Consider the following 124,309-nt stretch of genomic DNA (forward strand, 5'->3'; position numbering starts at 1 on the left):
GATTAACAAACTAATACTGACACGTGGACTAGCTGACACACTTTTTTTTTTTTTGCTATGCATCTCTTGTCTCTCATGGCTGCAGAATAGATATTGATGGACAATACTATTTTTTTTCAATTTTATTTAGAAACCACATAGGAGATGACAGTCACCATTTGAGAAATTAGCGTATTTGTGAATGTACTTACCACACACAAATACACAACACCAAAAAACAAATCACTTATAAAAATTAACACTAAAAAAAAAAAAAAATGGTCACTCAAAAACCAAAACAGTAGTTGTATAACAGTATACAAAAACAACTAAAATGCAAAAATGGATATACATCAAATTGGTGACCGTGTAACAGTCACCGTTTTTAAAGCTAACTTACTAACTAACTGTGATTAATTAACAAACTAATACTATTTAAGTAAGAAACTAATCGGACTATATAGTCATCACATAATACAATGTCTTCCCAACCCAATTGAACCAGGTACGAAATCGCTTCACGACTAGAAACTGGAAATTCCTAGCAAGTTCCAACCCTTTGCAAATTCATAAAAAATAGAGGAACCTGCAGCCTGCAGCAAAAAAGCCAAGATTTCTTCAAAATAACAATAAAAACTTCAACAAGATTATATTTAATGTCAACCATCAGGCTCTTCAAAATGATCTTATTGAATACTTGTGGGCACGTACCGACCTTACGGGAAGGATGGACACAACAATCCATTCGATCACTTATAATTTGCAATATCTATGCTTTCAATAACTAGCCAATTTCCTAGGAAAACCTTTGTCTTTGTATTGTTAATTAGTCCAAGAATGTATGTGTGAGTTTGTACTTTATGTTGTGTGGTTTTTATTGAAGTATTTTGCAATGTTTTATTAGTATAAGTGTTTATGTTCATTTGTATTTGGTGCTGCTGCTTAAAACATCCATGAAGGTACAATGCATACACGAGCATGAATTTTATTTTATAACACAAACTAAACCACAAACATAAATAGTAATGAAGGTGGTAGCCAATTAGCAGCATAAAGAGTTAAAAGAGTAATAAAATGGCGGAGGTGGACTTTTTGGTTCATTTTAGTGGAGCTTGCAATTCAAATTCAACTAGGTACCTAGGCACTAGCTAGGCAGCTAGCTAGTAGATCCAAGTGATGTGGGTCTCAACTCTCAAGTGCTGCGACAAATATAAGAGGTCAAAACGTGGAAAGCATGTAAAGAAAGCCGGCTAATTAGCTGCTACAGAGAAAAAATAGTTCCAACTCTAGATTTGCAATTGCATGCATGGTGCTAGCTAGCTGTTTGGTTCCACGTACAGGCCACTTGACAATTTTTTATTGCTACCAACTCCCTTCTTTTCTTTTTCTTTTGATTAATGTTAACATTTTAATCTAGACTTTTTTTACTTAAATACCAACTGAACTATAGAGGGTATGCTCCCGTATCATCTAAACCTTTTTTCTTGCCAATTTATCACCTGAAATATCAATATATGCCAATGTAACATCTATGTACAGTCAATTTTTCATTAAATCATAACTTTTTTCTCAAACTTCCTAATTTGTCCTTAAGTATAATTAAAAAGAGAGGAAAAAAGAGGAAGGGAGGCCGGCGACGTCGGGGATGGGTTGGCTGGTTTTTTTTTTTTTTTTTTTAAAGTGTATTTAGATTTTAGTTTTGTTTTTTAGATATTTTATAATATGAATTGACAATAATACCTTTCAAGTTAATAGAAAAATTAACAGAAATGAATGGCAGATGCCACATTGGCATATTGATACTTCAAATGTTAAATTTGTAAGAAAAAAAGTTTATGTAGTATGAGAGCATACCCCTATAGTCCAGGTGGTACTTGGATAAAAAAAACCTTTAATCTATAACAAAATCAACATTTACGTGGTCCTTTTCAACCATTTTGTATTTTTCTTTCGTTTTATTTTATAATTGATTCCAATTTTGCATTGGCGTGCTTTTCGTCAACGGGTATTACCTTTTCTTTTTTGGATGAGTTTATTCGTTGTCCACTCGTCCATCAATGATTCCTTTATTCACCGCTATGAGATAAGGTGGGTCATCAGGAAATGATTAGGAATGATAAAATAGATAGAGAAAAATTTATCTATAACAGGAATATATATATATATATAGGCTAAATTGGCACTCCAAGAGATAGTTTATGTCTTGAAATTGGAGAAATTGTTAGTATAAAGGTATATGTGTCATTGTGTTATTGAATTGAAATATCAAATCAACCATATCCCTGTTATAGAGAGTTTTTCTCATATATATAATATAGGATCTGAATCCTCTTCTAGCCTTGATCCCCTGGCCTCATAACTTTTCTAACCTTTTGATTATATGATGCCACTTGTCCCTATCTAAATCCAGGGGTTCAAAATAGCTTTTAAGCTTTATTTTATTTTATTTCAGTTTTTGAACAGAAAATTAATATGCTCTAGAGCTAATTAGTTGGTGAGATAATATGTTGCTAATTAACTACTTTTTTGGGCTCATTACACAATGTAATCTCATGATCTAAACCGTTCATATTTTAGCTCTCTATTCAAACATCAACCTTGCAAAAAATCAATAAAATCAGAAATCATTTATTCGTTTGAACATCATTACAATCATTTCATATTTTAAAAAACTTGTGTTCGTCCATTTACATGAGCACAATTAGTTTACTAATAGTTGACTAAACGATTTCGATCTTGTTGATCTTTTGAAAGGAAGATATTTGAATGAGAATCTAAAAAATAAACGGTCTGAATCATGAGATTATATTGTGTAGTGAGCTAACAATGATGATTAGCGTAATATTATCTTACTAACTGATTAACTTTAAAGCGTTCCTCGTTGAACTGAGCTTTTGAATTTATTCTAACATGTTTTCGATCTAATTTTTTGTATCTAGCTCTTCCTCACAACTCTCTCTATCACTCTCTACTCCCGCCATTACATCCATTCCACCAGCAACCAATTAATGAGGGACATCACCATCGATATCAAAGAATTGTTTGTTACTGCTACACAGTAATTTGTGAAGTCAATCTCTTGGGTATTCCTCTATTTGCAAAGATGGAGTTTTTATTCCTCCATCTGGTTTGTTTTTCCAAAAATTCATCCATGTTTTACAACTCAAAGAAAAAGGTGAACCAAATCAGAAAAAGGAAAATTATATAGTTCTACATATGTTTTATAGAAATTTTTTTTTTTTGCCAGTATACAAATGTTTTATAGATTAAAAGAAGAAAACCCCAACAAATTTGCAGGAAAAACATTAAGAAGAAGAAGAATACTAGATTTAGGTGCAAACCGAAATTAAAAGAAAGGGGCACTATTTAATCACTTTGCTTGACTCATATATAAAATGCAATAGATCTTTAGTCTCATAAATTTTGAACTTCAAATTCATGGAGAACCCCCAAATACAAAGATTCTTATTTTCTCCCAAACCTCTTATTGTTCTCACGTCTCTCGCTCTATTTAAAGTATCAATATTTCTCAATCGGTTGAATTCAATTCAAGAGATTGAAAAGAAAATTGGGATTTAATTGAGACAGTAGAAAAACAATTGTTGGAGTTGTTCTAAGCGGTCATGAGAGTGATTTCTGACAATTGCATATGTCTATGGAGCTGCATAGGAAACTCAGTGCCTTATGTACGCATTAGAGGAGGTTAGTAATTTTCAGTTTCATATGAAGACTTTGCGTACCAGAGAGAAGGGGAGAGATTTTAGGAGAAGAGAGAGTCCAATAAAACCTTTAGTTACACACGTTGCTTATATTTAATGTTTTTTATTTAAAATTTGAGTTTTTTTAATAGTTCTAAATGAGTGTGAACTCTATAGGATGTTATAAGAGACACATGTCACTCTATAATTAAAATGTTAGCTAGGTATGTTATGAGATTAAAAAGCTTAGAAGATGATGATCTGATTCCAATGCTAAGAATCTTGATGTCGCAATTCACTAGGGGATGTGCGTTTTTATAAGTTTTTATAAGATAGCGGGAAGCATCATGAGCTTTCAAGACCAGAAATTTAATAGATAAATCTACTTAATAACATTTACATTTAATTCAAAACATATTTTATTTCATAATTAATTAATAGTGGACAATCATCATATTTTTCTTTGAATTTTAATTAATAATTAAACATTCAAATAGTAATTATTATTAAAGACTAAAAAGTTATTTTACCAAAACGTGAGTCAAGCTCACATTCTACCTTCGGCCGACCACCTCAAGTCTTAAAACCAAAAAACAAAGGAATAACAGTGCTGTACGTATCTTTTAGAGGGTCATGAAGATGTTTCAGAAGGAAGCCAACAGCACATCATGAGCCGCTCATGCTTTTCAATGTTCCCTTTGTTTCCATTGATGACTTGATGTTATATATATATATGGTTTTTTCCGTCCTCCGATCCCTTTTCTTATTTACCTTTTTTTAATTTTCATTTTCTATTAATTTTCTTATCTCATACTGTTGATGCTCAAAAATGGTAAAGCAGTCAACGTCGAGTCGAACCACGTAGGCCCGTTGACCCGCCACTGAGAGGACGACACGTCGAAGTGGGGCAGGAACGGGTAGCTGGGTCCGACTGGTGAGTAATGAGAGAGAATGATATCCAAAGCACCCTGCGCAAGTACACAAAAGTGAGCGGGAAGGGCACCGGTGTGGTGCCGGCCAAAGCTCCTCCGACGCTCAAGTCAGTGTTCAGAGAGATCTGAGAGCAGAGTGAGTGAATAGTATAATAATGATTTCAGTTGTCCTTTTGTGACAAGAAGGTACCTCTTTTATAGTACCTTTGGAAGAGTGTCAACCAATCCGGTGACGACACGTGTCCTTCGTGGTGACTTGCACTGTAGGAGCGCCACGTGGCACCGGTCTCGAGGATCCGTGTGAATTGACACGGGCCGGGGGCCCGGGAGGCTTGAGCTTGGGATGCCGGAGCCTAAGAGGCCGGGGCCCAGGGGGCCGGAGCCCATGAGGCCGGAGCCTAGGAGGTCATGGGCTAGGAGCCCAGGAAGGGCTTAGTCTTTTGGGTCTAGGCCCAAACAGCATGGTGTTAGGCCTTGTGTGACTTGTCGTTATGCCGAGATGATTAGTCGTACGAACAGAAGTCCCCCAAGTTTCCGAGCAAAAGATACTTCTTGGTTGGGAACTTTGCACACAAAGAAGTCCGAGCAGAACGACAAGTGTCCACATAGTTGTTCTTGCTTAAGATACTGTCTAGAAGTCCCCCAAGTTCCTTAGCAAGAAAAGCTGTACTGCAGGAAAGCTTGGGGGTTACATATGAAAGATTTCCCTTTTTTTTTTTTTTTTTTTTGAATTTCTGATCACCCTGTATTCCGAGCAGTAGACACTTCGCAAGAAACCCAGTGAACCCCGTTCAATGTACTGGTGGGATGTTGCCGTCTGTAAAGAAGATTGCAGAATTACAGTGTAGAGCTCAGATATAAAAGACCCACCCTAAGTCTCACCCTTGAGTACTGTAGACATATTTTGGAGAGAGAGAGAGTTGATATTAAAAACAACTCTAAGGAGCAGCTGGGTTTTTTGAAATAGAACAAGAAAACTGCTCGGGTGGGAGTTGGGAGGGGCTCGGGCCGGAAGAAGGTGGGTGGCCGGATCTTGCTCGGGGCGGAGGCTTGGAGCGGAGGAGCTCGGGCCGGAGGGAAGGGGTCGGGTCGGCGAAGGAGCAAGGCTGTTTTTCGCGCTGGGCTCGGGTCGGATTTCAAGGGCTCGGGCCGGAGTGCTTGTGCGCGGGTCGGAGCTGTGGTGTGCGCTGCTCGTCGAGCTCGGGTCGGGGAGAGAGGGTCGGGTCGGCGAAGGAGCAAGACCTGTGTTTCGCGCTGGGCTCGGGTCGGATTTCAAGGGCTCGGATCGGGGTGGTTCTCGGCCTGTGGGGCAGTGCTGTGGTGGGCGCGGGTTGCTTGCAGCAGTGGGCTGCTCGGGGCGGTTGGGTGCAGCCGCGTTGTGCAGTGGCGCTGCTTGGGCCGGTCTTGGCGGCGGCTTGAGGTGCGCGGGCAGGCGGAAGAGGAGCAGGGGTGTGCTCGGGTGTTCGGACTTGGGGCAGGCGAAGTGCGCTGCTCGCCTTGCCGTGCGTGGGAGGGGCCGGAGGGGGCTGGTCGGGTCGGATTCGTGGGCAGCTCGGCTCGGAGCAGCTGGTGGGCGCGGCTTGTGGCTGCTGTCTTCGCTCGAAAATAGCGAGCTCAGGCCGGATTTGAGCGTGGGCTCGGGTGCTTTTAGGTGAGCAATCTCAAAAAATTTTCTACTCAATTGATATACTGATTTTGCCTTGGAAAATTGAGATTTGTGAGAAATATTGCTTGTCCAGCCCGAGGCGGACCTTGGAATTCTGTTTGTCAATTTTGTGGAAAATGTGAGTAGTGGCAGGTAGGGGTGCAAGTGGGTCGGAGCCTTGCCGAGCACTGGGTAGGCGACATGCCTTCATTTTTTGACTATGTAATTTATTGGGTGGTGTTGTTGTCCAGGTACCGAGGAGGCAAGAGAAGTGGGTCGGAACCCGTCTGAGCCGTTGTAGCCGCGGAACATAGGTAAAGGCTTGATTTTTTATTGCTTGTCTGCTTGAATTGATATTGTGAATACTGGCATTGATAAATGATTGGTGGCTGAGCATGTGAAAGGGTGAATGTTGTCAAATTGGGTGTATCCGAGCACATACGGGGGGTAGGAAACCAGTATTGATCTGATATGTCCATGGTGTTGTCTTGGATGAGCAGGTGTGCTGAGGTCGGACATTCCATGGCTTCCTCAGATGATAACAGTTTTATGGAGTCTGATCGGGTGTCCACAAGTGATGGGACGCCGATGAGGCCAAATATGCCTCGACCCCGGATGGGGTGTGGAAATATGGGGGTGGGCAAAGTGCTCAAGACCGTCCAGGAGAGCTTGTCCATGGTGATGGGAAGTGAGGGAAGAGGCACTGGTAGTGAGGACAGCGATGATGGAGAGACACCCACTAGTTGTGATGATGTGGGTGGGCGCATTGTGCCTTATTGGTCCGTGGATGGGTTGTGTGAGAATAGGATGACGGAGGAAGACCTTGAAAAATTGAGGGTAGAGTTCCACATTCCCGATTATATCCACCTGAGCCTCCCGGGAGAGGATGATGTCTTGAGTGACCCGCCGGAGGGGCATATTTTGTGTTTTGCCAAGAGTTTCCACCATGGGTTTAGGCTTCCTCTCCACCCCTATTTCCAGTATATGTTGAGGAAGTTAGGGATTGCACCAGCTCAGCTGACGCCCAATAGTTGGAGGTCATTAATTGGGTTGTATGTGATGTTCCGGGATGAGGGGTATGGTGCCCCGAGTATGGCTCAATTTTCACACTTGTTTGAAATTAAGTCGAGTCCCAAATTGCGGGGTTGGGTGTACTGCTCGCAGTTGGCGAACGGGCAGTTCACCGATGGGGCGACTCGCCAGATACAGGTAGGCCACCCAGACGCTCACAAGGAGTGGAAGAAAAAATGGTTCTTTGCGAGCGGAGCCTGGGAGTTTGGCCGGAGTGAGAGGAGGACCATGAATAGGGTGCCGACAAATTTCCACATAATAGGTTACCTGGCTGAGCCGATGCATTGGTCTATGTACACTTGGATTATTAGCTGATGTTATGCTTATACTTATAGTCGGCTTTTGTTGTTTGATTTTGCAGGGGGTGAGTGGGAGAGACTTCCATTGTCGGAGGGTAGCGCGGAAGAGGTGCGAAGAGTGCTTAGCCGACCTGCTCGAAAGTTGAGCGCTGCCTACCTCTTGTCTCCTGAAAAGTTGGCCAAGTACGGCTTCGGAGTCCCAGGTGAGCTTCTGTACTTCCCCTCTTGGAGTATTAGTTGATGAGATAATAATTTGTGCTCATTGAATTTTTTGTTGTCTTTCAGTGAAAATGGCCAACACGAAGAAAACAAGTAGACCGGTTGGTCATGCCCCGCCCGCTCAGAGGAGGATGATGATGGGGGCGCTGTTGGCCGGAGGTGGCTCGTCCCAGGGGAATGCAAGTAGAGGCGCAACGGTGCCCGGGGGTATGAGGCATGGTGGGTCTACCAACACCCAGGTTCTGAAGGCGGCTTCTCCCGGGAGGAAAAGGAAGACGGGGTTAGATGCGGCCGAGCCCGGGAGAGAGGGCAAGAGGACAGCCACAGCCACTGCGTCTGATCCAGTCCCAGAGGAGGATCGTCTGGCACAGCAGGCAGTGACAGACTTTGGAGGATCCCTGAAGAAGGGGAGGGATGACCGGGTGATTGGCGATGAGGTTGAGCCACTATCCGTCTTGCAGCGGGCCTTCTCCGAGCAGTCCCAGGTAAGGGAAAGTGGTATATGTTGATGAGATGTCCAAAGTTTAAACTTTATAGCTTGTGATAACACTTTCGTGGCATCCGACCTGGCAGGCACTGTTCTTCACTTATCAGGCACATGTTAGTGTTCATGGTAGTTAGGGGCTCAGGTGGTTGGTGCGGAAAAGTTGCAAATTTTTGGCACTTTATGCATTTCTGGGTGAGCTTCCTTGCATCAGCGCAGAGGGTCGGCCAATAATAGCCTTGGCGGATGGCCTTGTGGGCTAAAGAGTGGGCCCCGGCATGATTGCCACAGACCCCTTCATGGATCTCCCGGAGGATGTAGTCGCCTTGTTCGGGGGTAAGGCAGCGCAAGTATGGCAGGGAGAAGCCCCGCTTGTATAACTTGTCGTTAATAATGGTGTACCAGGAAGCTCTATGGCGAAGGCGCCGAGCCTCAGCCTTGTCCGCGAGTGGGTTCCCATGTTTAAGAAATGCAAGGAGAGGGTCCATCCAACTAGCTTGTTGCGCAGATTGGCAGACTTCCATAACATCAATGCTGCGCTGAGGTAAGAACTCAACTGGGACAGACCTCCCAGCTTCATGGTCGACTGCCGAGGCAAGGCGAGCTAGGGCATCCGCCTTCTCATTGTCCGCCCTAGGGATTTGGATGAGCTGGTATTCTGAGAATTGATTGAGTAGGCTTTGAACTTTGGTGAAGTAAGCGGCCATGCGCTCACCCTTGGTCTGGTATTCCTGCGTGACCTAGTTCACCACAAGTTGAGAATTGCTGTAGATTCGGAGTTGCTCAACGTCCATATGTAGTGCCAAAGATAAGCCGGCGATGAGGGCCTCATATTCAGCCTCATTGTTGGATGCCTGGAAGCCGAATCGAAGAGCATACTCAATGGTGGTCTGGTCAGGGGCGATCAAAACAAGTCCGGCTCCACTGCCCTGTTGATTAGAAGATCCATCAACATATAAGGACCAGATTGGGCGATCCAACCTGATTGCTGGAGTAGAAGAAGTGGGTGGGTCGGTGGTCGACACAATGGTGGAGGAGGGCTCAGCCTCGGGTAGGAATGTAGACTCTGAAATGAAGTCTGCAATGGCTTGTCCCTTGATTGCGGGCCTTGGGCGGTAGGAAATGTCAAATTCGCTCAACTCAATGGACCATTTGATAAGTCGGCCAGAGACCTCAGGCCGCTGCAATACTTGCCTAAGTGGTTGATTGGTGAGAACCACGATAGGATGAGCCTGGAAGTATGGGCGGAGGCGCCGGGCTGATGTGACCAAGGCAAGGGCTAATTTTTCTATCTCTGGATATCTGGTCTCAGCATCTTGCAGGGCCTTGCTGGTATAGTACACCGGGTGCTCAACCCTATCCTCAAGTCGAATGAGGACTGAGCTGGTGGCTGTCAGGGAAACGGACAAGTAGAGGAGTAGCTCCTCCCCTGGCCCGGGTTTAGAGAGTAGAGGTGATTTGCCCATGTACTCTTTTAGATCTTGGAAGGCTTTCTCACACTCCGGAGTCCAGTCAATGTATTTTGTCCGAGCCTTAAGGGTTTTGAAGAATGGGGCGCAACGGTCGGTGGCCTTGGATATGAATCGTGTCAAGGCGGCGACCCTGCCCGTTAGACTCTGCACTTCCTTCTGAGTTCTGGGAGATTGCATATCGATCAAGGCTTTGATTTTCTCAGGGTTGGCCTCGATCCCCCTTTGGCTCACCATGAAGCCAAGGAATTTTCCCGAAAATACGCCGAACGTGCACTTGGCAGGGTTCAGGCGCATTTGGTACTTCTTGAGCACGGAAAACATCTCAGAAAGTTTGTGGACGTGGTCCTCTGCCCGGACACTCTTGACAAGCATGTCGTCCACATAGACCTCCATGGACTTACCAATGTATTCTGAAAAAATGGAGTTGACCAAACGCTGGTAGGTGGCCCCGGCATTTTTGAGCCCGAAAGGCATGACTTTGTAACAATATAGGCCCCTGTCAGTGATGAAGGCCGTATTGTCCTGGTCGGAGCTGTGCATAAGGATTTGGTTATAGCCGGAGTAGGCGTCCATGAAACTAAGGAGTGCATGGCCTGATGTGGCATCAACCAGTTGGTCAATTCGAGGAAGAGGAAAACTATCCTTGGGGCAGGCCTTGTTGAGGTCAGTGAAGTCGACACACATCCGCCACTTGCCATTTGATTTTTTGACCATCACAACATTGGCCAGCCAATCCGGGTAGGAAACCTCGCGGATGAAACCTATTTTCTGTAACTTGTCGACTTCTTCCTTCATAGCAGCATAGATTTCGGGCTTGTACTGCCTGCGTTTTTGGCGGACGGAGCGGTGCCGTGGATTAAGACTTAGGCGATGAGAGATCACCTCCGGAGAGATCCCAGGCATGTCCTCATAAGACCAGGCAAAAACTTCAGCATTGGCACGAAGGAAGTTGATGAGGTCGTCTCGGAGGGCAATACTGAGCTGGGTTCCGACCCGTACCTTGCGGTCCGGGTAGGCAGGTGAGATGAGCACTTCTTCCACATGACTGTCATCTGGTTGGGCGATGGCTCTGAAAGATGAATCACGAGGATCTTCGGGAGGATCCGGGGTAGGGCAGGTGGGGGAGACAGAAACAGCCATAGAGGGCATGGCCTCTTTCTTCTTCTTGACGGAAGTCGTATAGCAGGACATGGCTGACACTTGGTTGCCTTTGACTACCCCCGTGCCACATGGGGTCGGGAACTTGATCAGAAGCAAGTGAGTGGAAATCATAACCTTCAGTTGGTTAAGGGCTGGTCGTCCCAGGATGACGTTGTACGCTGTGGGGCAGTCGACCACCAAAAACTGAGTGGTTGTGGTAGCGGACGATGGATACCTCCCAAGGGTGAGTGGAAGGTAGATCCCGCCAAGAGGGGTGACCACATCGCCCGAAAAGCTAAGTAAAGGAGCGACCGACCGGTCAAGTCTCTCTTGGTCAATCCCAAGAGCTGTGAAGGCGGAGGCGAAGAGGATGTTGACGGAGCTACCACAATCAACAAGGATCCGAGCCACATCAAAATTAGCTATGGTGGCTTCAATGACCAAGGGGTCATCGTGTGGGAAGATCAAATCACGTTCCTCTTCCTTAGCAAAGGAAATGGGCGACCACCCGAGCTTAGGAGTCTTCTTTCCACGGTGGAAGTCTACAGCCATAACGCCGGAGCATTGCTGAGCACTTCGGGCGTATTCCTTCCTAGCCCTGTTGGAGTTGCCAGCGAGGGTCGGGCCCCCACAGATGGTATTGACCCGCCCCCGTCGTTGTCCTTCGGTCTTGGCCTTCTCGGTGGCCTCCTTGTCTATAAAGCCATCCAATTTCCCTTCCTGTACCAAAGTTTCTATTGCCTCCTTAAAGGCTCTGCATGCCTCGGTGTCATGGCCATGGTCATTATGATAAAGGCAAAAGAAGTTCTTGTTGGTCCGGTACCGTGTTTGTGGTGGGCGGGGTGGGAGCTTGGGAAGTATGTCCTTGATCTGATGATACAATTCTGTATAAGTAACAGTGAGAATTGTATAGACTTTGAACCTGGAGGCGTAGGATGTCTGATAAGTTTCTTCCCTTCGTTGTCCTCCACCTCTACCATCACCAAATTGCTTCTTGGTGAATTTATTAAACTTTTTCCCGGACCCCCCATGCTGGTTACTCGAGTAGGGCTTGGGCTGGGGTGGCACTATGATGGCCTGGTCGGTACTTGGGCGATCCATGGTGGGCGGCTTCTTCCCATATGTTTTGAATTCCGCAGTAGCATAGGCAATGGCCTCTTGCATAAGTTCTTTGTAGGTGCGCGGATTGCGGCGGTTGAGTTCAAACAAGAAGTCCCCCTCTAGGAGACCACCCTTGAAGGCGGCAAAGGCTACCTTCTCATCACAGTCGCGACACCGAGATCGCTCTAGCTGAAATCGAGTAATGTATTCCCGGAGGGATTCCCTGCTGCCCTGTCGGACTCGAGTCAGGTCATCCGTGGTGTAGATTCTATCGGTCTGGATGATATACTGGCCTAGGAAGAGTTCTCGGAGCTCGTTGAAGCAATCAACCGAGCCCGGAGGAAGTTGGTAGAACCAGTCCCTTGCACTGCCAGAGAGGGTGGAAGGGAAGATTCGACACTTTGTAATGTCATCAGCACCTTTAGATTCCAGAGCGGATCTGAAACTCATGAGGTGGTCGTATGGGTCTTCCTTCCCCGTGTATGGAGTGATTTTGGGAGGTCGGACGTCGCCAACCGGAGGAGTAGATAGGATGCGAGCTGTGAAAGGTCCAGGCAGTTCCCTTGTTTCTAAAGATGGGTGCCCACCACGACTTCCTCCCTCCACTCTTCTCAGGCGCTCACTGATGTCCATGAGAAGTTGTTGGAGCTGGTCTGGTGGAAGAGAGCCGCTGTTACCGGAGTCAGCGACTTGTTCACTTATGAAAGTGTTACTTTCTGCGCGGCGCCCAACCGAGAGGACCTGCTCTTCTCCCCGTCGTCGCTTGGGACGGGGAGCCTGTTCCTCCTCCAAGTCTCGGGGGCGCGGGTTGGATCGCCCCTGCTCCTCCTCCAAGTCTCGGGGACGCGGGTTGGATTCGTCCCGGTTCGTCCGCTGCTCTTCTCGCCGAGAGCGGTTGTCGTCGAGTAGATGACGACAGTCCCGATAAATGTGGAACTCTTCAGAGCGGGTGGGATGCTCGCCAGATCGAGCCCGGGTGACCGGGTGGATAAGTCTCTTTTGGAAACCTGGGGGTGGATGGCTACCTTGCCCTACATCCAATTGGCGGGGAACATTTTGGTCCCTTCGGGGGGGATCCCTCATCTCACCACTCCGGAGAGTGGTGTGTTCGTCCCTGTCATGGGGGTTCCTCCTCTCACCACTCCGGGGAGTGGTATGTCCTTCCCTGTCACGGAGGAGTCGCTCATAAAGCTGTGTTGCACCTTTTTGGAGGTCGAGCTGTTCCTGGGTTCGTTGGAGCTGAGCCTCCAATCGCTGGATGTACTCCTCCTGATCAGATTCGGCAGTCTTCTTGCCTCGCTTGTCAACCAGCGGGGTGTTGTCGACTTGGTCGAGGATAGGACCTCCGTCAGACATTGTGAGGGTCGGTAGCTCGGAAGCTAGGAAGCTCGGAAGCTAGGGAGCTCGGAAGCTCGGGAGCTCGGAAGCTCGGAAGGTTTTTGCACCTCAACTGAGGGTAGAGAATTCAATGGGGAAAAGTTGTAAGTTTCCCACAGACGGCGCCAAACTGTTGATGCTCAAAAATGGTAAAGCAGTCAACGTCGAGTCGAACCACGTAGGCCCGTTGACCCGCCACTGAGAGGACGACACGTCGAAGTGGGGCAGGAACGGGTAGCTGGGTCCGACTGGTGAGTAATGAGAGAGAATGATATCCAAAGCACCCTGCGCAAGTACACAAAAGTGAGCGGGAAGGGCACCGGTGTGGTGCCGGCCAAAGCTCCTCCGACGCTCAAGTCAGTGTTCAGAGAGATCTGAGAGCAGAGTGAGTGAATAGTATAATAATGATTTCAGTTGTCCTTTTGTGACAAGAAGGTACCTCTTTTATAGTACATTTGGAAGAGTGTCAACCAATCCGGTGACGACACGTGTCCTTCATGGTGACTTGCACTGTAGGAGCGCCACGTGGCACCGGTCTCGAGGATCCGAGTGAATTGACACGGGCCGGGGGCCCGGAAGGCTTGAGCTTGGGAGGCCGGAGCCTAAGAGGCCGGGGCCCAGGGGGCCGGAGCCCATGAGGCCGGAGCCTAGGAGGTCATGGGCTAGGAGCCCAGGAAGGGCTTAGTCTTTTGGGTCTAGGCCCAAACAGCATGGTGTTAGGCCTTGTGTGACTTGTCGTTATGCCGAGATGATTAGTCGTACGAACACATACCATCGAGGTTTTATTAAATTAAAATACTACTTCATTTCTCATAATGAAAATATGTATGGCTTTCTAACATACAAAGTAAAGATGTACACTTTATTTACTTTCACTAATAAATGAGTACATGGTAATTTGAATTTTCGTTAAAATAAATAAACCAAAAAAACAAAGAAAAAAATCGAATGGGGCTTAATTGTGCCATTAAGTTGATATGAGACGTGCTTTCCTTGTAGGAGTACTTTCGATCTCTTCAGTTAATTGCAGAACAAATTCGGCGAATTTTACCATTTGTGGTAGACTTTACACCAATTGTACTCATCTTCACCATGGACCTTCCAAACTCAACATTGAAATTCAACGCTTGTAAGCCTCTTACACCCAAAAAGCGTTGGACAAAGTTTTTTGTGGAGGCATCAGTCCATAACCATTCTTCAAATTTGTAAAGAAAGTGTTGCATCAAACCGATTTGCGCTGCCTGTGTCTAAATCAACACGCCTGGTTGCATCACCATTTGTGGGCAAAGTGATCGCGCGTAGTTGTTTTAAAGTTCGACAGCCTGTAACTAAAGAATTGGCAAGCTGAAGTGCCAATGGTGTGCCCACCTAGTGATCATGACAAATTAAAATGCAAGTGAGCGAGTGAATTAGTTGAAAAGAATAATAGTTAATAATTAATATATTAAATTATTACTCGATCTATCTGTTAATGCATGCTTAATTACCAACAAGCGTGACAAGATCTTGAGTGTTGAGAGTTGAGACTGAATGCTTTGAACTTGAAAGAAAATCAACCCAATAATCTCCCCACACACAACCCAATATTCATTCTCTCTCTTGAAAGAAAATCAACAGCCACTGTGAAAAAGGAAGCCGCAACTATTGTAAGTCTTCTTTCTACTGTGATTTTCAGATCTGTGCTTTAATGAAGGCAAATAAGTAAACAAGACAGTGTGTTGTAAAGGAAAGCTATAGGAAGACAAAAAAATACACTTTATGTGAACGATTTTGCATTAATGGTCCCCATAGTCACCATTTTGTATTTCTTTGAAACTTCAACTGACTTTTCTGTAAATTAGATTGTGCAAGAAAATTAGAGTGTTGTTAAGGAGAGGATTGAGCAGGAAAATCATAGTGTGGTTAAAAATTGGTGACTATGAATTTTGCCAAAAATAATTTGTGTCATTTGAATTTCAATTTTCAAATAATTAAAAAAAAGTCGGATCCACTGCTATCCGATAGAGCACCAAACACAGTATAATTTAGTCAGACTGTTTATCCGGAACAGTACCAAACGTCTAATAATATTTTAGATAAACAATAAGTATTTTCCGAAACAGATTAATACCATCTGACAGAAATTAGTCAATACAGTCCGACGTACTAAATGAGCCCACAATGTATTAAAATTGCGGCCAATGACTAGTACATGGCATCTAGTTTCTAACTTTCTATATATTTGTCCGAATAGGTCTTGAGTTTATAACTCATAGAAGGTGAGTTAATTAGTAGAAAAAAAAAGTAATTAAAATTGTCTTTAAAATAAGAAAAGAAGAAGGGGCTTTATTGTGCTAAAAAGTAACTAAATAATTTATGTTGATATCCGACTTACTTTCCTTTCAAAAGTACCCTCCTTTAATTTAGTTGATTGCAGAACGCACGGATCCAAAAAATTTCACCATTATTTTCTTCAATTTTATACCGATTTTACGCCCAAAAATGTCCTTCAAAGAAATGGTTTGAAATATATGGCAATATTATTCTTAGTCTCATAATGGGAATATATGGCTTTAATTTTCAACATAAAAACAATGGCACTTTATTAACTTCCAGTATTGAATGCGTACAAGGTTACAATTTTGCTAATAAGCAAAATATCCGCTCGATCTATTAGTCTTTTGGGCGGATAGATTTTGTTTATTAGTGATGCATGCAATACGAACGTTTATTATTTCAACCCCTTCCACTGTCTCTATGCTATTTAGAGGCGCTTATCCGCCTCTATTATTAATTTTAGGGGCGAATCTTTTATGCCTTTAGCTAATTCATATTATTTTTGTAGTGAAAAGAGAATAAAGTAAAGGTTGTGGCCGGCTCAATTGTCGACTTGCTTTCTTTTCTGGAGCAATCTCATTTCAGTTAATTGCAGAACAGATACGGCGAACTTCACCATTTGTCCTAGATTTTATCCCGATTGTACTCATCTTCACCATGGACCTTCCAAACTCTACATTGAAATTCAAAGCTTGTAAGCCTCTCACACCCAAAAAACGTTGCACAAAGCTTTTTGTGGAGGCATCAGTCCATAACTTTTGGTCAGACTCAAGTATTCCGCGACCATTCTTTAAATTTGTAAAGAAAGTTGCATCGAACTGATTTCCACTGCCTGTGTCCAAATCAACACGCTTGGATGCATCACCATTTTGTGGGCAAAGTGATTGTAGTTGAGAAAGAAATGAAGCATCGATAGAAGGGTCAGCACCGGTTCCGGTGAAGTTAGAGAGTCTGTAACTGAAGAATTGACAAGCTGAAGTGCCAATGGTGTGTCCACCTAATGAAATCACAAATTAAAATGCAAGCCGGCCAGTTAATAATTTGTACAAACGAAAATAATTAATATAGTGAATTTAATAGTTAATTAATGCATGTATGCTTACCAACAAGCGTGACAAGATCTTGAGTGTTGAGACCGAATGCTTTGAACTTGGCCTTTTGTACATCCATGGAGTCTCTAAAGCCAGGCAAATTGGAAGTCTCAGATGCCAATGAAACCCGTCCGTCTTTTCTTCCAGTAGGGACCTGCCAACTGAAGCCTTTGGTCTGCAAGATATTAATGAATTATTTATCAGCCTCATGATCGAGTATATATAATGCATGTGTAAATATATGTTCAAATGAATTAATAAATATTGTTAATTACCAGAACAACAGAATCACGGGCCGCTAGAGCGAGAATATCAGCACAGGAGACAACTCCAGGGCATGCAGCTTCAAGCTTTGTCTTTGCATCGTCAATGACTTCCCAACCTCTTAATCCGAGGTTTGGGCCGGCGGTTTTCTCAGTGTTTTGGCCGTTGAGAAGGACAGAAGCATCACAACCTTGGACAAAGCAGTCATGAAAATGCATCCTCAATAAGCCTGGAGCAACTGAAGGATTGGATTGAAAATGAGTTTGGACTGTTTGTTTGACAATAGACTCTGCTCTAGGACATGTACGCGAATAGAATCCAACACAGGTTGCTGCTTGGCCTTGCACCAAGGTGAAGGTAGCCAAGCCAAGCAAGAGAAACATCATGAAAATGGAGTTAGCTCCCCACATTTTGATGCTTATAGAATTAGAGCTAGCTAGATATATAGCTAGGCTATATATTGGAGATATATAGTGTAGCTAGATAGACGATGACACTTTAAGCTAAGTAGGCAGGCAGCTATATATATATATATATATGTGTGTGTGTGTGTTCTAAATTTCTAATATTCAAGTTTCTGGTGATGTGATGGAAATGAAGTGCTTGCTTTGGCTTATGAAGTTGTGGATTCTAATGAGTGAAGCCTCGAGTATTTATAGGGCATAATGTAAACACGGAGTGAGATTCACAAGGTAAACAAAGACGGCTACAAATTAAAATGGGGCCAACCATGCCAGAAGAGGCCAAAGATCAATTCAATATATTCATGCATGGTGCTGTTCCACTTGACCATTATTTCGTTTTCATTTATATTTTCGTTGTGACCAACTTTCTTATTATTGCTACCTTCCGGCCAGTTATCCATTTTTGTTGTCAACTATATATTAATGTTACAGTTATAATAATTGTAAATAAACCTGCACCGTTTGCTTTTTGGCTCTATTTCTTCACCGTCTGGATAAAGTGTGTCATCTTAATTGTTATTTGAAAAACAAAAAGATAAACAAAAGATAAAGTGGGTCATCCCCCATCCGAATTCGGATTGATTAGGAAAGTTTGAGAGGACTGAGACAATTTTCTCAAAGGTAATTAAGAATATAAGAACAAAATTGGGTGGGAACATAAATAAAAACAAAATAATTAATGGTCAAGCTAGTGGAACAGAACTTCATCATCAATTAGTATATATAGCTGATGAATACATGGTATACGTACATCTCATGGAATACCCTAAACCCTACGGTTAGAGAATGTGTCCATATGGCATTATCAAAATATTCAATCCAAAGTCTTAAACACAAGACAACCAAGATATATGTCTCGGATCTAAAGATCGCCTAGTTACATTAATTATTACAGATTGGAAATATATTGTTTAGTCAACTATTAGTAAACTAATTGTGCTCATCTTTGAATGCAAATCTAAAAAATAAATAGTTTGAATCATGAGATTATATTGTGTAGTGAGCTAACAATGATGGTTAACGTTATATTATCTTACTGATTAATTAAATATTAGCACTAGTGCGCTCTTCGTTGAACATAGCGTGCTTTTGAATTTATTCTCACGTATTTTCTCTATTCCTCTGTCTCTCTTCCTCATAACTCTCATTCTCTACTCTCGCCATTACATCCACTCCACCAGCAACCAATGAGGACATCACTATCGATATCAAAGATAGACTTTTGGGATTGTGTTACTACTACACATTAATTTGTGGAGTCATTCTCTTGGGTATTCCTCTATTTGCAAAGATGGAGTTTTTATTCCTGTTTGTTTTTTCATAAATTCATCCATGTTTTACAACTCAAAGAAAAAGGAGAACCAAATCAGAAAAAATAAAATTATATAGTACGTTCTACAAATGTTTTATAGATTAAAAGAAGAAAAATTCAACAAATTTGCAGGAAAAACATTAAGAAGAAGAAGAACAATAGATTTAGATGAAAATGGAAATTAAGAGAAAGGAGCACTATTTAATCACCTTGCTTGACTCATCTATAAAATGCAATAGATCTTTAGTCTCACAAATTTTGAACTTCAAAATCATGGAGAACGTACCCCCAAATACAAAGATTCTTATTCTCTCCCAAACCTCTTCTTGTTCTCATATATGTCTCTCCCTCTATTTAAAGTATCAATATTTCTCAATCGGTTGAATTCAATTCAAGAGATTGAAAAGAAAATTGGGATTTGGGATAGTAGAAAAACAACTATTGGAGTTGTTCTAAGCAGTCAAGAGAGTGATTTCTAACAATTGTATCTATTTATGGAGCCGCATAAGAAATTTAGTGCCTTATGCGCGTGTTGTAGGAAGTAAGTAATTTTAAGTTTCATATGCAGACTCTGCTTACCAGAGAGAATTGAAGGGGATAGATTTTATACGCCTCCATCATTTTTAAATTGCCACATCAGTTGGAGGAAAAGACATTTTTACCCATTTAAAATTAGACATAAATCCTAATTAAAGCCCTTCTCCATTTTTAATTTTTTTTTTCAATTTTCTGCACAAAGAGTAAAGCTTTGTCCCCAGTCCGAGGAAGCTTTCTTCTCTCCAATATTCTCATTTCCTCACCAAGTTGAAGCAATATTAATCTCATTTTGTTTTGTAAGACTATACAAAATGATGTTGGTGCTTTTGGATTCCCCTCTATATATGTTGATGCTTGTATTGTTAATCTAGTGAACTGGGTATCTGGTCCAAAGCAATCAGGCATATATACATGTTGCAGAGGCAACACTATGGCTTGGAGTATTTTTGTTTATCATGGTCGTAGCAGAGGCGCCTTTTCTGAATGGTATATCTGGGTTCTGGTCCTTGGATTTAAGTGAGAGAGTTATTAGGAAGTGGGTTGGTTGTAATCTCCATGATTTTGCAGTTGATAGCATCATCACCACATACTCCCTCACAGAAAAAGCCTATATATGTTGAATATGGTGTTAGTGCACTAGAGATCATATATTATACAATGACATAGAAAATCAATCATCTACCTAAACCCCTAGCTAAATGAACAATCAAACATACTCTGTAATTATATCAACAATCTGATCCCATAGTATCATAATTCCTATATCTTAATATCAATATTGTGAAGAAAACTTATGTGTTTCACTTAAAAGCCCATTGACCCCCCCTACGACCACCCCGTTCTTCTTTAGGAGACGTACGTGGTTATTATTGATGTTGAAAGTCTTATAAATCTCGATCTTTAGTTTTTATTGTTCATGTATATCACAACTTGCAGGGCCTTGATCAATTTGTTTGTTGCCAAGATCGACGAGGTCGATCAAATTAAGAATTATAATTTAAGAGCTAAATATTTATAATGAAGGTTAAAACGGTATTAATTTGTAAAAACTGATGTGGCAAGAAATAATGAATTTAATTAAACAACATTAATTATTTTAATTGACATGTCAGGCACGTGCCCTATTAAGGCACTTTAGCATTGCCCAAAGTAATTTTACCAAAAGGTGAGTCAAGCTCACATTCTACCTCCGGCCGACCACCTCAAGTCATAAAACGAAAAAACAAAGGAATAGCACAGTACGTATCTTTTAGAGGGTCAAAGATGTTTCAGAAGGAAGCCAACAGCATATCATGAGCCGCTCATGCATTTCAATGTTCCCTTTGTTTCCATTGATGACTTGATGTTATATGGTTTTTTCCGTCTTTCTCTTCTTTTTTTTTTCAATTTTCTTTTTCTATTAATTTTCTTATCTCATAGCATCGAGGTTTTATTAAAAATACTACTGCATTTCTCATAATGAAAATATGTATGGCTTTCTGACATACAAAGTAAAGATGTACACTTTATTAACTTTCACTAATGAATGAGTATATGGTAATTTGAATTTTCGTTAAAATAAATAAACTAAAAGAACAAAGAAAAAAATCGAATCAGGCTTAATTATGCCATTAGTTGATATGAGACGTGCTTTCCTTGTAGGAGTACTTTCGATCTCTTCAGTTAATTGCAGAACAAATTCGGCGAATTTCACCATTTGTGGTAGACTTTACACCAATTGTACTCATCTTCACCATGGACCTTCCAAACTCTACATTGAAATTCAATGCTTGTAAGCCTCTTACACCCAAAAAGCGTTGGACAAAGTTTCTTGTGGAGGCATCAGTCCATAACTTTTGATCCGACTCTAGTATCCCACGACCATTCTTCAAATTTTTAAAGAAAGTTGCATCAAACCGATTTGCACTGCCTGTGTCCAAATCAACACGCTTGGATGCATCACCATTTTGTGGGCAAAGTGATTGTAGTTGAGAAAGAAATGAAGCATCGATAGAAGGGTCAGCACCAGTTCCGTTGAAGTTAGAGAGTCTGTAACTGAAGAATCGGCAAGCTGAAGTGCCAATGGTGTGTCCACCTAATGAAATCACAAATTAAAATGCAAGCCAGTTAATAATTTGTAGAAACGAAAATAATTAATATAGTGAGTAGTGATTTAATGCATGTATATATGCTTACCAACAAGCGTGACAAGATCTTGAGTGTTGAGACCGAATGCTTTGAACTTGGCCTTTTGTACATCCATGGAGTCTCTAAAGCCAGGCAAATTGGAAGTCTCAGATGCCAATGAAACCCGTCCGTCTTTTCTTCCAGTAGGGACCTGCCAACTGAAGCCTTTGGTCTGCAAGATATTAATGAATTATTTATCAGCCTCATGATCGAGTATATATAATGCATGTGTAAATATATGTTCAAATGAATTAATAAATATTGTTAATTACCAGAACAACAGAATCACGGGCAGCTAGAGCAAGAATATCAGCACAGGAGACGACTCCAGGGCATGCAGCTTCAAGCTTTGTCTTTGCATCGTCAATGACTTCCCAACCTCTTAATCCGAGGTTTGGGCCGGCGGTTTTCTCAGTGTTTTGGCCGTTGAGAAGGACAGAAGCATCACAACCTTGGACAAAGCAGTCATGAAAGTGCATCCTCAATAAGCCTGGAGCAATGGCAGGACTGGATTGGAAATGAGTTTGGACTGTTTGTTTGACAATGGACTCTGCTTTGGGACATGTACGCGAATAGAACCCAACACGGGTCACTGCTCTGCCTTGCACCGAGGTTAAGGTGGTAGCCAAGCCAAGCAGCATACACAGTAATAGAATGGCGGAGGTGGAGGACTTTTGGTTCATTTTTGTGTTTGCTATTCAATTACAAGAAGAGCTAGACAAAATGCTGTGTTCTCAATTTTGTAAATACTAGCTCGAGTTGTTTGTGATGGAAGTGGTTTGGGTTGTGAAGTGTCGAGTATGTATTTATAGGACTTTATATAAGAGGTCAAAAACGCGGAGAGGAGGTAAAGAAAGCCGGCTAGCCAGCTGCTACAGAGAAAAGATCAATTCAATTCTGATGGGTGGCAATTGCATGGTCCTACCTAGCTAGCTGTTGGGGTCCACAGTCCACTTGATCATTGATATTAATAATATAAAATGATAAAACGATCACGTAGTGTCGTAGTCCTTGTCAACCATTTGTTTCATGTATTATTTTATAGTAATTTCAATATTTTCGAAAACGGTATATATGCCGGCCTTTGTTTTTTTTGGGAGAATCTTAGTCGTTGTCAACAAATTATTTATTTATTCACCGCTTTTATTTGAGATAAAGTGGGTCATCATGGAGATGATAAGATAATAAACAGCAAATAGAGATTTGTACATAGCTAGCTAGGCTGCGGTCATGCATGGTGAGCTATATATATAATAAACATATATATTATATGCATGGCTAGTTGGCGCCTACTGATCACCTAAATTGACGTCTGCACGAGTAGACAAGTTCCAGGTCCTCTCTTATAAATAAGACTTTTGATCCAAAATTGAAAGTCCATGTACGGACTTGATCTAACTATATATATGATCAATGCATAATTATACGGTTAATTAACTCTTGGGTGTGAGGTTGTCTTGGAAATAATTAATGAGTTTCCAAGCCCCAGTAATAGTCCTAATGATTGTCGCATTCCATCAAGGGATGTACGTATTGACATTAATTTGGGTTTGTCAACTTGTAAAGTGGCCAAGAGGAACATAACCAAGTCTCGAATCAAGGTGTTCAAGATCTGCTTAAGTAAATATTTATTAAACTCAAATTTGGCTTAAGTTCGAGTGATTCACTCGAAAAGCTATGTTCAAGCTCGGCTGGTTAGTTTTGTTCTAAGCTCAAGCCCAACTCGACTCGACTCGTTTGTAGAACGAGCTCAAGCTTATACTTCGTTTGGCTTGACATATTTTTTAATTGAACTCGATTTAAGACTAACTTAGCTTAACGACAAATAAAGAAAAAATAAATTTAGAGTTCAGTCCATTTTATGAGTTTTTCTTAGATTAAGACCGGTAGTAATTTAGAGTTTTTAATCAAGTCATTTTATTTTTCTTCTTTGACTCCTTTATTTTAGGTTTTAACTCCAAAATTTTGGGCGGAGAGGAAATATCCTTCAAATCGAGAGATGACTTTATTATGAATTAAAAAGATTTTCTTATAAATTTTAAAATACTTCCGGTCTCCATCTAAAAATTATTTTTCTAAATGACCCAAGCCTAATTATTTATAATAAAAAATTAGGAGCTCAAACGGTACAAATGTAATTATATAATTTATTTTAATATATTAATTATAAGATTTAAAAATCTAACTATTATGAGACAAGTTTTGGCGAACGAACTAAACTCAAACAAAGCTTAAGTTGAGTTGTCTCACAAAAATATAAGAGCAGCTTGTGAGCTTGATGAACTGAGTCTACGAAATCTCAAGCTCGGGTCATTTTTCTAACAAGTCTAATATTTTGTTTGAGAAGAAATTACAAATTTGGTTCACTTATTTTATAGCTAGTTCAATTTTAATTCATGATCTTTTATAAGTTCAATCATGTTCTACTTATTTTATAGCTAGTTCAATTTTGGTCCATGATTTTTTTTAAGTTATGATTTTAAATCATTTTGGTTGTATTTTCTTCAATTATAATTGAAGTATAAGTTATATTTCATCATTTCTTAGTCATAAGAACCAATTTGGAGTATTAGAATCAAAGAGAATTGAAGTTTTGTGAAATTTGAAAAATCTGAAAATTTTCTAGGAAAAATTGGTAATTTCGGATACCCTACTTTGAGGCCAATTATCTTGAATTTTAGAACTCCGATTTGAATGATCTTTATATGATTGTAAAGTGGAGATGCATATCTTTAAAACAAGTATATGTTTACTGAATTTGGCTGAGATTTGATAGGGTAAAAAGTGGGACAAATTTGAGAAAATAAATCTTGACTTTTATTAAATAAGTGAAACAATTAGAAACTAAAACAAAACTTTAAAAAGATCATAAATCAAAATTGAACTAACTATAAAATAAGTGAATCAAATCTGTAATTTTCTCTTTTGTTTGAATTAATTCATCTCATTTCTTTTACAAACCGAGTTGCCGAGCTTGAAGGAACCCAAACTCAAACTGTATCGAGTGGATTTACAACATTACTTATTCGTGACTCGTTGATGTGCTGCACATGCATTATCTTAATTAGTAGTCCAAATCATTCCCTGATGACCCATGCACTTTATCATAGATATATAGATTAGCGGTGAATAAAGAAATAATTGGTGGACAACGACTATTCACTCTAGGCAAAAAAACAAAGAAGAAAGTAATGGTACGTTGACAAAATACACCAATGTATCCGTGCATTGTAATTAAATAATTTAAAAAATAAAAATAAAAGAAGTCATTGACAAGGACCACGTCGTTTTATTAGAAACTCATGAAATATAAAACAAAAGAATTAGAAGGTAATATCTAGCAACAAAAATTGTCAAGTGGGACAACACCATGCAATCCACAGGACATGGTTGGCTCATTTTTGTAGCCGTCTTTGTTTACTTTATGAATCTCTCCGAGTTTGAATCTTTGACCATCTCATACGTACCCAACCTATAAATACAATTGAGAATTCACTCTCAAAATCACAACCCAAAGTCGATCACCAACAAGTACTTGAATATTAGAAATTTACAACACAAATTCGATCATCCTGTACTAGCTAGCTGTCTGCCTAGTCTCTTCGTCTATCTAAACTATCATCAAGCTCAGCTCTAATTCTATAACCATCAAAATGTGGGGAGCTAACTCCATTTTCATGATGTTTCTCTTGCTTGGCTTGGCCACCACCTCCACCTTGGTGCAAGTCCAAGCAGCCACCCGTGTTGGGTTCTATTCACGTACATGTCCCAAAGCAGAGTCCATTGTGAAACAAACAGTCCAAACTCATTTCCAATCCAGTCCTGCCATTGCTCCTGGATTATTGAGGATGCACTTTCATGACTGCTTTGTCCAAGGTTGTGATGCTTCTGTCCTTCTCAACGGCCAAAACACTGAGAAAACTGCCGGCCCAAACCTCGGATTAAGAGGTTGGGAAGTCATTGACGATGCAAAGACAAAGCTTGAAGCTGCATGCCCTGGAGTCGTCTCCTGTGCTGATATTCTCGCTCTAGCTGCCCGTGATTCTGTTGTTCTTGTAATTAACATTTATTAATTAATTTGAACATATATTTATACATGCATTATATATACTCATGAGGCTGATAAATAATTCATTAATTTCTTGCAGACCAAAGGCTTCAGTTGGCAGGTCCCTACTGGAAGAAAAGACGGACGGGTTTCATTGGCATCTGAGACTTCCAATTTGCCTGGCTTTAGAGACTCCATGGATGTACAAAAGGCCAAGTTCAAAGCATTCGGTCTCAACACTCAAGATCTTGTCACACTTGTTGGTAAGCATACATGCATTAATTAACTATTAAATTCACTATATTAATTATTTTCGTTTCTACAAATTATTAACTGGCCGGCTTGCATTTTAATTTGTGATTTCATTAGGTGGACACACCATTGGCACTTCAGCTTGCCGATTCTTCAGTTACAGACTCTCTAACTTCAACGGAACTGGTGCTGACCCTTCTATCGATGCTTCATTTCTTTCTCAACTACAATCACTTTGCCCACAAAATGGTGATGCATCTAAGCGTGTTGATTTGGACACAGGCAGCGGCAATCGGTTTGATGCAACTTTCTTTACAAATTTAAAGAATGGTCGCGGAATACTTGAGTCTGACCAAAAGTTATGGACTGATGCCTCCACAAAAAGCTTTGTTCAACGTTTTTTGGGTGTGAGAGGCTTACAAGCTTTGAATTTCAATGTAGAGTTTGGAAGGTCCATGGTGAAGATGAGTACAATCGGTATAAAATCTACTACAAATGGTGAAGTTCGCCGTATCTGTTCTGCAATTAACTGAAATGAGATTGCTCCATAAAGGAAAGCAAGTCGAATATCAACTTAAATTTCAATTATGTTGTTGGCACAATTGAGCCGGCCCCTACCTTTATTTTCATCTGTTCCTTCTTTTTTGCTTATTAACAACATACTTTGTATTCATTCGTTACCAGAAGCTTATAAAGTGCCATTTTTATTTTATATTAGAAATTAAAGCCATATATGTCAATTAAATGTTTCCATATATTTCTAACGTTTTCTTTGAATGTCATTTTGGGCCTAAAAATCATTTTGAGAACCTTAATTTGGATGTGGTTATCTGACTTATAAGCGCCTCATAATTGTATTTGGCCTGTTGATCGATTTGGGCTTTGTGTCTCATGAGATATTTAGGATCCAGCCAGAATTTGACTATTATTTAGACTCAAACTTTATACCTTTTTTTTTTTTTTTTTACTTGGCCAAAAAAAAAAAATTTATACCTTTTTAAATTTAGAATAAATTCTTTTTTAGCTCCAAAATTACTCAACAAATAATGTTTTTTTTTTTTTTAAAGCATAATTATGTAATACCAAAATTATCTCTTTTTTTTTTTTTTTTTTTTGGAATATCGACTCCTATATATTGTATCTCCTAAATTTAAGCTAAACAATTATTTAAAAATATAGCAAATTACAAATAAATCAGCAAATAATTTGAAAATTACATATTAGTCAATACATAATTTGGTATCCCTTAATAGTCAATATTATCAGAAATTACATAACACTCAATGGCCCACATTTATCTTATTTTTGCACAGGGAATTTAACACCTCACTCATTTTAGCTCTCTCTCTCTCTCTCTCTCTCTCTCTCTCTCTCTCTCTCTCTCTCTCTCTCTCTCTCTCTCTCTCTCTCTCTCTCTCTCTCTCTCTCTCTCTCTCTCTCTCTCTCTCTCTCTCTCTCTCCCTCCCTCCCTCCCTCCCTCCCTCCCTCCTTCACCTCTCCCTCCCTCCTTCACCTCATTGCCTTGGTTGCCGGAGGGCTTTAGGTATAAAGTTTTTGCTAGTCGTACCTTTTAGTAAAAAATTTTAATTAATTTGTTTGCTAGCATGTACATATATATATATATAGAATTTCATTACTTATCTTCAGTTCAATTATTGATCTACTTACTCAAAAATTTTCAGTGGATTGAAAGGGTACATAATTACCTAAAGTCACTTTAGAAGTTAACAAACGGCTTATGTGTTATTGCTTTTTTTGCCTAAAATCATTTATTTTGAAAATTTTGTACTCAACGCCCGTTGGGTAAAGGAATAAATATCAACTTTTTTTAGAGCTATAAAGGTCATTGGTAGAGATTTTAATAAGCAGCTAAAAGACAACTTTTAGATTTCACTTTAAACAGAAGCGCACAACATTAGTCATGAGGTTTAATGAAGATTGTTGCTATATATATACACACCCACTATACGCACACATATTACCTTCTCACTACACACCCTCTACTCTTAAACATCCTATATAACTTTTTAATTAATTTCAATCCTCTCTTTCTCTCTTTATCTTTCTTTCTCTTTTTCTTTCTCTCTTTTCGCACCTCCTTTGCTGGACGAGAATGGTAGGGGTGGGCACGGTACGGTATGGTACGGTATGAGCCCCATACCGATACCATACCGAAATTTTTATTCGGTACGGTATCGGTACGGTATGGACATTTTTAAAACTGGTACCATACCATACCAGTGTTCTATGAATTCGGTATGGTTCGGTATGGTTTCGGTATATACCAACATTTTAAACTTTTTTTTTTTGTCAAAAAACAATATTTAACAACCAAAAAGAAATACTTTTTCCCAACCAAAAGATAAAACAAAACCCAACTTGTACATTCCTTTCATTTCTGTTGTGAACTATGACCGATGGTATTGATCCTTAATTAACCATCAAACGACTAATTAAGCACATATATAATTCTAACCCAATTCATCATCAACCAGTGTAAACACAGAATTAGAAAAGAAAGCAACTGATCATAAATCACACACCATTCTATATATACATATATATATATATCAATGCCAAAGAAACTACAACAATGACAAAAGGAAGAGTAAAACTGTAAAACACAAGAGCAACTCAGACCCAAGTATAGAAAGCATAATAATGAAATATATATTAAATAATTAAATTAAAAATATATCGGTACGGTACGGTATTTCACGGTATTGAAAGTTTCATACCTATACCATACCGATTTAGACTCGGTACGGTACGGTATATAATCGGTATTATTTTTCGGTATAACATTGACACGGTACGGTATGGTACGGGTTTGGTTTCGGTATTTCGGTAGTAAATGCCCACCCCTAGAGAATGGAGGTAGGCAAGGTCGGTAAGGGGGGTGCAAAAGAGAGAAAGAAAGAGAGATGAAGAGAAAGAGAAGGAGAAACCACCATTGTCACCGGGCTCCTTCCATTGCCATCATCCTTGTCGCCAGCGATCAGATTCCTCGCTGGCGGCGCCTCTGCTCCTTCTCCTTCTCTCTTTTTTTCTCTTCCTCTTTCTCTCTTTCTCTCTCTCTCTCTCGTTTTTTCTCTTCTTTCTCTCTTTTGCAGGACCCTTAATTATCGGGGCTCGCTGGCCTCAAGATTGAAAGTTTTTAACCTCTAATTTGGACAAGCTCGCCGGCCTCCCTTTCCATCCGGCATGGATCCTACGAAAAAGAGAGGGAAGAGAGAGAGAGAGAGAGAGAGAGAGAGAGAAACAGAGAGAGGGAGGAAGAATGAGTCGACGATGAATTCGAGCACCTCCGGCGAGTGCAGTGGGTTGGTTTTAGGGTGATGTTAGGTTGTTTTTTTTTTTTTTTTGTAGGTGAGGTTTTTGTAATATTGGTGGTGTAGAGAAATTTAAAAAATTAAAAAGTAAAATAGAGTGGGTAGAAGTAAAGCGTGTGAAATGAGAAGAAAAAAGATATGCATATGGCACCCATCTTTTTTTTTTTTTTGGCCAGGTATATAGCACTCATCTTTATAAATTGATAGAAAAGGTGTGTAGTGAGAGGAAAGAGGCTGTGCATATTGCAGCCTCTTAGTTTATTTTGTGAAATAACAAGTTTAACTTTAACAGTTTAACCCCATATCAAATTTTACAACTTTCTATTTTTACCCTAAACTATAAAATTTTAAAAACAAAGAAAATAAAACAGACAAAAAGAAAAAAATCTTCAGCTAAACCCAAGCCCCGACCACCCCATGCGCAGTTAAACCCTAAGCCCCGACGCGTCTCCTCTCTCTCTCTCCTTCCTCTTTCTCTTTCTCTCTCTCTTTCCTTCCCCTCTCTTTCTCTTCGCAACCCTCCTCCTTTCTTCTCTCTTTTCTTCTTCCTCCCTCTTCTGCTTCTTCTTCTTCTTTTCGGTGAAGTTCTTCCACCCTCTAGGAGCAGCAGAACCAGGTATTTCTTATATTTTTCAATATTAATTTGTCCTCTTTCTCTTTAATTTTAGGGTTTAATATATTGTTTTATTTTCTCTTCAAAATCACTTGCTGTCTCTGTTGTATTCTCTCTCACAACCCCACTGCACTAGTCTTTCTTGATTTATGAACTTGGAACTCCAATTGTCAACTTTTAATTTTTGTTTTTGGATTTAATATTTGCGTTTTTGAATGATCTTTTCTGTGGATTGATGCGTCTGTACGTTGGTTTCCTGCACTTGTCCAGTAGATTATACTGATATAGCTTCTTAACTGTTTGGTTAATCTCTGTTTTGTTTGTATCTCTGTATCTTTGGACTGTTGCTCTGTTTTTGGTTAATACAATACTTGCATCCACAATGTATCTTTAAACTGTTGCTCTGTTGCTCTATGTTTCTCCTTTGTTTTTATGGGTTTAATGAAGTTTTCTTATGACAAAAAAAAAATAAAATTATGGTTTTGATCTTAAAAGGGTTGGTGCAAATAGTATGAATTTATGGGGTTTTGGAGCTTTCTTGGGTTTAGCAGTCAGTTTCTTTGTTATTGGCATTACGTTGAGGTTGCTTGTGTATAAATATGACATTAATTTTTAATTCATAATTAGAGAAGATTGGGTACCTACAATTAGCTACAGTCGTCAATGCTATTGCTACTTTGCTAGCTAGAAAATTCCATAGGAGCATTGTAAGTTGATGACATGCTTGACTGTATATGTGGGGCCTTGCTTTCTTATGTTTCATTTAGAGCTTGATTCTTGTATTTCTGCAATACCACTCATCAATGGTCACTTTTTTCATTTTTTTTTTCTTTAGGGTTCACCTGGTTAATTAGTTGGCTTGGCAGCACATGCTAGGCCTGTACTTGGAAGAATTTTTCATTAAAAGCTAATGTTGACAGTTTCCTGAGCCTTAAAGAATGAACCCTTGCTCCAAAATTCATATGATCAAATGTGTTTCCATGTAATATATATGACTCAAAAAGTAAAGATACATATATGATACCATTTCACTTATTACTGTTATGGAGTTGCATTTATAAACGGCAACCATTTGAAGAAAACAAAATGACTAAAATATTCCACCATTTTAGCCAGCTACCTTGATGACACCCACTTCATCAATTGTTGAGCTCTTGTGCTTGCTTATTATTATTATTTTTTTGTCTGTGAACATCATTAAGATCTTCATCTCCATCATGTTTCTTTGAAAAAAATAATAGAAAATTATTTTTGGGATGGGCCATATTGGATGATTTCACTCTTCCTGTTTTTGTTTTTGTTTTTGTTTTTGTTTGGTTGTTGGAATTAGTTTTTAATGCATATCTTGATGTGTATTAAGTGTAATATATATGATGGGAAGTATATATTGTTTGACCATAAAGATCCTATTATTTTCTTTGTGGAGACAAATCATGTTATGCCACTTGTTACTGTGTTAACAGTCTCATATATTGTATGCACTCTTCAAGAGTGTTGTCCCAAATACCTTCTGGTATAGTCATATAACCCACACTTGTGTATATATATATCATTTTGAGTTTTGCCAACACAGCCATGGTGTACATTCAACACCTTTGTCATCTGTATAAGACTATAACATAACGTAGTAGACCAAATTTCTGGATTCCCAATCTGATGTCTCCTTTTATGTACAAGTTTATCAAACAAATAATCCTACTTTAGGAGCCTCTTATTCCCCTCTAGTGCCAAAGAGGGAAAGTGGCTCTTTTTCATTTTATCGTATTCATGGATAAATAATAAGTTTTTTTTCAGTCTATGCAGATTTTCATGGTTCAGATAAAAATGCATATTTTTCATGGTGTTTCAATAGAAAATAGAATTAAATGCTGCAGATTCAGTACATTTGTTTATAGAGGAAAAACTTGTTACTACTAAATGCATAAATCTGAATTAGGAAAAGAAAAGAAAAAGTTCTTTTACTTGACAAACTAAGGACTATGTGACTGACCATGTTCATGGTTTTGGCTCCTTGGTAGGTCATTATTAGAGTCATGTCTACCTGCAATTCAGGAAAAGAATTGTGAGCAAGCGGTAACCCTTATACAGTAAGACTCTCTCTCTCTCTCTCTCTCTCTCTCTCACACACACACACACACACACACACACACACACACATGCACTCTTGTATGTGTCAATGATTGGATTTGAAAAGGCACACTATAGCAAGGTTCAAAATATCGGCTGTGGGGATATTATCGAGACTCCAAAATAAGGAATTATCGACGGAAATATCGATATTGGCTGCCGTCCACAAAAACAATAGATATTGGCTTCAAAACACATAATTTTTAAATGAAACTTGAGGAAATGTTAAATCAATCATCAATGCATGTATTAAACATATAGGTGTCATAAATTAGGGTTTATATGATAAGTATATTATATATAAGTGTCATAACAGTTTAAGTATATTGCTTATATAATAAACCTATTAACAATAGTTTATTGTATGTAGTTGTAAAACTCTAATAAAAAGAAAACATGTCCAATTTACAAATATCAGTAAACAATAAAGCTCTTAAAATAATAAATAACAAACATATAATCAAATATAAACATAGCTATTATAAAAATCAGTATATAAATACAAGTATTATTAAATAATAAAAAATCATTTTCATATACATTTTTTTAATTATTATTAGGATGTTATCCTTTTAAATTATAATGTAAAATTGAGATATTTAACCAATAAAAAAATCCTAAAAAAAACTAGTAAATTTAGAGTCCAAACTTCTAATATTATTTTAAACCCAAAATTAGTGGTAAAACCTATTATAAGCCCAACACTCATTAATCAATTAAAGTTTCATAAAACTAAGCCCAAACCTGAGCCTGTATACATATACAGGTATAAGTGTATAACTTGTATGTTTTGCTTGAGCAAACAGAGAACAAAACCAGTCTGTGCTTGACCAGACGCACAATTGAAAGAGAAAAAGAGAGAAAGAGAGAAAGAGAGTGAGACAGAGAGAGCGAGACAGAGAAAGAGGAGAAGAGACAGACAGCATGACAAAGAGAGCACAAAGCTCACAACTGCTGATTGAAGGTTCCTGCTCAAATTTTCGGTGCTGAAACTCTCATAAATTGGTGCAATTTATTGAGAGTTTTAGTTTGGGTTTTAATATTCTAATGTTAATTCATTGATTAGGTTTCTTAATTAGTAGATGGGTATGAAAAATTAGGGCTAAAGAGGTTAAAAGTTCTAACCAAAATTTGGGAAAATGTAAAAAACCAGAGGGTTTTTGGCCGAAATTTCGGCAGAACTTTTGTACTTGGAACAATTATATTTTGTTCAGAGGTTTAGCCCACCCCGCATTACAATCTTGGCTCTTCCCCTGGTATTATTTTTCTAAATTTGTATGTTTGAGTCTGTCTTATGGTTATATGGGTTGGTCTAATGCCATTTGTTTGGGTTATGTTTTACATATTTTGTTGATTTCATTGTTTAGTTTATGCTGGGGAATGTTTTTATTAATCAAATTGTGCTGTTTTTCTTTTTGTAGACTGATCTGCATTTCTTGAGCCATATGGTGCTGGTTGTTGAGGCGTGCCTTGTGGGTCTGTTTTAGGGCACCAACCTTTGTTCCATCCATGCCAGGCATGTTACTATCATGCCCAATGATATCCAGTTTGCTTGGAGGATCAGGGGTGAGCGTGCTTAACTGAATTGACCTATGTACAAATAGTCCAACACATTTGAAATTGGCCTCATGTAGCCGACCTGTAACGGCCATATGATGTGGTAAAGAAGGCTATAATTATTAGCCCACTGAATTGGGACCTAGGACACAGACACACAGTCAAGCAGTCTCACCATAAAAATCATCTCCAGCATCGATGTCGGACCCACATTTGTGGAGGTGCAACAATTGCGGTAACATGGGGATGGAGGACGGCTTTGATGGCTTCTTCTATTGCACCCAATGCAACTCACAAGCCGATGACATCATGGACACCGGTGTGGCTGACGAGGACTTTGTTGACAGGGCTGGAGACCCACGTGGAGGCCTCTACTCTGCCCGTCACACCCGCCGCATTAACAGCTCTGTCATCAAACCTGAGCCACTCTCTCAACCCTTAGATGACATCTCACCTTATTATCACCCCTTTAGTCAAAGCCAAATCAAAACGGAAGATCAGAATGCTGATGCCTACGAACCCACAGGACCCGAGGATTTTGGATTCGATTCGAAGAGTGATTTGAGCGATGAGGACTATTACACAGTGACTAGGCTTAGGTATGTGATGGGAGTGCAGCGCATGATTGAGATCCAATGTGAGGCTTTGGTTAGGGAGTTTAAGGTAAAACCCTTGATTTGTGGGTTGGCTGGGACCGTTTGGCTCCGCTTCCTGGCTGGGACTCGAGTTTTTGATGATGATTGGGCTGACCAGACATTTGTGGACGCTGAGATGCGCCAACAAGGTTTGTAACCACCCAATTTCATCTCTTTAAGAATTGACCAATATTTATTACTTGAATTAAGTTTTCTTGTTGTGGAGCTTGGTTCTTGAAGCAATTGTAATACTCAATACTAAACCCCCCAAAAAAAGAAGTATTTCTTTGTTGCTTGGTTCTCATGCCTAATGTAATTTCTTGAATCATTTAATGCTAATGTTAATTTTTAAGTGGAATCTCTGGTAGAGTTCTAATTTGCATTAATTTTGTTTTGTTTAAATTTGCATCTGAATCATGTTTGAATTAGTGAGATTCCTTTGTATTCATGTTTATTGTTATTAATTGTTTAATTAGTGCATTTCCTTGTTTCAGAAGAACTACCCGAAGATTTTAAGCCGCGTGTCAAATACAGAGCAGAACCTCATACAAAGTATGGTCAGAGAGCAGTAATGGTATGGTTTAGGTCCTTGAGAAAGACTATACCGTTATCATATGCTTTAGCTGTATCTTTTCTGGCTTGTCATCTTGCCAGGGAAGCAATCCTGCCAACAGACATAGTAAAATGGTCATTAGAAGGAAAACTCCCATATTTTTCTGCTTTTCTTGAAATTGAAAAAGACTTGGGGAGGCCTTCACGTGCCTGCCCAATAAGTTCAAGCTTGATGTTTAGGCCTTCTGAATCTGTTCCAGTGCAGAAACTGGAATCACTGGCAGCATCCATTGCTGAGTCCATAGGCTTGGACTTGCCTCCAGTGAATTTTTATGCTATAGCTTCCTGCTATCTAAATAAGTTATCTCTCCCAGTCGCAAAGATTCTCCCTCATGCGTGCCGCATATATGAGTGGTCAATGCCTCCAGATTTATGGCTATCAACAAATGAGTTGAGGCTTCCTACTCGTGTTTGTGTAATGTCAATACTGATTGTAGCAGTAAGAATTCTTTATAATATTCATGGTTTTGGGGAATGGGAAAAAAGTTTGTCCAGTTGTCATGCTTCATCTTCCACATCTAACCAGATGGGAGATCTGGATCCCACATCCATTTCCGAAACGAGGGATGGTGCTGAAAAGGATATGGGTTCTCCGCCCCTCAATTTGGATGATTCAGGTACAAACCCTGTTAGAAACTCGTCACATGCACAGAACTCTGAGTTGGATGCTGCAGAACTTCTGTCCAACCTTGAAGCAAGATATAATCAAATTTCTGATACCTATGGTAAATATATTAGAGTAGTTTATGTCGAAAATGATGATGCAATTTGGAATTTTTTTTTTTCCTGAACTTCTGTCTAGATACTTTCTGTCCCCCTTCCTCAAATTTTCAATTATTAGGTCTTAAATTTCACATTGTGTTGACAGAATATTGCAAGGACTTGCCAACGTATCTTCAGTTCTGCAAGGATATAGTCTTTTCGGGATCAACAGCATCATTTAAGGATCACAAGGAAGAGGAGTTAATTGAATCGTTATGGGACTTCTATCAGAGTGGAAAGGTAATGTATAGCTTGAACGAAGTTGTGATATTTTTATTTATTTATTTTTGAATTTTGTGATATCTTCTTCTCAAACATATGTTTCTGACACATATTAGAAAAATTGTTTGTTTAGTCAGATAAATAGTACTTTTTGCTAGGCCTTAGTTGAATTTATTTACATTCCACTAAAAATTCAAGTGGTGAGGGAGGGTGGGAAAATGAGTTAGGAGTAGGATAGGTTTAGGGTCCGATCCCTATCAATGTAACAGAAAAAATTATATTGGGACGAGGCCTTAGTTATAGGGAACAGGAAGTCTATAGTTTCCATGTAATGAAAATAGTAAAAGGGAACAGGAAGTCTATAGTCTGTATGATTGATATGCCTGAATTTTAGAAGACGCTGAATGTTATGGAATTTGCTTTGACAGTATCACGTTTCTGAAGTATAAAAGTTCCCTGTACCCAAATAAATTGAAAAGGTGGGTCCAATTTTGTTGGTAATTTAGAACAGAAACAAACATGGTGAGGATAGACATGTTTTTATCTTTAATGTTTTTTTTTTTTTTTTGGGTTCTGATATCTTTGATGTTTACAGTATATAATATGTCTTAAATAGTAGCAGCGCAAGCCTACTGTGGGTATCAATGTACCACTGTACCAGGCTTGTTGTAGATTTGGATTATGTTTGTTGCTTGTCACAATAAGTATGTGAGGTTAATAGTTATAATATTCACTACCTTGGACATACCAGTACTCCTGTTGTGAATTTTCACATTTTACTCAAAAGCGCATCTACTGTGGGTATTAGAAATGAATTAATTAACCAGGGCTTGTTGTAGATTTGGATGATCTTTGTTGTTTATCATAAGCATGGGAAATTAAAATTATAATATTCACTATCTTGGACAAACCAATACTCCTGTTATGAATGTTCAAATTTTCGTCAAATTAGCACCGGTGATGCATAGTCCTCTGTCTGTTACTAGTATCATACGTTAACCATGTCCTTAAATTAATAAGATGGAATGACCTTGTGAACCGGTGCAAGAAAGAAATAAAAAATAAAAGGGAAAATAGGAGAGGAAAAAAAAGAGCACAGTATCATCAGTTAAATTCTGTCAGCAGCAGATAAAACCACAAATAAATAATTTCTGACAGAAGACTGTTTAGTTGAGTTAAGATGTGACTGTACTTCATGTATTTTTGTTACTCTCATTTGAGGTATCAAGATTGTCTTTTGAGATCTCCATTAGTAGATATTCTGCATATAGATTGTCCGATTTATGTTTAACAGAATATCATCTCATTCTTCTGTTCAGTTTTAATTGAAGGCACATTGGTTCTGTGGTTTTTGTCTTGATGCATATAATCTATGGGAAGGACATGCTTATGAAGCTTTTAGTATGACCTATGAATAATACCATTTCATAACACATTTTGTTGGTTTCAGGATTCTGAAACAGCAATTGAACAAGGATTGCACTGTGGTAAAACTGATAACCAGAAAAGATTGAGGGAGAATGAAGAGCGCACCAGTAGTCTATCTAAAGAAAAGAAGTTTGGGAATAAAGGCCGTGTTTGTGGAGCATCCTCTGATGATGAAACTTCCCTCACAGATGACCAACAAAGGAGCCAAAACGATGATCGTTCTTGTGATAGTTCACAGAAAAGTCAGTACTCAGAAGCTAATGACCAAGCTTTAGCAGAAACTCATAAATATGAAGCCATCAGTCGATTGAAATTAGACATGGAGGAGAAAAGGTTCTGTTATATTCCACCGAGGGTCAATCTCAAAAGATTTGATTACCTACACTACGTGAGGAAGAAGGATGAAGGTGCCTACACGTATGTTGCACATGCTGATTACTACATATTGCTTCGTGCTTGTGCTAGAGTTGCTCAAGTTGAAATTCGGTGTATGCACATTGGGGTGTTGAGCTTGGAGAGGAGGCTTGCTTGGTTAGAAAAGAGAATCGACCACTGTTTGCACTTAACCCCTCCCATTGTATCCTGCCAGTATTGCACTGACATGGTCCCAGAAACTACTACCGATGCAGAAAATATTGAGGAATCAATTGGACTGTCAGAGTTAAATTTATGAGTTTATTTCTTTTCAAGTTTATTTATTTTATCATTATTCCCCTTTTTACAATGCTCTAAAAACATGAGAATTCACAATTGGATTGTCATCATGTTTGTCCATTTTTCGGATTCTGCTAGGAAAAACAGGTAACGGGGTCGCAAATCAGTCTGTCCAGTAAACAAAAGAAAAAAGAAAAGACACATAGGAAGTCACAAACTCAGCCCCCGATTGCCTTAGAACTCTGTCTCTTCGCCCAAAAAACATGTAAACGCTCAAAGCCTCAAACATTAAAAAAAACAGACACTTACATGGCTGTTTAGAGGAGAATCGCGGAGATCGACGGATAAAAAAGGGGCGGCGGCAGGGGGGAGAAAGATGGGGCCGGCGATGGCAGAGGGGCGGCATGGGGGAGATGAGGGTGGGTTGAGGGCGCGGCAGGGGGCAGCAGAGCGAAGATCGACGAAGAAAAAGGGGGCGGCGGTGGCAGAGGGGCGACATGGTGGGTTGAGGCCGGCGGTGGCAGAGGGGCGATAAAGAAAAAAAAAACTGGAGATGGAGAGTTGGAGACTCAGTGACTCACGGCCAAAACAACTTGGATATATAAATCGATGGATAATAAAAGAAACAGAAAGCTGAGGAACCCAAAGGCCAAAGCGTGTATTTTTATCTCCTCAATTACACATCCCTAGACAAGACTGATAAGAAAGGTCAAGCAAGGTATTAAATTTCGATTTTTTGGGACGTCGAAATCGAAACGAACATTTGTTAAGTTTTCGTGATAATTTCGCCGAAATTATCGAAAGTATCGAAATTTCGCCGAAATTCTCGAAATTTCGGCGAAATTTTCGACGGTGAGGTCAAGCAAAGCTTTTTCAAGTATTAAATCTTTCTTTCTTCCTAGATTCTTTTGTCATCTAGCTAGACTAGCTCTCACTTTCTTTTATTTTTCTTTTGCCTTCAAATCTCTCTCAGTCTTACGGTCACGGGGGAAAGGAAAAGGAAGGAAAAAAAGAAGGAAAAAAAAAAGGAAAAGAAAAAGAAGGAAAAAAAGGAAAAGAAAAAAGGAAAAAAAAAGAAGGAAAAAAAAGAAAAGAAAAAAGGAAAAAAAGGGAAAGAAATAATAAAAAAGATAAAAAAATTAAAAGGTTTAGGATTGATTGGGGTTTGAGGCATTTGGGCAATTGTAAAGAAAAAAAAATGGTTTTGAATTTTTTTTGACCGTTTTGGAGTTTCGTTTAATTATTTTTAAACCCTAAATCAATAAACTTTAATATATTTTTATATAAAAAATAATTAAAAATACCATAAAGGGTCTAAATCCTAATATCATATACCATATCTTAAACAATATAGAGTATAGATTATAAAATATATAGGGTTTAATGTATAGCTTATAGAATATAAATAATATACTAATTTCATTTATTCATTATACTAATTTTATTTAACAGTATTTGTCTCCAGCGCACATTATATTCATCTTATATCACATGAAGCCTACTATATATATAATTAGTTTCTTCAATGTTTTTTATCAATTTAGTAGATAATATGTTAAATAAACATATGGTAAAGTTTTATTCAAAATTTCCGTATTTTGATAGTAATTTCCATCGTTTCCATCTAATTTTTGTCGAAATTTAAAAATCTTCGAAATTTCCGTCGAAATTTCCTCGAAACCCGAAATTTTATTCCTTGATAGGAACTAGTATTTTTAACTGGGAATGAAATTATAGACTAATAGATTACTAACTGGAAACTTGAGATTGTTAGCTGGTTTTTTTTTCTTCTCTTTGCTCCTGCCTGATTTTCAGCTCCTTTGTTGGCTACCTGGTTTTTTCTGGTTTCTGCTGCTGCTTGTAGTCTGGTTTGTTCTGTGCGAGAGCTTGTGTAGTTTTTGCTCCAGCGGTTGTCTGGGGTTTAGTTGTGTGTTTATTTATTTTTTTTTTTTTATTTTTTTTTTTAATGTTAGGTTCAGGTTCTAGTCTTTTGGCTATTTGGTGATGGTTGCTCAGTTGTGTTTCCCACAACCTATTTTCATGGAAATTGTGTTAGTTTTGGGTTCACTAATTTGAGAGAGGGGAGGGGGGTGTTACCATTATAGGTCTTTTGAAAGGGTGGGGGACCAATATAGTCTTTTGTCGAGATTTTTATTTTATTGGTTGAAGGCTTTGATAAAAGTACTATGACTGCCCATTTAGACTTCTTTTATCTTTTCAGTTTAGGTAATGAATTAGCTGTTGTATTTATTTTTCTATGCTTCAATGTTAACTCTGTTTTATAAATTTAAGAGTTCATATTTAATCTCACACACTCAGGACTACTATAAATTCATCATTATTTTATTCACACATTTGAATAAGTAAAAAGTTTATACTAATTTTCGTAGCCATCCAATCAATTACTTATGCAATTTCAACTCTGAAAAAGTAACAGAAGATCCTATATGATACTGCTGTCTACCACAATACCAATAAATATGCTGTCGATAGCAAAGCCAGAGTCAGATAATAAAGCAACAAGAAGAACAGGACAATACTCTTGCGAAATTTCTCTCTTATTGTGCGGAATAGTGCGGAGGACAAATAACAACCGCTGGATTGAATAAAAGGTTCAGACGAATGCGGGCTTTTAAGTGGAATTCGGATTGTAATTTACCCATTAGAAAACAAATATCCGTTTGACGAGAAAGAAACAAAAAAACCCTCAAGGAGTCACGACAAGAGAGAACGTTCTCTTAGTAAAGTTTTATGAGAAAAACTTAATAGGGTTTTTTTTTTTCAAATTTGGTATCTTAACTTTAACTTATGTCTTAATGTAGTATTTAAATTTTAATTTGTCTCAATTTGATACTTTAATTATTATTTTGTCTCTAATAAGTAGTAAGTTTTATTCTGTCAATAAACTTAACAGAAGTATGGGTAATTTAGTCTTTTTATGAATAAAAAATAATAAAATTAATGAACAAAAGGAAATGAACATCAAAATTAAAAAAAAAGAAGAAAAGAAGGGGGTGGGTGTGGTGTGGGAGAGATCCAACGCGTGGTGGGTGTGGTGTGATGCTTTGTTTTGTTTATTTATTTATTATTTTACATTTGAAGATCTAGAGACCAAAAAAAAGAATGAGGGAAAAAGAAGAAGAGGGTGGGGGGATCTGTAGACACGAGAAGGGGGTGAAATGGAGTTCTTAGCTTTTTTTGTTATTTTGTGTTTATAAATGTGCAGCAGGAAAGAAAATAGAAGAAGAAGAAGGAGGGGCTGCTATGAATCTAAAGAATTCTGGGTTTTTTTTTTTTTTTTCAGACATGGAGGTGGAAGGTGAGAAGAGAGAGAGAGAGAGAGAGAGAGATAGAAGATTAGAGGCAGCGCCGTGGGTGAGCTGGGACTGCTGGTGTGGTGGGGCGGTGGCTAAAGGCGGAGGTGGAGGCAAATGTGAGCAGCCCACTGGGAGGTCAGATGGGGTTTGGGTGAGAGGAGAGAGAGTTTGTGTTATGAAGGATAGAGAAAAAAAAAGGGTTTGGGAAGGAGATGAAGATAGGCAAACAAATTGGACAAAAAGGCCCCTACTTTTGTTAATTTATTTAACAGAAGTTTGGTTTGATATCAATTAGAGACAAAATATAATAGTTAAGGTACCAAATTGGGACAAATTAAAGTTTAAGAACCATATTAAGATATAGGTCAAAATTCAGATATCAAATACAAAAAAAATCCGAACTTATATATAACGGATGTATACACTTACTCTTTTACAACATATCCTCACAATCATGTAGCCTTTAATTATGAGAGAATAAGTGTACATACCTATTTCTCCAAAAAAAAAAAAAAAAAAGTGTACATACCTATTACATATAATTTTTTTTTTTTTTCAAATTTCATTGGAAGAAAGTGATCCTTCCACCTTCAATAAGCAGCCCACATGCTTCACATGCCCTTTTATAAGGTACAGAAAACACTTTTGAAGCACCCAATCACTACAAAAACCCACCGACTAAGATGCCCTAAATAAATCCACAAAAGAAACATAAATTTGAAAAATAAAGGAAAACATAGTACAAATCTCCACTAACATCACCATCTTATTTTCTCTTTTATTTTGATGAGGGGGGCCATTATAGATATTCTCTCGATGTATACATCTAATGTATCTTTTTCTCTCATCACATGGCGTAGACACAACATATACGTCCCTTACATAGAAATTTTACTCCTACTCAATATAGCTAGTTGTGATCATCACCATTTCACCATCTAGTTAGTGAAATGAGCAAACCATTTTACCATCTAGTTAGTGAAATGAGCAAACCATTTCACCATCTATTGTGATCATCACCATTTCACCATCTAGTTAGTGAAATGAGCAAACCATTTCACCATCTAGTTAGTGAAATGAGCAATTGTGGCTTGAGGCTCACAGGCCTTGGCAGCTGGGCTGGGCTCCACAGTTGGGCTGGGCTCCACTGGCTTTCCAAGAAGCTCATTGGGCAGGTCCTCCTTAATGCCCTTGAGATAAAACGTGTAGAAAAGCTTGAAGGGAAACACAAGCTGCTGCAGCTTCACCTCACCATAAGCACCCTCAAAGATTCCAGACCCACCAGTCACAGCCAAGTACGTGTCCTCGTAAGTTAAATACGATCCCTGCACTGCTATGTGACCGTAGTCTCCGAAGTAGAAGCTGTAGATGGCTTCGTATCGGTCACCTTTCTTTTCCGGTTTGTTTTCGATCAAAATGCATATTCCCGCAGTTATTCCAAGGCGTTTTTGCAGGTCCCCACTATATAACTATAATTTAAGAAACATGAAACAAAAGGTTATTACTTAAAAATACAAAAAGTAGAACAAATAATTGGGGTGGAGAACGTGAAATAAAATATGTTCCCAAGAAAATGGACCCCAAAAAAATTATTTAACCAAGAAAACATTTTTTTCAGAAAAAAAAAAAAAGAGGACAAGTAAATGACCTCTAGTTTCCACCTAAATTCATGTAGTTTCAATTATGTCAATTTTTTAACCTTGCAGTGTAAAAACACATGGTTATCAATCAATTCAACTGAATGATTCGCAAAAATGGAAATATTTTAGAAGTTTTAGATAGTTAAATTTAGATTCATTTTCACTATCTAAAATACCCAAGTTGTGCGCATCACAAGTTAGTTACTTCCGTTTAACAAATTTATGGACCAAAAATTGGCACATTTAAAAGTGTAGGACCTTTTAGTAAACTCTGATCTAACTAGAAGGGCTATAAACTTAATTTTATCTTAAAATTTTCTATATTAGGAAAAATTAAATTTTTCTATATTTTCTATAAAAATGAAAAGCAAAAGCAAAGTAGAAGAAGAAGAAGAACTTGCTTTGTTACTCAAGGGGACGAGATCGCCAAGGGAATTGACAGATTTTTGACTCAATCTTAGGTAGGCAGGGCTTCCACGATCTCGCTCATTGATCTCATACACATGAAGTTCTTGAACTTTGGCTACAAAATCAGACAGAAAATCCAAAAGGGTCATCAAAAATTCAAAGGAAAACTCAGATTAATATCACAATTGTAAAGGCTTTGAAGATAGTGTGAAATAGTTACTGCATCTTTCAGAGTTTGTTGATGGGTTGGCCTGGCTTTTGCAAGTGAATGATCTTTTGGGCACTGAGAAATTGGTGTGGAGATTGAGAGATGATGATGATGGGTTTCGGAGCTTGAAGGGTAGGAGTGGGTTGGTGGGTGAGTGAGTGAGTGATCTTAGGTTGGCTAGTTTCACAGAGGGGGAGATGCTTCTCAGAGCAAAGCTTGAGCAAGCCATTGGGACAAGTATGGTGGGTATGAAAGAATGTTTGGTCAGAGAGAAAATGGTGGAATTAATGGGTGGGAAAGTGAAGTGGATATGCTGGACAGCTTGTTTTTATATAGATAGTACTATAGTAGAGTGTGCGATTTTTGCATCATTGACTATTTGACTCAATTGAAAAATGGTCTGTTCAACTGGCCAAAAAAAAAAAATGGTCAGTTCAAAACTTCAAAATCCTTTTGCCCAATAAAACAAAAGGTGTATTCAATTAAATTTCTAAAGAGTCTTTAACAATTTAGGTGTGATTAATTCAGATTTCTAATGATCGAGTCTATAATAATCTGGGAATATGAAATTCAGACTAGTAGATAGAATTTATAACAATCTAAGTGTATCCATTTACAACTATTAGGGGTGTCACCAATTTGAATTTTATCATATTTCAAAAGTCCAATGAAATTTAGGTGTTTTTAATTCAGATTTTAATGGATTTTAAAGAAATCAAGGTATTCTTAACTCAAATTTTAATAGATTTCAATAAAATTCAAGTATTCTAAAAAAGTTATGGATTTCATTAACTGAAGGATTTGGATGTATTTTGATGAATTTTTTATATATAACAAATTTCATGAGAATTTCAACTAATTCTCTTAGATTTTGATAAATTCTATAGATTTTAAAATCCATTAAAATCTACAAAAATTTAGGTGTAATAAAAAAGTCATTAAAGATTAAGTCTATAACAATTTGGGTATATTAAATTCAGACTTGTATAGAGTTTATAGCAATAAGTCTATGCAATCATGACTTTTAAAAATTGTACAAAAGTTTAGGTGTAATAAAAAAGTCATTGATTTTGAAGGATTTTATGAAATGGTGGATATTAGTATAAATACCAAAGGCCATAACAATTTCAGCCTTGCCCCCTTGAATTTTCAAACATTCTCTCTCTCTCTCTCTCTCTCTCTCTCTCTCTCTCTCTCTCTCTCTCTCTCTCTCTCTCTCTCTCTCTCATTTGTTAGCTAAGAAGTTTGAAAAACTAACCCAAATTTAAGTCAATTAAAGACTGTAACTTTTTTTATTTTAAGAAATTAGACCCTCGAGAAGTGTTTGAGGGGGTTCGATCACTTCTTAAGGGGAGCTCATGGACTACTCGAGGGTCAAAGTTCTAAAAATGGTTAAAAGTCTATAATGAAAACCAAAATAGGTTAATTATCCAAATTTATCTTGTTAACTCCAGTTGCAATTAGAATGGTAGGTGAGTTTGTGAAGGCTGGTGAAGACAATATATAGCAAACCAAGTGGCATATCATTTGGCTAGTTTTGCTATAGATTTTGAGGAGGCCGGATGCATGTTTATCAACCCTCTCTGCATCACATGCAACTAAAATAAAAAGAATACCCGACCACCTCACAAATATTACATCACAAATATTAAATGAGAATGTAGAATTGAGATATTTAACTAACAAAAAAACTCCTAAAAACAATAGTAAAAAACCCCCAATTTAATGTGTTCATGTATATATTGTTTTAACTGACAAAAAAAGAAAAAGAAAGAATATATGTTGTTTTAGACATCTCATTCTTTTAAACCCAATCTTTGTAGTAGAAGCCCAAAACCACAAATCATAAAACTATAATAAGGCCCAACACCCATTAATAAATGAATCAAAACCTTAAAGAGGGGCAAACTCAATAGTCAATACCCATATTCTTTTCTGCAAGTATTTTTGCTGATTCAAACAAATAGATAAGTTCCTATGCTAAGATACTAGACGCGCGAGTGGGAGAGAGACAGAAAGAAGACTCACATTCACAAAGCTCACAACTGTGGATGGAAAGTTTCTACTCAAGGTTTGGGTGCCAAAACTCTTATAAATTGGTGTAATTTATAGGGAGTTTTAATTAGTTTGGGGTTGAATGGTAGATGGGTATGGAAAATTAGGGTTTCTTTGGCTTAATTATAATTCTTTAATTTTTTTTAAAATTTTTCCTTTGAATATGGGTGATTATCAGTACAATGTAAGAGATTTCCAATATTTGCAGAACATATCATCGATTTCGGCAAAATATCAGGGATATGGGTGAAGATTTTGCTTCACCCCGTATTGGTATCGACTAGTCTAAAATCTGACATTTCGGAATGTCGGCCGATATTTTGAACACTGGTGACATCCCAAGTCATGTTTTGATGCTTCATAAGTCATACCCAAGAATTTCTCAAATCGTGCCTTTAAGCATCTCAAGTCGTTACTTGAGAATTTCAGTTTGTAGCTTAAGGCATTTTAATTGTGTACACCCTTAATGCATTTCAAATTGTATCTAGTAACATGTGAAGTCATGTTTTGATGCTTTATAAGTCATACCTAAGAGATTCTGAAGTCGTGCCTTCGGATATCTCAAGTCGTTCTTTGAGAATTTCAGTTTGTAACTCGAGGCATTTTAATTGTTTATACCCTTGATGCATTTTAAATTGTACATAGTGACATCCCAAGTTATGTTATGACGCTTTCAAAGTCATACCCTAGAGTTTCTCAAGTTGTCCTTTACGGCATCTCAAGTCGTTGCTTAAAGCATCCTAAGTCGATCATTGAGAATTTCAGTTCGTAGCTCAAGCCATTTTCAATATTTATACCCTTAATGTATTTCAAATTGTAACTAGTGATATCCTAAGTCATGTCTTGACGCTTTCAAAGTAAATACCCTAAAGTTTCCCAAGTTGTGCCTTAGAGCATCTCAAGTCGTTCCTTAGGGCATCCTAAGTCGTTTCTTGAAAATTTCAGTTCGTAGCTAGAGACATTTTAAATGTTTATACCATTGATGCATTTCAAATTGTACCTAGTGACATCCAAAGTCATGTTATGACGCTTCCAAAGTCATACCCTAAAGTTTCTCAAGTCGTGCCTTACAAAATCTCAAGTCATTCCTTAGGGCATACCAAGTAGTTTCTAGAGAATTTCAATTCGTAGCTCGAGACATTTTAAATATTTATATCTTGAATGAATTTCATTTTGTACCTAGTGACATCCCAAGTCATTTTTTGACGCTTCATAAGTCATACCCAAGAGTTTCTCAAGTCGTGCATGCGGGCATCTCAAGTCATTCACTGAGAATTTCAGTTTGTAACTCGAGACATTTTAATTGTTTATACCCTTGATGCATTTCAAATTGTAACTAGTAACATCTCAAGTCTTGTCATGACGCTTCCAAAGTCATACCCTACAGTTTCTCAAGTTGTCTCTTATGGCATCTCAAGTCATTACTTAGCGCATCCCAAGTCGTTCATTGAGAATTTCAATTCGTAGCTTGAAGAATTTTAAATAATTATACACTTGATACACTTCATATTTTACCTAGTCGATCACATCCCAAGTTATGTTTTGAAGCTTCCCAAGTCATCCTCTAGAGTTTCCCAAGTCGTGCCTTAGGGCATCTCAAGTCGTTCCTTAGGGCATCCTAAGTCGTTCTTTGAAAATTGCAGTTTGTACCTCGAGGCATTTTAATTGTTTATACCCTTGATGCATTTCAAATTATACCTAGTGACATCCCAAGTCATGTCAAGACGTTTCCAAAGCCATATCTTAGAGTTTCTCAAGTTGTCCCTTACGGCATCTCAACTCGTTCCTTAGAGTATTCCAAGTCGTTCTTTGAGAATTTCAGTTCATAGCTCAAGACATTTTAAATGTTTATTCTCTTTATGCATTTCAAATTGTAAATAATGACATCACATGTTATGTCTTAACACTTCCAAAGTTATACCCTAGAGTTTCCCAAGTTGTGCCTTAGAGCATCTTAAGTCGTTCATTAGGGCATCTTAAGTCGTTTCTTGAGAATTTCAGTTCGTAGTTCAAGACATTTTAAATGTTTATACCCTTGGTGCATTTCAAATTGTAACTAGTGACATCTCAAGTCATGTCTTGACGCTTCCAAAGTTATTCCCTATAAGTTTTCCAAGTCGTACCTTAGAGCATCTCAAGTCGTTCCTTAAGGCATCTCAAGTCGTTCTTTAGAGCATCATAAATCTTTTCTTGAGAATTTCAGTTAGTAGATCGAATCATTTTAAATGTTTATACCATTGATGCATTTCATATTGTACTTAATGACATTCCAAGTTATGTTTTGACGTTTCCCAAATCATCCTCTAGAGTTTCTCAAGTCATGCCTTAGGGCATCTCAAGTCGTTCCTTAGAGCATCCAAAGTCGTTCCTTGAATTTCAGTTTGTAGTTCGAGGCATGTTAAATGTTTATACCTTCAATGCATTTCAAATTATAACTAGTGACATCTCAGGTCATGTTTTGACGCTTTCAAAGTCATTTCCTAGAGTTTCACAAGTCGTTCCTTAGGGCATCCCAAGTCGTTCTTTGAAAATTTCAGCTCGTATCTCTAGACATTTGGAACCACTTTCCTTTCACACTCTCTCTCCCTGCGCACGACCCTGCCCGGCCATGACTTACCTTCATCGGCCACCTCCTAGCAATCTAAGGCCACAGGTCGACTTTCCAAGCCGACGCTAACACAACCCAGCCGCCACTGAGCCTGGCCGGCCACCCCACGAGGCAAAATTGAAGCTTCAAGCCAATCCCCTATCGCCGGATTTCTTCATATTCCGGCCAATTTCGACCTCCGATCATCAAATTTATTGGTGGGTTTTTTTCCTCTCATCTTAAGCTTTAATCCCCTTATTAGTTTACATGTTTTAGTTGAGTAATTTGGAAGTTGAAATTTTGGTGTTTGGTGTTTTCTTCCTCTCATCTCAGACCATTGCTCAACCCACTGGTCAAGGCCCATTCCAAGCCGAGCTGACCGAAAAAGCCAGTCCAATCGAGTGCCAATTTACCGACATGCCAGTACCGGACTTGGTATCCAAAATGGCCAACCAAGGGGGTCCGGTCAGTACACCGGATTGGGGTTCCCGGTTTGGTAACCATACCGAACCCACCCCTAGTTATACCCTAGAGTTTCCCAAGTCGTGCCTTAAAGCATCTCAAGTCGTTCATTAGAAAATCCTAAGTCATTTTTTGAAAATTTCAATTCGTAGCTCGAGGCATTTTAAATGTTTATACCATCGATGCATTTCATATTGTACTTAGTGACATCTCAAGTTATGTTTTGACGCTTCCCAAGTCATCCCATAGAGTTTCTCAAGTCCTGTCTTAGGGCATCTAAAGTCGTTCCTTGAGAATTTCAGTTTGTAGGTCGAGGCATTTTAAATGTCTATACCCTAGCTTAATGCTTTTCAAATTATAACTAGTGACATCACAGGTCATGTTTTGACGCCTCTAAAGTCATTCCCTAGAATTTACAAGTCGTTCCTTGAGAATTTTAGCTCGTAGCTCCGGACATTTTAAATGTATACACCTTTGATCCAATTTAAATTATATATAGTGACATCCCAAGTCATGTGTTGACGCTTCCAAAGTCATATCCTAAAGTTTTTGAAGTCGCCTTAGGGCATCTCAACTCGTTTTTTGAAAATTTCAATTTGTAACTCGAGACATTTTAAATGTTTATACCATTGATGCATTTCAAATTGTACCTTGTGATATCCCAAGTCATGTTTTGACGCTTCCAAAGTCATATCTTAGAGTTTCTCAAGTTGTGCCTTATAAAATCTCAAGTCGTTTCTCATGGCATACCAAGTAGTTTCTGGAGAATCTTAATTCGTAACTTAAGGCATTTTAAATATTTATACCTTTGATGCATTTCATATTATACCTTTGACATGCCAAGTTATGTTTTGACGCGTCCCAAGTCATCCCCTATAGTTTCTCAAGTTGTGCCTTAGGGCATCTCAAGTCGTTACTTAGGGCATCCTAAGTCGTTCTTTGAGAATTTCAGTTTCTAGCTCGAGGTATTTTAAATGTTTATACCTTTGATGCATTTCATATTGTACCTAGTGACATCTTAAGTCATGTTTTGACACTTCATAAGTCATACTCAAGAGTTTTTCAAGTCGTGCTTTCGGGCATCTTAAGTCGTTCTTTAATAATTTCAGTTCGTACCTCTAGGCATTTTAATTGTTTATGCCCTTGCTACATTTCAAATTGTACCTAGTGATATCCTAAGTCATGTCATAACGCTTTCAAAGTCATACCCTAAAGTTTTTCAAGTTGTCCCTTACAGCATCTTGAATATATAGAACCTAGGATTGCACATATCCATGGGGATGCTTGCATTCCATGTCCATCTTCAAGGTTTGGCTCCATCAAGAAGATGAACTCACTTTGTTTCGCATGGAACTCTCATCTAAGCTAGTAGCTTAAGACCCTACGTGTGATCGATCTCTCTAAAGATAGTCCACACCAAGTGTGGGAGAATGAAAGAAGAAGAAGAAATAATGATCTTGACTACTAGATCAACATATTTTCTAGATATGGCATCAAAGGAATGGTGATGGAGATGGGTTCATCATGACCCATCTTTTTCTCTCAAAGTTTCATGGAGATAGAAAGAGAATTGAGAAAAGAATAAGATGATGTGTAAGGGGGTGCGACATAGAGAGGCTTAGTCCTTTTCTTATGCTTTCTCATCTAGTTGATCAATGGACTTGATTCATCCATCTTAAATGGATGGTTCTCATTCACCCATTTTTAATTTCACCAATCACCATCTTTTTTCTATTTGCACTCTCTTTAATTCATGACTTGTCCCTAAAGTCAAATGTCCTTTGACCAATATGTTATCCCAATACTTAATCATGTGATTAATGCTTTAATCAATAAGCCTAGTGTTTGAGTTAGGACTAATGATTAACCAATTAATCCAATATCTTAATTAATTATTCTCCTAATATTTAACGATTTAGCCTTAGGTCAACAAGCTCAAGCTTGGACTTTTCAATTTTACTCTCTAAGTAGATTAATTAGTGAATTAATCATACTTAATAAAAGATTATGTCAAGTGACCAGCGCAAATTAATCACTTGACTTATGGGCTTACTAATTGTCTTCATCAATTAGTAATTAAGCCATTAGAGCTTTATGGTCCCTATTAGTATTTCACAGTTAAGTAAGCTCACACTAGAGCAATACTAGGATGAGTGACCCACTAGAAAGTGTCAACTCCCAGTCTTAGGCAATAACAACTATCACGATAGTTGCGATCAATAATCGAACATATTGATCATCGATGTATCATCATTTCCTTTTAGTCTCCCAAATACTTATATATAGGTGATCCTTTAAGTTCTTATTCGATTTGGCAGTAGGATCACAATTAATCTAAAACTCTTTCTAATTAATTACTCTTTAGACTCTTTAGACCATGTTGACACCTAGACACAGTTTATTGCCCCCCAAACCAAATAGAATTTAGACTCAGAACCTATTTAGTTATGATTACAATACAATATGATTAATCTCTCATCTGTGTTCCGATTACATCCTAGGTCTTGTGTCAAAATCCATTACAGATATAATCATATATGTAACTATGATGCTCTGGTCATAGACTTTGTGACTCTTTCTATCCAGGGACATCTCATTCTTTACAGAATGTGAAAGATTCCATGTTGCACACTCACATGCATCTATATGTGTGTCAATGCACCCAACGTACACATGTAACCCATATTTGATTGCGTTGGTCCATTTTGTGGGGGCAAAGTACACTGAACGTACACACATGACATTGGTGGTGTCTTAGGTTTAAGGACTAATCAGTATCTATCATAACCACAAAGTTTCTATTTGACCTGCCGAAAAGCTCCATGTAAGATTCTCTGTTCGGTCAGTTCAGTGGACGTGTCTCCAAGCACGCACCCACACCCGCTCCAATGTCTCTACACTGTATGAACTTTTAGGAAGCTAAGTATCCAATAACATAAGCCTCAATGGCCTCCAATTTCATCAGGTTTCTTCTTAAAGATTTTCATGGACGCATTCATTCACTTACACGATGATCCTAGAGTTCCTGTGTAGTGAATAATATTTATGCCCATTACATACATTAATTGAAATATCACTCAAGTCATTTAAACCAAACACATTGGTTAACCAATTGTCATTAGTTTTAGAGCATATTTCCAACACTTAGGGTACATGCAACTGTTACGTACCTCATTTATGGGCATGATACTAGCAAATAGGGTTTAGTGTTTTTTTTTTAGTTTTTCTCGAAAAGTAAAAATTGAGCAAATAAGGATATATTACGCAAATAGGTACATATAGAATTTTCCCCTTTTTGTTGGAACTAGGGGGGTTGAAACCTAACAAATTTTATTTTTTTGTACGAGGGGGGCTGAAGCCGAACAATTTCCTTTTTTCTTTGGGACTAGGGGGGATGAAGCCAAACAATTTTCCTTTTTTTCTTTGGTACTAAGGGGGCTGAAGCCAAACAATTTTCCTTTTTCTTCTAAAACAAAAAAACTTGATTTGGGCAACACCGTCATTTTTTCCGTTAAATATTTTATTGGTTAATTAAAAGAATAACCAATGAAAATGAAATATTAATCATTGATTAAGTAATTAATTAATGAAATTGGTTAATTTCTTAAGTTAACTAATGAAATATTTTGACGGAAAAAATGACAACGTTGTCTGAATTAAAATTTCCTTCCAAGTCTAAATTATTCTTAAAAGAAAATTGTCTTTTTAAGTCCGAGTCCTAGTTTTTTTTTTTTTCAAACCCAATCGAAATCTGTTGAAGTGCCTCTCACTCACCATCATGCCTCTCTTTCTCACTTTCACCCTCATACTTATCAGCTCAGTTTTGTTGATGTCTTTTTTCTGGTATGAAGTCCTACTTAGTTCAATTCTTTTTCTTGAATTTGATTTTGTAATATCTGTTTTAGTAGAATTGAATGGATGCTTGGTTAAGTGGGCTTTGTTATTCTTTTTTTTTTTTTTTAAATTGTGAGTTTACCTGTAAGGTTCTTGATTAAATGTGTAAATATATATATATGTAACTTTTTTTTTTCTTTTATAAATGTTAGTTGACTGATGGTATGGTTATTGAACCCTCTAAGATTTATCCTTAGAGAAATGCTATTTACCTTCTTGTTTCTACCTTCATTTTATTATTTTGATTCCGCAGGGTAGGTTCATGATCGGAATCGTTTATTTTTCAAATCGTTTTTTAAAGATCATCGGTTTCTGCAACAAAACAACTTAATCAGAAATTGTTTGGTTATATAACTGTAATCAAATAAACAGATGGTTTTTGTACCAGTTTGATTCATCTTTTTTAATTTGATAACAGTTACATGACCAAACAATTTGTTATTTGGTTGATTTTTTTTGTATAGATGATTTTTAAAAGGTGATTTAAAAAATGAATGATTCCGATCATGAGATTACAAATAATAAAAGAGAAGATAGATAACATTCCCCTCTTTTGGTACCATATGGTTTGCTTGATTTTTTCCCTTTGTGAAGCAATATAATCTAGATAGGACTTGTTGCATCTTAATCTATTCGATTTTGGTCTTCACTTTGGCCATGCATCGGTTATTTCAGAATTCAGTGACCTCTCATTCTTGGTTGTTTTTGCTTGAATGGAAGGCTGCAGCGTAAAATCTACCTAGGATATATTTAAGGCTTTTTTTAATTAATATATGGTTTGGATTGCTAGCTTGTAACACTCTGCTATTCTTGTAAGCTTAATTTCTTGATGTCTCTTCTTGTCCACTGCTATGTACCCTCTCCTTTGCATAGCAATATATAAAACCTTTGTTGGGCTTGTGTTGCCATTAATTTCTTCTTCTGTTTTGTTTTGTGCTTTAATTAATTTGTTTGATATTATAATGTATATGTTGCAGGCATATAGAAACGAGTAATATGATGGAGAAGTGGAACTGCATTCAGTCACAGTTCGGGTGGTCAGCGGATGACTTGTTGATGAAATATCAGTACATTTCAGATTACGCTACTGCGCTTGCTTTGTCTTCCGTCTCTGCGGAACTCTTCTACTTTGTCCACAAATCCACTGTGCTTCAATACAAATGGGTTGGAGTTCAGTTTGGTGCTGTCATTGTATTGTGTGGAGCAACACATTATATTAACTTATGGACTTTTACCAAGCATTCAAGAACTGTGGTCATAGTATTGACAACTGCCAAGCTCTTAACTTCTTTGGTGTCATCAGCCACTTGCATCACTCTGATGGATGTTATTCCTTATTTATTGAATGGTGAAACTAAAGAATCAATCTTGAAGAACAAGACCACAGAGCTCGATACAGAAATGGGTCTGATTCGTACACAGGAGGAAACAAGTCGACATGCCAAGATGCTGACCCATGAGATCACAAGCACTCTTGGTAGGCGTATTATACTGAAAACCACCATCGAATTACATGATTAGATTCCAAAGCCAGATAAATAACATGGCAAATGTCTTCTATTCAATAAAGTGTTAGCTTTTGCTGGTTCAATAAAAGTCGGACGAATTGATTTAGTTTCATCTCTGTGTGTTTGTGGTCTTGTTTAGTACAAAAACCTTTTGGGCTGAGTTTGGGCCACTTGTTGTGTGTTTGTGGAATATGCACCGATTTGTGGAATATGCACAGAGGGGAAAACGAAACTCAAGCTGGAGTAAGGGTTTCATTTTTCGCCCAATAAAGGCATCAGATTTTTTTGGACCAAGAATTGATTTTTCTTTCCTATACTTACCAAATGTGGGAATAAAATTGATTTTTCATTCCCAAGTCTCCAAAACTTAAACCAAACGGACCCTTAAGTGTTTGGACCACTAAAATGAGGGGTCACATCTAATAGATCTGGATAATATTAGGTTTCAGTCTTTAAACCATTGGTGGGTCAGTCCTAGAGAGTTACATCATAAGAGTATTCTCAATGGACCTCAAGATATAATATCAAAAAATCTGAGGACTACGCTTCTGCACGGTCGTTCTCTCTACTTAGCCCTAGTGTAGGGATTGACAGATTAAACTCTTGTGAAGAAAAACTTCCATTGGACAGTCCGATTTGTCTAATTTTTTTCAGGGACCATCCTTGAATATAGACTTAGAAAATAGACAGTTTCGATCATCAAAATACAATGTAGAGTAGGTCCCACAAGTCATACATGATTATGGCTGAGGTATACCTCATTTGAAAGGCCCTCATATATAAGATTCCCTTCTAAAGAGAGGTCCATTTTTACCTAAACTAAAAGGGTAATATGAACCGATTAATTTTTAGATGTACATTTAAAAATTATCGCTATAAAAAAAATAGAAAAATTAGAACTCGTTTGACCATTTGATTATCATTATAATTATTTCAACGTTTATCGGATGAACCATTTTCGTCTATTTTTTCGGTCATAGTTGGAAGACCAAATGATTTCCAATTTTTGTGATTTTTTATAAAGATGAGTTTTGTGTGGGTACCTAACAAATAGACGATTTGAATTATTGAATTACATTGAGAGATGGGCCTACATGCAAACAGACAATTTGCATGTAAGTCCATTTCTCAATATATAGAGGCTTGATTAGGTGCGGTGCGAACGTCTTCATCTGAATAAAATTATATATATATATATTTAAGTGCGAACGTCCCTAGTTATCTGAATAAAATTATATATATATTTAAATATTTACTATTATAATTTCAAATTTAGTTAAAGGGTGGGCCGTGTTGTACTTTCAGTGAGGTTTTTTTTTTTGTCAAAGAGTACTTTTAGTGAGTTTATGTAATGCTCAAGCCTACTTTTTTAAGTGTGTGAGGGTGTGTACTAGAACTTGGCACAACAAGTGCTTGGTGTTGCCTCTAAATTGGTAATTGTAGTATATTTGGTGATGCATTAAAAATAGACCTTGAATTGTTTGAAATAAAATTATAATAAGGACAATGCCACGCAACTCAATATTTTTACAAATTCCTCGGAAAAATAAATTTACAAATAAGATTTTTCTGATGAGCATAATGGTGTAATGGTACAATAAGGACAATGAATCATTATAAATATATATATATATAATGACAATGAGTCAATAGTATACAAGTATACACATAATGGTTATTATGAGGAACTAAATTATGAAAGACTGTTTTATAAGAGTATTAAGATTAATGCACACTTATTTTTTATTAACTTAAAACCTCACTCATATCCATTTTATTATCTAATAACTCATGTAAAAGAAAACATCACTCAAACCAATTTTATTCCTCGTCATATTTGATTTGTTTGGAAGTACTTTTAAAAAGGTTAAAAGTGTTTTCAAATAATTGAAAGAATTTTTGTTTGCATTTGACAAAAAAATAAAATTAAAAGCACTTGAAAGTACTTTTAGGAAAAACACACGGTAGATGCCAAGTACAATTACAAGAAACAACTTAAAATAAATTACTAATCCAATTGGGAGAAGCCAATCACTTATTAAAATACCATAAGATTTCTAACAAAATTTGCAAGAATTTTCAAATATGAAGAGAAGTTGTGTCGACTGATTTGTGTGAATGAAGGAAAAGAAGTTACTGATCGACTTACTGCAGAAAGCAACCAAGCAGTTGGGCTCTCCATTATATCTTACATACACACCGTGCTACAGATATACAGAGACTTCTCAAATATCTCCGCCGCCGTCTCCTTCTTCCTACTCTTTACTCTATCTCCGGGTCTTCTGATGATGGTTGGATTGCATTCTGAGAAGTTCAAAGATATCTCTTTACTATTCTTTTTTTTTTTTTGGGCTAATAAAGAGGACACGGAAAAAAAAAACTAACAAATAAGATTTGCAATTGAGTTCAACTTGTGTTTAAAAAGTTTAAACTACTAGCAATTCCTACATCCAATTGATTTGATCCATCCAAATTGGACCAACCAGATTCAAAGCCATAGATTGCATTAACATAACTGTAGGACTTGCCGTATATCCAATTAGCATTAGAGTTAATTAGAAAAAGGATTAGCAAATGATTAAATTTAACTTTACATATCATGGTATCGTAAGTATGTGGGTCAATGAGGATTCTACTATGCATGATCTCCCTCTAGAAGAAGTTATGAAAATTCATGTTAGATTGACAACAGACCACATTTTTCTTCAATTTTATCCTCTACTGAGAAGCACACCCATCCAAGCATCATTTAACCCTTTATATTTTATAATCACTAACAAAAAAAAAAACACACCAGACCTACCCTTCCATGAAGAAGCCAGCCTCTGAATTCTAGTTAACTAATCTTGAATGACTGCTCAATCACAAAGTTTGATTTTCTTGATTAGAGAACAACTTAAGCATTACCCTTCGTAACTTCACAAACTCTAATTGATTTTAGTTGATAGTCGATCTAACAATGCACACGATGCCCATAGGAACCAAGCAGTTCGGTGATGTTTAAACCGGACTCATCAGATTTTCCTCGAGGCCAAACGTATTCAAAAGTACGAAAACCCAGGATTTTGGCGGAGAAATTAAGATATTGAACCAATTAAGAACAAAAAGAAATAGGTAAATGATGGTAGTTCGATACAAATAGTATAAGCACAACAAAACCCATTTTCCAATTCACTCACAATTACAATAACGAAAATAATTTATTTATTACAGTTGTATATATTTATTCTGTTTATTTCTTTCGTCATGTAATCTGACACGTACAAAAAAAGATCAATACAATAATATATACACTCGTTGCATAAAAAAATTTCTTTACAATAACCGAAGGCTTCGCAATAAGCTTTATTTGTGTCACCATTTGATCACAGGATCTACCTGTGATGAAAGATTTGGGATATGATCGATTTCATAAATGATTGTGGTTGGACCATGTGGATTGTGAAACCGACTCACAATGTCACATTTCTATTCCATACCCGAGTGTCGGCACTGTCCCATGTAGTGAAAGCTGGCTGACTTGAATTAATAAGTTTATTTTTTTAACTCTTTTTCCTCAACAGCCGAAATGTAGATTTGATTAAGAAAACCTTTTAGTTATAATATATGAATTTTGAATGTTGTTCCATTTTATAATATGAAGTTTACTTTGTATTATTCTACTACCTTAATTTTCATTTTGTATCAAACTGATATTTTCCGTTAGTTTTATTAAATTTTAGGTCTATTGATTTTAACTACTAAATTTTAATAACTTTTTAGTTTAGGTACTAAAATTAAATAACATTTTAGATTAAGTACTAGTTGAAAAATCAAACAAATTAATAAAGTAAAAGGTATTAGAATTTACAAATATTACATCACATGCCACTATGATAAAAAAATAAAAATAATATTACATCACAAATATTACATTAATTTATATTATATTGTATTAAAAAGAAAAAAAATCAATCAAGTCACAACTTAACTGTGACTGTCTTAGTAAATTGAAAGAAACAACTCACACCACTATACTATATATTATTTTTAGTAAAAGTATTGTTTTGACCTCTATTTATACTATATTGTAGTATAATTTCTCTAAAAAAAATTCAATTAAGTCACAACTTAACTGTGACTGTCTCATAATTTAGATGTGACTGTCGTTCAGTCACAACTAAATTTGAAGTTGTGAGTGTCGTAAAGTCACAACTAAATGTGAAGTTGAGACTACATTAGTAAATTTTCAAAACAATATAAAAGTCTCAAGGTCACTTTTGTCAAAACCTTATAAATTTTAACTAACACTCATCATATGTGGGCCAAAGGATAAAAATGTCAAATAGAAAAGGCTCAAATCAAATGGCCCAACATATTGTGACCTAATCTAAAAAACTACATTTAAATTTGGTAGTTCAATTGAAATATTATATGTTCTTCATGCTATACCAAAAAATTATTGGAATTTGGTATTTAATTCTACTTTTCTATTAAATTTTTCGTTAAAAAATGATTACGTGTCACAATCCCAAATACAATTTTTAGATAAAAAAATACTAATTTGACATGAAATGAAATTAGAGATATCATAATTATACTAAATAAAATTCATATCATAAACTGAGACAACAGTCAAAATTTAGGTATTATATTAAAAACTTTCCCTTTTATTAATAATTTCATAGAGTACATGAATACATTGTTCAACAATTGTAATAAAATTAATAAGACTTGGAAAGTTTTCAAACCAAAATAGAAGTAGCATTATAGTTATGTTCTAGATTGGCTAAACAATTTGCTACAGAACTTACTTCACGATATTTATGCTTGATAATATATCATCAACTTAATCAAAGGAAAGAAAAAGTTTGCCAATTAATTTCACAAAGAATGAAGATAATTAAGTTGAATGAAGTTAAAATTATTTGTATCATATATCAAATGACCATTAATTCATAACCTCCTCACTACTTTGGAGTTCTCTAACTACTCCCAACATTTTTGTTTTTCACTTTTCTAGTCCCCTGCCTTTTTCTCACCCCTTATCCTCCTTAAAATTTAATAGTTAAATCCTAAACCATAAGCATTGAATTAAATTATAAAAATTATATATAATTGTGGCATCGAGCAAATATTTTGATCATGGTAGGTTTCTTAACTTTTATTTTAATTTTTATGGGAGTTTTTAGCTCAAGTGATGGTAGATCACTTTACCCTAACCCCCAATTACAAAACTTTATATTCCCCCTCCCTCTTCTAAATAAAAAACACTCTCATTTTATCTTTGAAAATTACACTAAATGACATCTTTTGATGTTCCTCTTACTTGTTTAGCCTAGGTGGGAGAATTCTTACTTTTCTAACCCTTTTTTCACTTGAAAAGACTAAAACACTCTTGATATAAATGATCATGTTAAAGCCCAAACTTTGTCATTATGTTCTCTCCAAGCCCACCATATATATCTCGCTCTTTCCTTTTTTCGGTGCTACCTTTTTCTTTTGTCTCTTTCATTAATTTGGTAGTTCTGGGTAAGGAGATAGAGTGAAAGATTTGCCAGGTGTGAAAATCCTCTCTCTCTCTCTCTCTCTCTCTCTTTCTCTCTCTCTCTCTCTCTCTTTCTCTCTCAATCCCACGACTACTGGTAATGCAACATATCCGGAACACCATCCCACCTCCAGCCACCTTTCTTCTTCGCCCTCCTCTTTCTTCTTCTTCTTCTTCTTCTTCTTCTTCTCTCTCTCTCTCTCAATCCCACGACTACTGGTAATGCAACATATTCGGACACCATCCCACCTCCAGCCACCTCCTTCCCCCACCCTCCTTTTTCTTCTTCTTCTCTCTCTCCACCATAGGCGGCCCCGCCGACACTAGATCGAGGTCGTGGATCCGAGAGTTATGGTGGGTCTTTGTTGTGTTTGATGAGCTCCTTGATCGATGAGCTCTCTTTGACAGTGTCGATCTTGAAGCAGAGATGGTGATGTGTCTTTTTTTGTGTTCATAGATCAGTGTTGGGTCTCTTGTTGCTGCATCCATGTTCTTGTAGATTCACCATGTTTTTCTTTGTTTTATTTTTTTAGGGTTTTGTTTGTATTGAACTGATTTAGATTTGAGTTTATGTAATTTACACCGATCGAAGTAATAAAAGTTAGATTTGTTAGTAAAACTTGATTATTAGTATTAGTTTTCTTGATTTTTACTTGAAAGTTAGATCAATTTAATTGAAAATGATTGGTTGTAGGTCTGGTTTTTTTTTTTTTTGTTAGAGCAAATATGGGTTTCTGAGTTGTTCATCAAAAGATGAATAAGATGAACTGGCTGCAGCCACTTTAGATGGTGCTGCAGCCATTTTTTGTGGACTTTGTCGACTCTGAGGGATATTTTTGTCTGAAAATAGCCAAAGAGTTATGAAATGTAAAAGTTTTCCCGTCAAGGCTATTAAAGTAAAGTCCCTTAGTGTTTGTGGATAAATCCAGGTATCCACCTGGATTTTCCTAGCCATTTACATGTGGCCTGACAAGAAGCTGTGTGGCACATTGACTTTTCAACGGTTGACTTGGTCAGAACCATCGTCCACCTCACCATTCCAACTCAGCGACACATGGTTCTGACTCCACCAATGATGTTCGACATGTATCATATTGTTTGAGCCGATCACATCTCAACCATTGAGCATTCAACAGAAATCCGGAGGATCTCTCAAAGGTCTTCAACTCGGCTCGGTGTGTGTATCACCTTCCTGATTCGACCAGTCAAAGTAGTCACTTCATACTTGAGAGATTTATGGATTTATACATTTGGCTTAGTTTGGATATTCTAGTCCACCGCTATTCTGGAAGGTTCACATATTATCCTCACTCATACTCAAGTGTCCCATATAGTTTTATATGGGACACTTGGGGTTGCCGACTATCACAAAGTCATACTTGCATTCAATGCTACTTTGTTGGGTAGTTGTGCATGACATTGTTTCAAACTGATGATGTGGCTTTGTCTCCACCGCCCAACCATATGCAGGTAAATATCTAATTTACCTTTTCTTTGCCTATATATACAGCCTCATAGACACAAAGAAGGGATCACAACCCTAAATACTTACACACACCCCCTTGAGAGAATAACCCAGAACTTCTTACCTTGTTCTCCCTGATAAAGAAGAGGGAGCAACAGGCGTAGTGGAGGTGGAAGCTGACATGGTGAAGCCGAGAAGAAGGCTAGGGTTGCGGCAAGAAGATTGGGAGAGGAAGGGCTGAAAAACATCTAAGGCTCTGATACCATGTAAGTTTTATGTAATTGCATACTCTTCTCATTCATTAACAAAGATATTTTTACAGGATACAAATAAAGTCCTAAGGCTTAATGCTTAAGATAACCTAGTTACTAAGGGAAACAAGCCCAATACAAATATTATCTAACACTTACCTTGTTCTTGCTTCTCTACCTTTGTTTGTTTATTTCTGACTTAATCATCGAAGCATAGTTGATTGGTACCACATCGGCGCTACTTCTATTGATTCTTGTTCACGCAGGTAAAATTCATCAAGACATATCAGAAAGCCAGTTCATCCAAAACACTCCAGATCATCCACAAAGAAGACCAAATAGAAAGCTAGGCCTACTGTTTGAAGTTGTATCTACTCACCGATTTTTGCATCAACACTCATTAAAAATGATTATTTTATAAGAGTGATGCTCTTTGCATACTTTTTTTTTTCTTTTTGTACACCTTTTTTTTTTCTCCTACACACCCTTTACCCTCTTCTAAAATTTAAAATTTCTCTTAACACACCCTTTCAATTACCCTAATACCCCTATTTTATCAATTTCACAAAATTTATCACCACAACAGCACATCCCATCAACTTAGACAAAAAAAAAAAACACACACACACATACACACCCAACCCCCTCTCTCTCCCTCACCCCGACCACCTCCTTCCCCCTTTCACCCGACCCACCCAGCCCATCCTTTCTTTCTCTTTCTCTCTCTCTCCCAGAAAATCCACCTTTAAAAAAAAGTTGCAGTTGATTCGGTGGACTAGTGCCGAAACTTGTTGTTTCGTTCGGCAAGTACCCGCCGAATAGAACATGATTGTTCGACGGGTACCTGCTGAATGAAACAACAAGTTTCGACACTGGTCCACCAAACCAGTTGCAACTTTTTTTTTTTTTTTGTAAAATGTTTTGGGGAGAGAGAGGGAATGAGAGATGGGTAAAGATAAAAAGGAGGGGCTGGGGTTGGGTTTCGAGGAAAAATAAATAGGAGGGGATGAGGGTTTTGGTATGGAGAGGGGAGATCGAGGGATGCGGCGGGGAGGTCGGCGGTCTTAAAGCTAGACAGAGAAAGGGAGAGGAGAGTGAGGAGAAAGAGAGAAGGCCGGGTCAGGGTGGTCGCTGGTCTTGACGGGGAAGAATGGGGCGGGGCGGGGCGGGGCGGGGTGGAGGGTGCTGTGATGGGGAGAGAAAGAGGGAAAGAAAGATGGGCAGAGAAAGAGAAGGAGAGAGAGATGAAGATTTTGAATAATTTATTTTAGATGTTTTTATCATTTCACAAATTAAATTTTTAAGGTGTGTAAATAGTAACAATTTTTTATAAAATTGCTCTTTTTATCTTTTGCCCGGAAGTTCTCTTTTAACTTCGAAAAAAATCTCATTGCTAACAAGCGTACGGCACTTGTTTCTTCCACTTATTTTTCTTGGTCTCTCTCTCTTTCTCATCCACACCAAAAGACCGAACAAAAGCTCCACAGCAGGAATAGTAGCGTTGAGTCATTTTCTAAAAACACTTTTTTGAAGTTTCCCACATTTCATGACTACATACGACTCCCACTGTGAGTGACTCACATAACGCATCATGCCATATGGCCCATATAACAATATCAATCCTTTCACCTTTTCGCTTGTCTCGAGGTCACCACTAAATTCCAAACCTTTCTCATCACCACTATTTTTGTCTCTGCTCACAGACACGTCCTACAGTAATCTTTCTTCTCCTTTCTTATTCTGCTTTCTACCTCTCGTCCTTTCACGTTTGTTTCTTTCTTGGGTGGGTTGCTGTTTTTCCTTATGAAATTTATGGTTCGGCTGAGCACCCCGAAAAAAGGTGTGGGGATGAGGAACTGTCAGGTACAATTGAGTTGAGTTCAATATATATTCTGGAGAGTAAAGTTTGTTTGTTTCTCGGGAAACCCATTTATGGTGTTTTCAAGGGAAAGTCTAACTTGTTTTGTTTCTGACATTTCCCGTTTCCCTTCCATTCTACTTCATTGATTCGAAAGTGGGTTAATCGATTTCGGGCTCTTCATTGTTTGATGAAAGGAATCCAGCAGTTCTTCTAATGGAAGATGCATTAAAATTTAGCTAATGTGCCACTCCATTCACATGTCTCAGCTCTCAGGTACTCTAATCCAAGCTCTATAATTTTTGCTGAAATTCTTCATTGTCAAATTTTTCTTTCCCTTTTGAGCGTTTCACTTGCTTTATGGATATAATAATAGCATACTGAATGAAAAAGAAAATCTGGAATCTGGGTTGGAATTTGAATTTGAATTTTTCAAGACAATATTCCAACTATCCAATACTAAGCTGCTTTTTTGGTTCTAGAATTTTTTTATATTTTTGGGTTCAAGTGACATGGTCTTTATCTTTTTCCTTTTTCTCATGAGTGCTGCAATTGCAAGATAATCAAATATTACTTTCTTTGATTTGTTTGTTAGTTAGTTGAGTACCAGTATTCTCTGTTAAGAAATCTCTGTTTTTTTCTTTACTTAATGAGTAGGCAATATAAACCCCAGATGCAAAAGAGATCATAATGAGTGACTTCTAAGTATAATCTCTTCGCATTACAGTAACCTATAACAGTGATAATTACAATTATTAGCAAGCCACAGCTACAGACAAAATTGACGTTCTAACATCACCTTTGCATTCCTCTTTCTCTCTCTGTCTCTCTCTCACCCATATTATCAATTATTGTAATAGAAAAACTTTTATTAGTTTATTCATATAACATTATTCTAAAGCTTATTATATTATAAGACAATGATTTATGGGCGTTTTCTGCTCAGCTGTTTCCAGGATGGTCACCAAGTCGAAGTAGCAATAATGGGGTTGTTGATCCCCTAAGCTAGATATCCTCAAGATTCCCACTGCCCCCATTTGACCATTTTGCCCACACCCTTTTCCCTAATGGCCAAAATCCCACTTCCCCCTCTCCACTCGTTTCCAACCTTAATTGTTTTCCTCTCTTTGCTTTTCCCGCGTTGTTTGCCTCTAACGGTCGAAATTGAAGCCCTCCTTGAGTTCAAAAGGCAGCTCAAGGACCCTTTGAATTTTCTTGATTCATGGAAAGAGACAGAGTCACCCTGTGATTTCTTCGGAATTGTTTGTGTTTCAGGGAAAGTCACTGAAATTTCTCTTGATAACAAGTCCATCTCAGGCGAGATTTCACCCTCCATTGGTGTCCTTGAGAGCCTCAACACGCTTTCACTGCCTTCCAACCACATTACAGGGAAGCTTCCTGCCCAACTGATTCATTGTGGCAATCTTAAGACATTAAATCTCACTCATAATCAATTGGTTGGAAGAATCCCAGATCTTTCCTCACTCAGAAACTTGGAAATTCTTGATCTTTCTACAAACTACTTCTCTGCCGAATTCCCATCTTGGGTGGGGAATCTGACAGGGTTGCTTGCTCTGGGCCTTGGGGTCAATGAATTCGAAGAAAGTCAAATACCTGAGGGACTTGGAAACTTGAAGAATTTGACTTGGCTGTATCTGCCGGGGTCCAAATTAATGGGAGAGATTCCAGAATCTGTTTACGAAATGAGGGCACTGGAGACGTTGGATATGTCGACAAACAATCTCTCTGGGAAACTCTCCAAGTCGATTTCCAAGCTACAAAACCTCAATAAGATTGAACTGTTTGCAAACAATTTGACTGGAGAAATCCCACCAGAGCTTGCTAATCTCACCCTTCTGCGGGAATTTGATATTTCAGCAAACAAATTTCATGGGAAATTGCCTTCTGAGATAGGAAATCTGAAGAATTTGTTTGTTTTTCAGTTGTATGCAAACAACTTTTCTGGGGAATTTCCTGCAGGGTTTGGAGAGATGCAACATCTTTCTGCATTGTCAATTTATGGAAACAAATTTTCTGGGGAATTTCCTACAAATCTTGGCAGATTCTCACTTTTGGACAGCATTGACATATCCGAGAATCAGTTTTCAGGTGGTTTCCCAAGGTTTCTTTGTGAAAAGAGGAAGTTAAGATTCTTGCTCGCTTTGGAAAACAATTTTTCTGGAGAGTTGCCAGAGTCCTATGCTCACTGTAAAACTCTAGTGAGGTTCAGAGTCAATAAGAACCATTTCTCTGGGAAGATTCCAACTGAGGTTTGGTCACTTCCCTACGCAATTATAATTGATTTTAGTGATAATGACTTTAGTGGAGGGATATCCCCCAGCATTGGGTTCTCAACCAGCTTGAATCAGTTGATATTGCAGAACAATAGTTTCTCAGGTTATCTTCCACCGGAACTTGGGAGGCTAACAAACTTAGAGAGGCTCTATTTGAATAATAATAACTTTTCTGGAGAAATACCTTCTGAAATTGGTGCTCTAAAGCAGCTGTCATCTTTGCATGTTGAAGAAAACTCTTTGACAGGGTCAATACCATCAGAACTGGGAAACTGTATGAGGTTGGTGGACATTAATCTTGCTTGGAATTCCTTAACTGGTAATATCCCTCTTACATTTTCTCTGATAAGCCCTTTGAACTCTCTTAATCTTTCGGGAAACAAACTCACAGGTTTGGTTCCAGAAAGTTTAGAGAAATTGAAGCTAAGTTCTATAGATTTGTCTGAAAATCAGTTATCAGGAAGAGTACCATCCGATCTTCTGACCATGGGTGGAGACAAAGCCTTTCGTGGAAACATGGGACTCTGCATTGACCAATATTTCAAAACCCAAAGAAATTCTGGGATGAATATTTGTTCTGAAAAGCCTAATCAGAAAGGGGTGCTTAAAAATAAACTGGTTTTGTTCTCAATTATAGCATCTGCCTTGGTTGCTGTTTTAGCTGGATTAGTGCTTCTCAGTTATAAGAACTTTAAGCTTGGTGAGGCTGATAGAGAAAATAACTTGGAAGGGGGGAAGGAAATAGATCCCAAGTGGAAACTTGCATCTTTCCACCAATTGGAAATAGACCCAGATGAAATATGTGATTTGGAAGAAGAAAATTTGATTGGGAGTGGGAGCACAGGGAAAGTTTATCGCATAGATTTGAAGAAAAATGGTGGTACAGTAGCTGTGAAGCAACTGTGGAAAGGAGATAGTGTGAAGCTTTTGACTGCAGAGATGGACATTTTAGGAAAGATCAGGCATAGGAATATATTGAAGCTTTATGCTTGTTTGGTGAAGGGAGGATCTAGTCTTCTAGTGTTTGAGTACATGGCAAATGGTAATTTGTTTCAAGCGCTTCACAGACAGATTAAAGGTGGGCAGCCAGAATTAGATTGGTACCAGAGGTATAGGATTGCTTTGGGAGCAGCTAGGGGGATTGCTTATCTGCACCATGATTGTTCACCACCTATAATTCATAGAGATATAAAATCAACCAACATTCTGCTTGATGATGATTATGAGCCAAAAGTTGCTGATTTTGGGGTTGCAAAGATTGCAGAAAACTCTCCTAAGGGTTCTGATTACAGCTCCTTTGCTGGCACATATGGGTATATTGCTCCTGGTTAGTTTCAAAACTATAAATCATATCCTTTCTATTTTATTATTATTATTACTACTACTACTGTTATTATCTTTAGAAACTATCTCGTGGATTATATTCAGTAATATGCGATGTCAGTTACTGCTGGTTTCTTCTTTCAACTATGTTTGAAGCAATTTCTTTGTGATATGTTTTATAGCTGTAGAATTTTGATCTGCATATTTTGTCCATGTTCTTTTGTTTTTTTCCTTATAATTTACTTGAGTTTATAAGAATCACTTGGTCTCCTTCTTGAATCTTTCATTATAGCATCCATGAATTACTTAGTCTCCTTCATTTGATGATCTATTTTGAAAGCATTAGTCAGGAATTTAAGTCAGTTGATTGTCCACTGACATTTTGATCCTAGTAATATGTTTTTATTTGGTGTTGAGAGAATAATCATTTAACTTTCCTCAGTTCAAGTTTCTTTGATAGGCATTCATATATTACAGTATCTTTTAATATGTGTTTTATTGAAAGAACAACATCTTTGAGCAAGTGTTTTATTGTTTCCTTTCTTACCAATGTATAGATGGCTGTTAAAATTCCCTTGCACTTTATTCTGTCATAATTGTGTCATTGATTTTCCATTGCAGAGCTTGCATATACTCCTAAAGTCACTGAAAAGTGCGATGTATATAGCTTTGGTGTGGTGCTACTTGAGCTAGTAACTGGTAGGAGACCAATTGACGAGGAGTATGGGGAAGGAAAAGATATCGTTTATTGGGTTTCAACTAATCTCAATGACCGCAAAAATGTTCTCAAGATTCTTGATGATAAAGTGGCATATGAATGTGTCCAGGATGACATGATCAAGGTCTTGAAGGTTGCTATTCTTTGCACTACCAAGCTTCCGTCCCTGCGCCCTACAATGCGGGAGGTGATCAAAATTCTTAATGATGCTGATCCTTGCACTTTCAGGTCTCCAAAGAGCAATTCTGACAAAAAGGGCAAGGATTTCTCCAGTCAGTTACTCTTTTAGCAGTAGCTAATTTCAGGGTTCAGAAGTTTCATGCAACTGCTGATTTCTTTAAAAATGTTTGATGAAGTGTGTAAGAACAGAATTTAAAATCAAACGCTTATCAAGTGTACCATTAAATGTAATAGTGAAATGTAATAGTGTTGTGCCTTAAGTGATGATGATGGTGTGGTGGGAAGTGAAATTTCTCTTGTACATCAGTATCCTATGAATATGATTAGGGAATTAAAATTTAAAACTACTTTGCCAATCACAATTTAATTTAATTAAATATGCAACAGAAAGAAACAATTAAAGTAACCAATTGTTGGGTCAAGTTTTGGAGGTTACATGTGCTTACCCTTGTTGGGCAATTTTTGTTTGTTGTGTGGGCTTTGAGTCTGCCGTACACCAAAACAAAAAGTAATGGTGCTTTAAAAATCAATTTAGACAGTTAAATACAAAGCCTATTTGCATAGCACTGTGACAATACTTGTTTAGACATGAAGTTATAATCTAAAATTTGGGAAGAGTATATAGATTATTGGAAAGAGGAAGTTACATAAATATTAATTAAATGCACTAAAAATAGGTGGCACAAGCTATTAAAGAAAATTGATTCCTTGTTTCAAAAAAAGCAAAACAAAACAAAATTGATTCAATTAGTATGAATGAATTATGATATGCCCTAAAAAGTGCTGCTCCATATGGCGTTGTATTAGACGCATGAAAACACCATGAACCTTGTTGTGAATGGTTGATGTTGTGCTACAATTTTCTGCATATAAAGCCATGTTGATGGGTTGGTTATATTCATAAGTAAGTTGGCCCAAAAGCATTGATGCCAATATTCATGGGAAGAAAAAGCATGTGAACGAAGAGCATGATGACATGGGTGGATGACTTGCTAAATTATGATGCCAATATTTACATCAATCCAAAGCATTTTTGTAGACAGTAAGGAACTGAGTGCTCTGAGGACTGTGAAGCTTTTTTGTTTTTTTTTTGGTTTTTTGTTTTCTAGGTGTTTTGTTCTTGTGGGTGAATATTTTGCAGGCATAAGAACCCAAAGTGATCATAGGCTGATAACATTGCTAACTGTTGTACGAGTTGGTTGGAGGTTTGGATGTAGCTGTTGGTTCTTTTAGTAGTGAACTAGTGATAGCATGCGATTATGAACTAGGAAATTTTTTAAAAGGTGAAAAGGAAGGCTAGAAAATTAAGAAGGCTGCTTTTGTTTATTTTCACACTAGTGATTTTAAAGCTGGCTAGGTAGTACTGTAGTAGTCAAAACCAAAATTGCTATAAAATTCGAATTAACGAATTTTCATTAAATGAAAACATATTTTAAACTTTTCTAATTTATTTTAGAAAAAATTAGAATTTAGTCATTCTAATATTTCTTATTTAAAAAAAAAAATTTATAACTTTGTTTTTTTTAATATAATCTTTGTATTTTTTTTAATTAAATTCTTTTGCCTTTTCTAATAAATATGTCATTATTTTTTTAATTTTTTCTTTAGACTGAAATTTTATGGGTCTAGTCCTTTCTGAAAAAAGAAACCCCATTGTTTTAACAAGTGTTGCTACAAACCGTCACACAGTTATTACACTTATACTAATAAATAACCGACTGATCTGCATTTTAGCTATTAACAGGTTGAAAAGTGAAAACCAAGAATACCACCGTCCCTTGGAATCAGGCCAGCTCTGCCGCCGCCGCCGCCGCCGTCCAAAGTTTACTCTCCACCGTCGATCACTTTCCGCCGTCCGATCTTGCCGTGAACGAGTTTGATTTCCGTCGTTTTTCAACGCGTTTTCCAATTGCGAAGAACACCACTGACTCTGAAGAACACTGAGCTCAGAAGTCTGAAGGGTACGTCACTTCCTGCAGTATGAATCTTTGTTTTCATTTGGGTACTGTGTTTCTTGTTGCCCAATCATTCGATGATGAATAGTCATTTTCATTTTCATTACTTCCATTACTCTTATCTTTTATTTGGGTACTGTGTTTCTTGTTGCCCAATCAATCGATGATGAATAGTCATTTTCATTTTCATTATCTCCATTACTCTTATCTGATTCTGCTATTTGGTTGTTGGTTCATGCACAAATGCCCTCTCAACAGTGAACCCAACCTTTCCACCATGTTCGACTTGTTACCTCCTGCGCTACTCTTTGAATTCTTTTTACGTCTCCCACCCAAGGATTTGATACGATGCATGTATGTTTGCAAATCTTGGAATGCTATCATCTGCAACCAACATTTCATCGACGCCCATTTCGATCGCTCCATCAAAACCAACTCTCATCGCACCCTCGTAATTTGGCAAGATGAAATCCCCGACCCGCCAACAGCTTTCTTTTCTGTCGATTTTCATGAGGATGATACATTCGGCAGCCAAGCCGTGAAAATTGAGCAGCCCTTGAAACACCCTTGGAGAGTTACCGAAGTATTGGGTTACTGCAATGGTTTGCTTTGCATTTGCAGCCGCCATCATGGAGATTTTGCTGTATGGAATCCATCAATTCAAAGGTTCAAGAAGGTTCCCTTTACACCCATTGAGCAGCCCTCAGATACAAAGCAAACAGAGGCACAGTATGGATTCGGCTATGATTCTACTAATGATGACTATAAATTTGTGAGAATGGTGCTGTTTAGTGATAGGGACAGTGTAACTGTGAGTTCCGAAGTGAAGGTTTATAGCCTAAAATCCAACTCATGGAAAAGGATCCAAAACTTGCCTCACAACGATTTGAGTTTATATTCAGAGGGCTTTTTTTTGAATGGTGCTCTACATTGGCTGATGAATCATGGATTCAATCACAAACGGTGCATAGTTCTTACCCTTGATCTCACAAGTGAGAAATACAATGAGTTTCCCACGCCGGTTGACTGGGATGATGATGCTACGCTGGGTTTAGAGGTCTTTGGAGGTTACTTATGTGTTTATGTTAATCATTCCCCGGCCAGAAATGATGTTTGGATTATGAAGGAATATGGAGTGACACAGTCTTGGATTCTGCTTTATTCTATTGAGCAGGGTGCTTTGCCAGACTGCTTTTTTGAGATTTGCAAGCCTTTGGTGTTTTCAAAGAGTGGTGAAATGGTTCTTTTGAACCCCAGCTGTGCAAGGCTCTTTTGGTATCATTTAAAGAAAAAGAGAGGCGAAAGAGTTGAAATTCCTGGCACACCCCACCTCTTTGCTACTGTTATTTGTGTGGGGAACCTTCGTCTTCTTGACTGTGATCCTGTTCCTGTTGAGAGGCAGCAGCGAGTCCTCTCTAATAGAAGGACAACGTCAAGGAGGTAATTCCCTTAACTGTCTATATTAAGATTCTTTGAAGCAGCTATTTTGGTACCCTTTTCAACTACAACAGTCTAGATGTCTCACATGCTCAACTATATTCCTGTCAGTGAAGGGTATCTCGATCTGTTAGTCAAAGCAATAGAAGATGATCAGAATTCGGGAGGTAAGATTTTGAATCTCAATCCGTGTCTCAAGAGTTACACATACTGGAATTGGTTTATTGGATTGAACTGGGAATGTTGCATCATACAATGTTGTTATCTTGTTCCTGTGGCTTTTTGAATTTCGTACTCATGTTGAGAGTACAATTCCAATTATTACAGGAAAGTGAATTGGTGCAGCAAGGGTGAATTTGGTGGTATTACAGACATGCAAGTTCTCCTTTAGACTAGGTTTATTGATATTTGTAATGAACCTTTTTCTCTTTTTGGTAACAATATTAGCTAGTTTGTTTGTTTCCACACTTGTTTTCAACCTATATATTATAATTCACCTCTTTTCAGTAGTCCAGGTCTTTTGTTTTTGTCTAGCGGGTCTTCTGGTGTATATATTAAGTAATTAGGAGAGTACTGTGGAAACATAGAAGTTGGTAACTACACTTAGCAGTGCTACATTCAGGACAGAATAACAGATGTATCAATTGGTTGCATTGAGTGACAAAAGGAAGGAATGTTGGACTTTAGTTTTTCGCTAAAGGAATTAGGAAAATCTGCAATATATGATATAAATTTTCCACAGTGAACATTTTATGGACCTACAGCTTTTCCTCAATGAAGGCGTTTCATTTCTCTAATAATCATGAATAAATAATTAAGTCTCAGAGAATTGGTACTTTACAAATTAGTTGGAAAAGAAAAAAGTTAAAGACAAAATGAAACAACTCTTAATAGAGAGATAGAGGTGGCAAAAGTAGTAAAAGTAAAGGGAAATGCAAAAGTGTATTTCACTAAATGAAGCATGCCTGAGAAATCTCTTGGTCATTTTTATCTTATGTGAGTGGCAAAAGTAATTAAGTTTATTGGTCAAGAATGAACACATACACATAAATTCAAGTCAATAGCAGAACATATGGAGTATTTGAACTTATAACATAATGAAGGGCGAGGGCCGGTGTGCTGCATTCCTTCCCTTTATTATGTTATAGCATAACTTGATGCTCAGTGCGTTTTAATAAGTTGATAATCATGGACCTGTATTAATGGAAAAACAAAAGGATTCTAGTCAGCCTATGGTTTGGCTTTTACGCAATGCTTCAATTCTACATATACTGTTTACAGGGCATGGTAATGTGTTTAATGCTTGATTCAGAGTGCTCCATTATATGTGCTTGATTGCTTTCCAATAATTTTTAATAATACTAAAGGAAATAAGTCAGCATGTTTAAGTTTTTCCTCAGGTATAAGGACATAAGGAATTGTATGTGCATGGCTTAATGCAAACTTTTGGAAAATGATTTTAATGATTGATCCGAAGTTATCCATTGTGTGTGTTCCAATAAATTTCAATAACGCTGAGTAAATGTCATTATTTTTAGTTGTACCTAAGAAATAATACTTTTAGGTTTCCATAAGGAAATAAGCCATTGTATGCACATGGCTTAAATGGTCTATTGAAAAACAGTACTTTTAAAGAAAGGAACTGGTCCTACTCACAAATTCATTGATATTCCTTGAATGTAGTGTTTTTGGTTCATGTAGGGGTGGGTTGTTCCCCATTGTTATTCTATTTTTGGTGAGAAGGAAAAAGCTGTATGAATTGGCAGTGTATTAGCGGTGTTTTGGGCATTATGGATTGAAAGGAATAGAAAGATTTTTGAAAATTTCTAGGGAGATAAAGTGGAGTCTTAGATTTTGGTGATCCCTATGGGCTTCGTTCTCACCTGTTTCCAGGGAATTATCCTTTTCTATAATTTGGCTAGATTGGAGAGCGGCAGTTACTTAGGGCTGTGATTGGATCGTTTTGTATGTTAGGTCAGAGCTTGTTTGGGGAGTTTTCTGGTTTGTGTTTTAGATTTTAGTTGTTAGTTTCTGTTCTGTATGGTTGTTGATGGGGGTATAGGTTGTGTTAATTCAGAGTACTTTAAACCATACTTAGTTTGTCATTAATTCAGTTTTCTCTCTTTATATGAAAGGGTTACAATTGAATAGCTTTGCAATTGAAAGGCTTAACCTTTATTGGATTTGGGTGTTTCTTGAAGTGAATATTGAACCCCTGATGTGATCGTTTCTCTTGCCTGGAGGGGATGTGTTCTACAATTGGATCAACCGGCCTCCATCCTCCCTTATTCATATTCTATCCTAAGATGTACTTTCTAGTTCCCCCGTTGACTATTGTGCCATCATCGACTTTTTGATTCTCATCGCCATTTCCCTGCTTGCCTTCTTGTTGCGGGCTTTTCAATTTTGCCTATGAGTTTATTTAAAAAAAAAAAAAAAACGTGCTTATGGGTATGTATGTACATTACATTTACCGATACGTGGGTTGGTACATTACATTTGTACCAATACGCGGGTTGTTACATCTCAATTGTACCAACCACAAGGTTTTCCAATAGAATAGTAAACTCGTTTGATCAAAAACATTGTGACCATGCACTGACTTGATTGGCCTGAAACTACATCGCATACGGTGCCTGACCTATACATAGCTGATGGTCATGGTGGATTTGAAGCCAAGGGCATGAGTTGATGAGATCATTAAGAGGATGGTGATGATGGCGGCTGTGAAGGTTGAGGAGGGAGGGAGAGAGATCAGAATAGGGGAGACGCAAAAAAAGAAGAGTGCTGCTATTTGCACACTTTTTTTTTTCTTTTTGCACACACTTTTCTTCTACACACCTCCTATCTTCTTTTAAAATTTTAAATTTCCTTTAACACACCCCTCAAATTACCCTAATACCCTTATTTTATACATTTCACAAAATTTCTCACCACAACACACCCCCATCAACTTAGACAAAAAAAAAAAACACAGCCCCTCCCCCTCCCTCACCCGACCACCTCCTCCCTTCCCTTCTTCCCTCACCGACCACCTCCCTTTCTCTCTCCTCCCTGTAGCACCGACCACCTCCCTTTCTCTCTCCTCCCCGCAGCACCGACCACCTCATTTTCTCTCTATCTTCTTCCGCAGCACCACCCTCCCTCTCTCTCCTCCCCTCTGAACACCATTAAAAAAAAAAATGTAGTTCGGCAGGTTCGGTGGACCAGTGCCGAACTAGGCTGTTTCGTTCGGCACTCATTCGTCGAACAATTCTGTTATATTCGACGGATGAGTGCCGAACGAAACACCCCGGTTCGGCACTGGTCCGCCGAACCTGCCGAATTGCATTTTTTTTTTAATGGTGGATGTTCGGTGGTTGTCTGCCATGCTCGGTGGTTGTCTGCCAAAGGGAAGAAGAGGCGTTGCGGGGAGGCGGTGACCCGAGAGGCTGAGTAGTCGCTGCTGTGGGCGGAAGACGAGGTGCGAGTTGGAGCCAGCGTGGGCCTGGTTCTGGGCTTCGAGGTGGAAGACAGGGTGCTGCGGGCGGAGGTGTAGCAGCATGTGGGAGGACAGCAAGCTCATGGAGGCTGGGTGCTGCGCGCAGGCGGTTGCGAAGACGAGGTGCGCGCATGCTAGTAGATTGGGTTGGCAGCTGCTGGTGGTCTCTGCTTGCGGGAAGGTGGCCAGTGATGGCAGGCGTGGCCAAGGTTGGCGGCGGAGTGACCCCATCAACTCAGACGGTGAAGAAGAAAAAAGAAGAAAAAAAAAATGGAGATAAGGGGTGTGTACGAGGGGGAGATGGTAATGGGGTGTGTGGGTGAGGGGAGGGCCAAAGTGGTCTTTTTTCTTGAGTTTTTTTTTTTTTTTCAAAAAGGGTGTGCAAAAAGAAAAAAAAAAAGAGTGTGCAAATAGCAGTCCTTAAAAAGAAAGAGACGCAGATAGAGTAGAGAGACATAGAAAGACATAGAAAGAGGGAGATAGAGAAAGAGACGCACATGGAATATATGCAAAAAGAAGAAGAGATAGAGAGAGAGAGAGAGAGAGAGAGAGAGAGAGAGAGAGAGAGAGAGAGAGATAAAAGATATATTATGTTGTTATGTATTAAATTGAAATTCATAATAAGGTAATATTATTTAAATAAAAAAATAAAAGAAGATAATGTTAAACGATATATACACAATAAATGATAATTATTAGTTTAAAATTAGGAAGAGGCAATTTGGATATTGAAAAAAATTGAAACTTTTAGAAAAAAAAAAAAAAATTAGGAATGCTAACATGTAATTAATAGTCTAATGTGGCATTCAAAAAATGATGACTTAAATACCAAAGTAAATGACTTGATTATAAATTTGAAAATCTTTTGTCTAAACACTATTTTTTTTTTTAAAATACCTAAGGCTAATTAGCTCTAAAATAATATAATTATCTTAGGAAGAAATAAATTTGTATCCATAAATACTTTTCTTCTTGATAGGGGTATCCATAAATACTTGTACACGTGAATAATAAATCATCCAAGAATATTTTTGTACACATGCGATTTCAGTGCGTACGTTTTCCAGTTGCTATAATAGTGATCAGCCGTCGGCAAGAACGTACACCAAGCTCTGTAAGAACACCAATTAAGCTCTCAAGTCTGAAACTGTGTATCAATCTTTGTTTTCATTTGGGTACTGTGTTTCTTGTTGCGCACACATGCAATCGATGAGATCAGTTTCTTGATTCTTGAAGAGATTGCAGTCCATTACACTTTGAACCATGTCCGACTTGCCACCTCCTGAGCTACTCTTTGAAATCTTTTTACGCCTCCCGCCCAAGGATTTGATACGATGCATGTTATTGTTTGCAAAGCTTGGAATGCCACCATCCACAGCAAACACTTCATCGAAGCCCATTTTTCGAACGCCCATCAAAACCAACTCTCATCGCACCCTCGTAATTTGGCAAGATGAAGAATTCGACCCGCCAACTGATTTCTTTTCAGTTGCTTTTCACGACGACGATACCTTCGCCGGAGAAGCCGTGAAAATTGAGCAGCCGTTGAAACACCCTTGGAAAGATACCAAGGGAATTAGGAAAGGAAAGAATGTTGGATTTAGTTTTGCGCTAAAGGAATTAGGAAAATCCGCAATATATGAGAGAAATTTTCAACAGCGAATATTTTATAGACCTACAGCTTTTCCTAAAAAAAAAAAGGCGTTCATTTATATAATAAATTAATAATCATGAATAAATAATTAACACTCAGAACATTGGTACGTACTTTACAATTAGTTGGTAAAGCAAAATGTTAAAAGAAAAAATGAAACAACTCTTAATAGAGAGATAGAAGTGGCAAAAATAGTAAAATCAAAGGGCTAAGGTGTATTTCACTAAATGAAACATGCCATGAGAAACTTGGTTATCTCTTTGGTCATTTTTATCTTATGTGAGCGCAAGAGTAAGTTTCTGGGTCAAGAACGAACACGTAGTCATAAATTCGAGTCAATAGCAGAACGTATGGAGTATTTGAACTTATAACATAATGAAGGGCGAGGAGCAGTGTGCTGCATTCCTGCCCTTTATTATGTTATAGCATAACTTGAGCTCAGTGTGTTTTACTAATTAATCTTCATGTTACTGATGAGTAAATACATTATGAAATAAGTTGATTGAATTGTGTATGTTTTAGCTTAGAAGTCTCACTTTCCCATACTCATTGGACTTGTATTAATGGAAAGACAAAAGGCTTCTGGACAGCCTATGATTTGGCTTTTATGAAATGCTTCAATTTTACATATACTGTTTACGGGGCATGATAATGTTTTCCATGCTTGATTCAGATTTCAGAGTGCTCCATTATATGTGCTTGATAGCATTCCCATAATTTTTAATAATGCTAATGAAATAAGTCATATATCATGTTTAAGTTTTTCCTCAGGAAAATTATACAGGTTGGCATAAGGACATAAGGAATTGTATGTGCATGGCTTAAATGCAAACTTGCAAAGCAGTACTTTTGGAAAATGATTTTAATGCTTGATCCAAAGTTATCCATTGTGTGCATGCGTTCCGATAAATTTCAATAGCTCTAAGGAAATACGTCATCATTTTCAGTTGTACCTAAGAACTATTATTGACAGGTTTCCATTATAAGGAAATAAGGCATTGTATGCACATGGCTTAAATGGTCTCTTAAAAAACAGTACTTTTAAAGAAGGAATTGGTCCTACTAAAAAAATCATGGATATTCCTTGAATGTAGTGTTTTTGGTTCAAGTGGAGGTGGGTTGTTCCCCATTCTTGTGCTTCTATTTCTGGTGACACCGTGACAAGGAAAAAGCTGTATGAATTGGCAGTGTGTTAGCGGTGTTTTAGGAATTATGGATTGAAAGGAATAGAAATATTTTTTGAAAATCACTAGGGAGATAAGGTGGAGGCTTTAGATTTTGGCCATCCCTATGGGCTTCATTCTCACCTGTTTCCAGGGAGTAATCCTTTTCTATGATTTGGCTAAATTGGAGAGCAGCAGTTAGTTAGGGCGGCGATTAGATTGTTTTGTATGTAAGGTTCAGTCAGAGCTTGTTTTGGGAGTTTTCTGTATGGATGTTGATGGTATAGGTTGTTTTGGGAGTACTTTAAGGCAGTTTGTCGTTAATTCAGTTCTCTCTGTTTATGCAAAATTAGAAAATCAGAAGTTTGTAAAAGGTTATAGACTAAGTAACTAGTACTGAGGTTAATGTTCAATCATTTTGTTCAGCCTCATTGTTGGTGTAGATAATCTTTCTATTTATGTATTTGTCAAATTCTTATGTTTTGAAATCCAATATGTGCTTTATGTGCTTGTTGTCTATTTTTGGTCTTCCTAGTAGTTCCTATTCTGCTTGAGCCTTGAACCCAAAAAAACAAAATTTTGGCTTTGGCTTGGAGTGAATGAGTGACAATATCATTGTCTTTTGTTATTTTGCTTCTGCTCAAGGCCATGGCCATCGTTACACGATTTTACATATACCCAACTGACCATAACTCTAATATCATGATCTCTCAATATCTGACTCTTTTAAATCTGTGTTAAACATGTTATTGTTTGTAGACTTTTTTTCAGCTCATATGGTACGTTATGCTACTCCTCTGTTTTTGCAGGCCAGGTCTTTGATATATTGTCTAGCTGTGTGGTTTTCTGCTGAATTGTTATGATTAGGAGAGTAATGTGCAAATCATACAAGTTGATAAATTTTCCACAGAACATTTCTTCTTTTATCAAATGATATTGGGAGAGGAAAATTTGAACTCGGACCTCAAGTGTACAGGTAAATGGTTGTCACCACGAAGTTACAAACTTCCATCACATTGAGCATTTTAAAGATAGAACATCCATGTGCAACACTCAAAGCAAAAGCAATGATGCTTTACTAATGGGTGGGAATAGAAAATAGAATAGTAAAATTAAAGTGAGAAGATAATGCATGCATATTTTAGTCAATGAATTGAACCTCATGAATGGTTGATGTGGATGGGTTGGTTTTTATTCAAAAAAGAAGAGCATGGATGATACTATGGGTGGATGGCTTGCTAAATTATGATCAATTGGCAATATTTATATCAATCAAAAGCAATTTGAGGCTTGTGGGTGGAGCATTTCCAGGCATTAAAAGTTCAAAGTGTTAGCATTGCTAACTGTTTTTTACCAGTTGGTTGGAGGCTTGGAGCTATGTAGCTTTTGGTTGTTTTACAGTTTTAGTAGTGATAGCAACTAGGATTCGATTATGAATAGCTTTAGATAAGGGACAAATCTAAACCTAAAAAGAAGGCTAATTTTTTTGTTTATTTTCAGACCGGTGATTTCAAAGCTGTCTAGGTAGTAGTCAAATATAAGATTAAGTATGGATGATTTGCCCAAATATGGAGATATTGTCACAAACAAAGTATTTGAGTTTTAAATAAGGGTATTTCCATTTGTACCCCAAACATGAGTCCTAAACTTGTATGGACTCGGTGGCATTGGTAAATAGACACATAAAAGTGGGTAAAAAAATAAAGTAGAAGTAAAGGGAGAACAACCTAAAGTAAACAGTAGATCGAAGTGGCAATATTTACTTCAATTTAAAGCATTTTAAGGCTTAATTGCAGACACAGTAGGGAATTTTCTTAAAATCCATGTTCCAAAGCTTCTAATTAACAAATCTTTAATTTTTTTCCTTTTCTTATCAAAAAATCTTTGTTCCGTTTTCTATTTATGTCTGCGCAGTTAGAGAAACTGTGAGGTGCTGCTAACTTGCTAAGGAATTAAAAATAAGCCTTTTGATTTTATTTTTCTTTTCTGGGTGTTTTGTTCTTGTGGGTGGAACATTTTCCAGGCATAAAAGCCCACAGTGATAGCATTGTATTTGTACGTTATGGTACGTTGGAGACTTGGACCTAATGAGGCTATATAGCTTTTGGTTGTTTTAACTTTTAGTAGTGAGGCTTGGGGCAAAAGCGGGATTTTTAATGGGATGGGTTGAACTTACCTTACTTTTTTTTTTTTTTTTGGCAATTTGAACAATTTTTGTAGAAATTTTGATAGTTGACCATTTAAAAAACATACAAAATCGGTTAAAAAGATACACATATTGATGTTACAAGTAAATTTTATTAATAAACAAAAGACGATACATCCAATGACAACTCTAATGAGCCTTAACTATTGAAAAACCATGGTGATAATAAAATTCAAACTTATAATACTTTCTCATTCACTTGATCACTTCATACCGGTAAATTAAGAAAAAAAATACTAAGTAATAAGAAAAATCAACAAAACTATTTTTACTTTTATTGTGTATCTCCATACGATTGGACCTATGTCCACCCTATGTTGTCTATGTATGAAATTAAGAAAATCGGGTAGGTTGGAGGGATGAGCTAGAAGTCCTAAAATAAGAGCTATGGGTTAAGTTTACCTTGAGAAAACTTAAAACAAAATATTGCATGTATAGTGTAGATTCGTCTCAACATGTGATTAAAAAAGAACATTAAATAGGAGACAAGCCTAGGAAGAATTATAATTTCATGATGTTATTGTGGAATTTGATTATTAGTTGTAGAGTATGTTGCAACATGAATTTCGTCAAACTACTTGGGAGCTTTATTTGGTTCTTTGAGAAATTCGTAAGTTGAAGACTTTTTTTTTTTGTTGAAATTGGGTGTCTCTTAAAGTAAATCGAACTGCTAATACGATTGTTTTTCTTGTCCTGAAAAAGGATGTGTTCTAGTTAGATCAACTGGCCTTCATCTCCCTTGTTTGGAACCCTCACCATGTTGCTCCTTACCCTTCTTGTTGGGGGCTTTTCAATTTTGCCTATAAATTAATTAACAAAAAAAAAATGTGCATATGGGTATGGCCGTATGGGTATAGAGATAACAATAATAAAAAAATTCAACAAGTAAATTTTTTTTGCCATGCCTGGTTTATATATAGGGATAAAATTTGGAAATTAATTAATTTTTTTTCAGTTCATTTTAGTACTGATATTTTCTTTGGTCGGATTTTAGTACTGATATTTTCTTTGGTCGGATTTTAGTACTGATTTAGAAAATAGAAACCCCTTGTTATAAGTTTATAACGAGTGTGTTGCCATAAGCCTATAAACAGTTGTAATAATAAAAAAACTGATTGGTCAGCTTTTTAACAATTACCAAGTTGAAAAGTGAAAACCAAGAAAACCACCGTACCCATCTCCCATGGAATCCGACCAGCTCTGCCGCCGTCCGACGATTATTCTCCGCCGTCCGGCCAAGCTCTGAAGCTCTGTAAGAACACCAAGCTCGCTCTGAAGTTAGGTACGTGACTTGCTTCAGCATCGTTTATTTTATTAATTGTGCACTGTGCATACATATAAACGAATATGGGTTTCATTCTCAGATAAATCTTTGTTTTCTTTTGGGTTTTTCTTGTTGCGTATTTCAAACGATGAGAAGTCACATTCATTTTGTGTTAGATTGAAGAAGAAGAAGAAGAAAAAGAAGAAGCAGAAGCCCATTTTCTGTTGATTCTTGAACCCAACCTTTGAGTTTCAACCATGTCAGACGTCCCACCGGAGGTACTCTCTGAAATCTTTGTACTCCTCCCGCCCAAGGATTTGATACGATGCCTGGTTGTTTGCAAACGTTGGAGTTGTACCATCCGCGACCACCGCTTCATCAAAGCCCATTTGGAACGCTCCACCAACACCAACTCTCACCGCACCCTTGTAATTTGGCAAACTGAACTCTTCGACCCGCCAACAGATTACAGTTCAGTTGATTTTCACGAGGATGATACTTTCGGCGGAGGTGCCGTGCCAATTAGCCAGCCATTGGAAGACGATGAAAAAGCTACTGACATATTGGGTTACTGCAATGGTTTGCTTTGCATTCACAACAATGATGATGAAGAGTTTGCTTTTTGGAACCCTTCAATTGGAAGGTTCAGGAGGATCCCCATCACAATCATTGAGCAGCCCTCAGAGCCAGAGCAAACAAAGATATATTTTGGATTCGGGTATGATTCATCTAATGATGACCATAAACTTGTGAGAATGGTGCAGTTTACTAATGGGGACGGCAGGGTTATTGTGAGTTCCGAGGTGAAGGTTTATAGCCTAACATCCAACTCATGGGAAAGGATCCAAAACTTGCCTAACAATGATTTTAGATTATATTCAAATGGCTTGTTTTTCAACGGTGCTCTACATTGGCTGATGGTGATGGCAAATCGGTTTATAGTTCTAACACTTGATCTCGCAAATGAGAATTATAATGAGTTTCCCACCCCGTTTGATGGGGTTTACAATATTATGCTTGGTCTTCATGCCTTGGGAGGCCACTTATGTATCTGTGTTAGTCATGACTTAACTCGCGAAAATGTTGTTTGGACTATGACGGAATATGGAGTCACAGAATCTTGGAGTAGACTGTATTCTATTGAGGATGGTGATTTGCCTTGCCATTTTGAGTATTTCACACCTTTGGTGGTTTCAAGGAATGGCGAAAGGGTTCTTTTGAACCCAACCCGTGAAAGGCTCTTTTGGTATGTTTTAGAGGAAGAGGAAGGCAGAAGAGTTGAAATTCCTGATACTCCCGAAAACTTTTCTACAGCTATTTGTGTGGGGAACCTTTATCTTCTTGATGGTGATCCTGTAATTGTTGAGGAGGCAGCAACGACTTCTCCCTAACAAAAGGACAATTTCAAGCAGGTAATTCTCTTAAGTGTCTATTTCAACATTCTTTGAAGCAGCTATTTTGGTACTCGTTTCAAATTACAACAGTCTAGATGCCTCGCATGCTCAATTTATTCCTGACAGGATGGTTGGAGACATGGAATTGCAAATTTTGGTTGTTCTAGTAAGAAGTATTGAGGGAAACTGTAATTTCTTTCTTATAAAACTGATATGATAGATAGCTTGTTAGAGTATTAAAGGAGCTACCTTAGTGCATCCGTGCATGCATGATGTCAAACGCGATTATGAGTACAGGGTTTAAGTAAGGGACTGATATAATACTAGAAAGATGGCTAATTTTGCTTATTTGCTCACTAATGATTTTCAAAGCAGTTTATAAGGTAGTGGTCAAACTTAAGATTAACAAATTTCCATTTGATAACGTTTTTGTTTTAGTTGAAGATAGAGAAGAAAAAAAGGGGGAGAAAAGAGCAGAATTATGTGAACAAGAGATGATAACACATATGTAGAGTGGAATAAAAACATTTATTCATCACCCCACTCATTTCTTTATCTCCTCTCCCATCTCTCATCTACCCCTCCTTTGTCCAATCTCTCTTCTCTCTATATCTTTAACTAAAAACAAAAACTGTTATCCAACTGGCTCTGTTTTTTTTATTTTTCTGCGTAATTAGAATGACTTGGTGAAATTGTCATGTACGAAATACCTGTATTCCTTAATACATGCGTAGAACTAGTCCATTTGACTCTAAGCAGTTAGATCATTTTCATCTTATATGAGTGCAAGTGTTTATGGGTCAAGAAGGAACACGTAAAGGTAAATTCGGGTCAATACTAGAAAATGTGGAGTATTTAAAGTTATAACATATTGAAGGATGAGGGCTGGTGTGCTGCAATCCTGCCCTTTATTTTGTATTACATAATTTGATGCTCTTTGTGTTTTACTATTCTTCTTGTTATTGATGAGTAAGTTCATCATTAAATAAGTTATAACATATTGAAGGATGAGGGCTGGTGTTCTTGTTGCTTAGAACTCTCACTTTCCCATACTCATTGGACCTGTATTAATAGAAAACAAAAGGATATTGGTCAGCCTCTGGTTTGGCTTTTATGCAATGATTCAATTTTATATATACCTTTTACAGGGCATGATAACTCTTTTAATGCTTGATTCAAAGTGCTCCATTATATTGTTTGAGTGCATTCATTTTTCAATAATGCTAAGGAAATAAGTCAGCATTTTTAAGTTTTTCCTCAGGAATATTATTGACAGGTTGGCATATGGAAATAAAGAATTGTATGTGCATGGCTTAAATGCAAACTTGCAAAGCAGTACATTTGGAAAATTCTTTAATTGTTGATCCAGAGAATTCCATTGTGTGTGTTTGAGTGTGTTCCGATAAATTTCAATAATGCTAAGGAACTGAGTCATCATTTTTAGTTTTGCCTGAGAAATATTATCGACAGGTTACCATAAGGAAATAAGCCATTGTAAGCACATGGCTTAAATGGTCACTTGAAAAACAGTACTTTTGGAGAAGGAATTGGCCCTACTAAAAAAATCATGGATTTTCTTTGAATATGTAGTGTTTTTGGTTCATGTGGGGGTGGGTTGTTCCCCATTCTTGTTCTTCTATTTTTGGTGACAGGGAAAAAGCTGTATGAATTGGCAGTGTGTTAGTGGTGTTTTGGGCATTATGAATTGAAAGGAATAAAAAGATCTTTGAAAATCACTAGGGAGATAAGGTGGAGGCCTTAGATTTTGGTCATCCCTATGGGCTTTGTTCTCACCTGTTTCCAGGGAGTTATCCTTTTCTATGATTTGGCTAGATTGGATCCTTTTGTATGTTAGATTGGAGAGCAGCAGTTAGTTTTCTGGTTGTTTGTGTTTTCGTTTTTGGTTGTAAGTTTCTGTTCTCTATAGTTGTTTGATGGTATCGGTTGTGTTAATTCAGAGTAATTTAAGCCAGACTTAGTTGTCATTAATTCAATCGTCTCTCTGTCAATTGAATACCTTTGCAATTAACAGAAAATTAGAATATCAGAAGTTTGTGGAAAGGTTATGGGCTAGGTAACTAGGATGGATGTTTATGTTCAGCAATGGAGTAAATAATCATTCTGTTAAGCCTCATCGTTGGTGTAGATAATCTTTCTATTAATGATTGTCTTAAATTCTTGTTTTGAAATCTGTGGAATCTTTTTTATGTTGTTTTCATAACTGGGTGTTTTATTCCACTTTGCCTGCTTTGGCCCACTACTGCGTTTCCATGGTACTGTGTTGTCTATTTGTTCTTGTTATATGATCCTATTCAGTGCATAGTTGTTGTTCTTGAACTGAAAAAAAAAAAAACCAAAAACAAAAACAAAATTTTGGCTTGCCGTTCGGATGGCTGGCCTTGTCATTGGAACAATAAGGATCCTGTCTAAGAAAAGAAATGCAATGTATATAGGCTTAATTATAGTCATGCCCCTTGAATTATAGCCAGTCACATTTTGCAATTTAGGAAGGAATGAAATCACTTATTTTTTAGGTACTTTTTTTTATATTGAATTTTTGAGGTGTTTGGAAGGGAACTTGATTAACGTGGTGAAAATGTGATGCAGGCATGACTAGACAGTTATGGTGAGTGGAGAAAGTGGCAATACTCCTCAACTTCTGGTCATATGTTCTTTCAACGCATCCCGCAGTTTCAGGCACAAACTTTGAAAATTTCTTGGTTGTAATTACAAATTGAAGCTTATACTAGGCCATTAGATACACCAGCTTCTGCAATACTTGGCCTTTAACACTTGGCTTTGGTTAGGAGTGACAATATCATCGTCCTTTGTTATTTAGCTTCTGCTCATGGGCATCCTTACACAATGTTACATATACCCAATTGACCATAACTCAAATATGATCCCTCAATCTCTGACTCTTTTAGATCTGCGTTAAACATGTTATTTTTTGTAGACTTTGTTTCAGCTCATATGGTTATGCTCCTCCTCTGCTTTTGTAGTCCAGGTCTTTGATATATTGTCTAGCTGTGTTGTTTTCTACTGTATTGTTATCATTAGTACTTTAGTAGAGTAATGTGCAAATCATACAAGTTGATAATTTTCTTGCAAAGTAAACGATGTTGGGAGAGGAAAATTTGACCATAATGCATGCATATTTAAGTCAATGAATTGAACCTCATGAAAGGTTGATGTTGATGGGTTTGTTCTATTCATGAAAGAAGAGCATGCATGATGCTATGGGTCGATGGCTTGCTAAATTATGATCAATAGGTAATATTTGTATCAATCAAAAGTAGTTTGAGGCTTGTGGGTGGAACATTTCCAGGCATGAAACTCCAAAGTGAAATATAATTATCCAAAGTGAAATATAATTATCTCAAGTGATAGCATTGCTAACTGTTTTACCATTTGGTTGGAGGCTTGAAGCTATGTAGCTTTTGGTTGTTTTAGTAGTGGTAGCGACTAGGATGCGATCATGAATAGCTTTAAATAAGGGACACATCTAAGCCTAAAAAGCAGGCTAAGTTTGTTTATTTTCAGGCTGGTGATTCCAAAGCTATATAGGTAGTGGTCAAATTTAAAATTGACAAATTTCCATTAATTAAGTTTGGATTATTTGCCCAAATAGAATAACTTAGAGGTATTGTCATAAACAAAGCATTTGAGTTTAAATAAGGGTAAATTCTATTTGTCCCCCAAACTTGAGACTTGTATGGGTTCGGTGGTATGGAAAACAGTTATTAGAAGTGTTGATGCAACAACTTCAAACAGTTGATTTGGCTTCCGATCTTTTTTGTGGATGATCTGGAGTGTTTGGGATGATCTAGCTTGTTGATATGTCTTGGTGGATGTCACAAAAAGTATCAGCAGAAGTAACACCGGTGTGGTATCGACCAACTACAATCCGATGATTAAGTCTGAGATGAAAAAGTGAAGGTGTAGAGAGAGGCAAGAACAATGTATGAACTTGGGAGAATCATGAAGAACTAGGTATTCTCTCAAGAGGTTGTGTGTAAGTGTTTAGGGTTGTCACCCTCAGGGCCGGCCTTGACTTTTGAAAGGCCTAGGGGCGAAATCTAAATTGGGCCTGTAATAAAATCTTTTGCAAAATGATTTACAATTGACAAAAATCAATTAGGAAATCTTTGGTTGAATGTCAAGAAAATAATTGAAAAAAAAAATGATAGGAATATAAGGGAAAAACACACACTCAAATATTAATTACTTCATTGCCCCAATGGGACCTTTCTAATTTCCTTCAGATTGAAAGAGCCTGTGGAGAACAAAAAAAAAAAAACCAGTTTTCCATAAGACTATATAGAGAGGAAGAGATCCGTCTTTGTCAATTTAAAGCAAACATGCTCTTTAAATCCAACTTTCCAAAAAGAAGGCATGTACTTTTGATGAAAAAGAAAAAGAAAAAGAAAAGAGGTGTAAACTCAAAGGCAAAAATGACTCACTGCCATGCAGATGAGAATTTTGGCTTACATCTCTTGTGATTCACGTGAGAAGCCAAGGAAAAAATGAAGCAAGTTGGCCAAACACAAGTTAAGGAAATAAAAAGAAATAAAAAGGTGGCTTTCAACTAATAATCAAGAAAAAATATGTTGCAGAACTCAAACTTTATATCTTAGAAGGGCCTACTTTTTTTTTTTTTTTTTTTTTTTTTGTACAAAGGGGGCCTAAGCCAAAAAAAAAAAACTAGATAACTACAACTCTGACACAATAAGTAGAAGGGCGTAGTTGCAGCGAAGACATTATATATAGACTCAACAACTATTTTTTAAATATATATTATTAATATATACATAATATAAAAATTTGTGGGCCCTCCTTAAAGGTGGGCCCTAGGCGGTCGCACTTCGTGCCCCCCTTCAGGGCCAGCACTGGTCACCCTTCCTTGTGCCCATAAGGTTGTATATATAGACAAAAAAGAGGTAAATAAGATATTTATCTGCATATAGATGAATGGTGGAGGTGATGCCACGTTACAAGTTCGGAACAGTAGTATGCACAACTACCTAGCAAAGTAGCATTGAATACAAGCATGGCTTTGGTGTAGTGGGTTGCTCTAAAAGTCTCATGTGGAGCTAGTGTGTCAGAATTTATAGGGTGTCACATCCCAAGTACTTAATTATGGCTGAGAATATTATCTTAACCTTCTAGAATAACGATGAACTAGAGTATCTGAGCCGAACCAGACATATGACTTTGTAAAGCTCCCAAATGTACGTGCAGGCAAGACATGCATGACATTGATGGTGAGTTGAGGAATCCTCTTTCAAGCCAATAACTGAGGCAGCAAAGACTCCACAAGTTGTGCTCATATATATGTGCTTTCAGGAATTAATGATTGGACTTCACCATGTTTGACTAAAACTCATCCTCTCCCATTTTCAGGCACAAACTTGGAAATTTCTGGGTTGCCATTAGATGGATCAGTTTCTGCAATATATACTACTAGGCCATAACCGTTGGCTTTGGCTTAAAGTGACAATATCATCGTCTTTTGTTAGTTTTCTTGTACTCATAGCCATCCTTGCACGATGTACGTACGTTATCATTTGTCTGTGTATAACTCTAATATGATTTCTCTCACTCCTCTTGATTTGCATTAAATATCAAAAGACTTAATTATAGCAACAGTCTGCAAACTTTACGCACTTTACCCCGAATCTCAATTGAGTTTGCAAATTTTACTTTAATGGTGTGTTTAGATGGAGGAAAAAAACTTAGAATTTAAACAAAACTCAGCATTTAAGAAATTACATGCTCTAATTTCCTTGTTTGGGTCAATAAATACAGAATTTTGTAAATTCTAGCTGAAAAAAACTTAGGATTTGAAGGCTATAAATTCCAACTTTAAATTCCACATAAATTGGTGTCATTTTCAAAATTTCAATTTTTACAAAAGAAAAATAAGTCGTGTTGGCATACTACCACCGCCGCCAACATCACCACCACTAACACCACTGCCCCCGCCACACCTGCCACTGAAATCGCCACCATCCCCGCTGCCGCTGCCGTCGCCACCACCACCACCACCGAGACCGTCACCGCCGCTGCCACCACCACCATCACCATCACCATCACCATCACCATCACCATCGCCACCAACACCACCATCACCATCGCCACCAACACCACCACACCACCATCACCATCACCATCACCACCATTGCCAACACCACCACCACCACCACCACCACTGCCACCGCCAACACCCCAATTTTCTCCGCCACCATTTCTCCCACCGCTTGTGGGCCATCACCCCTACCAATATCATCAACTCACCACAAGCATCATTTTTATTGTTGCCACCATCACCATCACTCTTTTTAATTGATACATAAAAAATTAAAACTACCATAAATTCTATATTTAAACTCCATTATGTTTACATGTTATCCAAAAAAGAAAATTTACATATTCTAGAATTTTAAATCATATCATTTTAAATTCCGTTATTTGTGAATTCCTTAGTAATTTCAAATTACTTCATACAAACGCACAATAAGAGTCTTTAACACAAAAATTTCCATATTACTCACTTAAGTCTATTCTATCATTTTTTTCTAATTTGACCTCAAATTGTTTGCGGACTGTTGCTAATATTAACTCAATATCAAAACATATATGTTATTTGTGTCTTAATTTGTAGATTAGCCTCTATACCCACAACTGCGACAACAGTTTTTCTATGGACCACAGGTCCACAGGTATGATCAGTAGCTATAAGTAATTAATTAAGGAACAGATTTAACGCGAGAAAGAAGGCAAGTTTAGCTAGTGGCCGGTCAAACTTAAAATTAACAAATTTTCATTAGTAAAGGGCCGGTTTGAATGTTTGATAAGGTTTTTGTTGTTACTTTAAAAACCTTATCAGACCGGCCCTTAACTAATGGAAATTTGTTAATTTTAAGTATGACCACTAAAAAAAAAAAAAATTCTGTTTGGAGGCTAATGGTAACACCCCTAATAGTTTTTTTTTTTTTTGGATGAAACCACCCATAGCTAATAATTAATTTAGAGGGTGTTGGTGCAATTTTCCCATATTAATAAGGGCATTGTTTGGTTAACCAAATTTTATGACATTTTCAACAAAGTTTAACTCCATATATAGAGTGTAAATTTACTAAATATTTAAGAGTTAAAACTTAATAAGCCACTAACAATTTGCTAATAGCAATCAAACCAAAAACAATTTGTAATGCTGACCGATGGGCACGGTGCGTACATCTACTCTAGAAATGGCCTGATATATATAGTATAGATAGATTTAGGTTTTTGAACACCAAGGGCAAAAAGAAAGTGCCAATTGATCGGTATTACACTTATTTTCCTAACCAAAAAAAAACAAAAAACAAAATTCTTAATCTTAAAACTTATAATTAGTCTCTTAATAAATCATAACTAAAACAATCCCAAATAAAAAGGCCATTAATTAATTTATAGCCCCCTAACTACGTACTTTGGAGTTCTCTTTTTTCCCCCTAACTTTATTTTATTTATTTTCCACCCCCGAGGGCTGAGGCCCTAACGCCGTTTACTTATAAATTCTGAGCAAAACCTAAACTTTAAACCCTAAAACAACAACTCTGAGCGTTTTTGCTGCGCTCATTTGGTACATCACTTGCTGTTCAACTAGCTGTTGTATCTTTATTTGATTCGTGCAGATCGAACCTTTCAACCATGTCCTCCGCACCTTTTGAGCTACTCTCTGATATCTTTCTGCGCCTTGCGTTCAAAGATTTGATACGATGCATGTGTGTTTGTAAAGCTTGGAATGCTACCATCCGCCACCAACTCTTCATCAAAGCCCATTTCGAACACTCCTCCATCCAAACCAATTCTGATCGTACCCATGTAATTAGGCCACATCAGCCAACAGAAAATTTCTTTTCAGTGGCTTTTTATGACGGCGACGACAATGATCATAGTTTCGGCTGTTCATCTGGTTCTGCAGGCAGAGCAGCCGTGAGACTTATGCAGCCATTGAATCAACCTCCCAAGTATGACTACATATTGGGTTACTGTCATGGTTTGCTTTGCATTCACACCTCTGGTAATAAACATTTCGCTTTTTGGAATCCGTCAATTCAAAAGTTTAAGAAGATTCCCAAAATGGGGTCTTATGGATTCCGGTATGAATATTGGTATGATTCAGTGGTGGCTTATGGATTTGGTTATGATTCAACTAATGATGACCATAGACTTGTGAGAATGGTGCAGTTTACTAATAGGGTTAACCAAGTTATTGTGGGTTCCGAAGTGAAGGTTTATAGCCTAAAATCCAACTCATGGAAAAGGATCCAAAACTTGCCTCACAATCATCTTCGATTACCATTGGGTTCAAATGGCTTGTTTTTGAAAGGTGCTCTAAACTTTCTGATGGTTAATGCTTTAAATGAAAATCGGTTCATAGTTTTAACTCTTGATCTCGCGAGTGAGAAATATATGGAGTTTCCCACCCCGGTTGATAGGGTCGACGGTTCTAGGCTAGAATTCCATGTCTTGGGAGGCCGCTTATGTATTTGTGTTTATCATTTCTATACTCGACATGATGTTTGGATTATGAAGGAATATGGAGTGACCGAATCTTGGACTATGCTTTATTCTATTCATACACGCGCTTTTTCTCATATCTATGACAACTATTGCATACCTTTGGTGTTTTCAAAGAGTGGTAAAAAGGTTCTTTTGAAACAAGACCATAACATGCTTTTTTGGTATGATTTAAAGAGAAAGAGAATCGAACCAGTTGAAATTGATGGTATGCCTACTATTGCATACCATTCCTTTGATACAGCTATTTGGGTACGGAACCTCTATCTTCTTGATGCTGATCCTGTAATTCTTGGGAACCAGGTGTGGGGAACCTCTATCTTCTTGAAGGCGATCCTCTAAGTGTTGGGAGCTAGGCACCACTGAGTCCCCTCCAAGCTTAATAAAAGGAAATTTTCAACCAGGCAATTAATTGTCTTAAGTGTCTAGATGTCGGTAATGGGTTTCTCCATCTGTTAGTCAGAGCAATATATAGAAGATGATCAGAAATTGGGAGGTAAGATTTTGAATCCCAATCCATCTCCCAAAAGTTAGACATACTGGAATTGGGTTCTTGGATTGAATTGGGAATGTTAGATCCTACAATTTGATAATGGTTTCCTCTTCTTTTCTTATGGCTTTTATTAATCCAACCAACTTTTGTTTAGTCTCAATATCCGTAGCTAGTTTTCTTTCTTTGTTATTGTTTTTTGTTATAATCTGAACAGTGAAAGCACCAATGCATGTGTCACATTAATTATGAAGTGAAAGGACATGAATTTCATACTCATGTTGAGAAGTATGCGACCTTAATTATGCTCCTTTAAGACTAGGCTTATTGATCTTTGTAATGAATTTTTTCTCTGTGGTAACAATATTAGTTCGAAAGCTAGTTTTTGTATTCGATTCAAATCGTTATAATTCACACCCCTGTTTTAGTAGTCCAGGTAGTTGTACTTCTTGATAACTACACGCACTAGTGCTACATTTAGGACATAATAACAGATGTTGTATATATCAAATTGGCTGCATTGAGTGACCTAAGAAAGGAATGTTGGGTTTAATTTTGCACTACAAAAAATTAGGAGAGTGGGGAACAAGAAAAAAAAAATACAATGATAGAAGAGTAAGCTATAATAGCATTTCTGTCTTATAGTAGTGGCAAAGGTGATTCGAAAACACAGGCTCTATGTTTTGAATTGTTTGTGTAATTGAAATGACTAGTGTCAATTTGGCTCTATACAGTATAGATCACTTTCATCATATGTGAGTGCAAGAGTAAGTGTTTATGAACAAATAGACAGAAATTGGGCTCAATAGCAGAACATATGTGGAATATCGAAATTAAAAGATAATGAAGGGTGAGGGCTTGGGTGCTGCATTCCTGCCCTTCCTTAGTATATAACATAACTTGATGCTCATTGAATTTTACTATTCTTCATGAGTTGACAGAATTCTGCATATATGTTACTTTCCCATACTTATTGAACCTGTCTTAATGGAAAACAAAAATATTCTAGTCATGATCCTCTGGTTTGGCTTTATGCAAAGCTTCAATTTTACATATACTATATATTTAAAGGCCATGATAATGCTTTTAATGCTTGATTCAGAGTGCTCTAATATTATATATGTGCTTGACTGCGTTCAAATAATTTTCAATAATGCTAAGGAAATAAGTCAGCCATATTTTTATGTCTTTCTTAGAAATACTACTGACTGGTTGGTATAAGGAAATAAGGAATTGTATGTATATAAAAGCATCGCTCTTTTTTAATTATTTCCAGTTATGCAGCTAATGCTTTTGTTTTCATTAGTATTTTCATTTATATTAGAATTGAAGTAATTTAATTGGTATAATCCAAAATTTAATTTTATACACATTATAAAGGATCACAAATTCTAGGAAGAACCAAAGTGTTCCAGATTTGATATGGGATATTGACGAATTAGTAGTTCTTCATTTATTCCCACCAATCAAAAAACCTTTTTTTATTAATTAGATATGTTGATTTCTTGATGTTAATGAATCGTTCGTGAGATAAAAAAAGACCCTTCTTATTGATTTAATCAATTATTTGATAATTATTAACCCTAATCTCATTATATTTTTTACAAGAAAATAATTCTACTAAAAGTAATAAGTAACTTGTGTCATAATTAATTGAGAAATTTTATGGCTCTAATGTTTAATTAGTATTTTCTTATTTATTACGTATGTCTACTATTTAGGGATAATACTGTCACTCATTGTTACTAAGAAAAAAAAAAAAAAAAAGAATTAAACCTCATAAACGGAAGAAGGGGGGGATAGTGAAAAAGAAATAGATGTAGAAATAGAAACAACTTTTGAAACGAAGGGGACTAAACGAGAACGAGAGGGATCCACCTAAGGAAGATCGTTCCCTTGCCCTTTCTCTCGAAAGAGATCCTAGTGAATGGAAAGGAAACAACAAAGGATGAATTCCACTTTAAAGAGACATGCATGTTATAAAAGTAGTCTTATTTATGAAAATTAATTATTATCTAGATGGGAAATAAGAACAACAAAATTCGAAGTTAGAAATATTTATAAAAAAAAATGTCCATTGATTTTAGGTACCAAATTTCAATGTTTTTTTATTTTAACTATCAAAATTTTTATGTCATTTCGATCACTTTAGATACTAACTTTAAAAAAGTAGTTTTACCGCGTGTTCGACACTGTTCACCGAGTGCTTCGGAGAAATTTTTATTTTTTTTTTGTTTAAAAAACTCAATTGTAATTGTAATCACAACTTTTTTTATTTATTTGTTGTTTTAGTGTTTGTTAAGCTTAAACTTTAATGTTTAGTCTCTAAATTGTAGGACTTCAACCTCCAAGTCTAAATCAAAAGCATTAAACCCTTGTAAACTTTGAATTTTTATGAATTTCATACAGTCACAATTATGATTGTTCGATAATTACAATTATATAGCAAACCGATTACAAAAAATTCACGTTTCGTATAAATTCGTGACATAGTCCAAAATGTTTTGCTCTAGAATAGTACCTAAATTAAAAAATCAGATTACAATGTTGATGATGGTCTGATTGGTTTCACAATGCGACCAAGATGACAAAACGTCACAAAAACAATTAGTCAACCACTTGACCCGAAGACCAAGATCGGAAAACCAATCAAGTGGAAGAGGAAGGAGATTATGCAAACATAGTAGGTTAGCTTTCATTTTATTCCCCAGTACTCCTATGATCCTATCAATGGATGTTTTGAGCGATAGATGGAAATGGCTGAAAAAAAAAAAAAAAAAAAAAAAAAAAGTTTTTTTTTGGTTTATTTTCGGTTTGAGGGTTTTGTATATGACACAGCAAAACACAAGAAAAGTTCTAAACCCCCACCAGAGCAAGAAATATCTAATGATCAACTTAGACGTTAATTGATGACTTGACAGTTGCAGTCCCATATTATTGCCAACCTGTAAAGTTGAATAACCTCTCCTTATGGGCATTTTTGATACATCGATCAAACAGTTGATGCACTTCTTATGAGGCTGTCTGGGAGGTTGTTCGACCATATAATTCAGAAAAAATGTACGTGGAATCCGCAATTTACATGTCATCAATTAACGTTTGATTAGACAATCAGACAAACGATAGTAGTTAATTATAAGTAGATAAAAACGTTAAGTACTAAATTAAAAAAAATTAAAGCGATAGGGTGCAAGTTGTGAAACACTCCAAATCTACATGGAGTAAATTATAATTTGCTCTAAAATCTACATAATTATCACAATTGCATATTGGCATTCAATGGGATTCCCAAAGAGATGAGGATTACTTGAAGGCCAATTAAATTTGAGTTTTCAGGGATTCTAACTCTATAAATATGCACCACTAACAACACAAAATGCGCCATGTTCTCTAGGTTTTAAGGTTTTAATTTTCGCAATATGAACAACAACGTCAATTTTGCGGAGAAAATAAGAAAGCAAAGGGAATCTTCCAATAATGAACCCCATGATGTCTCAAATGGCTATAAAAAGCCAAATTACGGCTATAAGACGAGCGATTCAGGTAACAGAGTGGTCGAAACGACGTCGCGCCTTGCCCGATGGAGGATCGACAACTTGGTTCCCAGCAACATCTGCCATTCCGGTGCTTTCAAGATTGGCAAGTGGAATTGGTGAGTCACACAACCCAAGATTCTTGCTTTGTCCAAACTGATGATCATGAAGCTTGAAAGCCATGCATATATGCAAGATCAGTATTAATTTAGGACTACCCATTAACATTTCGATCATCTATATATTATTCATCATGGATTGAAATTTATCCATTACATGTTATGAGGGGTGGGATTAAATTTCTAACCCTCTGATTGGCAACTGGAAAATTTGCTCTTGTTTTTTCTTTATATATTTTCTGGGATGGAGTGAATTATAACCCTTTTCTCTTTTACTTTTTGTTTGGTGTTTCAAATGTAGGCACTTACATGTAGAGAAGCAGCACATACATTTGTTTATTAAATTGTATCCAGATACATCAAATTTAACGATAGATAACCTACCGATTGCATCTTTCATCATTCGAGTAGTCTCTTCTGTGGGTGGTTGCAAGAGCTCAAGTAACCCTCCAATTATGTCATGCTTTTATAATTTGATAACTTGTTGTGCTTTAAAGTTTAAACAAACTAAATCACTTCTCCATATTTTTAATAATACCCATTTTTTCTTTTCCTTTTGCACTATTAATTGATCGAGACTACTTTGTTTTTGTTACATCCATGTAGAAAGTACAGACATACAGTTCACCAGCCCTTTTGTTTGGAAATTTGAGTATCCCTCAACCGGAGAATTCATCATCGACATTGAGTTCCTTGATTTGAAGACTGCATCTCGAGAAGTGAGAATCTGATCATTAATTAGAACTAGTAACTATAAATTGGGATCGTTTGAAAGTTAATCTTTTTATTATTATTTGTATTAATTTTTATTAATTAACTGTTATCCTTGAGTTTTGAACTTAGACCCTCCTTCGAAAATGAGAGATTGTGTGTCATTCATTAGACCAAATCGTCATTCACATCCTTATTTATTTCTATTAAAGACTTTAAGCCATTATTTAGAATTTTAGAAATTTAACCCTAGTAATATATACTCGACTTCCCATCAAAGTGCTCGAACCCCCTCGAAACAGGACAACAAATTTTGTCTTGTTTTTCAAACTTTTCCTATAAATTTGGATATATACTATGATCTCTTCTAATTATGGAGCCAACATGATGACATTGTTTTGATGAAAAAGAGATCAGAGTCAACACAAGTCTAATAAGCAATAGTGCTAAGTTTCCATTGTTTACATTTATAGGGAGGAGAAATTTGCTCCATCTGGGCTGAAGAGTTGACACAAAAACCACGGAATGCAACAGCTCTTGCATCCCTTGGTCGAATGTTGACAGAAGGCATCCACACAGACATCATAATCAATGCGTCTGATGGAAGCATTGGAGCTCATCGTGCAATTCTGGCTGCAAGATCACCTGTTTTCCGGAGCATGTTTTCACATGACCTCAAAGAGAAGGAATTGTCTACCATAAACATCCGTGACATGTCAATCGATACTTGCCAGGCTTTTCTGAATTTCATTTATGGTAACATTGGACACGAAGAATTTCTGACCCACAGGCTGGCACTTCTCCGTGCTGCCGATAAGTATGACATTTCTGATCTCAAAGAAGCATGTCATGAGAGTCTTTTGGAAGATATTGATACGAAGAATGTGCTCGAGAGGCTCCAAAATGCATCTATATATCAATCGCCGAGACTGAAAACCAGCTGCATCCAGTATCTTGTGAAGTTTGGTAAGATATCTGATATCCGAGATGATTTCAATGCATTCTTGCAATATGCAGACAGGGATTTGATAGCAGAAATCGTCAATGAAGTTCTTAATGCCTGGAATGGTTGCTGAACAGTGAAGCCTACAAACACAAAAACGACATACCCTTCATGGAAAAGACGACAAGCTTTTGTTATTCAGCATTATAACCCAGTTACCTAACAAATAATGAGAGACAATTTAGAATTGGAATTCTCTCTGTTTGTTTGTTTTTTTTTTTTTTTTTTTTTTTTTTTTTTTTTTTTTTTTTTAAGATTTCAAATCTTGAACTCAGCCTGAGCAAAACAACTACAAATTACAAGGGCATGTTTCAGAGCAAGAGCAATATAGCTTGTTATAATGAGGACAACTATCTCTCGGGTCTCTTTTTCCTTTTAACATTGATGTGGAGAGCTTCTCTTCTTTAACTGTAATGTTGAGAGACAAATCCTAATAAGGTGAAGCATATTTATACATTTCAAAGCAAGGGAACCATATATATTGAATAAGTGCTAACAAATCACATAAGAAAGCAACACTGGAGTTGTATATACATGACAGTCACAAAGAGAGAAGTGAGGTGGTTAGTGAGAATATGAATGGAATATTATTAGAGCAAATTACAACTTACACCCCTCAGGTTTGGGGTGTTTCACAACTTACACCCTATAGTTTCAATTTTTTCAATTTAATACCAAACGTTTTGATTTATTTACAATTGACTACTGTCATATTTCTAACTGTTAACTTAGATGTTATTTAATGACTTGACAATTGCGAGTCCCACATTTTTGCCAACTTATAAAGTTGAATACACTCTCTTCATGGGCATTTTCAATACATCAACTTTGATATGGATTTTAAGAAGTCCTTCAAAAACCAAAAATTCATATCAAACCGCTAAAGCACTTCTTATGGGGCAGTTTGAGATGTCATTCGACTATACAATTCAGCAAAAATATGGGACCCGTAACTGCCACGTCATCAATTAACGTCTAATTAGGAAGTCAAACAAGCGATAGTAATCAATTGTAGGTAAATGAAAACATTAGGTATTAAATTAAAAAAATTAAAACAATAAGATACAAGTTGTGAAACACTCCAAATCTTCAAAATATAAGTTATAATTTGCTCTAAGTATTTTATTATTGCAATGCGTGCCATAAGGTTTTGTTTGGGACAGTCAGAGTGGTGCTTGTGCTTCAAGGAAGCAGATTCACGGTTCCCAATAGTCACATATATAGTAAAAGATAATGCTCGTCATAAGACTCATAACTCATAAGTCATAATACAAGTAAGATGCGTATGTTTATGTCTAAAAATTTAGGCTTGATTATTGATTTACCACCAAAAACTGTAACTCATTATCACTTTGCCACCTGAAAGTTTTTTTGTCCCAGATTACCACCTGTAACTTACATCTGTGTCCCATTTTACCATGTTCCGTCAACAATTCTGTTAAAATTGATGAACTGGTCGTTAATGCTGACGTGGCACGCTAGATATGCGCCACGTGTCACATCTTTTCTTGTATTTTTTTATTTTTTTTATATTTCTATTTTTATAAACTTTGAAAATTAATTAAAATTAGCTCCAAACTTAAAAAAATACACGAAAAATTCCTTTTGACTTATCTTGACTAGTATTAATTTACTATGGGGTCAAAATGCCAATTTTCCCTCTAAAAATTTCTAGAAAATTTGGAAAGTCCAATTTATTTTTAGAAAATTAAAATACTCTAGACTCTTTGGAAATTCATAGGATAATCTCCCGAACTCCAAACAATATGAGGTTTGCACCGTTAGTCTTCTAAAAACTAACAATACCTTTCTCGTACACACTTGCTACCCAAAAGACCTCTCGGTCTTAGAGGAAAATAAATTTCCCTATAAAATAAATTCTATAAAAATTCTAGAATTTCTGTAAAGTCTCGAAATAATTCTCTAAAACAGGCTTTTGGTAATTTCCAAAATATTTTTTAGAATTTGTCCAAGAGTTTACGAAAATTCTAGAATTTTTTCTAGAATTTATTTAATAGAGGGAAATTTATTTTAATTTTTTAGAAATAAATTTGGACTTTCTAATTTTTTTTGGAAATTTTTCGAGGACAAATTGGTAATTTAACCTGATAGTAAATTAGTGCTAGTCAAGACGAGTCCGTAAGAATTTTCCGTGTATTTTTCTGAGTTCAGAACTATTTTTAATTAATTTTTTAAGTTTATAAAAATAGAAAAATAAAAAATCTGAAAAATAAAAGCAAAGATGTGACACGTGGCGCACATCCAGCGCGCCACGTCAGCATTAACGGCCAGGTCATCAATTTTAACGGAATTGTTGACGGAACAAAGTAAAATGAGACACGGATGTAAATTACAGGTGGTAATCTGAAACAAAAAAACTTTCAGGTGGCAAAATGGGAATAAGTTACAGTTTTGAGTGATAAATTAATAATTAAGCCAAAAATTTAAGTATTACCAGCTTTCCAAGCTTTCCAAATAACACATTTAAGAATTTTTTGAATACAAATTTTAAAATCCAATCCACGATGAAACCCCTAAAGAAAGAAAAGAGGGTTTGCACAAGAAGTTATGAACCTCCAAGTATTACCAACATAATTAATAATTATTATATTGGTACATATGGATTGGGTACAAAACATACTAACTCCTGATTGTCTAGTTCATATGGTGAATTGCACCACTTGGATAAATTGGAAATGAAATGAACTCAAAGGGGTGTGGTATCAACAATGGCTTCTAAAATCTTCTTTTCCACTTCCGGTTCATCAATCCACATGGAACTCCGGTGTCGCAACAGCTCATTCATCTCTTTTTTCTTCTCTTCTTTAAGCTTTTCCTTCATCCTCCAATTCTCAAGCTTCTCTGCTCTTTCTTTCAACTGTGCATTTACACATGTCAAAACACAACATGCAAGCAAAATAAAAAGGGATCAAAATAACAAGGAAAAAAAATAAAATAAAAACTGTTTTTCTATATCCCAAAATACCTCATCCCCTTCCCACTATAATCTTCAAAAATCTTTTTATTTCTTTCCATGATTCCATCCACACCGCCCAAAACACAGCCAGCACACTACAATTCCCTAAAATTTCTGCCTTCTTTTGCCATGGACTCCACCAAATGCCTAGTACTTCTCAGATAACATAAAAATGCAAGATACTGGAATACCCACCAGGTCAATGAAGAAACAAATTATCCAAATCACAAACACATTCACAAAATTAAAATCACAGAAAGAGAAAAAAAAACATACTAGGGTTTGTTGGAATTCCTGCTCAGCAACCTCCCGCTGCTGGGCTCGAACCTTTGCTGCCTCAGCCTTGAGTCTCTTGCGCTCCTCGTTCTGGACTCGAAGCACTTCTTTTCGGGCCTCGTCCTTGCGAAGCTTCTCGAGCTTCATGAGCTCGACCTCCTTGATATACTCCTTGCGGACCTCCTTGACTTGCTTTGCATACTCTCTGCGCAGGCGCGCCAGCTTTGCCTCCGCCTCTTTTGGGTCTCTGGGGGCCTCCCAGCACCCGATGAAAGAGTTGGGTTCGGAGTACTGGTGGTTCTGCTGGTGGCTGTTATGGTGCGATGGTTTCACACTGGTGGAGAAGGACCGCAGGGTATGGCACAGAGAGCGAGAGCGAGACATTGTTGGCAGGGACGGAGCCAGGATTTGAAAGTGAGATGGGCTAACTCTCCAGAAACTAAGATAGAGCTTGAACCTAGCACCTGAAATAAGCAGGCAATCCCACATCAATCAAGTCATCATTAGACCAATGATTAATATTGTGCTTCTATTAACAAATAAAAAAGAATCACATTGTGCTCTACTGCTCTCTATACAACTCCAATTACATTCATCTCTTCTTTTTCCTCAAGCATTATCGTACTGCTAGTTTCTCCACTCATCTCTTCTTTTTTTTCTCATATATAATATCTTCTCTTCTCTTCTTTTTTCTCATATTTTATCTGCTAATTAAGAAAAAAAATTGACCAAATAAAGAAAATTGGTCTGAAAGACATTCTCCCAGCAGCCAGCTAAAAGCAAATTGATCTGACCTACGAAATGGGCATCTCCAGTTCTCCATAATCAGCCAAAATCAAAATGGTTGACAGAACCCCAAATTGGTTTTTCTTTTTGTTAAGTTAAAACCCCACAAACCTAGCTTAAACCCCCAAATTTAATCTTACATTAAATCCCTAAATTTAGCCCCAAATTGACAACATAAATTAAACCTAAAATTAAACTTAAGAAAAAGGGGAAGAGAAATACCTGCCCGTGCCCAAGATAAGGATTGAAGAAGACTAGAAGATGATTTGAATGCCTGGTTCACTGGTTGGACTTGGAGCCGAAGACTGAGGAGGGAGATGAGAGTTGAGCGTGAGACAGAGCGAGAGTGAAGGGGCTGTTGGGCTGTGGGCTGGCCTATTTAGCAACCTAGTATTGTTTTTACAAAAACATTTGAGCTGGGCTGAAGCCCATCTAGCCCGGGAATGGGCTGTTGAAAAAATTATATGCTTTTTGATGCATATAATTGCATTCAAAATATTGTTCAAAAAAAGAAACTGAAATTACATGCTTGAGCTTGACTGGTCTTTTTATGATTTCTATTTTGTAATTTCATATTGTAAAGGTTTAAAAGACCATAAATTGCAATTCATATAAAGAAAAAATTTATAAGTTTATCCGTTTCTGAGTAATAGTCATATGTTCATAATTTGTTAATTGGTTTGGAACTTTGTATAAGTTTTGGGGGGTGGTTCAAGCGTTGGGTGATTCGATCATGTTGTAGTTTATGGCTCTATCTTTTGGGAACCTTAAAATTTATCTTTTTCTGAATATCAGTCTGTTGAACAAAAATTGTAAATAAATACTAATAATATTACCCAACATAATTTCATCCAAATTCATTTAAGGAATAAGGGTTTTATTATTTTGGGTACAACCCATTCAAGATGGAGTATATCTCTTAATTACAATCCCTTGAATTAAGGAAATACCCTTTGATTCCAATTGCAATGAAACCAACGGATCACTTTGTGAGTGTTTGGATTTTTAATAGGTGAAAGACCTATTGAAATAGAATTTATTTGTGGCTGTGGCTGCGGTTGCACCCATATTTTAGGTTGCCTACGTACCAATTGCAGGATCAAACCACACGTAGTTTCAAGGTTTTGGGATTTAAATGGGTGAATGACCCATTTAAATGATTTGAGTAATTTGGGAAGGGTTTAGAGCCCTTGGATTTGATTTGAGAAATTAATTCAGGGACTTTTGTGTGTAGAACTAATTTCTGAAGGATTTGGGCGGATTTGATTTGGTGCGGAATTAATTCAAAGAAATTTATATGAATTAATTCCTAAGGAAATTTGTAGAATTTTGTGAATGAGGTTGAGTGTGAATTTTGCTCATATTGCCTACGTACCCATGATGGGATCAAACCGGACGTTGTTCAATAAAGAATTTAACTTTGTTGGCTTTGTGCCATTTTGGAGTTGAGTTTAGGATTTGGATTTGAGAGACTTGGTTTTGTACCAATTTGAGAGTGTTGGTTTTGTACCAATTTAAGAGTTTGATTTTGGGATTTGGGGTTTGGAGGAAAATGTGCTCATTAATATTTTTGTATCATTTATTTGTTAAATGATACATTTTTTTTTATAATGGCAAACATGAATTTGGTTATGTGACCACTAATATCTTTGTATCAATTACTTATTAATTGACACGCTCTTTATTTATTAATGGGCAAAAAAAAAAAATGAGAACGGGTCATAGGAACCCTTTGCCAATTGGTGTATTGGGTTGGAGTTTGGCTGTGAAACCTTCAAGTAGCAATATCTTGACCAAAGGAGCTGAACTTTCAAATTAACGACTAGCCCAACATATGCCTTTCATGGATTAGAGTAATGTGGAGGGCCCAAAATTTTTTTGCTCTTGGGTCTCTGCCTTGTTGTCACATGTGACTTGGTTTGCTTTCGACCTGCAGTAAGCTCCTCCAAGATTTCAGGTAACTTGGACTTGGTAGCTGACTTGCTAATTATAAGACTCCAATATCTACACATGTATCTCAATTGGTTATTGAGTGAAGAGGAAGGCTTCATCGCATGGGCCAACATCAAAGAGGCATTTAACATGCATTGGACACTGTACAAGGGTTGAGTGAAAGAAGCCATTTTTGTTTCTTCTTGATCTCATGTAGGACCGGCTTCATAAGCCTTTCTTTAGCAATTCTTTTGGTGCAGCAAAATCTTAGACTTCTAGTGAACTTCAAATGCCTTTAAAAGAATTTCAACTGCACCTCCATTGTTTATAGCATCAAAGAACCCCACGGTTAGCATAGCATCAAAAGAAAAATCTTTGTTCATGCTTTAGTGTACAGAAACTAGGCTTTATGCCTATATCTGCAATTTTCCTTTGCATAGTGATAGTAGGTCATAAGCCTTCTATCCTTTTCAACTCTCCTTTTGATATCTTGAGCCTCTGTCATTACCAAAGAATTAATTTTTTATTTCTTTGTTTTGGCAATTGATGACTCCCTTTTTTTTATGGTATGTTTGCAAGTGACCCGTAAGGAGAAGGCCGGTCCTTTTTTTTTTCACTTTGTTTTATTGGCTTTGTGCCGCTGTAGAGATGACAAACGCTATTTATATTTTTCCTTGGCTTTCTGCCATTTCTTTGTTTTTCGTGTCTAATGCAAAGGAAATATATCATAGCCGTGAGATTTGATTTCTTTGTTGGCTGATGGTAGAGAATGTAATTTCCTTAGTGGGGTCTAGCATAGAACCACCAACTTGGAAAATTAATTTTGTGGGGTTCAAACCAGAACCCCCATCTCTTGAGAGAGGATAGATTTATGGGGGGTTCAGACCAGAACATGGGGGGTTCTAACCTGAACCCCCATCTTAAAAGAAAGAACACCGCCACGGGCCACTACCTTGAATTTGAACAACAACGGTCTTGCAGTAATTCTCTCTTCTCTCTGTACTTTCTCCTTCAGCCTTTCGGTCTCCCCCCTTCTCCCTTTTTTTCTGAATCCCTCCTGCTCTATTTATAGAGTCCATGAGTGGTTCAAGTGAGAGATCAGATGGAGATGAGATAACTCTCTCCATTTAAATTTAAACTCATCAGATAAGAGATAATTAAGCTTCTAGATAAATCTATATTATCTCATTTTCCAATTTGTTTTCATTTGAAATTAATGTGGCACATGGTATATGGGGATCCTATCTCAACCTCAACCTTTGAACTGTTTGAATTTTTTTTTACGGTTCAACACAGTCATAACTTCATATTTTGTTAATTGGTTGCTATATGAGTTTTTGGGGTGGTTAATGTGCACGGTCTAGAGGTCTAGAGTTTTTATGTTGGAGTTTAGGGCTTAGGGTCTATCTTTTGGGAACATAAACTTATCTCTTTCAATATTACTCACAATTTCGGAGTGTTCTCAACTCAAATTTTAATGAATTTTAAAAGTTCAACAAAATTTAGGTATTCTCAATAAGGAATTTAATAAATTTAGGTAACAGGCTTTTTTGGTATGATTAAAGAAAAAGAGAGTCGACCAAGTTGAAATTGATGGTATGTCCCATCCCTTTAACTCAGCTATATATTTATGACCAAGTCGACCAATGTTGATAATTTTTTCCTCTTTTTTCTTATGACTTTTATTAAGCCCAACCACCTTTTGTTTAGTCTCAATATCCCTAGTTTTCTTTCTCTTTGTTTTTGTTTTTGGTTATAATCTCAACAGTGAAAGCGCTAATGTATCACATTATGAAGTGAACGGTCATGATTGTCATACTCATGTTGAGAATAATGTTCCAATTATGGCGGGGAAGTGAATTGGTGGTGCAATTAGAAGTATGCAAACTTATGCTGCTTTAGACTACTAAGCTAATTGATCTTTGTAATGAACCTCTTGGTGAGTTGGTGGTAACAATATCTGTTTGTTTGTTAGTTTTCAATTCATATGATTATAGTTCACCCCTGTTTCGGTAGTCCAGGTAGCTGGTCTTCTTGATAATTAGTAATTACACATTTACACTAACTAGTGCTACTTTTAGGACATAATTACAGGACATGATAATGCTTTCAAACAATTTTCAATAATGCTAAGGAAAATCATTCAACATTTTTAACTTTTTCCTCAGGAATATTATTGACAGGTTGGCATATGGAAATAAGGAATTGTATGTACCTGGCTTCAAAGACTCTTCACGGACGTACATGTGTCAGCAATCTGAAGGTGGGAGTACTAGGTTTCAATGCCACTTCCATTATAAATTCCCCATTTTAGGAAGAATTGCACCTCTACACACATATGTACCCAAAAACCTGAAGCTCCTGCAAATCTCGGCACACTGCCATGCTTTGAATTTTGTTCTCTTTGTCTCTTCTTTAAGTTTATTGATCATTAGCTCTTGTATTTATTTTCAGTCATCTAGCATTTATTTTCGGACGTTTGTGTTCAGTTTATTTTAGTGATATTTATTACCTTTTCCAAGCAATCATTTCAGATATGATTACTTATTAGAATTTAATGCCTTGTTTTTAGTTAATTTATGGCTTGAACTCTCGTTCATCTTCATGGCATGATATGTAGTAAAAACTATCATCGTTTATCAGCCTAGTCTAGATGCGATTGGATTTACTCTCTTTGCCAAGATCTATTATTTTCAATTAAGCATTTTGACTCTCAATCACACAATTTGCACTTTTTAATAGCATTAATATCGTGAAAAGGGACCACTAAAAAGTTCTGAAATACCCAGGTGAAAAAAAAAAAAAAACGAGAAAATTATAGATTTAGTTCAGTTATTTTATACCTAGTTTAATTTTGGTCCACAATCTTTTTTAAGTTATGTTTTGGTCTAATAATTGTTTCATTTATTCAATAAAGGTTCAGATTTATTTCTCAAATTTGGCATACCTTTTACCCTATCAAATGTCACCTAAATTTAGAAAACATATACTTGTTTTAAAGCTATACATTTATTTTTTTACAACCATATAAAGATCATTTAAATTGGAGTTCTAAAACTCAAGATAATTGATCCCAAAGTAAGGTACTCGAAACTGCCAATTTTTCAAACTTCACCAAATCTCAATTCTCTTAGAAACTAATATTTCAAATTTGTTTTTATGACTAAGAAATGATGAAATATAACTTATACTTCAATTATAATTGAAGAAAACACAACTTAAAGGATTTAAAGTCACAAATCTGAACCTTTATTGAACAAATGAAACAATTAGTAGACCAAAACAGAACTTAAAAAAGATCGTGCACCAAAATTGAACTAAATATAAAATAAGTAGACCAAGTCTGTAATTTCCTTAAAAAAAACCTTTACTGAATTCAAAGTTCTCTTAATAATGCAATCGTTTGATTTTGTTTAGTTTTGTATATTTGCTTTACTTTTTCCTTGCATTTGTCTAAGTACTAAATTACTTGGTGGCACTCCCTAATCCCAAAAAAAACTAATGATATTGATCAGATCCTAGCCCTCCACGTGACAGAGACATTTTCGTCCATAACATTGTTAATATTAAGGTATAAATTCAATTTAGACACATAATTATATATGTCATTTCAACGGGGTCTACAAACTTTAAAATATTTCAAATATACACCCGATTCATTATCTAAATTGAAAAATGAACTTTCGTCCATCGATTTGTTAAGAGATCAGTTAAATGCCAGCTAAGCTTTTGCTGACGGGGGATTAATTAATTGGCGACGTGGCGCCAACTCAGCATACCTTTCCCGCCAAATGAGTGACACATGTCCACTTGACACAGGCCCACACACCCATCACCTCTTTCCCGCTTGTGGAACGCTCTCCTGACCATTTAGTCTCCCAAAAACATCACGTTTTCCCCCAAATTCGAATATAAATCTCTCACCTGTGTTCGACGAGCAAGAAAGAGATGATGGGTTTGTGAGCCCGTGTCAGGGGTTAGGAGGACAAGTGTCGCCGTGTCGCTCATTTGGCGAGAAATGTTTGCTGAGATAGCGCCACGTCGCCAAGTGATCCTGGTTAGCAAAAGCCAAGCTGGCATTTAACTGATTTCTCAACGAATCAATGGACGAAAGTCCATTTTTCAATTTAGATAGTAGATCGGGTGTATATTTGAAATATTTTAAAGTTCGTGGACCCCGTTGAAATGACATATATAGTTATGTGTTTAAATTGAATTTATGCCTAATATTAATGTGTTTTCAAAATTCTTATGTTTTGAAATCCATGGAATTTATGTTTGATCGATGATGTTAGTTTTCCCATCTGCCTGTTTTATTCTGCTTTGAAATCCCAGAAGTACTGGCACTCTTTCAATAATTCTTTTGTTATAATTAAATGCCCCATTTCCTTCTCGGGTTTGAGTGCTTAGTCCCAATTAGTTTATAGCTTCTAATTATGAATTATAATGGACATTACAAGCCATTTGGCCCATAAGCCATAACCATAATTATTTGATTTTCAATATTTATAGTTTTGATAATAATTAAACCATACAATTTGAATATGAGAGTAATCAGGACTTCTCCTACTCCAGTCCCCCATCCTCTCATCTCAGCTTGCATCCTTGGCAGACAACCAATAAGCATATTTAATTCATTTTTTTAATCAAGTAATGCTAGATTTTTCTTTTGTTTTTTGATCAAGTACTGCTAGATTATTATTTTTTTGATACCATATTATGTACCACATCTCTAATAAAAATGGAGTTAACTTATATAAATTAATTTCACCTTTATTAGAGATGTGCTATAGTACCAAAATATAATAACCAAGATTTCTTCAACGGTCCTATCATTTCAAGTTCTCATAAGATGGAATGGGATGGGATGAGACCAAATAATTATGTAGATGATAAGAGCAATAAACCGGAATTAATGTTTTTTTATGCTGATAAATTTAACAAAATTAAATTACTTCTATAGACAAAAAAAACAAGAAACAAAAAAAAAAAGATATATATTTTCTTTTAAACTTAATGTCCCTATATAATTCAACGAAGGTCAAAAGTTTCTTTCACAGTGAACCTTTGGAATTTGGGAGGAAGGAAAGCAGTTGCTGCCATACTATTCCAAATACCGTTTCCTCTTTCTTGTTTATTTGAGAGGATAGCTTCACGAAGTTTCTTGAAATATGGTTTAATGAGCTCAATTTTATATAAATACATCCCATTCATGTGAATCATGCAGAAGCTGCGGATGAATATGTTTCCTTTGTTTCATGTGAATCATGATTCATGCAGCAACTGAGGATGAATATATACTTTTTTAGACAATTTGACAACATAAACATTTTATGTTGCGAGATTATATTTAAACGGTGGTCAATTTATTTTTGTTTGATTGTGCCGATAAATTATTCTGTATATACTATATATAACCACACAAGTGGGGCTCATATTTGCCATTTAGAGAATCTTTAAGGGCTATGGTAATTGATGAACTAAACTTTATTTGTAATGTCATATCAGATTTTAGGTCTCCATCGAATAGAGTAAACTTATATTCAAATTTGATTTAAGAATAAATCAAACTATATTTGATTCGATGTCAAATGAGAGCAAATCGAGCCCCACACATTATTATAATCAAGATTTTAGATGACAATTTGTTTTATGAAAGTGAATACAACAAAATTAGAGTGACAAAGTTTTGAAATAGCAAAATACTATCTTAAATTGTCACATGAGTTAGGCATGCCCCAATAGGGCATCTCTCACAATGAGGTGGATCCCATGTGTTGAGGGGCCTATCTCATCGTGATAGATGCCCTATCGAGACATGTCCCATGGAGGACTCGCTCTTGCCATAGCCGTCGGACATATGCTCTTACATCATCAATGGACTTAGTGTAGTTGACTGAGTCACTGACACTTATGTTTTGGGTTGCACGTAGAAGTCTAAATTACACCCCCCAATCAGTCAGCTGGAAAAAATAAACACACTATAGGTTGCATTTGGATGAGATAATTTAGAAGAAGCTATTTGGATTATTTTTTTTGGTAGAACAATATAAGGTGTGTGGACTGTGTGTTGCATTGCTCAGCTCTTGAGTCTTGACCACACGGTCAACTTTTAAAAATCATAGAAAACTTTTCAAAAAAGACTTTGTCTTTGGTCCTCAAAAACTCTCTCAAAGCCACAAACCGTGTTTTCTCTCCTTGGCCATCCTTAGCACCCTTCAACACGTTTAAATAAAGTCCAAAAGGACCAAAACCATATAAAGTCCAGAAGGACCAAAACCATATATTATTGAGTGAACCCATGTCAGATTCATCTCTACCAATCTCATCCCACCATGAACTTTTCTGAACCCACCAACTATTTGATTCAATTTCTCTATGGCTTTTTTGTACAATAACACCAATTCTTTGGTTTCTTTCATCATTCTCATCAGCTTCTCCTTGTTTTCTTTCCTTCCATGCTGCACTCATTCACTCTCCACCGTATCAGTATCTGAAATTTCTAACCAAACATTAGTCTGTGCATTGACACAGCAATCTTTTCTGAATTGTACTAGTTTCCCTAGTGGGATTCAAATTCCAGTGAACAGGAATACTTCATTTACTGGCATAGTTTCTGGAAATGGCTTTTTATGCGCCTTGAGTTCCCCATCTTCACCCAGTAGTTCAATTCTGACTTGCTGGAGGTTCTCTGCCAATGGTACTAACATGTCCTATAAGCGCATCTACATCGGTCCAGCTATCAACGAACTTGTTGCAGGAAATTCCCACCTTTGTGGCCTTGTCAATGGGACTAATCGCCTTGAATGCTGGCAATGGCAGGGGTTCAATTCAAGCACGAGTCCCAACTACTTCTCAAGCATCGCCGTGGGAGAAAATTTTGTATGTGGAGTATCAAAAATTGGGAATAAAGTTACTTGCTTAGGAAGTAATACCAAAGTGGTTGGCAAGGAGCATAGCAGCAGGAATTACAGTGCTGTAAGTGCAGGGTTCAATCATGCTTGTGCTATCTCATTGGATGATAATAGTTTGGATTGTTGGGGAGAAATGAAGGGTGAGCAGCCACAAGGGGAGTTCACATCTCTGGCCTTGGGAGAAAACCGCAGTTGTGCTTTGAGGCCCAATGGAACAGCTGTTTGTTGGGGGGAAAACAACTTCAGTTTGCCAGAAAGTTTGGGAGAGACTTATTTCACGGAAATTGAAGCAAAACGTAGCGTTTTCTGTGGAGTTTTGTCATCCAATTTTTCTTTGTATTGTTGGGGAAACCAAATGTTCGAGTCAAATAAATTCATGGTGTTCAGTGATGTGAAGCCAGGGCCATGTAGAAGTGAGTGTCCACCATTCAGCATACCATTACCAGGGTATGGTGGATTTTGTCAACAAGGATATGTAGTCTGCCAATCCTCTGTAGTACTTGAGTCATTGCCCCCATCAGCGCCATCGCCGCAACCACAGAGCAGTAAATGGAGCAAGAAATTGGTGGCTTTTCTTGTGGTGGGGTGTGTGGGGTGCTTGGCTTTGGTGCTGGTTTGTTGTTTCTTTTTCTTCAAATTCTGCAAAATTAGAGGGTGCCGTGTCCATGACTCGGGCCCTTTGGATGATCCAGGCCAACACCAAAGCCAATTACAAGGTGATCAAGCTGCAGCAAGGCCAGCACCAGTGCTAGAGAAGCGACTGAGCCATTTGGTTAGCATGGGGACCAATGGGGCTTCATTGGAGGAATTTTCATTGGAATTGCTACTTGAAGCCACTGGCAATTTCTCACAAGAACACAAAATAGGGACAGGCAGCTATGGCTCTGTCTACTACGCCACGTTAGATGATGGCCGCGAAGTGGCCATCAAGCGGGCTGAAACACCAACCTCTAATTCATCATACGTCGGTGGGCAAACCAAACACCAGGAAGACAAAGACAGCGCATTTGTAAACGAGCTGGAGTCTTTGTCACGCCTCAACCACAAGAATTTGGTTCGCTTATTGGGGTTTTACGAAGACACAAAGGAGCGCATATTGGTGTACGAGTACATGAACAATGGCACCCTCCATGACCATCTCCACAAGCTCCCACTCTCCCCAATATTGTCATGGGCTGCGCGCATCAAGGTGGCTCTAGACGCAGCCCGTGGGATTGAATACCTTCACGTCTACGCGATCCCACCCATCATACACCGTGACATCAAGTCATCCAACATTTTGTTGGATGACAAGGGGAGGGCCAAGGTGTCCGATTTTGGCCTATCTTTGATGGGTCCCGCGGAAGACGTGTCACACCTCTCTCTTCGTGCAGCTGGCACCTTTGGTTACATGGACCCCGAGTACTATAGACTTCAACAATTGACCACAAAAAGTGATGTCTATAGCTTTGGGGTGGTACTGCTTGAATTGCTTTCAGGGTACAATGCAATTCACAAAAATGAGAATGGGGTACCAAGAAATGTTGTGGATTTCGTAGTACCATACATTGTAAATGATGAAATACACAGGGTTTTGGACCCAAAACTGCCACCTCCAACACCATTTGAAATACAGGCTGTGGCATATGTGGGGTACTTAGCAGCCGATTGTGTGAATTTAGAAGGTTGCAACAGGCCATGCATGTCCGAAATTGTAAGTAGCTTAGAAAGAGCATTGGCTTATTGTTTGGCACACCCGTCGCGCTCGCATTCGACGACTGACTCTTCGACGTAGCCTTCCTTGGTCTCAGTCGAAGCACACCAGTATGTGCCATGACAATTGACATGGTCAACTTTTGTAGAGTCCAGGAAACATTTTTGTTCTTTCTAATTTTTAATGCATATATTGGACTTTTTTTTTCTTCTTCTTTTTGGCATTTGCTGATTAGTCAAGGAAAAGCTGTATCAAAATGTAGCGACCACAGAAATTGTGTATATATGCAAATTGCAACTCCTACACTTCAACTTAATTATAATATTCTTTTCTCAACTTGGTCTTTGATCTCTTAGCTTTGATTTTTCTTTTTCTTATAGAACAAAAGTCAAATGGAAAATTTCGAATTGAAAAGTCAATAAAGCATCAAACATATAATTTCTTCTTCTTTTTTTTTTCTTTTTTTTTTTTTTTGCCATGACTCATGAGTGCCCATGACCAAATATATAAATTATATACAATAATAAATTAGATGAAATCATGAAACACATATATATCTATATTTATATAAATAAAATATATATAATTATATAACTAGCCTCTCACGTAGGTCCTCCCGTGCATACCTAGATGATTTTTTAATTGCACATATCGCCGTCATATTTTGCATATTGCCACATAAGAAAATAGCTCTGAGATACTCAATCGATAAACATACCAAATATTAAGGGGAAAATATTGTTGTTTTTTTTTAAGCACCGGAGCTTAAAGCCCAAAAAAATTGTTTTTACATTTACATAGAATTTTGTGTGAGAACGTATAGTAGTTTAGAATTATAATCTTGTATAATAGTTTAGAAGGTGTTTGATCACATATTTGGTTTTGAGTTGGATTCTCCAATTTCTTCGCACCTATTTTACATCATCAATATACAAGCTATGTTTTGCTAGATTATGGGCAATTAGTACCCTTCTCTTTTTTACTTTTATTCCTCAAAATGAAACATCTCCCTGTGGAAGAAAAAAAAAAACAAATGGAACATCTCCCACTAGAAAAAAATAAATAAATAAAAAATAACCCTTATCAGCACCAACCATTTACATCAAAATTGACTGAGTTATATGTACAAAAAACAAACACACAACCCCCTACCCCAGTAACATTAGGTTCCTCCTCTTGATCTGAAAGCAACATCTCGTCCCTAAGCAACAACATAGACATTGTAGTTCATGCGGTCTAAGACAATCAAACTCTCGAACACCATCCGAACACACCCTCCTTTACACTCTTCTTTAGGTGAAGCAATGGATTCTTTAGGTGAAGCAATGCACCCATTCTCAAACTTCTCATCTTGGACTATAGGGATTGATAGAGATGGTAACGGGCCTCGGCATATTTTTTTAAAGATTACTTTCAGTAGTTGTTCCATTTTTTTAAAGATTGCTTGATCAAGACCCACTAAAAATGGTGGTGGTGCAGGCTGGTGCAGCCCAAATTTCGTCCCTATTTGTTTAGCCAAGGAATTTATACCTTTAGGAAACGTCCAAGTCGTTGCCTAAACCCTATTTTCGTGTAGTGTCTCTCTATATATTAAATACAAAACTTACAACTTGCAAAGGTCTAGAAAAGAACTTGCAGTTAGGACTAGCCCAATTAGAACGGCTGTAAGTTTGACCCCCCTCCCCAGAATGAAACCCAAGGGTGACTCGAAGAAACCACATTCAAATGCAAAAGTAGTGATAGTTTTTTTTGATAAACATTTACGTGATTAATATTTAATCAGATAGTTAAATGTCCTCCGATTTATTTGAATTTTGCATGGACAATCCTCAAATGATAAATTTAAAAAATAGACAGATACAACAATGTGGAATGAGCCCCATTGAATGTCTCTTACTGGAAGCTACATGTATCTATATGTAGATTTGAATGAAAATGAAGATACATTTGAATGAAAAGTTTCAAGTAATTGTTTTTCATAACTACTACTTATGCGTGTAATTCCATGCTTTACTTATGAAATACATTTAATTTTACAAGTGACTCCTTTGCATATACCTGTTCTTAACGTAGTTGCGTGAGAAGCATATGTCTAGCTAAGTGTCTAACATGAAGCATTGTGGGATTTTGCATATGTCTACCTGTTTCACCAACTGAAGATTAGACCAAGTGGGGATTTCGCATATGTTGATAAGCATAGTTAACACTAAAGCTTAATAGCCATTTTGCCCCGTCAACTATGATCCGGGTATCAAATTGCTTTCAAAACTAAAAAATTTGGTTAATTTATTCTTCAAGCCTTTTAAAATCGGCCAATATAGTTCATTCCGTCAATTTCTTGAGATTCCATCCAAACACATGTCATGGCCATCCACATGAGGGTACAATGGATAATTCATGCCCAAATTTGGAGTAAATGACTATTGTACATTAAATAAACATTAAAAAATTAAAAAAATTTAAAATAAAATGGCTATTAGTGTTTTTTTCAGTTTTAAATTTTATTTTATTCATAATAGTCATTTCACCCCAACTTTAGGCATGAATTCTCCATCTTACCCTCACTTGCATGTCACTAACATGTGTTGGATGAATATGTTGATGGAATGGACCACATTGACTTATTTTTTATAATTGGAGGGGTAAATTAACTAAATTTTTAGTATGGAGAGCAATTTGATATCCGAGTCATAGTTGATGGGGCAAAATGACTATTAAGCTTGAGACTAAATGTAAGGTCAGAAAACAATTTGTGGATCAGAAAACAATTTGTCATATGAAGAAGAAACTGATTTCGTTGCCATAGGAGTTAAAACAGGGCGACAATGGGCCATTTGGGCAGGATCAAGTAACTCATGTGCGCATTTAGATTGGTAAAGAAATTATCCATTAACTGCCACACCAAGAAGGCAAGAACGTAATGTAAATAACCCAAATCATTGATAGAGAACTCTTGTTGAAAACGCTGGATAAGATCATGCATGAGGGAAGATGAACTCCCTGTAAGAGTTATATCAACAACTTATATATAACAGCAGGATAATAATATATACCCATAGAGTGAAAAGCTTGATTATACCAGCTTGTGAATAACCATATATAGAATGTCGAGGAGGTAAGGAAGGAACAACATTCTGTTGTTGAGCATCATGGTTGGCCTGTAAGGAAGGAGCACTAGCTGCATGATTCAAAGGAGAACTAGCATGAACACAAGGTGGACCAAGGTATACATGACCTATGTCCAGGCTCTGCCTTTTTGGGTGAAAAGGTAAAAGGTTCATAATAAGTTAATAACTATGAGATGAAATCAACATTCATAATCAAGCACAACCAGGTTGATCAATTGCTTTCTGGCATTCTTTGATATAAGGTCTTGTCTTTAGAGAGCTTCTACAATGACTGCAGTCATTGTAGAATTTTCTTTGTCTTTGTATGTAAATCAATTGTCAATCACTTTATTTACTCCTAGCGTTTACCCTTGTATAATTTGCTAGAAAGTAGCCATTAAGTGTGGTCCTCATTTGATTATTGAATTCCAGTGCAGAGGCTTCTATTCTCCATGTTAACATGGTATCAATGCAGCAAATCCAAATGTTAAGTAAAATAGACACACTTACTCCATGGCACCCAATATCATTGATTCATGTGTTCGCTCAATCTCACCATACATTTAGAGGGGCATGTTGAGAGTATAAAGCATACATCGAGTATATAGAGCTTTACACCATAAATATATAAGATCTTGGATGTCTTCATCTATTCCCAATTAGTTTCAAGTTGGGTATTCTAATTTGTCACCTCTCAATTATGTGACCAATTGGGGCACACAGCAATACACTATTCTCTGAGCAGGGCTCCATCCACATCATCCCACCCCTTGATGAGTTACCCTTCTTCCTCCTCACGATCTGACCAATGCCTTTTTTCTCGCTTGTTGCCTACTCGAGCAACACTGAGATTATCAAACTATGTATTTCTAAAATTGAAGCCATAACAGCTAGCAAACTTTTTTCTTTTCAATGATAGGGAAGGGAATTTATACTTCGGGTCCTCCTCTTTACACCTGGTTTGCTCCCACAGGGCCAGCACCCGTCCCAGGGGAGGGTTGCCACAATGGCCTTACAGGCAGCAGGGCGCTAACATTGCAGATGGGATGGAGATACCAAATTGAGTAAATCCACTACTACAAAATGTAATGCAGGACACTAGTTTTTCATTATAAGTACAATTGTACTCCCATATGGGCAGTTTAAGCTAATTAATGTGCACTGCATATAAATAATGACTGTCTAATCCAATACGGATGTGACCTGTTTTTCTTTTCTTTTTCTGGCCGCTGCACATGATGTGTAGAAGTTGTTTTTGACTTCGCAGAAGTAGTCTGCAAACACATCCAAACAACCAACTGTGCACGATTATTGACCAACTCTTGTAAACTAGTCAAATTGGAAGCCCAAATCATTCTCTACATCTTCTATGCCGCCAGAGATCCCATAGTAGCCTGTCTTATCTCAAGAAGTTTTGTCAGTGCACCATCAATCTGGGCGAACACATGCTCCTTGGTAACACTTCCATTAATCTGAACAAAATGACTCTCCAAGTTGGATACAATGAATATAAGATATGACCCACTCAATCAAATGTATACAGTATTTTAATCATACAGGTAAAGCGATTTCATCCCAAAAATATCAAGCAGAAAATAGAAAATAAAAGATATAGTTTGTAGCAGATATTAAATTTTCCTCCCATATCAAGCTCTTCCCACCCCATAATGATCATAATTTGCTCTAAGTTTATAAAAAACATCAATAATTACTTGCTTAAGAGCATCAGCAACATGAAGGGTATAAACAATTAAAACATAAATGCAAGCATCAGGTTTTCCTTTTCTTAAAAAAAATGATTCAATTCACCACAACCAAAGCACATTATACATCTAAAGGATTATGATATCATGACTGGTGATCAATATCATCATTAAATTAGCCCAGAAAATTGGTCCATATAGTAAGGCCTGGTTTTGTTAGGAAAGAAGTTTTGAGCCCAATGAGAGAAAAGTTGTCTTAGCCAACTATCATATCAACAGAACAATCACCCAAAATCAACCATAATCAACCATACCCTCCTCCCTCAAAAGTCCAAGCAATTACATAAATCAATTGGAAGAAAAATCAAAACAAAAATCACAGGAAAATTATATAATAAATTTCACCTTTATAGTTAGAGTGCAGAGTTTTAAAGATGTTATATGTATTTTTGCAAGAAAATTATACAGGCTTAAACTGGAATATTATTTTGACATAAATGATGCCTTTCCAAGCGTATGCTCAAACACAGAGAAAAGTCTATCTATATCAAATAAAACAAACACACACACACACACACACACACACACATATATATATACATAGGTCACAGGATTATGCTAACAGGCTCAGGTTCAACAAAGGTGATAACAGCATTTGGCAAGTAAGGTAAGTCCATATCAGTAATGAATGCCAACAGTTAGATGGCTCATGGCTCTTGGCTCAGGTTGTGAAATTGATGGGATGAGCATGCTTTGGAAACATGACAATGAGGTGGTGTTTGTCAGAGAACTTGGATGATGAAATATAGTTGCGGTGGAGTTGTATCACAGGTTAGTCGCGATTTGGCCATGAGAAGCCAGTTGGAGCTGAAGTTGGGAATGGGCAGCGGATGGGACTTTTAGATGGGTCACGGTAAGGATCATGGATTTTGTTGTATGAAGGGGTGTGAGTTCACAAATTGGTCCATAGGTGTTCAGCTAGTGGGTTCTAGCTTTTGGTAGGTTAGAGAGAGGTTGTAGCATAAACCGATGGCATAGCTTAGTTGTTTTGTGCACTTCATAGGTAGGTTGAGCATGTACGAGTTGCAATGTGAGGTGTTGGATGTGGTGAAGTTGTTGGTAGTTATGATGTAAGACTGGATTTGGAATATAAAAAAAAATTAAAAAAAGAATAGGTTGGGGTTGATTCATAGATCTGAAATTGGATGAGCTCTGCAAGCAAAGATGACAATAACAACAATAATATGATAATCATAGTTGAGAATAGAAACATTGGACAAATTTTGTGCTTTTCAGACCCAAAAGGAAGGACAAAGGGATCGAACAGGGCTAAATATTGAGAAAAACAACTATATAAATAAAATAATGTTTGATGAGATAAGAATGTTCACACCAACCACCAATAGTGTCACAATGGATGCATTTGTTGGATGATAGAGGTTGGATACATACCATAAACCCTAAGAAACACACTTTTATAGTTTAAGATGATTTCACATGTCTTAGATAAAAAGACCATAACTATCAAGAGACAATTGTGTTCTATTCTTCTAATTTTACTTCTTTGATAAGAATGCTCCCTTCTTTTAATTGTTATTATTCAATTTACATAGTTTAAATATTGTGCTTTAGACACATACCTGATGTACATAAGCACATCCCTGCTGTAAAACTCCTAATAGAAAGAGCAAAAACTTGACTGCAATGCACACACCAAAAAAAAAAAAAAAACTCTAGAACCAGAAACAGTGGTAACCAGTATATGCAGGAAAAGAAAAAGGCAGTTTCTGTTCCACCATCTAACACTCATGAATTTATTTGAGTTATCTTTTGTGACATTTCACCAAGATATCACAGTTCACAAATAAGCATACATATACATTTACAGTCACGCTCACCTGCGAGACGTCGCACAGGACCTATTTGCACGACAAATTGAATATCAACCATTCATTCTTGATCGTGTGGCTGAGAGGAATGAGCACAAAAAGCAATCATAACATTCGACACGTGTCCACCTTTGGAAAAAAAAAATAAAAAAATTGTTTCTCAGTTCTCTTTCTTTCTTCTTCCCGAAAAACTTTCCTTCTCAATCTCTCTGTATCCAAAAGTTCTACGTCTCTCTCCCAAAACCTTCACCACCTAAAAACATGGCTGTCAAACTCCATAAAAGCCACTGAAGAAAACCCACGAATCAAGTTTATTGTTAAAGTAATACAAATAAGCAACAAAAGTAGGTAAAGTGCCAATAGTACACACAAAAAGCCCAAAGGAAGCTCCCAAGTCCCAGTCCCAAGTGAATGTTCAAGCTGAAAATGGAGTTTTGCTGCCATTTGCTCTAACAGTACGTTCACGCAGACCCACCTGAATGTTAAAGCCACTTGTTTTAATTATTCACCCACCTTGTTATTTCACTCCACAAATTCTTTGATTACTCATTCTTCAAAAAAATCGTGCCTTATTATACTGTGTTGGCTGAGAAGTTTGAATCGCAGAGAGCTGCCATGGATACACCTCCATTGCTAATTTTATCCCCTTTTCTTTAATTTTTTCTCTGTACGTTTTCTAACCCAGTATGGAAGCACCCCAAAATTGGACCACTTCTCGGAAAACCTTTCACAACCTTGAGTAGGTGACAGCCATGGTTGTCCAGAAGGTGAAGATTTTTGAAGACAAAATTGTAGAAGTTTTGCGTTTTAGAAGAGAAGACAAAAAAAGAAAAGAAAGGAAAGGCGAAACAATTTTTCTTTTCAAAGGCGGACACGTGTCAAATTTTATGATTGCTTTTGTGCTCATTCCTCTCAGCCACACAATCAAGAATGAATAGTTGAGATTCAATTTGTCGTGCAAATAGGTCCTGCGCGACATCTCGCAGGTGAGCATGACTGTATACAATTATGTATGCAAGTAAATACACACACATTAATACATATGCATTTCATAAAATATGCATTTCAAGCACACATCCACACATTATTAGAGTAGAGAAGAGATATAGAGAGAGAGAGAGAGAGAGAGAGAACATATACATGCCTTAATTGTTATGTCTTCATACATTGAAAGTACTGCCTCCACATTCTGATGATGAGTGTGCAATCGCAATTTCACCTGAATGAAGTGAAATACAAAGGAAAATGTAATCTAGTCTCTAAGAATAATACTTGACTAGAAACCTAGACACTAGCACAAAATAAGACTAGCATATGGTTAATAAAAGCCATTAAATAAGAGGCAGATGATAATTGATCGCCTTGAAGGCAAAGTATGACAAACAGGAAGAATGTTTAGAATATACCTTCTCTTCTGTATCATCAAAGCGTTGGGTGAGCCTTGATGCAATCTCTTGGGTCTCTGGGGGAGAATACTTCAAATGGTATATCTTTCCAGTAATAGGATCTAACCTTCTTCCAACAACTCTCTCAACAAGAATATCTTCAGGAACCTGCAAACCCAGTGTCACATGGTTAACAAGAGTTGTGAAAGCTCACTCAACTTTTTGCACTGCACAAAAAGGAATTTACATGTTTTTTTTGCTATGCATCAACAACAGCTGAAATTCATTCCAAAATGAATTGTCATACCTTATAAACTTACATAAAAATCAAACAAATTAACTAAAATGTGTTGAGAAGAATCTTCAAGGAAATCTCCTATTCAAATACAATGTTCTTGAACAATTATAACATATCAACAGCAGCAAAAACAAATCCTTACTTCTAGAAGAATGAAAAGATCTGGCTTAAGCCCGAATTCCTTTAGAGCAATCGCTTGCGATGAGCTCCTAGGGTATCCATCCAAAAGCCAACCTTTTTCTTGAGAATCTGGCTGCAAAAGACGCTCCTTCACCATCTACAGGATTTAAACCAAGGGATCAGAATCACCACTAGCTTGAATATGTGCCAACATGATTATAATTTCCCTACCATGACAACTATTTCATCAGGAACCAATTTTCCTCGATCCATGTACTCCCTTGCACGCCTCCCATTTTCACTCCCAGATGCAATTTCTGCTCTAAGTAAATCTCCCGCAGCGACATGCACCAAACCATACTGCATATAGGAGGATGACTTGATTCAATCTGCTTTTCTTCATGAGAAAATCATGACATAAAGTGGTAAGTGGTAACTTGTGTAAACAATGGTGTAAAGTCATTAGGATTTGAAAACTCATATAACCTGAAATTATAGTGTCAAGAAGATACACATTTAAATCATCAGACTCCATAGATTTCTTTATGTGCATATCTTAGTGAAGACGCTGCAAAATGGTGTTCAAAACTTCTACTGAAACCCGTAGGATATGGTTTAGAGACCACCTCCATACAAACTGGGGTGAACCTCAAGGAAAACTGTAAGCATTAGTCTACTAACAAATCCTTTGCAATGTATTTGATGAGATAACAGAAAATTACAAGAAATCTAAAACGATGGGATTTAGTAGGAAAGGATTTAAAGTCCCAAGACTAGCAAAATTCTGTATGCGGAAAACATTTTCAGCATGATAGAATTTAACTGTAGAATTTCTAATTTTCTTGTTAGGATGCATCAATTTGTTACCATATGGGATTTAAGTACCCCATTAGTATTTATCAACTAAACTCATTTTACTTCTAGTAGTAAAAAAAAAATGTATATATGTAAAACTTCAACACTTGAGAAACAAAAATCACTTCATAAGATTCCAAAATTCACTAGTAAAAGAATCAAAAGGAATTCCCGACACCCATGTCTCTATATACAGCTCAAACATTAGCACCAATCATCCCATTAGTAAAAATTGTTATACGGCACATTCTATCAGACACCTCCTCCGCATTCATAAGGTAGCACAATTCACAAACATAAAAACAACCTTAGTACCTCCGAAACTCATAATCACACAGCAAAGATTTTTCAGGTTTTTCCTCCTCAATCAGACGAAGTTACAAACCTCCTTGCTCCCAAATATCAACAAGTAAATCAATCATTTCAGAAAACCAATTCGCTAGGGAAAAGAACAAGGGGATGTGCTTTCTGTTATTCTTCACACAAACAAATCTATACATGGGTCTTTTTTCTCTTTTTCTTTTTTTTTTTCCAATACTGAAATCAACATTTGAGAAATTATTCTTTCATTAGGCTTAACCATTTTATGCAATCAAATTTCCAAGCCATTGGGTACAAAATTTGGTAATTTGGAACTCACTTTCTGAGCAATGAGCTCGCATTGCGTTCCTTTACCAGAAGCAGGGGCCCCCGATATCATTATTCTCAGCGGCTCTACCTTACGAGCTTTAGCACACCCCACAACCTGTTTCGTTCAACAATCAGCCAAACCAAGCTCAACCCAAAAGCGATAACATTACAAATACTAAAATCTAGTTTCTGGGTATTGCATACCATGAAATTCGGAGAAGCTCTTCTGGAACGAGACGGAGTTAGGGTTCGAGAACAATGACGGAGGGAGAAGCTGGAAACGAAAGAAGATTGCGAGGATAGAAGAAGCTGAGAAGACTTGGGCTTTGAACTGGGAGACGACGCAGAGAGAGATGCGTTGGTGGGCTGAGAAGGAGCCTTAGGCTGTGGTATGGCTGCTGCTGCCATTGCTTGGTGGACTAAGTTTACATTACACGCCATTTTTGTTATCTGCTTCTTCTCTCGCTAGACCCAGCGAAAACAGAGAGGGAACAAGAAGAGATCTTTTGGAGGGGAGTGGACAGGGATTCTCTATTTTTTGTTATGCAGTTATGCTGATGAAGAAGTTGCGGATATGTGCGCATGAGTTTCACCGTTCGATTAAATCAACGGTCCAGATTTTAAAAACTTAAAATACCGCAACCCGAGAAGATGCGAAATTTATGTGTAAAGACAAAAGTGAAGGCAAAATAAACAACTTGGCCGTTTTCTCTAGCAATCGTATATGGGCGCATTTTCTCCTCCTTGAAGCGTTAGGAGAACATCTTGTATTCTTGTGTGATTCTGTTTCTCTGTCATCCAACAATATGTTGAGTTAATAAAAATCACTATCAATTTAAACACTTAAGATAACTCTTTTTTTAAATTTGGAGGAAAAGGAGATTCAAACTTGTTACATTTCTAACCTTATGGAGAAAAATATCACTAGATTAAAAGTTAGTTATTCTCGTAAACGTTATGTAAAAGCTAAAATATAAAACTATGATTTGGTCACTAAAATATTTATAGGATCTCTCTCATGTTGCGTGAGAGCTGTCTAGGGTTAGTTAGGCCGTTAGGGTTAGGCCGGCTCTCGTGGGTCTCTTCCGGCGTGTGCCTGAAGAATGCTTTTCAAAAAGTTTTGTCGTGTTTTGTGGGTTGCGGAATAAGAATGGATGAATTCCAAAGGCGTTTGCTATACAACTTGTGGTTATAGAGAAGGAGGAAGTAGATGGCGCGTTGAGGTGGATGCTGACATTGAATCTCCAATCAATTTTCACCTCTACGTTTTGGCCAATTGTACTTTGATGCTGGCCATTGATTAGTCAATATGGGCTAAAAAAATTTATTATATGCACATGTACGCTTCTTGATAAATTTAATTCCCATTTTAGAAATATGCATTACTTTTTCGAAGTTCTCTTGCATAATAATTTTTTTATAGTAATTAATTAGTCTAGTTTGAAGCTTGTGTTGCTAAAATAATCCACTTAATATGTTTAGTGTTAAAAAGGTCCATCTACATTAATAAAAAAAATAAAATAAAAAACACGAGTCTATGTTTGCGAGGTTTTGGTCCGATACAATAAGAACTACTTACTTATGTCATGATATGAGATAAAAGTTAAGAATCCACTTATATAATAGAGTCGATCCCCTAAGGTATTGAGCAGCGGTGTATCTAGGCATACCTATTTCTTCATATTTTGACTTTTATTTTATGAAGTTTATTTCTTTGCTACAGCTGATAAAAATCGTTGTTTTGAACGATACATATATAGAAAGCCTACCCTTTTTTCTAGTATTTATTAACGGATTTGTTCTTTCTTTCCTTTTTTTTTTTTCTATAGTGGAGATAGTCGCATGTAATGATAGATAACGGCCATGAAAATTATTGTGCCAGTTTTACAAGGCCCGTTGGTGATTGCTCAACGTGTTTTTATTTTATTTTTTGTATTGGATCTATTGGAACTGTCAAACAATTATTTTATTTTTTATTAATTAACAACTTACCTCTTCCCACAAAATGGAGATTGGGTGCCGCTAGACCAAATGGTCATTGGCGAATGTTCAACAGCTTGTAACTATCAAATAACTAACACAATTAGGGTAAATGAGATTCCAAATGATTGTACTTTTATTGATTTATTCATTTTCAACATGTATATATAACAAAAAAGACAAAAGACATTTATATAAATATCAATATCATTTTATACAATTTTAGAATTTAATGTATAGGAACTGTTCAACAATTTATACCAAAAAAAAAACAACAAGCCTTTGACTTCCATACCAATCGCTCAACTCATTAAAAAGTGGACCGAATTACTAAGCGCTTGACTCAATAAAAAGTAGGCCGACTCATACTTGGAACCTTAGCATAAACTGTTTGTATGAGGACTACTATATGCACACCATTTTTCCTCTCATCACACACCTCCCTCTCATTTAGTAAATTACAATTATAAACCCTAACTCAAATAACCATAATACCCTCACTAAATCCTAGAATAACAAAACCACCTAAACCCACCTTCAGTCACTCCAAGTCCAAACCCCACCCCGACCCCACCGATTGCCGGCGGTAGAACCCGTCGGGCCTCCCTTTCTCTTTCTTTCCCTCTCTGTCTCTTTCCCTTTCTTTCTCTGACGCTCTCTCTGATACCACCAATTTGGAGGTTGGCAAGGTCGTCGGCCCCTGCATCTGATCGGAGAGAGAATGCCAGAGAGAGAAAGGGAGAGAAGAGAGAGGGAGAAGGAGAGAGGAGGAAAGAGAGAGAGAGAGGGAGGTTGACAACAGTAGTCAGAGTCAGTGTCAAGGGTGGAGTCGGCATCGACGTCAAGGGTGGGGTTCGCATTAGTGTTGGGGGTAGGAGTGGGTTGGCTGGGTTTATTATTCTTATTATTTTTTTTTTTTTTTTGTGAATGAGGGTATTTTGAATATTTTTAGGGTGTATTTTAAGAAATCAAAGAAATACAAAAGAAAAATAAATGTGAGGTGAGAAAAGATATGTAATGAGAGGAAAATATTGTATTGATAGGCCTTGATTTGACCTTAAAAAAAAAAAAAAACCCTTTTTTTTATTACAATAATCAACTTTATTTATTCCACTACCTTAAGATGTTCCACCTCAAAGGTGTACATAGCAATTTGATTATACCATTTTAGCCTCCATTCTCACTGAATTCTTTTATTTACGAGAAAGGCTTTAACAGCTTGATTGTTTCAAATGCTAATTGAATATAGGAAAATGCTTAGGTCCTTAAGTTTGAGGACCAA

General features: G+C 37.0%; 15 protein-coding genes and 1 pseudogene across 19 annotated transcripts; 9 read left to right on the forward strand and 7 right to left on the reverse strand.

Moving 5' to 3' along the window:
• Positions 1–8,374: 8,374 nt before the first annotated feature.
• Positions 8,375–9,034, reverse strand: LOC147279666 (uncharacterized). The gene has a single exon (XM_086252055.1). It carries the CDS (start codon positions 9,032–9,034, stop codon positions 8,375–8,377), a length of 660 nt encoding a protein of 219 aa, XP_086108181.1.
• A 33-nt stretch (positions 9,035–9,067) lies between these two features.
• LOC147279667 (uncharacterized) lies at positions 9,068–13,396 on the reverse strand. Its single transcript, XM_086252056.1, has one exon. The coding sequence runs from the start codon at positions 13,394–13,396 to the stop codon at positions 9,068–9,070; it is 4,329 nt and encodes a 1,442-aa protein (XP_086108182.1).
• A 2,918-nt stretch (positions 13,397–16,314) lies between these two features.
• Positions 16,315–17,627, reverse strand: LOC147279668 (cationic peroxidase 2-like). Its single transcript, XM_086249820.1, has 3 exons — positions 17,100–17,627; positions 16,837–16,999; positions 16,315–16,730 (listed from the first exon to the last, which is right to left on the reverse strand). The coding sequence occupies exons 1-3, from the start codon at positions 17,496–17,498 to the stop codon at positions 16,315–16,317; spliced, it is 978 nt and encodes a 325-aa protein (XP_086105946.1). The 5' UTR covers positions 17,499–17,627.
• A 3,258-nt stretch (positions 17,628–20,885) lies between these two features.
• LOC147279669 (cationic peroxidase 2-like) lies at positions 20,886–22,320 on the reverse strand. Its single transcript, XM_086249766.1, has 3 exons — positions 21,840–22,320; positions 21,577–21,739; positions 20,886–21,475 (listed from the first exon to the last, which is right to left on the reverse strand). Exons 1-3 carry the CDS (start codon positions 22,248–22,250, stop codon positions 21,060–21,062), a joined length of 990 nt encoding a protein of 329 aa, XP_086105892.1. The 5' UTR covers positions 22,251–22,320; the 3' UTR covers positions 20,886–21,059.
• Positions 22,321–25,114: 2,794 nt separating this feature from the next.
• LOC147279670 (cationic peroxidase 2-like) lies at positions 25,115–26,549 on the forward strand. The gene is made up of 3 exons (XM_086249860.1): positions 25,115–25,622; positions 25,716–25,878; positions 25,985–26,549. The coding sequence occupies exons 1-3, from the start codon at positions 25,221–25,223 to the stop codon at positions 26,398–26,400; spliced, it is 981 nt and encodes a 326-aa protein (XP_086105986.1). The 5' UTR covers positions 25,115–25,220; the 3' UTR covers positions 26,401–26,549.
• Positions 26,550–29,698: 3,149 nt separating this feature from the next.
• Positions 29,699–37,870, forward strand: MEE12 (maternal effect embryo arrest 12). 2 transcript variants are annotated; one of them, XM_086251153.1, is made up of 6 exons: positions 29,699–29,815; positions 31,831–31,899; positions 33,361–34,280; positions 34,626–35,468; positions 35,612–35,745; positions 37,178–37,870. In XM_086251153.1, the coding sequence occupies exons 3-6, from the start codon at positions 33,695–33,697 to the stop codon at positions 37,826–37,828; spliced, it is 2,214 nt and encodes a 737-aa protein (XP_086107279.1). In that variant the 5' UTR covers positions 29,699–29,815; positions 31,831–31,899; positions 33,361–33,694; the 3' UTR covers positions 37,829–37,870. The 2 variants fall into 2 exon arrangements, with proteins under 2 accessions (XP_086107279.1, XP_086107280.1); XM_086251154.1 differs by lacking the exons at positions 29,699–29,815; positions 31,831–31,899 and adding an exon at positions 32,846–32,903.
• Positions 37,871–41,683: 3,813 nt separating this feature from the next.
• LOC147279672 (allene oxide cyclase, chloroplastic-like) lies at positions 41,684–43,696 on the reverse strand. Its single transcript, XM_086250057.1, has 3 exons — positions 43,395–43,696; positions 43,168–43,289; positions 41,684–42,595 (listed from the first exon to the last, which is right to left on the reverse strand). The coding sequence occupies exons 1-3, from the start codon at positions 43,609–43,611 to the stop codon at positions 42,191–42,193; spliced, it is 744 nt and encodes a 247-aa protein (XP_086106183.1). The 5' UTR covers positions 43,612–43,696; the 3' UTR covers positions 41,684–42,190.
• Positions 43,697–53,379: 9,683 nt separating this feature from the next.
• On the forward strand, positions 53,380–53,901 carry LOC147279673 (ethylene receptor pseudogene; annotated as a pseudogene).
• An 8,851-nt stretch (positions 53,902–62,752) lies between these two features.
• Positions 62,753–67,735, forward strand: LOC147279674 (Leucine-rich receptor-like protein kinase family protein). Of its 4 annotated transcripts, none has more exons than XM_086251037.1 (4): positions 62,753–62,994; positions 63,147–63,265; positions 63,936–66,610; positions 67,228–67,735. In XM_086251037.1, the coding sequence occupies exons 3-4, from the start codon at positions 64,057–64,059 to the stop codon at positions 67,611–67,613; spliced, it is 2,940 nt and encodes a 979-aa protein (XP_086107163.1). In that variant the 5' UTR covers positions 62,753–62,994; positions 63,147–63,265; positions 63,936–64,056; the 3' UTR covers positions 67,614–67,735. The 4 variants fall into 4 exon arrangements, with proteins under 4 accessions (XP_086107163.1, XP_086107165.1, XP_086107162.1 ...); XM_086251039.1 differs by having other exon boundaries at positions 63,946–66,610; XM_086251036.1 differs by having other exon boundaries at positions 62,753–63,265.
• A 1,959-nt stretch (positions 67,736–69,694) lies between these two features.
• Positions 69,695–70,903, forward strand: LOC147279675 (F-box protein CPR1-like). Its single transcript, XM_086252058.1, has one exon. It carries the CDS (start codon positions 69,695–69,697, stop codon positions 70,901–70,903), a length of 1,209 nt encoding a protein of 402 aa, XP_086108184.1.
• Positions 70,904–80,529: 9,626 nt separating this feature from the next.
• LOC147279676 (F-box protein CPR1-like) lies at positions 80,530–84,931 on the forward strand. Its single transcript, XM_086252454.1, has 3 exons — positions 80,530–80,682; positions 80,841–82,076; positions 84,666–84,931. Exon 2 carries the CDS (start codon positions 80,922–80,924, stop codon positions 82,053–82,055), a length of 1,134 nt encoding a protein of 377 aa, XP_086108580.1. The 5' UTR covers positions 80,530–80,682; positions 80,841–80,921; the 3' UTR covers positions 82,056–82,076; positions 84,666–84,931.
• Positions 84,932–89,753: 4,822 nt separating this feature from the next.
• LOC147279677 (F-box protein CPR1-like) lies at positions 89,754–90,968 on the forward strand. The gene has a single exon (XM_086252059.1). The coding sequence runs from the start codon at positions 89,754–89,756 to the stop codon at positions 90,966–90,968; it is 1,215 nt and encodes a 404-aa protein (XP_086108185.1).
• Positions 90,969–94,535: 3,567 nt separating this feature from the next.
• Positions 94,536–96,598, forward strand: LOC147279678 (BTB/POZ domain-containing protein At1g55760-like). The gene is made up of 4 exons (XM_086252060.1): positions 94,536–94,768; positions 95,070–95,209; positions 95,375–95,487; positions 95,953–96,598. Exons 1-4 carry the CDS (start codon positions 94,536–94,538, stop codon positions 96,553–96,555), a joined length of 1,089 nt encoding a protein of 362 aa, XP_086108186.1. The 3' UTR covers positions 96,556–96,598.
• A 2,328-nt stretch (positions 96,599–98,926) lies between these two features.
• LOC147279679 (uncharacterized) lies at positions 98,927–100,878 on the reverse strand. Its single transcript, XM_086251915.1, has 3 exons — positions 100,744–100,878; positions 99,736–100,199; positions 98,927–99,360 (listed from the first exon to the last, which is right to left on the reverse strand). Exons 2-3 carry the CDS (start codon positions 100,117–100,119, stop codon positions 99,190–99,192), a joined length of 555 nt encoding a protein of 184 aa, XP_086108041.1. The 5' UTR covers positions 100,120–100,199; positions 100,744–100,878; the 3' UTR covers positions 98,927–99,189.
• Positions 100,879–108,727: 7,849 nt separating this feature from the next.
• Positions 108,728–111,396, forward strand: CCR4 (CRINKLY4 related 4). The gene has a single exon (XM_086251355.1). The coding sequence runs from the start codon at positions 108,832–108,834 to the stop codon at positions 111,139–111,141; it is 2,310 nt and encodes a 769-aa protein (XP_086107481.1). The 5' UTR covers positions 108,728–108,831; the 3' UTR covers positions 111,142–111,396.
• Positions 111,397–114,666: 3,270 nt separating this feature from the next.
• On the reverse strand, positions 114,667–121,579 carry AMK2 (adenosine monophosphate kinase). Its single transcript, XM_086251681.1, has 7 exons — positions 121,252–121,579; positions 121,058–121,162; positions 119,794–119,922; positions 119,585–119,719; positions 119,166–119,312; positions 118,904–118,978; positions 114,667–115,639 (listed from the first exon to the last, which is right to left on the reverse strand). Exons 1-7 carry the CDS (start codon positions 121,486–121,488, stop codon positions 115,535–115,537), a joined length of 933 nt encoding a protein of 310 aa, XP_086107807.1. The 5' UTR covers positions 121,489–121,579; the 3' UTR covers positions 114,667–115,534.
• Between the last annotated feature and the right edge of the window lie 2,730 nt (positions 121,580–124,309).

This window comes from Dryas octopetala, chromosome 7 (genome assembly GCF_963921425.1).
Source record: "Dryas octopetala chromosome 7, drDryOcto1.1, whole genome shotgun sequence".
NCBI classification, from domain to species: Eukaryota; Viridiplantae; Streptophyta; class Magnoliopsida; order Rosales; family Rosaceae; genus Dryas; species Dryas octopetala.

Bases quoted from the DNA above. Each gene is read 5' to 3' on its own strand.
- LOC147279666 (XM_086252055.1), bottom strand. From the start codon at position 9,034: ATGGCCGCTTACTTCACCAAAGTTCAAAGCCTACTCAATCAATTCTCA.
- LOC147279667 (XM_086252056.1), bottom strand. From the start codon at position 13,396: ATGTCTGACGGAGGTCCTATCCTCGACCAAGTCGACAACACCCCGCTG.
- LOC147279668 (XM_086249820.1), bottom strand. From the start codon at position 17,498: ATGTGGGGAGCTAACTCCATTTTCATGATGTTTCTCTTGCTTGGCTTG. The intron at 17,000-17,099 runs GTAATTAACAAT...AATATCTTGCAG, and splicing joins CCCGTGATTCTGTTGTTCTG to ACCAAAGGCTTCAGTTGGCA. The intron at 16,731-16,836 runs GTAAGCATACAT...TGATTTCATTAG, and splicing joins AGATCTTGTCACGCTTGTTG to GTGGACACACCATTGGCACT.
- LOC147279669 (XM_086249766.1), bottom strand. From the start codon at position 22,250: ATGAACCAAAAGTCCTCCACCTCCGCCATTCTATTACTGTGTATGCTG. The intron at 21,740-21,839 runs GTAATTAACAAT...AATATCTTGCAG, and splicing joins CCCGTGATTCTGTTGTTCTG to ACCAAAGGCTTCAGTTGGCA. The intron at 21,476-21,576 runs GTAAGCATATAT...TGATTTCATTAG, and splicing joins AGATCTTGTCACGCTTGTTG to GTGGACACACCATTGGCACT.
- LOC147279670 (XM_086249860.1), top strand. From the start codon at position 25,221: ATGTGGGGAGCTAACTCCATTTTCATGATGTTTCTCTTGCTTGGCTTG. The intron at 25,623-25,715 runs GTAATTAACATT...AATTTCTTGCAG, and splicing joins CCCGTGATTCTGTTGTTCTT to ACCAAAGGCTTCAGTTGGCA. The intron at 25,879-25,984 runs GTAAGCATACAT...TGATTTCATTAG, and splicing joins AGATCTTGTCACACTTGTTG to GTGGACACACCATTGGCACT.
- MEE12 (XM_086251153.1), top strand. From the start codon at position 33,695: ATGTCGGACCCACATTTGTGGAGGTGCAACAATTGCGGTAACATGGGG. The intron at 34,281-34,625 runs GTTTGTAACCAC...TCCTTGTTTCAG, and splicing joins CGCTGAGATGCGCCAACAAG to AAGAACTACCCGAAGATTTT. The intron at 35,469-35,611 runs GTAAATATATTA...TTGTGTTGACAG, and splicing joins TCAAATTTCTGATACCTATG to AATATTGCAAGGACTTGCCA.
- LOC147279672 (XM_086250057.1), bottom strand. From the start codon at position 43,611: ATGGCTTGCTCAAGCTTTGCTCTGAGAAGCATCTCCCCCTCTGTGAAA. The intron at 43,290-43,394 runs GTAACTATTTCA...CTGATTTTGTAG, and splicing joins AACAAACTCTGAAAGATGCA to CCAAAGTTCAAGAACTTCAT. The intron at 42,596-43,167 runs GCAAGTTCTTCT...CTTAAATTATAG, and splicing joins TCGTCCCCTTGAGTAACAAA to TTATATAGTGGGGACCTGCA.
- LOC147279674 (XM_086251036.1), top strand. From the start codon at position 64,057: ATGGCCAAAATCCCACTTCCCCCTCTCCACTCGTTTCCAACCTTAATT. The intron at 66,611-67,227 runs GTTAGTTTCAAA...TTTCCATTGCAG, and splicing joins ATATGGGTATATTGCTCCTG to AGCTTGCATATACTCCTAAA.
- LOC147279675 (XM_086252058.1), top strand. From the start codon at position 69,695: ATGCACAAATGCCCTCTCAACAGTGAACCCAACCTTTCCACCATGTTC.
- LOC147279676 (XM_086252454.1), top strand. From the start codon at position 80,922: ATGTCAGACGTCCCACCGGAGGTACTCTCTGAAATCTTTGTACTCCTC.
- LOC147279677 (XM_086252059.1), top strand. From the start codon at position 89,754: ATGTCCTCCGCACCTTTTGAGCTACTCTCTGATATCTTTCTGCGCCTT.
- LOC147279678 (XM_086252060.1), top strand. From the start codon at position 94,536: ATGAACAACAACGTCAATTTTGCGGAGAAAATAAGAAAGCAAAGGGAA. The intron at 94,769-95,069 runs GTGAGTCACACA...TTTCAAATGTAG, and splicing joins AAGATTGGCAAGTGGAATTG to GCACTTACATGTAGAGAAGC. The intron at 95,210-95,374 runs GTAACCCTCCAA...ACATCCATGTAG, and splicing joins GGGTGGTTGCAAGAGCTCAA to AAAGTACAGACATACAGTTC.
- LOC147279679 (XM_086251915.1), bottom strand. From the start codon at position 100,119: ATGTCTCGCTCTCGCTCTCTGTGCCATACCCTGCGGTCCTTCTCCACC. The intron at 99,361-99,735 runs GTATGTTTTTTT...GTAAATGCACAG, and splicing joins AGGAATTCCAACAAACCCTA to TTGAAAGAAAGAGCAGAGAA.
- CCR4 (XM_086251355.1), top strand. From the start codon at position 108,832: ATGGCTTTTTTGTACAATAACACCAATTCTTTGGTTTCTTTCATCATT.
- AMK2 (XM_086251681.1), bottom strand. From the start codon at position 121,488: ATGGCGTGTAATGTAAACTTAGTCCACCAAGCAATGGCAGCAGCAGCC. The intron at 121,163-121,251 runs GTATGCAATACC...TGAACGAAACAG, and splicing joins GAGCTTCTCCGAATTTCATG to GTTGTGGGGTGTGCTAAAGC. The intron at 118,979-119,165 runs GTATATTCTAAA...CACTTCATTCAG, and splicing joins TTGATGATACAGAAGAGAAG to GTGAAATTGCGATTGCACAC.